The 143,250-nt window shown below is 43.1% G+C and overlaps 7 protein-coding genes and 2 pseudogenes across 11 annotated transcripts in view; all 9 read left to right on the forward strand.

Annotated features, from left to right (window-relative positions):
• The first annotated feature begins 3,616 nt into the window (after positions 1-3,616).
• Positions 3,617-27,056, forward strand: LOC148047625 (uncharacterized; annotated as a pseudogene).
• A 2,455-nt stretch (positions 27,057-29,511) lies between these two features.
• LOC148047626 (uncharacterized) lies at positions 29,512-39,802 on the forward strand (annotated as a pseudogene). The gene is made up of 2 exons (XR_015696157.1): positions 29,512-29,593; positions 36,898-39,802. The product of XR_015696157.1 is annotated as an uncharacterized LOC148047626 (transcript).
• Positions 39,803-42,654: 2,852 nt separating this feature from the next.
• LOC148047627 (uncharacterized) lies at positions 42,655-62,543 on the forward strand. 3 transcript variants are annotated; one of them, XM_087711660.1, is made up of 2 exons: positions 42,655-42,690; positions 60,224-62,543. In XM_087711660.1, the coding sequence occupies exon 2, from the start codon at positions 60,792-60,794 to the stop codon at positions 62,403-62,405; it is 1,614 nt and encodes a 537-aa protein (XP_087567786.1). In that variant the 5' UTR covers positions 42,655-42,690; positions 60,224-60,791; the 3' UTR covers positions 62,406-62,543. The 3 variants fall into 3 exon arrangements, with proteins under 3 accessions (XP_087567786.1, XP_087567784.1, XP_087567785.1); XM_087711658.1 differs by lacking the exon at positions 42,655-42,690 and adding an exon at positions 56,047-56,131; XM_087711659.1 differs by lacking the exon at positions 42,655-42,690 and adding an exon at positions 58,855-59,501.
• Positions 56,130-57,859, forward strand: LOC106539354 (uncharacterized). Its single transcript, XM_087711724.1, has one exon. The coding sequence runs from the start codon at positions 56,454-56,456 to the stop codon at positions 57,492-57,494; it is 1,041 nt and encodes a 346-aa protein (XP_087567850.1). The 5' UTR covers positions 56,130-56,453; the 3' UTR covers positions 57,495-57,859.
• Positions 62,544-75,030: 12,487 nt separating the features above from the next.
• Positions 75,031-91,795, forward strand: LOC148047628 (uncharacterized). The gene is made up of 3 exons (XM_087711755.1): positions 75,031-75,325; positions 76,054-77,921; positions 90,261-91,795. Exons 2-3 carry the CDS (start codon positions 76,553-76,555, stop codon positions 91,412-91,414), a joined length of 2,523 nt encoding a protein of 840 aa, XP_087567881.1. The 5' UTR covers positions 75,031-75,325; positions 76,054-76,552; the 3' UTR covers positions 91,415-91,795.
• An 8,099-nt stretch (positions 91,796-99,894) lies between these two features.
• On the forward strand, positions 99,895-105,166 carry LOC148047629 (uncharacterized). Of its 2 annotated transcripts, none has more exons than XM_087711718.1 (2): positions 99,895-99,973; positions 100,927-105,166. In XM_087711718.1, the coding sequence occupies exon 2, from the start codon at positions 101,644-101,646 to the stop codon at positions 102,772-102,774; it is 1,131 nt and encodes a 376-aa protein (XP_087567844.1). In that variant the 5' UTR covers positions 99,895-99,973; positions 100,927-101,643; the 3' UTR covers positions 102,775-105,166. The 2 variants fall into 2 exon arrangements, with proteins under 2 accessions (XP_087567844.1, XP_087567845.1); XM_087711719.1 differs by lacking the exon at positions 99,895-99,973 and adding an exon at positions 100,067-100,199.
• Positions 105,167-114,143: 8,977 nt separating this feature from the next.
• Positions 114,144-117,835, forward strand: LOC148047630 (uncharacterized). The gene has a single exon (XM_087711608.1). It carries the CDS (start codon positions 114,277-114,279, stop codon positions 117,697-117,699), a length of 3,423 nt encoding a protein of 1,140 aa, XP_087567734.1. The 5' UTR covers positions 114,144-114,276; the 3' UTR covers positions 117,700-117,835.
• Positions 117,836-129,784: 11,949 nt separating this feature from the next.
• Positions 129,785-133,943, forward strand: LOC148047631 (uncharacterized). The gene has a single exon (XM_087711682.1). The coding sequence runs from the start codon at positions 130,140-130,142 to the stop codon at positions 131,583-131,585; it is 1,446 nt and encodes a 481-aa protein (XP_087567808.1). The 5' UTR covers positions 129,785-130,139; the 3' UTR covers positions 131,586-133,943.
• Positions 133,944-142,498: 8,555 nt separating this feature from the next.
• The window catches only part of LOC148047632 (uncharacterized), a 20,014-nt gene continuing 19,262 nt past the window's right edge, over positions 142,499-143,250 (forward strand). Inside the window, exon 1 of the mRNA XM_087711750.1 lies at positions 142,499-142,703. The gene's annotated coding sequence lies outside the window, so the exon portion shown is untranslated. The remainder of the gene's footprint in view (positions 142,704-143,250) is intronic.

The following is a 143,250-nucleotide window of genomic DNA, read 5'->3' on the forward strand; positions in this document are numbered from 1 at the left end:
ATCTCACCGGCTCAGGGTTGACTCAGCCTTCCATCCTTCCGAGGTGGGTAAAATGAGGACCCAGATTGTTGGGGGCAATATGCTGACTCTCTGTAAACCGCTTAGAGAGGCCTGAAAGGCCTATGAAGCGGTATATAAGTCTACTGCTGTTGCTATTTTATAGACTTCTCTCTGCACTTTGAACTCACTGTTTAGGATTTATATCCAAGTTACTTTTGCCAATACCATAGCATGTATATATTGTTAAACAATGTCTATTAACATTTCCTTGATATTATAATTGGCTAAAAATCATTTACTATTTATGCCTCATCAGAGCCCCTCCCCACAAAAAAACCTTACACCTTTATAACAAGATCTAAATGAAAATTTGTTGATAAAATTTATAGGTCTTTTTCCCAAGACACAATTTACAATTTATATCCAAATTTCTTTTACTAAATTGCCAATACATGTATATATCATTACGCTGTATCCATTATCATTTCATTATTATTATTTATGGTTAATTAATTGTTAGTGAGTAAACATTTAATAACAATCTAAAACAATATTAAGAGTTACCAAATTCCTACTTATTAATCACCAAAATCAACTAATTTTTTATTATCAACTTTCATTGTCAACCTGTATCTTTCCAATAACAAAACAGTCTTATCTCTCTTGCCAATTGTGGAGTCAGTCTTCTTTTTATCTCCTTTATAAGGTTTTTATAGGCTTCTCTCCACACTTTGTTGCTTGAAGGATCTCTCAGATAATTTCGTTGCCCACCAGTTGCTACTAAAATTAACTTGTCTTTGGTTATCAATCTTGCTTCTGAAAAAATTTCTCTTCTTATGTCTATCATCATTAGTATTTTTTTTTTCTTCTGTGTCCTAGAATCTGGGGTAGAGCTCCAATTCGTCAAATTCCCTTTTCCATATTCCTTTCTTTCCACTTTCACCCACATTTGCTCCATTAATAAATTCATCTATTGTCTCATCTTTATCTTCTATATCTTCATGATATAGAACAGTCACTCGAGCCCTTGTGATCTCTAGGCTGGAATACTGCAATGGGCTCTACATGGGGTTGCCCTTGAAGTGCATCCGGCGACTGCAGTTAGTCCAGAATGCAGCCGCGCGAGTGATAGTGGGCGCACCGCGGTTCGCCCACGTTACACCCATCCTCCGCGAGCTGCACTGGCTACCTGTCGGTCTCCGGGTGCGCTTCAGGGTACTGATGACCACCTTTAAAGCACTCCATGGTAGAGGATCTGGGTACTTGAGAGACCGCCTTCTGCCAATTACCTCCCTCCGACCGATTAGATCACACAGACTGGGCCTCCTCCGAATCCCATCCGCCAGTCAATGTCGACTGGCGACTACACGGAGGAGAGCCTTTTCTGTTGCAGCTCCGACCCTGTGGAACGACCTCCCCGTCGAGATCCGCACCCTCACCACCATCCAGACCTTCCACGCAGCCCTCAAGACCTGGCTCTCCCATCAGGCCTGGGGATAGGTTCCCAATTTACCCGCCCGAGTGTTGACTGTTGAATGAAAGTTGTGTTTTATTATTTTTCTTTTGTTCACATTTGTTTGTCGTTTGATATTGCACCCCCTTCCCTGTGATTGTAAGCCGCCCTGAGTCCCCTCAGGGAAAAGGGCGGCCTATAAATCTTAATAAAATGACTAAAAAATAATAATAATAATAAATTCATTCTCTCCTTTAATTTTTGGGGCTCCAATCCCATCATCTTTTGCTGTGAGGAAGACCAGTCTTTCCAACTTCTTCTCAATTCTCCCATATCCTTGCAATAGATTTTGAATTCCAGCCAAGATATTTTGGAATTTTAAGGTTTCCTCATCTAAATATTGATCCATGTTTTCAAAACAGAAGAGAGAGAGAGAGAAAAAACAACTAATAGCGACTGCCACTCTAGTCTCTCTTATTTTTTATTTTAAAATGACTTGAACACAAGTTCTTTTATGCTCTTCAAAGGGGAAGTGTTCTATTTCCCCCTTCCTTCCTTCCTTCCTTCCTTCCTTCCTTCCTTCCTTCCTTCCTTCCTTTCTTTCTTTCTTTCTTTCTTTTTTTTCTTTCTTTCCCTGCCAAAATAGTTCTCAGAGGCACCTGTGAAAACAATTCCTGCCCTTGGTTCTTTACCAGTTTCTGTAAACGTTGCAAACCCTTCAGCTACAAAGTTAGTGAAGTCAAATAAAGAAAGAAGAAAGATACATTGTTTCAAAAACCCCAGTCTCTGACCTCCGAGTGGCAGTTAATTTTCACCTTTTATAGGGAACAAAGTTCTTTCCATTTCTTTTAGTGTGGTTTAATAACAAGTAGTAGGAAGAATTGTTAAAATAAAAAGGAAGGTTTTAATCCAGAAATCAAAAAATAGAGCAACAAGAAGCAGAAGGAAAAAAAACCCAATCTGTTCACTTTAAGAGGAGAGATGAAGAACGTTACGAGAACTTCAATCCACAAAAAATATTTACAAATAAAAAAACACTTTCCACAGTGATCCAATTAGGATTATTTTCGCGGCTCAGTTCTTTTGTTTAAGGATCTAATTTGACTTTAAAGAAACCTTTCTTTGGGCAGTCTTTAGCAAAATAGAGAAAATACCTCACCAGATGGACTCACTTTCTCTTTTCACTTCCTTCCTTCCGGAGCGTCCCAATTTCATCAGCCTAGGGGCTGCCTGTTTACTGCTGGCTTGAAGCATTTCCCTTGGGTCTATCAGGGATTTTGCAATGTCCCTGAGACCAGCAAGGCTTTGTCTTCCTGATTACCGTCTCTACGGGAAGATTTAAGTCTCAATGGACCCTCCAGCGGCAAAAGTATCAATGGTGGTCTCAGAGTATCGAGACTGCACGTAATATCGCGACATGGCTCCTCCTTCGAAAGCAGAGGCTTCTGTGGGCCAAACCTGAGGCAGACAAGGGAATAGGAGAGCAGAGGCTTCTGTGGGCCAAACCTGAGGAAGACAAGGGGACAGGAGAGCAGAGGCTTCTGTGGATAAGCCTAAGGGAGGGAGGAGTATAGTATAGGAGAGGCTTCTTAGGAAGGGAAGAGTTTGTTGAGTTTCTGTTCCCACCTCCAAACCTGAAGTTCCTCTCAAAATTGTGGTGCAATTTTGGCACCACAATTTCTGGCAACAGGGAGCTACAGCAGAGAGATGAAAGAGCCACATGCGACTCCCAGGCGTTTGCTGACCCCTTGTTTAGGGTCTCCTGACTGAGCAGGGGCTGGATTAGAAGATTTTTAAGATCCTTTCAAATTCTATTATTATTTTCAGTTAGGATTATATTTTTATGTCCTGATAAGTAAAATCAAAGATATCAAAGAGGGTGTACTTTCTTTTTCATTTGACTGTATTTGAAAACAACCCTTTGCTCGGCTAAGAATTTGTGATTGACCCAGTCAACAAGTGAATTTTATCATTGAATGGATATTCAAACTTGGATCTGGGTAGTCTTCCATGTCTCATCAATGAATCATGATTAATGTAAAAGCTTATTGAAGCATTGTGGCATGTTTGCTTTTTCATTGTAATATAAATGTTTTTCCCTCATCTTCTGCAACCATTTTATGCACAATTAAAGATACCCTTTTATCTTAATCATATAGACAAAGAAGAAAGAAATACGAGCACTCTGGACAACTGAGGATAACAAGCAACCTTAAACAGAAAAGCAAGTCAGTCCAGAAATCCAAATATTTTTCATTTCCTTCAGAGAGCCACACTTTTCTTCAGCTTCCTCAGCAGGTGAGAGAGAAACAAGAGAAAATTAAGAAGAGATTTCTAGCTGGGAAAAGTAGAGTGTGAAATTCAAGCGTACCTTACATGAAAAGTCAAGGGAGATTATTTTTCCATCCAGCAAAAGAGGGAAATGTCTAGAAGTTACTGGGGAAGAAAAGGTGAATTGGAAAATCACGTAGAGCAGACAGTGTGTCAGTCCTTGCTCTGGGAGGAGGAAAACGGCTTGAAACAAAATACCACCAAATAGGAACCATCCATATTTTTGACCTCCTAAGAATATTAGTTGTGGAAAAGCTCCATAGACGTGGCTGTTGAGGGAAAGATACAACTTACAAAAATCACAGCTGATTATGCATGAGAAGATCCAGCCTTAAGAGAAATCATACAAATATTCTGAAAGTAGCCAAACATTGGTCAGAACAACTCCATTGTGCATCATGGAAGAACCCACACAAGAGAGAAGCCCTACAAGTGCTCCCAATGCGGTATTTGTTTTTACAAACATGGCAATGTGGACTCACACCAAGGAGGAACCGTTTGAATGTCCTGATTATGGGAAAAGCTTCAGTAACAATTCCACCCTTGTGACATACCAGAGCATTCCCACTGCCGAGAAACTCTGTAAATGTCTTGAGTGTGAGAATAGTTTCAGTCAGAATTCTCCCCTTGTTGCACACCAAGGAACTCACACAGGAGAGAAACGATTTGAATGTCCTGATTGTGAGAAAAGTTTCAGTACCAATTCCAGCCTGGTGAAACATCATAGGACTCACACAGGAGAAAAACCCTTTGAATGCCCTGTTTGTGGGAAAAGTTTTAGTCAGAATTCCAGCCTGGTGATACACCAGAGTACTCACACAGGAGAGAAACCCTTTGGATGTCCTGATTGTGAGAAACGTTTCAGTACCAATTCCAGCCTGGTAAAACACCAGAGGATTCACACAGGAGAAAAACCCTTTGAATGTCTTGTTTGTGGGAAACGTTTCAGTCAGAATTCCAGCCTGGCGATACACCAGAGAACTCACACACGTGAGAAACCGTTTGAATGTCCTGATTGTGGGAAAAGTTTCAGTGCCAGGTCCAGCCTTGTGATACACCAGAGGACTCACACAGGAGAGAAACCATTTGAATGTCCTGTTTGTGGGAAACGTTTCAGTAAGAATTTCAGCCTGGTGATACACCAGAGAATTCACACAGGAGAGAAACCCTTTGAATGTCCTGATTGTGGGAAAAGTTTCAGTACCAATTCCAGCCTTGTGATACACCAGAGGACTCACACAGGAAAGAAATCGTTTGAATGTCCTGATTGTGGGAAAAGTTTTACTAGAAATTCCTACTTCATTGACCACCAGAGGATTCACACAGGAGAGAAACCCTTTAAATGTCCTGATTGTGGGAAATGTTTCAGCCAGAATTCCCACCTTATTAGTCACCAGAGGTTTCATACAGGAGAGAAACCCTTTGAATGTCCTTATTGTGGAAAAAGGTTTAGTCAGAATTACTACATGGTAACACACCAGAGGATTCATACAGGAGAGAAACCCTTTCAATGTCCTGATTGTGGGAAAAGTTTCAGTAAGAATTCCTACCTCAGTAGCCATAAGAGGATTCATACAGGGGAGAAACCCTTTAAGTGTCCTGATTGTGGGAAAAACTTCAGTAAGCGTTCCCACCTCAGTAGCCACAAGAGGATTCACACAGGAGAGAAACCCTTTGAATGCTGTGATTGTGGAAAAAGTTTCTCTCAGAGTTCCCAGCTTGTGATACACCAGAGGACTCACACAGGAGAAAAACCTTTTAAATGTCCTGACTGTGGGAAAAGTTTTAGTCACAATTCCAGCGTGGTGACACACCAGAGGACTCACACAGGAGAGAAACCGTACGAGTGTCCAGACTGTGGGAAAGATTTCAGCACTAGGTGTAACCTTATAAATCATATGCTTATACACACAGGGGAGAAACCATTTAAGTGCCTCGAGTGTGGCCGGTGGTTCAGGCAACATTCCAGCCTTATCGCACACAAGAAAATCCACCTGAGGCCCAAAGTGATGAGCGTAGAGAAGGCTTAAATTTCATTTTTAATATCCCATTGTAAGTCCAGTTGAGAAATTACTATTTAATTTGACTACAAAGAATTTGCCTGATTTTTGTAGGCAAATATGTAATGATATTAGATGAGAAGGAGAAAATAAATTGGAACGTATTAGTTTGATCATGAGGATTATCTGTATTAATTTTTGCAGAAATTTTGCAATTATGTGAAAATATTTTGGGAGTGTTCTTTGCATTTTTATCATAGTAGATAATAGAAATGTCACGTCCAGAGTCTCAGCCTTTTTCTTCCTTGCCTGCCTCAAGAGTTTCAGTCCCAGAATTCTCCAGCCAGCATTTCTTGGCGATGGGAATACTCAGACTATAGTTACAGATTGTGGCTCCCCATATAAGGAGAAAATGAGAGAAGAGAAGTAGAAGGGGTTCAAAGTTTATCTTTTTAAAACAGCTCCAGGAATTCAGTGCAATCAAGTATGTCTGTTCCAATTGTGTCAAGAATGAGGCAAGCAATTAAAGATACCATATGAATAGCAAATATATTGGGGGAGTTAGGGGCAGCGACAAAAACTGTAAAATTTCAGGTGTAAGGGCTGTTGTGCCTTGCAAGTGACCTTCGTGGAGAAGATTTGAGGACAAAAGGGATTGTGGTGTTGTGCACAGGACCTCCAGGTTTATTCGCAACTACTGCTTTGATCTCCTTTGTTTTTAGGAGCCTTCTTGTTAGACTTTTACAGCTGTGGGTTGATTGTACCACTAAGGGATGATACCTTTGTGACTCTCCCCTCTTGGTGGGGTGATGTGGGCAGAAAATTGTATAATAGATAATTTTTCATTTCTAAAACTGCATTGCATAAGAATCATGGATAGCTTTTGAGAAAGAAAAAATAAGAAAAAAATAAATGTCAGCATTTCTGTAAACATTAAGAACATGGTAATACAATGCCCTCTTCCCAACACATGGGAGACGTTTCCTGTTCTTTCACTTCTCTCCCAGGGCTCCTTAATTTTTTTCAAAACTGTATCCTTCAAATATGCAGATGGATTATCCTGATTTTGCTGGGCTTAGAAGACTGCAAAGAAATCCAAGATTCTTTATTTCACCAACACCATTCAAAAAGACGGGTTACAATCTTTTTTAGTATGTCACAGACATGTGATACCTTTCAATGACATCCAACAACCAGGACAAGGCCAGTTGTGTGGAGAAACCAAGAGTCTCTTGGCCATAGTCTTCATTCCAAGTGATTTAGAATTTAAAAATGTGCAAAATTTAAAATTGTGTGTATGTGTATGTATAACATCATTGCGGGGTGTTGTTCGGGCAACTGAATGGAACTGAGTGTTTACTGGCCAGATGCTCTTCCTGTCGCCAATGGCGAGTTCATAGCAAATATATTCTCATTGTGCCCAGAGAGAGAGAAATATCTGCCTCTATCTAGGATCAAATTCACAGCCTCCTGATTGTGAAGCGAGAGCTCCACCTCTAATTCACTGTGTCAGAGTTTGTTGCAGAAATCAAATGCAGAAAGCACACACATGTAACTGATTCAGTAGGATTCATTAACTTCTCTTTATATATAATATAATACATAAGTAATATATACAATACCAAGAGTGATTCTTCATTGGGGTAGAGAGGAGAGATTGTATTTCAGTTTTAATTCAGCAGTGCAGGCTGGTTTCATTTCTCAGCACAGACTTGAAGCTTTAGTACAGAACAGTTGGACTAAGCCATGCCCAGGCGCCTAGCTGTCGCCAGCAAATACTGTTTCAGTTTCTAAACAGCCATCATTGGCTGATTTAGTTGCTATGCCTATTCATTGGCTGACCTTGTTACTGTCAGGGTTCCAAGAAACACCCCCAATGAAAGAAAACTCCGAGGCTTGAGTTTCTTCAAAGTTTCATTTTATTAGAAATGTCATGTTGGCATATCTGGGAAAACTCGAATCTGAAAGCTTCCAGGTTTTCCCACCCAGTTGAAAGTTCCAGACCCTGCCCCACACCCACAAGTCTATCACATGCCCCAATCCTTCATTGCCACAAAGAAAGATTCCGCCCATCCAGGTCCATGCAGGTGCAGGGATAAAGCGATCTTGACTTTCTGAGAAAGAATGTTATTATGGCTACACATCCCCCATACTCTGTATAATCCCCCCTCCCATTTTCCCACAGTAGAACGTGTGGCAGACCTGAAATCCAATAAGTAAAAGCTTCCAGGTCTGACAGGCGGCCTCTCTTCAGAAGACAAGTGTAACTAACCACCTCTCCCCCCCACCCCCACCCCACAGGAGGACCCTTTGGTTTATCTGGAAATTTGTCATGGAATTGCTTAACTAATTTGTCCATTCCAACTCTTTACCCATGTAGCTTCCGACAAAGGGTACCCCTTCCAATGCATAATTGCAAACAATCTCTAAATAATCTGGGGTCTAGTATTTTTCCCCCCCTTCATAATGTGTCTCTCCTTGTACTACTGTAGGGGGAGGGCGTGGTTGGGTCTGAGGTCTCAAACTAGACCCAATCACAGGTTTCAGCAAGCTACAATGGTAAGGCAGGACATAAAGTGAGATTTTGGACAGAAGAGTGAACATGAAACGGGGTCAAACTAGAGGATCTCCTGGGGTCCCATTTATCCCTTCTATCTCGTTATACATTTTCTAGTCTTGAAGAAAAACAGGAAGTTTGAACTCAGGAAACTTGAATGTCAAACATCTGCTGTAGATCAGCGAGTCAAACGTTATAGCTTAACCACAAAAGCCAGTATGTAACCAGTGCTTCCGGCATGCCAACTGCAGCCTAGACATGAAAGGGCAATGCAGTATAATCTGCTTCTCTGCTTAGAAATAAGGAATTTAGCCAATAGAAATTAATTAGAACATTTCTGTGTTAGCTGTTTTGAGGAAGTTATAAGAACATGCTTCTCCCTAAGAACCTCGCTCAGACATCAAATGTGGGTTTAAATGTCTGAGCCATTTGGCCAAATAAAGTTTTTCTTGATCTCGCAGGCCAAATCTCCTGATTTTCTGCAACAATGGAAAACTGGGTGTATTTTCCCTAGAATTCGGGGAAGGCAGAGCTGAACTGCCACTGGGTTATTATTTTTACTATTGGGAAGGAACCTAAAAATTTAGGTCCCAATTTCTTGTTAGGTATCCTCAACCGTATGTACTTTGTCGATAGAAAAACTTTAACTAGCACAAAGAAGGGGGGGGGGGTTGTAGCGAGAAGTGCTTCTTTGCATGTTTTTTTATACGCTGCATCTACCAGGGCTTTCTTGGCATTCTCCCACTCCTTTTTGAGAGAGTCCATCCAGTCAGTCAAAGACATTTTGGAGGGGGAGCTCTCTGGGCAGCTCAGGCATGGGGACAAATTCCATGCCACTGGTAATTTGGAAAGTAGTTAATCAAGTGCTGCAATGGACAGCATTGTTATACGCCACTTCGGCAAAGGGTAGCAGGTCTGATCAATTGTTCTGTTGGTAATCCACATAACGGATGTATTATTCAACAATTGGGTTTGAACGTTCTGCCGTTCTTCCTAACTAGCTGACAAATGGTACTCAACATGTAGTCCTCGGTGGAACTACACTCAGATAGGGGGATGTAAGCAGTGTAAAATTTTACACTTAAATAAGAAAAACCATCTGACTCTGGAAAGTGTGCAGAGAAGAGCAAGAAAGATGACTAGGGGGCTGGAGGCTAAAACACAGGAAGAACGGTTAAAGGAATTGGATACGCCTAGTCTAATGAAAAGAAGAACAAGGGAAGACATGATAGCAGTATTCCAATATTTGAGTGCCTGCCATAAAGAAAAGAGGTTCAACTTATTTTCCGAAGCACCAGGAGGCAGGACAAGGAACAATGGATGGAAACTAAGGACAGAGAGAGGCAACTTAGGGTCTCCTGCTTAATCAGGGTTGGAGTCAAGACCTCCAAGGTCCCTTCCAGCTCTATTCTGATTAACTGATTGGTCTTGAAAGCTGCATCCTTTAATATGATATTGGAGCAGCAGGAACAGGTCAATGGGTAGATTTTGTGGGGAGGAAGAAGATCCTGTTTGGTGTAGTGGTGCAGGCACCAGTTTAGTGACAGAGAAACGCTCAGTTCCAGTCCCACCTGAAGGGCAAAACCATTGGCCAGTCCTCTCAAGCTTAGGAAGCAGGAAAGGGGGGGGGGACCCTTGCCAAGGAAACTTCAAGGCCAGGCATCAAGACTGACCCAAAGACACCAAAAACAGAGCTATGTAGTGTCAAACTTCGCTATTTCATTGGCTCAGTTGCAAAACTTGGAGTCAAAAAGGACCTGCTGCCATATATTACTGAAAATACCTTCCCAGCCAAGGGAATGGTCTCCAATCTTGGCAACTTTAAGACATGTGGACTTCAACTCCCATAATTCCTCAGCCAGCAAAGCAGCAAAGGAAAGGAATTCTGGGAGTTGGAAGTCCACAATTCTTAAACATGCCATGGTTGGATGTATGAATGGCCATCCCCTGGCTTCCTACATATCAGTTAAATCACAAGTGAGTGCCTCCCATGGGGCTTTTTCAGGTCAAGAAACAGAGGCAACTAAGAAGGCTTCAAAGTAATCAGAGAGACTGCAATTGGGGGGGGGGGAAATCTACAGAATAAATATTTTTGGCCACCTTACAACAATAAAAGAACGACTTGGAGGAGCCTGGACAAGCCTGTTTTTCCACTTCAGGTCGCTAGATGGCGATCAGGCAACCTCTGTGCCTAGAAAACCATCAACTCTGCATTGCTAGAAAGGATGGGAGGAGAGAAGTGTAGAGAAACTTCCTCTTCCGGATAACTCATGGTAGGAAGGTGGTGGCGTGAACGGCTCTTCTCCTCTTCCCAAGGTCGAAGCAGCAGCTGGAAGGTGAGTTGAGGGCGGGTGGGAGGAGAGTCCTGGAAGCAGAGAAGCAACTGGGCTAAAGCATCTCAGCTGCTTCTGCTGCAGGTTCCTTCCCTCCCCGAATTTAAGCCCACTGGTGCTGCACGCTGTGAAACTGGTGGCTGCAATTTTCCTCCTGCTGGGAAGATTGGAAAAGTCTCTTTTAAATTAAGGAGGATTCTTTGGGAATGGCTTCCCTCCAGAGGTTGTGGGTGCTCCCATTACTGGAGGGTTTTAAGAGGAGATTGGGGAGCTATTTGTTCAGGATGGAATAGGGTCTCCTGCCTGAACCAGGGGATGGACTAGAAGACCTCCAAGGTCCCTCCAAATTCCATTATTCTCTTATGAACCTTTTCTAGATTGTTTTGTTTTACTTCCATTTCTAAGTAACAAGCACCGTGTTTCCTATTGGTGCATCATCCGTGTATTAACCAGGTTCAACTGTGCTTAACCTAACACTTTTTAAAAGACTGCAATTGAATGTTTTGATTGTTCAGTCTTATTTATTCATTTATTTATAAAATCTATAAGGCAGAATCCAAGTGTGTGGGTGTTGATAAGCCAATGCATTTATTAATCCTCCTAAGAAGGAAGGAACCCTGAGCATAGTGCAACACAGATATTTATGCATTTTTTGCTTCTGCTTCCTTACATATGTAGTAGGGGGGAGGGAATAAAAGCAGGGTTTGGGAGGAGATAGAGGGAGCGAAAGAGAAGACAGGAGGGGCTTGGCTGAGAAAAAATGGGACAGAAGCAAAAGAGCGGGAAGAAGGGACAGAGGAGGTGAGACCAAGGGAAAAGGGGGAGACAACGGAATAGGAGAGCAGAGGCTTCTGTGGGAGAAACCTGAGGCAGACAAAGGAATAGGAGAGCAGGGGCTTCTATGGGCATAACCTGAGGGAGACAAGGGAATAGGAGAGCCGAGGCTTCTATAGGCCACACCTGAGGCAGACAAGGGAATAGGAGAGCAGGGGCGTCTGTGGGCCACACCTGAGGGAGACAAGGGAATAGGAGAGCAGGGGCGTCTGGCTTAGTAAGTAAGCCGCCACCCGCATCTGCCAGTCGCCCGGTCCATGCAGCCCAGTGCCTCCTTTGCCGAGCAGACCGCCCGCTCCTGCAATGGCTGGGCAGTACAGGGCTGTGGGCGCATGCCGGATCCCTTAACCGGCCAAGAACTCCTGGAATGTGGTAGAAGTGAATTGCAGCCCATTGTCCGAGACGAGGACGTCCGGCAACCCGTGGGTTGCGAACAACCGGCGAAGGACCCTGACCGTACTTTCGGCTGTGGTGGAGGTCATGATGACCAGCTCCACCCACCGAGAGTAGGCATCTACCACAATCAGGAAGTTCTGGCCGTGAAAGGGGCCGGCAAAATCAATGTGGAGGCGTGACCACGGGCCTCTCGGAGCCTCCCACTCTCGAGCAGGCCCAGCTGGGGGGTTAGGCTGAGAGAGCTGGCAGGTGGTGCAGCGGCCTAGGTAGGCCGCTATCTCTGTGTCCAGCAAAGGCCACCAGACATAGCTGCGAGCTAATGCCTTCATTCGCGCTATGCCAGGGTGGTCCTTGTAGAGCAGAGGCAGGACTTGGGGCCGGAGTGCGGTAGGGATCACGACCCGATCCCCGCAGATGAGACAGCCCCCGTGGAGGGAGAGCTCAGCTTGCCGGGCCTTGAACGGCCGGAAGCAATCGGGCACCTTGTCCACGGGCCATCCCCTCAGCACCCAAGAGCAGACCTGGGCGAGGACTGGATCGGCCTTAGTGTGGGCTGCGACATCTGCGGCCACGGCTGAAATGGGCAGGCCGGAGGATGCGATCGAGAGGACTGACAGGGAAGGCACGGGGGCGGTGTCAGTCTCCGGCAGGGGGCAGCGGCTAAGGGCATCAGTGTGCCCTAGCTGCTTGCCTGGATGGTAGAGCAGCGTATGGGAATACACTGCGAGGAACTCCGTCCAGCGTGTCATCCTGGGTGATAGGATGGGGGGGGGGTCGGCTTGTCGCCTGCCGAAAGCCCAAGGAGAGGCTTATGGTCAGTGACAAGAGTAAAATGCCGACCATAGAGATAGTCATGGAACTTTTTAACCCCGGACACTGCAGCCAGAGCCTCCTTGTCTATCTGGCTGTAGTTGCGCTCCGTGGAGGAGTGTGTCCGGGAGTAAAAAGCCACGGGGGCTTCTGAGCCATTTGGGAGGACATGGCTCAGAACCGCCCCCAGACCATAGGGGGAGGCGTCACACGCTAACGTCAGTGGCAGCTTGTCACTGTATTGCACTAAGACAGCCGCTGACGTAAGCGTGTCTTTGACAGCCGCAAACGCATGCGCTTTGCGGCTGCCCCAGCGCCAGGCCGCCGATCGGTCGAGTAACCGATGCAGCAGCTCGACTAGTGACGCCTTGTGCGTATCCAGTTTTGCAAATGTGCAGCCCTGCCCCAGGGAATGGAGCAGGTGCTGCACCACAGGGACTGGATAGGGGTTTGCCTGAAGGGCAAGGTTGATCGTTGACTTGTAGTCAGCGCAGATCCACACCGACCCGTCTGGTTTGACTGGGACCACAATTGGGGTCTCCCAGCGGGAATGGTCGACGGGTTCGAGTACGCCCTGCGCCAGAAGCTTGTCAAGCTCAGCGTCAACCTTAGCCCTCAAGGCAAAAGGCACCCTGCGGGCCTTAAGCCGAATTGGAGCAACCTGGGGATCGAGGTTGAGGGAGCTAGGGGTGCCCCTGTAAGAGCCCAGCTGGCCGTCAAAAACGTCTGAGAACTCTAAAAGGACGTCCTCTAGGGAGGAGGGAACCACCCTATGCACACACACACACACACCCGATAGAGAGACCCAAGGCAGGAAACCAATCAAGGCCAAGCAACGCAGGGAGGGAATTTCTTACAATTAGAATGGGCAGGCGCCCATGAAAAGTCCCATAATCAACAAGGATGGGGAAAGAACCCAGGGTGGGAATGAGAGTCCCCTGGTAGTCCCTAAGGGAAGTATCCACAGGATGTAGCTGGGCACAGGAGACGTGGGGACACAGGCGGGAGAAGGTGGCCCAGGAGATCAGGGAGCGGGAGGAGCCGGAGTCCACCTCCATACGGCAAGGCTGACCTTCCAGTTGGAGCGAGGCAGAAACCTTTCGGGCTCCGGCGGATGCCTGGCTGATGGTTTCACTGGCGATCTCTGGCTGGTAAACGGTGTGGCAGTCTTCAGCCCGCCGAGCGGGCCGCAGTGGTTGGCGGCACGGCTGCGCTTGGGATGCGGCTGGCTGCTGTAGGAAGGATGGCGCAGGTAAAGAAGCACGGCAAACCTGGGCAATGTGCCCTTTTTTAGAGCAGCAACGGCAGACGGTGCTTTTTTTTTTTTTTGTATTTTTTTTTTATATCCAAGTGCATTCATTGTTCTGAAAATTGAGTCTATATTTCCACCCTCCCCCCCCACCCACCCCCTGAACCCCCCTACCTGACCCCCTTCCGACTTCCCAGGTCCCATTCCCGGCATCGTTCTTTATCAAGCAAAGTCTGGAGTATATTGAAACCAAATAGATTAGAAGTTACAAAATAAAAAAAAAATAAAAAAAATAAAGAACAAAAAAGAAAAGAATAATAAAAAGAAAAAAAAGGGGGGGAACCCCCCCCCCAAGAAAGAGAAGTCAATATACTCTCTAACATTAACCTCAGCTTCTCATTATTTTTAAAATCTTAAACAATATCTTTACCTGCTTCCGCATATAAATTCTATACCTCCCATCCTGCCTTTACCCGTGTCTGCATATATATTTTATCCTCATCCATTGCTCCTCTCATATTTACTCCACCCTCGTGTAGACTCTCCAGATAATCTTTCTTAACCTTGTATTCAAATAACAATTTATACAAAAATCAGCTTACATTCTGGATCAAGGTAATCTAATTGAACTTTCACTACCCTTCCATCTACCCCACGCCACCCGACTCCATTCATCCCAAACCACAATCCAAAAAAAACTACGATCTCCGCTCTCCTCGCCCCAAAGAATAGATCATGCGCAGTTTAAATTAAGATTCAAACAAGTCTTATATAAGTCCCATACAATATTTGTCCAAATTCAGCACCGCTTCTTTCAGTCTCAATATCTCTTCATCGGTATACAGCTTTGTCATTTTATACCAGACAGGAGTCCTGAAATTTTATTCAAATTAAAAATTTAAGAAGTATTTTAAAGGCATAGCTGGATCTTTATTCTTTACTCTTCTGCCCTTCCGGAAGGGGAAAGCAACACCCTCCGCCTTGTAGCCACATGTCCCGCTACTTATCTTCTCCTTCTCCTTGTCTTTCTCCAAGTCCAGGTGAGTCAGGAAGTCCCGCCTTCAGAGTTTTGTTGTAAAAATCTCGGGCTTCGCAAACAGAATTGAGACGATATTTTTGGTTCTCAAATGTGACTGTGATACCAGATGGCACTTCCCATTTATATTGTATCTGAGAATCTCTGAGTTTTTCAGTTAAGAAAGTGTAGTCTCTCCTTGCTCTTAATATTTGAGATGGTATTTCTTTAAAAACAATCAAGTCCTGTCCATCGATTCGCAGCCTGTTATTGTAGAACTTCTGTATTATCGCATTTCTGGATTCTCTTGTGGTGAAATATATAATTATGTCCCTCGGAAGCTGTCGTTGTTTTGCTACACACGAGTTCTGGCGATAAATTTTTTGAATCTGCCAATCAAAGTTAAATCCCGGACTTCCCACCGAACGTCTGAAAGCCTCAAAAAAGGTCTGTTTCAAGTTCTCCTGTTCCTTTTCACGCAATCCTCTAACTCTTATTGCAAACGCAGTCTTATTGTAATTTATCATAACGAGTTGTTTTTGAGCATTTTCAACTTCCTGTTGTAACGTTTGAATTTTAGATGTCAAATTAGAATTAGTTTTTTCCAAAAGTTCCAATTTGTCCTCCATTTCAGAAACATAATCTGTCATAACAGTCATAACTCTGATCGTATCTTCCCTTGTTTGAGCAATCTTGGCATCCAGTTTATCATATAAGTCTGATAAAAGTTGTTTAATTTCCTGTCTGAACTCTTTAAGGGTTTCAAAAAGAAATTCTTGCGTTAAGAGATCTCCAGTAGAGGGCGTGGGAGGCAAGGGCAGCGATTTTGTAACAATTTCTTGAGATGTATTATTAAGGAAATGCTTAGACTGCTTCGATTTGGGAGCCATTATAAAAAACGCACAAACAAACAAAGTCTCTGCTCCCCTCGGTTTTAAATGGGATACTATTTATAGACTTTTAACAGTTAATAAGGAGAAGTCTTCAGGAGAATAGAGCTGATTGAGTGTGTCATATATCAAACGCAGAAGCTATAAAATCGGCATCTTGTAACGCAGCTGGATAAGAAAGCCTTTTACAAAATTGAAGCTGGTATTTTGAATAGTAATAAGAAAAAAATTTACAACTTCAAGTTAATATTTGGTTTTAAAGCCATTTCAAAATTTATCTGCCTGCAGTTAATAAAACTCTATTGCCTGAATATGCAGCTTTAAGTAAAGAGGCTTTTATTTTGAAGTTTAAGGCTTGGCAGAACTTTCAGTGAGTAAACATTATAACAAGACCGTTCAGCAGATTCATCACCATTTAACTTCCAGATAAGCAAAGTTAATGAAGGAGTAGAAATGAAACTAATTAAAAAACTTCTGCTGGCCTATTGTGAAACCAAAACATATGATAAGCAATCTCTTTTGTTTTGAATTCTTGTGAATTCTTGTGAGGATTAACAAAAAGTGTTCATTATTACCGGAGAAACCAGCCTGCTTGGCGCCATTTTAAAAGCCTCTAAGTAAATAATTTTTCGGAGGAGAAAAAGAAAAGAAGCTAAAATGTTGATAAACAATTATTGTCCACGGAAATGGATTCAGCTCGTGATAAGATTAAATCAAACAAAACTTGGAACTGAGTGGGGGAGACCTACTTTGTCCTGCACAAGGCAGTTTGAAATTCCCAGCACGGACAGCCGTTCTGCCTTGGGCTAGCCCCACTTTCCCTGCAAGCACAAAAGCTGCAAAAATCGAAGAGCATTTGCCAGCAAAACAATTTCTTCTTTCCTTCTTGCCTGAAGGATAAGAAAACCTGATAAGACGTCTGATGGAAGATCCTCTAAACAGGTACGTAGCCAGGAATTCGGAGGCAGCTGATTTTTTTGCTGCCACCACCAGCAGGCTCCTCCCAGGAAGTCGCAGACGGTGCTTTTAAAAGGGCAAGCCGTGCGGGCATGGCGGCCGCCACAACCAACACACAAAGTTGCAGAAAGGACAGCAGGAGGTGGCGGTGGTGGTGGACGCCTGGGCTGTGCCCTGAGCTGGGCAACAACTTCATTGCAGGGATCCTCGGGCGGCAACAGTTCATCGACCAGGCAGGCTTGCGCGGCAGGTGGAGGGCACTCCGGCATCGTAGGAGATGCCAGCTGCAGGTGTTCCATGTCGGCCGTGGACTGCACAGAGAGCTCCGCTGCTCTGGAAGCCTCCACGGCCTGCTGCATGGTGATGTCGTGGTGCCGCAAAAGGCGACTTCTCAGATTTATGTCCTTCACGCCGCACACAAACTGTTCAACCAAGTTCTCGTCCAAATTCTGGAAGTCACACTGAGCCGCTGTTACGCGGAGTGACTCCAGGAATTGGCTGATCCTCTCTGTTGGCTTCTGGACACGGCGGCGGAAAACGAAGCGGCGAGCGATGCGGGACGGTGCCAGGGCGTAGTGGCCTTTAAGCCGGGTCATCAGCGTGTCCCAGCTGAGCTGGTACACTGGTCGAGGGGCGGCTAAGGCTCTGGCTGACGCGAACATCACGGGGCCGCAGCAGCTTAAGAAGAAGCTGCATTTTTCTTCTTCAGGCTGATTGTGGTTCTTGGACGCAATCAGGTAGCATTCAAACCGCTCCATGAAACATTCCCAGGTTTCACCAGCAGATCCGAATGGTGCGAAAGGCGGTAAGGCGGATGCCATGGTCTCCAAGATAGAGACAGTTCAATAGAAGTAGATAAAAGCGGAGAGAAATTTTTTTCTAGCGTTCGCGCACCGGCGGTTTAGACGCGGCTTGAGCGGCTGGGTAATTCTTTCTCGCTCTTGTCCTAGAATCTGCGGGAATCGCTGAATCCCACCCTCGTCGCCAGTTTTGAGGATCGAGGGCTGGAGAGAAGACGCGGGAGCCAGGACTTTCACACAGCAAGGTTTATTGTACAAGAGAACAGATGACAGCGATTCAAAGAGGCGAAATCCGCGCCAAGGTATTTATATAACATTTGTAAAGCAGGGAACCAATGGGAGGCCAGGTACCGTCCAGCAACTGCTAACGCAGTACCTCGGCCAATCAGAATGCGTTGGCTGGCTAGCAACAGGCTATGCTGCGCCCTAGCCAATCAGCTCTCAGCATAGGCTGTTGCTGGCCTCCTAGAAAATTTATTTAATACATAACAACAAGGGAATAGGAGAGCAGATGCTTCTATAGGCCACACATGAGGCAGACAAGGGAATAGGAGAGCAGATGCTTCTATGGGCCTAACCTGAGGCACACAAGGGAATAGGAGAGCAGAGGCTTCTATGGGCCAAACCTGAGGGAGACAAGGGAATAGGAGAGCAGAGGCTTCTGTGGGTCAAACCTGAGGCACACAAGGGAATAGGAGAGCAGAGGCTTCTATGGGCCAAACCTGAGGGAGACAAGGGAATAGGAGAGCCGAGGCTTCTATGGGCCAAACCTGAGGGAGACAAGGGAATAGGAGAGCAGAGGCTTCTGTGGGTCAAACCTGAGGTAGACAAGGGAATAGGAGAGCAGAGGCTTCTGTGGGTCAAACCTGAGGCCCACAGTGGTTTCCTGTGAAATTTTTGATGGCCTCAGAAGCATCTTGAAGCCTTAAATTCAACCTTGTCATCTCAACATATGAGCAATAATCAAATCCATCAGATTCCTGATTAATATTAACATAGAAGGTTTGAATTCTATGAGATATTTTTCAGCCTTGAAAGACATGGATTACCTCCATATTGTAGGTATATGTTTTCTCTCTCTCTCGGAATGTACATATTTCCAAACGTATAATCTATCCCCCAGGACTTCCACACATACAGTAATGTGAAAAAGGAAGTATACTCTCTTTGACCTTTATGGTTTTACATATCAGGGCATCGTAGAAATCATTTGGACTTAGAAGTTCTTAAAAGTAGGTAAATGCAACCACAGATGGACCACAACACATGACATATTACATCAGGTTATCATTTATTTTATAGAATCACCTTTAGCAGCAACAACTAGAAGTAATTCTTTTCTGTGTGACTTTATCAGTCCCTTGCAGCGATGTGCAGGAATATTGGCCCACTATTCTTTACAACATTGCTTCAATTCATTGAGGTTTGTGTGTGGGGTGTGTGTGTGTGTGTGTTATGGAGAACTCTCTTGAGGTCCTGCCAATTGAGTTGAGGTCTGGAGTTTGACTGCCATTGCAACACCTGGATTCTTTTCTTTTCCAGCCATTCTGTTGTAGATTTGCTGATCTGTTGTGCGACCATTGTCCTGTTCCATAATCCTATGTCAGCCAAGCTTTAGCTATTGGACAGATGGCCTCACTTTTGATTCTAGAATACTTTAGTATACAGAGGAGTTCATGGTCGACTCAAAGAGTGCGAGATGTCTGGGTATTGTGGCTGCAAAACAAGCCCAAATCATAACCCCTCCATCACTCTGCTTGACAGTTTGTATGAGATGCTTGTGCTGATATGCTGTGTTAGGTTTTCATCAAACGTGTCACTTTGCATTATGTTTGAACAACTCTGCTTTGGTCTGGTCTGTGCAAAGAATAGTATTGCAGAAGTCCTGTGGTTTGTTCAGATGCAACTTTGCAAACCTCAGCTGTGCTGCTATGACCTTTTCAGAGAGAAGAAGCTTTCTTTCTCCTGGCAGCTCTTCCAAAGAAGCCATACTTGTTCAATCTTTTTCTAATTGTCATGAATCTTAACATTTAACATACTAACTGAAGCATGCAGAATCTGAGATATAACTTTTTTTTTTCAATTTCTCTGGACATTGCATCGTCTGGCCTTGGGGTGAATTTTCTTGGATGTCCACTCCTGGGAAGATTGATAACTGTCCGTAATGTTTCCCACTTGTGAATAATCTTCCTAATGTAGAATATGGATTTTAAATTGTTTGGAAATGGCCTTTTAAACCTTCCCAAGTTGATGGGCAGCAACAATTTCTTCTCTTAAGATCATTAAGCTGAGGTCTTTACTCTTTGGCATTGTGATAACACACATCCTCAATGCCGGAGACCAGGAAACTCCTACAATTTCAGCTGTTATAGATTTAGTTATACTTGCTGATGATCAATTGATCAAGGACACTTTATTAGCAGTACTTGGCTGCTACTTTGCCTCTTTATACTATGGAAGCAGTGAGAAATTTCATAATGGTGAGAACAAGTAACCAGCAGAAGGGCTTGTGGTCAGAAGTTGTGCTGCTATATCACTGGAGGCTTTTCAGAAGAGACGAGACAGCCTCTTATCTGAAATAGTTTAAGGCTGCGGTTCTGCAACCTTAAATACTCAAAGAACCACAAAAGTCCTAACTGGAAGCCCTCTGTGGAATTCTGGAGCCGACCGGAAGTCCAGTTTCCCCACCATAGAGTTTTCTCCTAGCACAGCGTCCTTTTTTCTCTACCCTGTTTCCCTGAAAATAAGCCACTTATTTCAGCGGTCAAAAGTAAATAAGACCCTGTCTTATTTTCAGAGAAACACGGTACCTGTCCTAACTGAAAGTCCTATCAATTGTGGAGCTGACTGGAAAACCCACCTCTTGCAATAGTCTCCTCCTGGCACAGCCTGCTCCCCCCCCTCCAAACCTGAAGCTCCTCTCAAAATTGTGGTGCAATTTTGGCACCACAATTTCTGGCAACAGGGAGCTACAGCAGAGAGATGAAAGAGCCACATGCGACTCCCAGGCGTTTGCTGACCCCTTGTTTAGGGTCTCCTGATTGAACAGAGGCTGGATTAGAAGATTTTTAAGATCCTTTCAAATTCTATTATTATTTTCAGTTGCAATGATATTTTTATGTCCTGATAAGTAAAACCAAAGATATCAAAGAGGGTGTACTTTCTTTTTCAATTGACTATATTTGAAAACAACCCTTTGCTCGGCTAGGAATTTGTGATTGACCCAGTCAACAAGTGAATTTTATCATTGAGTGGATATTCAAATTTGGATCTGGGTAGTCTTCCATGTCTCATCAATGAATCATGATTAATGTAAAAGCTTATTGAAGCATTGTGGCATGTTTGATTTTCATTGTAATGTAAATGTTTTCCCCTCATCTTCTGCAACCATTTTATGCACAATTAAAGATACCCTTTTATCTGAATCTTATAGACAAAGAAGAAAGAAATACGAGCACTCTGGACAACTGAGAATAACAAGCAACATTGAATATCAAACCAAGTCAGTCCAGAAATCAAAATATTTTTCATTTCCTTCAGAGAGCCAAACAGAGACTCACACAGGAGAGAAGCCCTACAAGTGCTCCCAATGCGGTATTTGTTTTAACGAGCATGGCAATGTGGACTGAAACCAAGGGAAAACTGTTTGAATGTCCTGATTGTGAGAAATGTTTCTGTGATAATTCCAGCCTTTTGAGACACCAGAGAACTCATACAGGAGAGAAACCCTTTGAATGTCCTGACCGTGGGAATAGTTTCAGTTGACATTCTCACCTCATTTCACACCAGAGGACTCACACAGGAGAAAAACCGTTTGAATGTCCTGTTTGTGGGAAAAGTTTCAGTCACAATTCTAGTCTGGTGATACACCAGAGGACTCACACAGCAGAGAAACCGTTTGAATGTCCTGATTGTGGGAAAAGTTTCAGTCAGCATTCCAATCTCATGGCTCACCAGAGGACTCACACAGGAGAGAAAGCTTTTAAATGTCCTGATTGTGGTAAAAGTTTCAGCAAGACCTGTAACCTGGTGAAACACCAGAGGACTCACACAGGAGAAAAACCGTTTGAATGTCCTGATTGTGGGAAAAGTTTCAGTCATCATTCCAATCTCATTGCTCACCAGAGGACTCACACAGGAGAGAAACCCTTTGAATGTCCTGATTGTGATAAAAGGTTCACTGCTAGGTCTATCCTGGTGTTACACCAGAGAACTCACACAGGAGAGAAACCGTTTGAATGTCCTGTTTGTGGAAAAAGTTTTAGTCAGAATTCCAGCCTGGTGATACACCAAAGAACTCACACAGGAGAGAAACCCTTTGGATGTCCTGATTGTGTAAAAGGTTTTAGTGACAATTCCAGCCTGGTGAAACACCAGAGGACTCACACAGGAGAAAAACCCTTTGAATGTCCTGATTGTGGTAAAAGTTTTAGTCACAATTCCAGCCTCGTGATACACCAGAGAACTCACACAGGAGAGAAACCCTTTGGATGTCCTGATTGTGGAAAAGGTTTTAGTGACAATTCCAGCCTGGTGAAACACCAGAGGACTCACACAGGAGAGAAACCCTTTGGATGTCCTGATTGTGGAAAAAGTTTTAGTCGGAATTCCAGCCTGGTGATACATCAAAGAACTCACACAGGAGAGAAACCCTTTGGATGTCCGCTTTGTGGGAAAAGTTTTAGTCACAATTCCAGTCTGGTGATACACCAGAGGACTCACACAGGAGAGAAACCCTTTAAATGTCCTGACTGTGGAAAAAGTTTCAGTCAGAATGCCGGCCTTATTGGCCACCAGAGGACTCACACAGGAGAGAAAGCTTTTAAATGTCCTGATTGTAGTAAAAGTTTCAGCAAGAACTCCAACCTGCTTCAACACCAGAGGACTCACACAGGAGAGAAACCCTTCAAATGCCCTGATTGTGAGAAAAGTTTCATTACCAATTCCAAACTGGTGAAACACCAGACGACTCACACAGGAGAAAAACCATTTGAATGTCCTGATTGTGAGAAAAGTTTCAATCATCATTCCAATCTGATTGCTCACCAGAGGACTCACACAGGAGAGAAACCCTTTGAATGTCCCGATTGTGAGAAAAGGTTCACTGCTAGGTCTATCCTGGTGTTACACCAGAGAACTCACACAGGAGAGAAACCGTTTGAATGTCCTGTTTGTGGAAAAAGTTTTAGTCGGAATTCCAGCCTGGTGATACACCAAAGAACTCACACAGGAGAGAAACAGTTTGGATGTCCTGATTGTGGAAAAAGTTTTAGTCAGAATTCCAGCCTGGTGATACACCAAAGAACTCACACAGGAGAGAAACCCTTTGGATGTCCTGATTGTGGAAAAGGTTTTAGTGACAATTCCAGGCTGGTGAAACACCAGAGGACTCACACAGGAGAAAAACCCTTTGAATGTCCTGATTGTGGAAAAGGTTTTAGTGACAATTCCAGCCTGGTGAAACACCAGAGAAGTCACAGAGGAGAGAAACCCTTTGGATGTCCTGATTGTGGAAAAAGTTTTAGTCAGAATTCCAGCCTGGTGATACACCAAAGAACTCACAGAGGAGAGAAACCCTTTGGATGTCCTGTTTGTGGGAAAAGTTTCAGTCACAATTCTAGTCTGGTGATACACCAGAGGACTCACACAGGAGAGAAACCGTTTGAATGTCCTGATTGTGGGAAAAGTTTCAGTCAGCATTCCAATCTCATGGCTCACCAGAGGACTCACACAGGAGAGAAAGCTTTTAAATGTCCTGATTGTGGTAAAAGTTTCAGCAAGACCTACAACCTGGTTCAACACCAGAGGACTCACACAGGAGAGAAACCCTTCAAATGCCCTGATTGTGAGAAAAGTTTCATTACCAATTCCAAACTGGTGAAACACCAGAGGACTCACACAGGAGAAAAACCGTTTGAATGTCCTGATTGTGGGAAAAGTTTCAGTCATCATTCCAATCTCATTGCTCACCAGAGGACTCACACAGGAGAGAAACCCTTTGAATGTCCTGATTGTGAGAAAAGGTTCACTGCTAGGTCTATCCTGGTGTTACACCAGAGAACTCACACAGGAGAGAAACCGTTTGAATGTCCTGTTTGTGGAAAAAGTTTTAGTCAGAATTCCAGCCTGGTGATACACCAAAGAACTCACACAGGAGAGAAACCCTTTGGATGTCCTGATTGTGGAAAAAGTTTTAGTCAGAATTCCAGCCTGGTGTTACACCAAAGAACTCACACAGGAGAGAAACCGTTTGAATGTCCTGATTGTGGAAAAGGTTTTAGTGACAATTCCAGGCTGGTGAAACACCAGAGGACTCACACAGGAGAAAAACCCTTTGAATGTCCTGTTTGTGGGAAAGGTTTTAGTGAGAATTCCAGCCTGGTGATACACCAAAGAACTCACACAGGAGAGAAACCCTTTGGATGTCCTGATTGTGGAAAAGGTTTTAGTGACAATTCCAGCCTGGTGAAACACCAGAGGACTCACACAGGAGAGAAACCCTTTGGATGTCCTGATTGTGGAAAAAGTTTTAGTCGGAATTCCAGCCTGGTGATACACCAAAGAACTCACACAGGAGAGAAACCGTTTGAATGTCCTGTTTGTGGGAAAAGTTTCAGTCACAATTCTAGTCTGGTGATACACCAGAGGACTCACACAGGAGAGAAACCGTTTGAATGTCCTGATTGTGGGAAAAGTTTCAGTCAGCATTCCAATCTCATGGCTCACCAGAGGACTCACACAGGAGAGAAAGCTTTTAAATGTCCTGATTGTGGTAAAAGTTTCAGCAAGACCTCCAACCTGGTTCAACACCAGAGGACTCACACAGGAGAGAAACCCTTCAAATGCCCTGATTGTGAGAAAAGTTTCAGTACCAATTGCAACCTGGTGATACATCAGACGACTCATACAGGAGAGAAACCGTTTGAATGTCCTGTTCGTGGGAAAAATTTCAGTCAGCATTCCAATCTCATTGCTCACCAGAGAACTCACACAGGAGAGTAACCCTTTGAATGTTGTGATTGTGAGAAAAGGTTCACTGTTAGGTCTATCCTGGTGATGCACCAGAGAACTCACACAGGAGAGAAACCGTTTGAATGTCCTGTTTGTGGGAAATGTTTCAGTAAGAATTCCAACTTGGTGACATACTAGAGGACTCACACAGGAGAGAAACCGTACAAGTGTCCAGACTGTGGGAAAGATTTCAGCACTAGATGTAACTTTATAAATCATATGCTTATACACACAGGGGAGAAACCATTTAAGTGCCTCGAGTGTGGGCGGTGGTTCAGGGAACATTCCAGCCTTATCGCACACAAGAAAATCCATCTGAGGCCCAAAGTGATGAGCGGAGAGAAAGCTTAAATTTCATTTTTAATGTCCCATTGTAAGTCCAGCTGAGAAACTGACTATTTAATTTGACTACGAAGAATTTGCCTGATTTTTTGTAGGCAAATACGTAATGATATTAGATGAGGAGGATAAAAGAAGAAATTGGAACGTTATTAGTTTGATCATGGGGATTACCTGTATTTATTTTTGCAGAAATTGTGCAATTATGTGATTTGATTTGATTTGATTTAATAAATTTATAGGCTGCCCAATCCTGAAGGACTCCGGGCGGCTTACAGAAAATAAATTTTAAAAAAGTGAAGAGTTAAAAAAACGGAGGAAACAGATTAAAAGAAAAACCACATCATGCATCCAGTCTAATCGGGACTGGACCTCGGTCATGAGGTCAACAGCCCCAGGCCTGCCGGAATAGCCAGGTTTTGATAGCCTTTGGAAAGGCCATGAGAGTGGGTAGGGTCCGGATCTCTGGGGATAGTTCATTCCATAGGGTCGGAGCGGCTACAGAGAAGGCCCTCCCCCGACATTGTCTGGCTGACGGCACCTGGAGAAGGCCCACCCTGTGCAATCTTATCGGCCGTTGGGAGGTATGCGGCAGAAGACGGTCTCGCAGATATCAGGGTCCTAGGCCATGTAGGGCTTTAAAGGTAATGATCAGCACCTTGAATTGCGCTCGGAGACCAAAAGGGAGCCAGTGCAGCTTGCGGAGGATAGGTGTAATGTGGATGTATCTTGGTACACCCAGTATCGCTCGCACGGCTGCATTCTGGACTAGTTGTAGTCTCTGAACACTTTTCAGGGGCAGCCCCATGTAGAGCCCATTACAGTAGTCAAGTCTTGTGAAAACATTTTGGGAGTGTTCTTTGCATTTTCATCATAGTAGATGATAGAAATGTTATGTACTGTGTCCTACCCTTTTTCCTCCTTTCCTGCCTCAAGATTTTCAGTCCCAGAATTCTCCATCCAGCATTTCTTGGCGATGGGAATACTCAGACTATAGTTACAGATTGTGGCTCCTCATATAAGGAGAAAATGAGAGAAGAGAAGTAGAAGGAGTTCAAAGTTTATCTTTTTAAAACAGCTCCAGGAATTCAGTGCAATCAAGTATGTCTGTTCTGATTGTGTCAAGAATGAGGCAAGCAATTAAAGATACCATATGAATAGCAAATATATTGGGAGAGTTAGGGGCAGCGACAAAACCAGTCTAAAATTTCGGGTGTAAAGGCTTTTGTGCTTGCAAGTGACCTTCGTGGAGAAGATTTGAGGACAAAAGGGATTGTGGTATTGTGCACAGGACTTCCAGGTTTATTCACAACTACTGCTTTGATCTCCTTTGTTTTAGGGGCCTCCTTGTTAGACTTTGACAGCTGTGGGTTGATTGCACCACTAAGGGACTGATACCTTTGTGACTCTCCCCTCTGGTGGGGAGATGTGGGCGGAAAATTGTATAGGACATAAATGTTTCATTTCTAAAACTGCATTGCATAAGAATCATGTACAGCTTTTGAGAAAGAAAAATAAAGTCTCAGCATTTCTGTAAACATTAAGAACAGGGTAATGCAATGCTCTCTTCCCAACACATGGGAGGCGTTTCCTGTTCTTTCACTTCTCTCCCAGGGCTCCTTAATTTTTTTCAAAACTGTATCCTTGAAATATGCAGATGGATTATCCTGATTTTGCTGGGCTTAGAAGACTGCAAAGAAATCCAAGATTCTCTCTTTCACCAACACCATTCAAAAAGACAGGTAACAATCTGTTTTAGTATGTCACAATCATTTAAGGCCTTTCAAGGACATCCAATAACCAGGACCAGGCCAGGTGCGTGGAGAAACCAAGAGGCTCTTGGCCATAGTCTTCATTCAAAGTGCTTGAGAATTTGAACACGTGCAAATTTTCTAAAATTTAAAATTGTATGTGTTTGTATGTAGGCATTGCGGGGTGGTGTTAGGACAACTGAATGGAACTGAGCGTTTACTGGCCGGATTCCCTTCCTGTTGCCTATGCTGAGTTCGCAGCAGATATTTTCTCATTGTGCCCAAAAACAGAGAAATATCTGCCTGTATCTAGGATCAAACTCACAGCCTCCTGATTGTGAAGCGAGAACTCCACCTCTAGTTTATCGTGTCAGAGTTTGTTGCAGAAATCAAATCCAGAAAGCACACACATGTAACTGATTCAGTAGGATTCATTAACTTATCTTTATATATAATATAACACGTAAGTAATATATACAATACCAAGAGTGATTCTTCATTGTGGTAGAGAGGAGAGATTGCATTTCAGTTTCAATTCGGCAGAGCAGGCTAGTTTTGTTTCGTTTCTCAGCACAGACTTGCAGCTTTAGTACAGAATAGTTGGACTAAGCCATGCCCAGGCGCCTAGCTGTCACCAGCAAATACTGTTTCGGTTTCTAAACAGCCCTCATTGGCTGATTTAGTTGCTATGCCTATTCATTGGCTGACCTTGTTATTGTCAGGGTTCCAAGAAACACCCCCAATGAAAGAAAACTCCGAGACTTGAGTTTCTTCAAAGTTTCATTTTATTAGAAATGTCATGTTGGCATATCTGGGAAAACCTGACTCTGAAAGCTTCCAGGTTTTCCCGCCAAGTTGAAAGTTCCAGACCCTGCCCCACACCCACAAGTCTATCACATTCCCCAATCCTTCATTGCCACAAAGAAAGATTCCGCCCATCCAGGTCCATGCAGGTGCAGGGATAAAGCGACCTTGACTTTCTGAGAAAGAATGTTATTATGATTACATATCCCCCATACTCTGTATAATCCCCCCTCCCATTTTCCCACAGTAGAACGTGTGGCAGAACTGAAATCCAATAAGTAAAAGCTTCCAGGTCTGACAGGCGGCCTCTCTTCAGAAGACAAGTGTAACTAACCACCTCTCCCCCCCCACCCCACAGGAGGATAAACCCTTTGGTTTATCTGGAAATTTGTCATGGAATTGCTTAACTAATTTGTCCATTCCAACTCTTTACCCATGTAGCTTCCGACAAAGGGTACCCCTTCCAATGCATAATTGCAAACGACCTCTGTATAATCTGGAGTCTAGTTTTTTTCCCCCCACTTCGTAATGTGTTGCTCCTTGTATTACTATAGGAGGAGGTCTGAGGGTCTGAGGTCTCAAAACTAGACCCAATCACAGGTTTCAGCAAGCTGCAATGGAAAACTGGGTGTATTTTCTCTAGAATTCAGGGAAGACAGAGCTGAACTGCCACTGGGTTAGTTATTTTTACTATTGGGAAGGAACCTAAAAAACTAGGTCCCAATTTCTTCCTAGGCATCCTCAACCATATGTATTTGGTCAATAGAAAGACTTTATCTTGCACACAGAAGGGGGGGGGGGTTGTAGTGAGAAGTGCTTGTCTGCTTGTTTTTTTATATTCTTAAATTGCATCTACCAGGGCTTTCTTGGTATTCTACCACCCCTTTTTGAGAGAGTCCATCCAGTCAGTCAAAGACATTGAGGAGTGGGGTTCTCTGGGCAGCTCAGGCATGGGGACAAATTCCATGCCACTGGTAATTTGGAAAGTAGTTAATCAAGTGCTGCAATGGACAGCATTATTATACGCCACTTCGGCAAAGGGTAGCAGGTCTGATCAATTGTTCTGTTGGTAATCCACATAACAGATGTATTATTCAACAATTGCGTTTGAATGTTCTGCCGTTCTTCCTAACTAGCTGACAAATGGTACTCAACATGTAGTCCTTGGTGGAACTACACTCAGATAGGGGGATGTAAGCAGTGTAAAATTTTACACTTAAATAAGAAAAACCATCTGACTCTGGAAAGTGCAAAGAAGAGCAAGAAAGATGATTAGGGGGCTGGAGGCTAAAACAGAGGAAGAATGGTTACAGGAATTAGATATGCCTAGTCTAATGAAAAGAACAAGGGAAGACATGATAGCAGTATTCCAATATTTGAGTGCCTGCCATAAAGAAAAGAGGGTCAACTTATTTTCCAAGGCATCAAGACTGACCCAGAGGCACCAAAATGGAGCTATGTAGTGTCAAATTTGGCTATTTTACTTGGCTCAGTTGCAAAGGACCTGCCATATATTACTTCAACTCCCATAATTCCTCAGCCAGCAAAGCAGTAAAACAAAGGAATTCTGGGAGTTGAAGTCCACAATTCTTAAACATGCCATGGTTGAAGTCCCCTTGCCAAGGAAACTGCAAGGCCAGGCATCAAGACTGACCCAAAGGCACCAAAATGGAGCTATGTAGTGTCAAATTTCGCTATTTTATTTGGCTCAGTTGCAAAGGACCTGCCATATATTACTTCAACTCCCATAATTCCTCAGCCAGCAAAGCAGTAAAGCAAAGGAATTCTGGGAGTTGAAGTCCACAATTCTTAAACATGCCATGGTTGAAGTCCCCTGTTCCAAACGACTTGGAGGAGCCTGGACAAGCATGTTTTTCCACTTCAGGTCGCTAGATGGCGACCAGGCAACATTTGTGCATAGAAAACCATCAACACTGCATTGCTAGACAGGATGAGTGGAGAAGAGAAGCATAGAGAAATCTCTTCCGGATGACTCATGGGGCGAAGATCGTGAACAAGAGCGGCTCTTCTGCTCTTCCCATGATCGAAGCAGCGGCTGGAAGGTGAGTTGAGGGCAGGTGGGAGGAGAGTCCGGGAGCAAGTTCGGTTCCCTCAACGGCCTAGAAGCAGAGAAGCAACTGGGCTGAAGCATTTCAGCTGCTGCTGCTGCAGGTTCCTTTCTTCCCCAAGTTTAAGCCCACTGGTGCTGCACGCTGTGAAACTGGTGGCTGCAATTTTCCTTCTGGTGGGAAGATTTAAAAAGTCTATTTTAAATTAAGGAGGATTCTCTGGGAATGGCTTCCCTCCAGAGGTTGTGGGTGCTCCCATCACTGGAGGGTTTTAAGAGGAGATTGGGGAGCCATTCGTTCAGGATGGAATAGGGTCTCCTGCCTGAATCAGGGGATGGAGTAGAAGACCTCCAAGATCATTCCCAACTTATTCTCTTATGAATCTTTTCTGGGCTGTTTTGTTTTACTTCCATTTCTAGCTAACAAGCACCGTGTTTCCTATTGGTGTCCCTATCAGTGTAATAACCAGGTTCAGCTGTGCTTAACCCAGCACTTTTTAAAAGATAGCTATTGAATGTTTTGACCTTACAAGTTTATTCATTTATTTATAAAGTTTATTGGCCACCAACCTTACCATGACATAACTGAATGACATGTGTGGCTCAGTGTAATACAAGGCAGAATCCAAGTGTGTGGGTGTTGATAAGCCGATGCATTTATTAATCCTCCTAAGAAGGAAGGAACCCTGAGCATAGTGCAACACAGATATTTATGCATTTCTTTGCTTTTGCTTCCTTACGTAAGTAGTAGGGGAGAGGGAATAAAAGAAGGGTTTGGGAGGAGATAGAGGGAGCGAAAGAGAAGACAGGAGGGGCTTGGCTGAGAAAAAATGGGTCAGAAGCAAAAGAGCGGGAAGGACAGAGGAGGTGAGACCAAGGGAAAAGGGGGAGACAAGGGAAGAGGAGAGCAGAGGCTTCTGTGGGAGAAACCTGAGGCAGACAAGGGAATAGGAGAGCAGGGGCTTCTATGGGCCTAACCTGAGGCAGACAAGGGAATAGGAGAGCAAGGGGTTCTATGGGCCTAACCTGAGGCAGACAAAGGAATAGGAGAGCAGAGGCTTCTATCGGCCTAACCTGAGGCAGACAAGGGAATAGGAGACCAAGGGCTTCTATGGGCCTAACCTGAGGCAGACAAGGGAATAGGAGAGCAGAGGCTTCTATGGGCCTAACCTGAGGCAGACAAGGGAATAGGAGAGCAAGGGCTTCTATGGGCCTAACCTGAGGCAGACAAGGGAATAGGAGAGCAGGTGCTTCTGTGGGAGAAACCTGAGGCAGACAAGGGAATAGAAGAGCAGAGGCTTCTGTGGGAGAAACCTGAGGCAGACAAGGGAATAGGAGAGCAGAGGCTTCTGTGGGGCTAACCTGAGGCAGACAAGGAAATAGGAGAGCAGAGGCTTCTGTGGGCCTAACCTGAGGTAGACAAGGGAATAGGAGAGCAGAGGGTTCTATGGGCCTAACCTGAGGTAGACAAGGGAATAGGAGAGCAGAGGCTTCTGTGGAAGAAAACTGAGGGAGACAAGGGAATAGGAGAGCAGAGGCTTCTGTGGGCCACACCTGAGGGAGACAAGGGAATAGGAGAGCAGAGGCTTCTGTGGGCCAAACCTGAGGGAGACAAGGGAATAGGAGCGCAGAAGCTTCTGTGAGGCCAAACCTGAGGCAGACAAGGGAATAGGAGAGCAGAGGCCTCTATGGGACAAACCTGAGGTAGACAAAGGAATAGGAGAGCAGAGGCTTCTGTGGGTCAAACCTGAGGGAGATAAGGGAATAGGAGAGCAGAGGCTTCTGTGGGCCTAATCTGAGGCAGACAAGGGAATAGGAGAGCAGAGGTGTCTGTGGGTCAAACCTGAGGGAGACAAGGGAATAGGAGAGCAGGGACTTCTATGGGCCTAACCTGAGGGAGACAAGGGAATAGGAGAGCAGGGGCTTCTATGGGACAAACCTGAGGTAAACAAGGGAATAGGAGAGCAGAGGCCTCTATGGGACAAACCTGAGGTAGACAAGGGAATAGGAGAGCAGAGGCTTCTATGGGACAAACCTGAGGCAGACAAGGGAATAGGAGAGCAGAGGCTTCTGTGGGTCAAACCTGAGGGAGACAAGGGAATAGGAGAGCAGAGGCCTCTATGGGACAAACCTGAGGTAGACAAGGGAATAGGAGAGCAGAGGCTTCTGTGGGTCAAACCTGAGGTAGACAATCGAATAGGAGAGCAGAGGCCTCTATGGGACAAACCTGAGGCAGACAAGGGAATAGGAGAGCAGAGGCTTCTGTGGGCCTAACCTGAGGTAGACAAGGGAATAGGAGAGCAGAGGCTTCTGTGGGCCGCACCTGAGGGAGACAAGGGAATAGGAGAGCAGAGCCTTCTGTCGGCCAAACCTGAGGGTGACAAGGGAATAGGAGAGCAGAGGCTTCTGTGGGCCACACCTGAGGGAGACAAGGGAATAGGAGAGCAGGGGCTTCTGTGGGCCTAACCTGAGGTAGACAAGGGAATAGGAGAGCAGGGGCTTCTGTGGGCCTAACCTGAGGTAGACAAGGGAATAGGAGAGCAGGGGCTTCTATGGGCCTAACCTGAGGCAGACAAGGGAATAGGAGAGCAGGTGCTTCTATGGGCCTAACCTGAGGTAGACAAGGGAATAGAAGAGCAGAGGCTTCTATGGGCCTAACCTGAGGGAGACAAGGTAATAGGAGAGCAGAGGCTTCTGTGGGCCAAACCTGAGGGAGACAAGGTAATAGGAGAGCAGAGGCTTCTGTGAGCCACACCTGAGGGAGACAAGGGAATAGGAGAGCAGAGGCTTCTGTGCGCCACACCTGAGGGAGACAAGGGAATAGGAGAGCAGGTGCTTCTATGGGCCTAACCTGAGGTAGACAAGGGAATAGGAGAGCAGGTGCTTCTATGGGCCTAACCTGAGGTAGACAAGGGAATAGGAGAGCAGAGGCCACTATGGGACAAACCTGAGGTAGACAAGGGAATAGGAGAGCAGAGGCTTCTGTGGGTCAAACCTGAGGGAGATAAGGGAATAGGAGAGCAGAGGCTTCTGTGGGCCTAATCTGAGGCAGACAAGGGAATAGGAGAGCAGAGGTGTCTGTGGGTCAAACCTGAGGGAGACAAGGGAATAGGAGAGCAGGGACTTCTATGGGCCTAACCTGAGGGAGACAAGGGAATAGGAGAGCAGGGGCTTCTGTGAGCCACACCTGAGGGAGACAAAGGAATAGGAGAGCAGAGGCTTCTGTGGGTCAAACCTGAGGTAGACAATCGAATAGGAGAGCAGAGGCCTCTATGGGACAAACCTGAGGTAGACAAGGGAATAGGAGAGCAGGGGCTTCTATGGGACAAACCTGAGGCAGACAAGGGAATAGGAGAGCAGAGGCTTCTGTGGGCCTAACCTGAGGTAGACAATCGAATAGGAGAGCAGAGGCTTCTATGGGCCTAACCTGAAGGAGACAAGGGTATAGCAGAGCAGAGGCTTCTATGGGCCTAACCTGAGGTAGACAAGGGAATAGGAGAGCAGAGGCTTCTGTGGGCCGCACCTGAGGGAGACAAGGGAATAGGAGAGCAGAGGCTTCTGTGGGCCACACCTGAGGGAGACAAGGGAATAGGAGAGCAGGTGCTTCTGTGGGCCTAACCTGAGGTAGACAAGGGAATAGGAGAGCAGGGGCTTCTATGGGCCTAACCTGAGGCAGACAAGGGAATAGGAGAGCAGGTGCTTCTATGGGCCTAACCTGAGGTAGACAAGGGAATAGAAGAGCAGAGGCTTCTATGGGCCTAACCTGAGGGGGACAAGGAAATAGGAGAGCAGAGGCTTCTGTGGGCCACACCTGAGGGAGACAAGGTAATAGGAGAGCAGAGGCTTCTGTGGGCCAAACCTGAGGGAGACAAGGGAATAGGAGAGCAGGGGCTTCTATGGGCCTAACCTGAGGCAGACAAGGGAATAGGAGAGCAGGTGCTTCTATGGGCCTAACCTGAGGTAGACAAGGGAATAGAAGAGCAGAGGCTTCTATGGGCCTAACCTGAGGGGGACAAGGAAATAGGAGAGCAGAGGCTTCTGTGGGCCACACCTGAGGGAGACAAGGTAATAGGAGAGCAGAGGCTTCTGTGGGCCAAACCTGAGGGAGACAAGGTAATAGGAGAGCAGAGGCTTCTGTGAGCCACACCTGAGGGAGAAAAGGGAATAGGAGAGCAGAGGCTTCTGTGCGCCACACCTGAGGGAGACAAGGGAATAGGAGAGCAGGTGCTTCTATGGGCCTAACCTGAGGTAGACAAGGGAATAGGAGAGCAGGTGCTTCTATGGGCCTAACCTGAGGTAGACAAGGGAATAGGAGAGCAGAGGCCTCTATGGGACAAACCTGAGGTAGACAAGGGAATAGGAGAGCAGAGGCTTCTGTGGGAGAAACCTGAGGTAGACAAGGGAATAGGAGAGCAGAGGCTTCTGTGGGAGAAACCTGAGGTAGACAAGGGAATAGAAGAGCAGAGGCCTCTATGGGACAAACCTGAGGTAGACAAGGGAATAGGAGAGCAGAGGCTTCTGTGGGAGAAACCTGAGGTAGACAAGGGAATAGGAGAGCAGAGGCCTCTATGGGACAAACCTGAGGTAGACAAGAGAATAGGAGAGCAGAGGCTTCTGTGGGCCACACCTGAGGCAGACAAGGGAATAGGAGAGCAGAGGCTTCTATGGGCCTAACCTGAGGAAGACAAGGGAACAGGAGAGCAGAGGCTTCTGTGGGACAAACCTGAGGGAGACAAGGGAATAGAAGAGCAGAGGGTTCTATGGGCCTAACCTGAGTGAGACAAGGGAATAGGAGAGCAGAGGCTTCTGTGAGCCACACCTGAGGGAGACAAGGGAATAGGAGAGCAGAGCCTTCTGTGGGCCAAACCTGAGGGAGACAAGGGAATAGGAGAGCAGGTGCTTCTATGGGCCTAACCTGAGGTAGACAAGGGAATAGGAGAGCAGAGGCTTCTATGGGCCTAACCTGAGGCAGACAAGGGAATAGGAGAGCAGAGGCTTCTATGGGCCTAACCTGAGGCAGACAAGGGAATAGGAGAGCAGAGGCTTCTATGGGCCTAACCTGAGGTAGACAAGGGAATAGGAGAGCAGAGGCTTCTATGGGCCTAACCTGAGGTAGACAAGGGAATAGGAGAGCAGAGGCTTCTATGGGCCTAACCTGAGGCAGACAAGGGAATAGGAGAGCAGAGGCTTCTGTGGGTCAAACCTGAGGGAGGCAAGGTAATAGGAGAGCAGAGGCTTCTGTGAGCCACACCTGAGGGAGACTAGGGAATAGGAGAGCAGAGCCTTCTGTGAGCCACACCTGAGGGAACCAAAGGAATAGGAGAGCAGAGGCTTCTGTGGGCCTAACCTGAGGTAGACAAGGGAATAGGAGAGCAGAGGCTTCTGTGGGCCTAACCTGAGGTAGACAAGGGAATAGGAGAGCAGAGGCTTCTATGGGCCTAACCTGAGGTAGACAAGGGAATAGGAGAGCAGGTGCTTCTATGGGCCTAACCTGAGGTAGACAAGGGAATAGGAGAGCAGTGGCTTCTATGGGCCTAACCTGAGGTAGACAAGGGAATAGGAGAGCAGAGGCTTCTATGGGCCTAACCTGAGGCAGACAAGGGAATAGGAGAGCAGAGGCCTCTGTGGGAGAAACCTGAGGTAGACAAGGGAATAGGAGAGCAGAGGCTTCTGTGGGCCTAACCTGAGGTAGACAAGGGAATAGGAATGGAGAGGCTTCTGTGGGACAAACCTGAGGCAGACAAGGGAATAGGAGAGCAGAGCCTTCTGTGGGCCAAACCTGAGGGAGACAAGGGAATTTGAGAGCAGAGGCTTCTATGGGCCACACCTGAGGGAAACAAGGGAATAAGAGAGCAGAGGCTTCTGTGGGCTACACCTCAGGGAGACAAGGGAATAGGAGAGCAGGGGCTTTTGTGGGCCACACCTGAGGGAGACAAGGGAATAGGAGAGCAGAGGCTTATGTGGGCCACACCTGAGGGAGACAAGGGAATAGGAGAGCAGAGGCTTCTGTGGGCCACACCTGTGGGAGACAAGGGAATAGGAGAACAGAGGCTTATGTGGGCCACACCTGAGGGAGACAAGGGAATAGGAGAGCAGAGGCTTCTGTGGGCCAAACCTGTGGGAGACAAGGGAATAGGAGAGCAGAGGCTTCTGTGGGCCAAATGTGAGGCAGACAAGGGGAATAGGGGAGCAGAGGCTTCTGTGGACCAAACCTGAGGTAGACAAGGGAATAGGAATGCAGAGGCTTCTGTGGGACAAACCTGAGGCAGACAAGGGAATAGGAGAGCAGAGCCTTCTGTGGGCCAAACCTGAGGGAGACAAGGGAATTTGAGAGCAGAGGCTTCTATGGGCCACACCTGAGGGAAACAAGGGAATAAGAGAGCAGAGGCTTCTGTGGGCTACACCTCAGGGAGACAAGGTAATAGGAGAGCAGAGGCTTCTGTGGGCCACACCTGAGGGAGACAAGGTAATAGGAGAGCAGAGGCTTTTGTGGGCCACACCTGAGGGAGACAAGGGAATAGGAGAGCAGAAGCTTCTGTGGGCCACACCTGAGGGAGACAAGGGAATAGAGAACAGAGGCTTATGTGGGCCACACCTGAGGGAGACAAGGGAATAGGAGAGCAGAGGCTTCTGTGGGCCAAACCTGTGGGAGACAAGGGAATAGGAGAGCAGAGGCTTCTGTGGGCCAAACCTGATGCAGACAAGGGAATAGGAGAGCAGTGGCTTCCTGCTGTAGAGTGAGAGATATACCATATTTTTCGGAGTATAAGACACATCTTTCTCCCCCCAAAAAGAGGGTGAAAATGTGGGTGCATCTTATACACCAAATGTAGCCCCACCAGAAGCCAAAGATGCAAGGCATGGAGGCAGCAATGGTCTTTGACAATCCCTGAAGCCTGGAGCAGCTGATTGCGGCAATTCTGGCAGTCCAATCCACCTGCCAATCAGCTGTGCTGAATCAGACTGCAGTAAGTGCTGAAGCTGACCTTGCTGGTCAGAGTTTGCAGCAGCAATCACATTCAGAAACCACAATAACTGGATTGTTATTCAGCAGGATTCAAAATAATAATATACAATACATTACCAAAAGCAGGTTTTTCAAAGTAAATACCAACAAAACACAAGCAGTTTCATCTTCAGTTGCGATAATATTTTTGATACCCTGATAAGGAAAACAATAGAAATCAAAGAGGATGGTTTTTTCCCCACTTGATTGTATTTGAAAACAACCCTCTGCACTGCTAAGAAATTGTGATTGACGCAGTGAACTTTAAATATACTTTTATTTTAATCTTATAGACAAAGTGGATGGCAATAAGAGCACTCTGGACAACTGAGGATAACAAGCAAGCTTGAACAGCAAAGCAAGTCAGTCAAGAAATTCAAATATTTTCCATTTCCTTCAGAGAGCCACACAATTCTTCACCTTTATCAGCAGTTGAGAGAGAAATGAAAGAAAGTCAAGAAGAGATTTCTAGCTGGGAAAGTTCAAGCATATATTACATGAATTGTCAAGGGAGATTATTTTTCCATCCAGCAAAAGGGGGAAATATCTGGAAGTTACTGGGGAAGAAAAAGACAATTGGAAAACCACGTAGAGCAGACAATGGTGCAGGCCTTGTTCTGGGAGGAAGAAAACGGCTTGAAACAAAACACCACCAAACAAATTTGACAACATATTTTTGACATTCTCAGGAATATTAGTTCTGGTAGAGCTCCATGGACGTTCCTGTTGTGGGAAGGATACAACTTGCAAATCACAGCTGATTATGACTGATAGGATCCAGAGTTGGGAAAACCCATACAAACACTCTGAATGTGGCAAAACGTTTAGTAAGAACAACTCCATTGTGGATCATGGAAGGACTTGCACAGGAGAAAAGCTTTCCAAGTGCTCCCAATGCAGTAAATGCTTTAGTGAGCATGGCAACGTGGACTCACACCAAGGAGAAACCGTTTGAATGTCCTGATTGTGGAAAATGTTTCAGTAACAATTACAACCTGGTGACACACCAGAGGACTCATACAGGAGAGAAACCATTTGAATGTCCTGACTGTGGGAAATGTTTCATTCAGAATTCCAGCCTGGTTCAACACCAGAGGATCCACACAGGAGAGAAACCCTTTAAATGCCCTGACTGTGGGAAAGGTTTCAGTCAAAATTCCAACCTCATTGGCCACCAGAGGATTCACACAGGAGAGAAACCATTTAAATGTTCTGACTGTGGGAAAAGTTTCAGTCGGAATTCTAACCTCATTGGCCACCAGAGAACTCACACAGGTGAGAAACCTTTTGAATGTCCTGACTGTGGGAAAAGTTTCAGTCAAAATTCCAACCTCATTGGCCACCAGAGGATTCACACAGGAGAAAAACCCTTTGAATGTCCTGATTGTGAGAAATGTTTCAGTCAGAATTCCAGCCTTGTTCAACACCAGAGGACTCACACAGGAGTGAAACCCTTTGAATGTCCGGACTGTGGGAAAAGTTTCAGTCAAAATTCCAGCCTGGTTAAACACCAGAGGACTCATACAGGAGGGAAACTGTACGAGTTTTCAGACTGGAAAAATTTCAGTCATACTTCAAGTCTGTTTCAACATCGGAGGACTCACACAGGAGAGAAACCGTATGAATGTCCTGATTGTGGGAAATGTTTCGGCAAGAATTCTAGTCTGGTTAAACACCAGAGGACTCACACAGGAGTGAAACCCTTTGAATGTCCTGACTGTGGGAAAAGTTTCAGTCAGAATTCCAGTCTGGTTCAACACCAGAGGACTCACACAGGAGAGAAACCCTTTGAATGTCCTCATTGTGGAAAATGTTTCAGTCAGAATTCCAGCCTGATTCAACACCAGAGGACTCACACAGGAGAGAAACCCTTTGAATGTCTTGACTGTGGGAAATGTTTCAGTCATAATTCCAGCCTGGTTCAACACCAGAGGACTCACACAGGAGAGAAACCCTTTGAATGTCCTGACTGTGGGAAAAGTTTCAGTCAGAATTCCAGCTTGGTTCAGCACCAGAGGATTCACACAGGAGAGAAACCTTTTGAATGTTCTGATTGTAGTAAAAGTTTCAGTAATAATTCCAACCTGATGAAACACCAGAGGACTCATACAGGAGAGAAACCTTTTGAATGTCCTGAATGTGGGAAAAGTTTCAGTCAGAATTCCAGCTTGGTTCAACACCAGAGGACTCATACAGGAGAGAAACCATTTGAATGTGCTGACTGTGGGAAAAGTTTCAGTAATAATTCCAGTCTGGTTAAACACCAGAGGACTCACACAGGATGGAAACTCTACGAGTGTCCAGACCGTGGGAAAGATCTCAGTACTAGGGTTAACCTTTTAAATCATGTTGTTGTATACAACCATTTTAGTGCTTCGAGTGTGGATGGTGCTTCAGGAAATATTCCACCCTTATCGCAGACAGGAAAATCCACATGCTGCCCCAAGTGATGAATGTAGAGAAGGCTTGAATTTCATTTCTAGTGTCCCATTGTAAGTCCAGCTGAGAAATTGACTATTTAAATTGATTAAATTCAATAGAATTTGCCTGATATTTTTGTAGGCAAATATGTAATGGTGTTTGTTGGGGAAGTGGAAAGAAAAAAGTTGCAACATATTATTTTGATAATGGCTATCTGGCCTTCAGCATAAGAAGTTGCTGGATATTTATTTTTGTAGAAATTGGACAATTAGGTATGTAAAAATATTTTCAAAAGTGTTTTTTGCATTTTTAATGGTAGATAATATAAATGCTACATGTCAGGAATCCCAGCCTTTTTCTCCCTGGGTGCTCCCAGGTTTTTCAGCCAGAATTCTCCAGCCAGTATCTCTCAGGGATAGGAGCTAAAGGTACAGATTGTGGCTCCTCCTATAAGGAAAAAGTAAGAGAAGACAATGGACGCCAGTTTATTCACAAACAAAAGACCTTCAACACCAATTAATGGGATTAAAATTTGCATTCCTCCACCCAAATTCTAAGGACAGGAGGTGATCTTTTAGCACATAATAGCATTAACCCACCACCCTTGAAATCGCAAAAGACTTTAAAGCCCCTTCATTGCACAATCCTGAGAACAGTCCATACTTCAAATTCACAGAAGCCTAAAGCTCCATCCACTCATTTAACCATTTTCTCAGCTTTCCCAGAGCTACATGATATTGCTGGTTCTGCTCATGAATAAACAAGAATCCCTTTCAATCAGCCTCCATTTTATTCCCAGCATCTTTCTTCTGCCTTAGAGCTGGATCAGATTTTTCTTCCAACAGTAACCACATATATGTGTACATGTATAATCTCTCCAGGACTTACAGATATCTTCGATGATACAAAATTCTACCAGTAAAAAAGGGGAAATGGCTTGTTGAAAAATGAAAACCCTTAAACAGTAGGAGAAAGCTAGGAAATCCACCTACTCAGTACAAGGCATTCTCTGCAGGATTGTGAAGAGACCCTGTAAGTCTATGGTGGCAAAAATCAGAAGGCCTCGAATTGCTCCTTTGCAGATTAAGAAATTTTGTGAAAAGGCTTATAGGAGCTGCACCTTTTAATACAATGGGTTAAAAAAGGCGCTGCTGGACTCCTGACATGCTTTATAAGGTTAGATATTGAGGAAATGGCAGCATCACTAGCCAGGAATTGCATGGGTGAAGAATGGTGAGCCTTGTAATCCAGTGACATCTGCAGGTCTTCCCTGCTCCTCTTCAACATCCATTTACCCCTAATTTCTTAATTTTCACCTAATTTATTGTGGATTAGTGCAGGCAAGTTGCTTTTACTAGTGCAATGATTTTCAGTCTCAATTAAAAAAAAATCTGGGTGCTTGTTTCCATCCCTTGGCTTTTTGTGTAGGTGATATGGGTGAGGCCTCTCTCTGGACCTGGCAGGAGGACTTTGGCATTCTCCAGAGGCATCTCAGTCGCCCCCCTCCCAGCAGCGGCTTCAGCAAAGGGGTTAAATGCAAAGAGCTTTCCCCTTGCACCTAGAGAGCAGGCAGGAAAGGAGAAAAGGGGACTGGGAGCTCAGTTTCCTGCCCCTCCCATTCCTTTTCCATGTTATGTTGCGGAGATCCTCATGGGGAGAGGCAAACAAAAGTTATAAACAGTAGCCAACATGGGTTGATCAAAAACAGATCATGCCAAACAAACCTTATTTAATTCTTTGACAAAGTGACTAAATGAGCATATGGGGTAATGAAGATTTAATAGCTGACCAGCTGTAAACTGATATGATGAAAGAAGAGCAAGTCAGCAGCAAGTCACTTTAAGAAGCTGTCTTTGTAAGGGAGGCCATGTGAGGCTGTAGAATTGGAGATTGCTTGCCTAGCTGTATCTAGAATGTTTGTGTGTACACATGCATGCACACACCACTGTTTGTAAGACAAACCTCTGTCCTGTATTTTGCTCCTGGGTTGTCTCAAAATAGCAGTCATGTTGTGCAAACTCTGACAGAGTAGACCAGTGAAATGCTGTGGACATTTTATACTTAGATTTCAGTAAAGCATTTGATAAAGTAGATCACAAGCTACTTCTTGGCAAGCTAGAAAAAATTGGGATAGACAGCATCACCACAAGATGGATTCCTATCTGGCTGACAAATTGTACTCAAGATTTAGTCCTCAATGGAACTACACCCACATGGAGGGAAGTAAGCAATGAGGTACCCTCAGGTTGCATTTTAGACCCAGTACTCATCAAAATCTTCATAAACAAGGGGATAGAAGGAGAACTCATCAAATTTTCAGACAACACTAAACTGGCAGGAATTGCCAACGTCCCAGAAGACACTGTCAAGATTGAAAATGACTTGACAGATTTGAACAGTGGGCTCTAACAAAATAATATTCAAAAGATTTAAAATTAAAGTTGTACACTTAGACAAGAAAAACCAATTGTATAGATACAAACTATATGAAACCTGGCTTAATGACAGTAATTGTGAAAGGGATCTTGGGAGTCCTAGCGGAGAATCACTTAAAATGTGAGCCAACAATGAGTGACAGCAATAAAAATAAGCAACGGGCGATGGCTTGCATGCCTGGAGAGATGACTATGTGCCACTTCTGGCACGCGTGGCATAGGTTCACCATCATGTGTCTAGTCTAATGAAAAGAAGGACTAGGGGTGACATGATAGCAGTGTTCCAATGTTTGAGGGGTTGCCACAAAGAAGAAGGGGTCTACTTATTTTCAAAGCACCAGAAGGCAAGACAAGGAACAATGGATGTAAACAAATGGAGAGAAAAAAACATGGAATTAAGGAGAAACTTCCTAACAGTGAGAACAATAAACCAGTGGAACAGCTTTGCCTCCAGGTCTTGTGGTGCTTCATGACTTTTTAAAAATAGACTGGATAGTCACTTCTCTGAAATGCTGCTTGAGCAGGGGTTTAGACTCGAAAACTTCCAAGGTCCCTTCCAGCGCTATTGTCATTGATTGATCTTGAAAACTGTATCCTTGAATTTGCTGTTGGAGCAGCAGGAACAGGTCAATAGGTAGATTTTGTGGGTAGGAAGAAGATCCAGTTGGGTATAGTGGTGAAGGCACCAGGTTAGAGACAGAGAAAAGCTCAGTTCCAGTCCCACCTGAAGGGCAAAACCATCTGTTCAACTTTGGCCAGTCCTCTCAAGCTTAGGGAGCAGGGAAGGGGGAAAATCCCTTCCAAAACCCCTTTCAATGGAAACTTCAAGGCCAGGCATCAAGATTGACCCAAAGGCATCAAAAACGAAAGTAAGTAGCGTCACGTTTCACTATTTCACTTGGCTCAGTTGCAAAGGTCGGTTGCTAGGAATTAAGGACCATGTAATCACTGAAAACATCTTCCAAATGCCTGGGTGGAGATTAGACACGTGTTTTTCCACTTTCTGGCGCTAGATGGCGGTCAGGCAACATCTGTCCCTAAAAAGCCATCAATACGTTAGTGCCATCCGTGCTTAAGCTTAGAAAAGGAGTTTTAAACCATTGAGTACTGCATTGCTAGAAAGGAGGGGAGAAGAAAAGCTTAGAGGAACTTCTTCCGGATGACTGATGGGAGGAGGGAGGTGGTGTGCAGAGCGTCTTTTGTGCTAAGGATCGAAGCCGCAGCTGGAAGGTGAGTTGAGGGCAGGTGGGAGGAAAATCGGAGCCATTCAGGCAGTTCGGTTCCCTCCACGGCCTGGAAGCAGAGAAGCAACTGGGCTGAAGCATCTCAGCTGCTGCTGCTGCAGGTTCCTTCCCTCCCCGAATTTAAGCCCACTGGTGCTGCACGCTGTGAAACTGGTGGCTGCAATTTTCCTTCTGGTGGGAAGATTGGAAAAGTCTCTTCCAAGTGAAAGGTGGATTCTTTGGGAATGGCTTCCCTCCAGAGGTTGTGGGTGCTCCCATCACTGGAGGGTTTTAAGAGGAGATTGGAGAGCCATTTGATCAGGATGGAATAGGATCTCCTGTCTGAACAAGGGATGAACTAGAAGACCTCCAAGGTCCCTCCCAACTCAATTATTCTATAGTGGATCTGATGTTTTCTGGGCAACAAGATCGGACTGATGTTCCTCTGATCTTTTCTGGGTTGCTGTTTCACTTCCATTTCTAGGTTGCAAGCACAGTATTTCTTTTTTTAAAAAAATATTTTTTATTTGACATTTTCCAAACATTCAAATCGCAATTACACTTTTACAGCTTTCTGTTATTGGTATTTCTTTTTTTCTGATTTTGGGTTTTTCATTTTTCATTCTATTATTTTATACATATTCTTCTTTGTTTACTTTCTCATTTTTACAATATATACATCTATATGCAATATTTCCATCTCTATTGCTTTCTAAATATATGCCATCTCTTTTCATTGTTTTTGCTATGTGTTCCTTATGCATTGATTTTACATCTCTTTTCAAGCCAATTATACCACCTGTTCCATATTTTGTAGTACTCTGTTTCCTCTCTATCTCTTAGTTCCATTCTTATTTTATCCATTTCTGACCATTCTAACACCTTTTTTACGATTTCTGCATTTGATGGAATGGTTTTTAGTTTCCAACTTTGGCATATGAAATTCTGGCAGCAGCGTTAAATATTAAATATATTTTATTTAATATGCATTTATTTAATATTAAATATATATAAAACATATTAAGGATATTGGGTATCCTTACTAATACTTTTTTATTATTCCTAGAAGGAACAGCTCAGGGTTCATGTCAATTTTTTGTTCTATTATTTCTTCTAACCATTTTTGAATTTTGGTCCAGAATTGTTTGGCTTTCGGACACGTCCACCACATATGATAGAAGGTCTCCTGTGTGGTTACATTTCCAACAGTTTGGTGATCTATTTGGGAACATTTTGGCCAATCTCGCCAGGGGTAAATGCCACCTATAAAACATTTTGTAAATGTTTTCCTTATAGGATGCCGACATTGTCAATTTATAATTTTTCCCCATACTTTTTCCCAGTGCTCCAATATTGTACCTAAAGTTTTTAGCCCAAATTATCATTGTTTCCTTCACGGTTTCCTCCTCCATTTTGAAATTTGACAATTATATGTTATTGTAATCATTTTTTCTTCTGTTCCTGTTACTATATTGTCCAATTCTTGTTGTTCGTTTTGAAATCTGTACTGTTCTAAGTCCTTTTTGCATCTTGTTTGAATTTGTAGGTACGGCCACCAGCCTAATTCAGTTTCCTGTAATTTTAACTCTTGATTTGTTTTAAGTTTTTCTTGCCCGCCCAATAACTCCTTATATGTCAATATCCTATTCAAATCTATTAGATTGGGGTAGATAATTGCTTCTATGGTTGATATCCATCTGGGAATTTTTGTGTAAACATTTCTTTTGATTTTCATCCATATTTCTAGTAAGGTCCCTCTTACCTTATGCCTCTGGAAATATTTATGGGCTTTACTCTTTCCCTCCCAGATAAAAGCATGCCAACCCAGCTGTAAATCATGTCCCACCCATATCACCTACAAAAAAAGCCAATATTTTTTTATTTTGAAGTACTATCCATTCTTTGAGCCAAGTTACCACTGTTGTCTGATAGTAAAGCTCCCAATCTGGGAGGCCAAATCCTCCTTTAATTCTAGAATCCTGTAATAATTTTAATTTTATCCTAGCTTTTTTCCCCAGCCAAATAAAATTTAAAATTATTTTATGTAGTTCCACGGAAATCTTTTTCGATAATTACCGGTACAGTTTGGAATAGAAATAAATTTTTTGGTAGGATACTCATTTTTATGGTCGCAATTCTTCCAATCAGCAATAATTGTAATTTAGCCCAATTTTCCAAGTCCTCTCGTATTTGTTGTAATAATTGTCTTCTTTTATGGTAGAATATTTAGCCGTTAGCCAGATTCCAAGATATTTTACATTTTAACTATTTGCATTTCCAATACTCCCTCTAATTCCTCATTTTGCCTTGGTGTAAGATTTTTAGTAATTATCTTTGTTTTATTTTTATTTATTTTTAAGCCTGAAACTTTACCAAATTCCTCTACTTTTTGAATTAATATTTTCCACGTTTCAAGGGAATTTTTTTTAATTTTTAACCCTTTTATTTCCTCTTTTCCCCTAATCCGTGTTAGTAAAACCTCCAATGAGAGGATGAATAGAAGAGGGGATAGTGGGCATCCTTGTCTGACCCCCTTTATTTATATAAAGAGCCAAGGTGGCGCAGTGGTTAAATGCAGCACTGCAGGCTACTGCTAGATCAGCAGTTCAGTGGTTCAAATCTCACCGGCTCAGGGTTGACTCAGCCTTCCATCCTTCCGAGGTGGGTAAAATGAGGACCCAGATTGTTGGGGGCAATATGCTGACTCTCTGTAAACCGCTTAGAGAGGCCTGAAAGGCCTATGAAGCGGTATATAAGTCTACTGCTATTGCTATTGACTTTGTCTGTTAGATCTCCATTTACCATTATTTTAGCTGTCTGGTTTGCATATATTACCTTAATCATTCTAATAATTTTTTCTCCAAATTTCATAATAGCTAATTGTGTAATAAGAAACTGCCAATTTATATTAACAAAAGCTTTTTGCGCATCTACCAATACTAATGCTAATTGTTTTTCTGGATGAGCTTCATAATATTCTAATACATTCATTATAATTCTTGCATTATTTCTTAATTGTCTCTTGGGTAGGAATCCGTTTTCATCCAGATGAATAATTTTATTTAATATTTTTTAAGTCTTTCCACGATGATCATCATAAATATTTTATAATCAGCATTTAGCAGCAAGATTGGCCTATAGTTTTGGATCAATTGATTGTCTGTTTCTTCTTTTGGAATTAATGTTATAAATGCCTCAGTCCATGAACTTGGCATTTTTGCTTGTTCTAGTACTTCATTGCACAGTTCTAACATGATTTCCTCAAAGGTTTCTTGAAATTTTTTATATATCTCTGTGGGGATCCCAACTGGTCCTGGTGATTTTTTTTTGTTTGTTTGTTTCTTAATTGCCTCCTTTATCTCTGTTAGAGTTATTTTTTCATTTAGCATTTTTCTTGCTTCCTCTGAAATACTTGATAGGTTTTTCTCTTGTAAATAATTTTGGATTTCTTTTTCTGAAATATTTTCCTGACTGTATAAAGTTTGAAAAAAAAATTGGATTATACATTTTTCTTCTTCTGTTTTATGGAACAAATTCCCATGTTCGTTCTGTAATTGCTATATTAGCTTTTTGGTTTTTTCTTCCTTCAATTTGTGGGCCAGCCATCTACCTGGTTTATTTGCTGTTTCAAAATAGTTTTGTTTCGCCATTTTTATATTACGTATCATTTCTTCTTGAAGTGTTAAATTGATTTTGTGTTTCACAAATCTCTCTCTTCTTTGATTTTAATATTTTGTGGTTCTTTCTGCAACACGATCTCCAACTCTTTAAGCTTCTCCTGTAATAGTGTTTGCTGTTTCCTTTTTCCCTTATTTCGCTTTGCTGCATATGCTACTGCTATACCTTGCACATAGGCTTTTGCGGTATCCCATAGGTTTTGTAGCCTTGTTTGATCCTTCTTGTTTTCCTTAAAGAAAATATCTAATTCCTTATCCATCATTTGTATAAATGATTGCAAGCACGGTATTTCCTATTGGGGTCCCTATCCCTGTATTAACCAGGTTCAACTGTACTTAACCCAGCACTTTTTAAAGATAGCTATTGAATGTTTTGACTGTTCAGGTATATTTATTTATAAAACATATTGGCCACCAACCTTACCATGACATAACTGTAGACGGCTTAGAGATATAAAAATACATACATATTAAAGTTAAAGGAACAGATATAAGTTGGCACTGTCATGTGACATCATGCTTCATCATTGGGCTGCTTAGCGACACAGATGCCAGTCCCTATTGAAGTCAGTAAGTGAAAACTATTTCAATTGGGATGTCACCAAAGGAGTTGTGGAGAGTATTTTCTGCTCTTACTTGGAGCTCAGTGCTTCCACGGGCATAAGTTGTACTTCAAATCTTGCAGAGTCTTTAGGCATCATTTCATCAGTTAAAGCCCCCATATCTGTAAAGCTAGTGTCATGCAAATTGACAGGTGTGGCTCAGTAAAACAAAAGAGAGAGTCCAAGCTTGTGTATTGAGAAGCCAATGTTTTTATTCCTCTGATGGGTTCTTCCTAAGAAGGAAGGAACCTAGAATGTAGTGCAAGGCAGATATTTATACATTTCTTTGCTTTTGCTTCATTAAATAAGAGGCAGTTGGCACACGACAGATAAGATATAGAAATACAGAAATTATAAAAAAATATTTAAAAATTATTGGAACTAGTCAAGTATGCCTTCTGTGTTTTCAGCCACATGCCTAACCCACAGCGAAAGATTCCAGGGTCTCAGAATCCTGTTGAGGCCTGAACCTCAGCCTTACCATCCCAACATATGAGCAATCATCAAATTCACCAGATTCCTGATGAACATTAGCACAGCCTTGAAATATATGGTTTATCTCCATATTATAGGTGTGTGTGTGTGTGTGTGTGTTTATTTTTCTCTGAATGTACATTTCTGCAAACATATAATCTATCACCAGGACCTCCAGATATAGTCATGTGAAAAAGAAAGTTCACTCTCGTTGACTTCTATGATTTTACATGTCAGGACATAGTAAAAATCATTTGGTCCTTGGAAGTTCTTAAAAGTAGGTAAATACAACTGCAGATAAATACAACACATGACATATTACATCTGATCATCATTTATGTTATAAAAATGATGGTTTTTTTTACTATGTCATTGATTGGTAACTGTCATGAAAGTTTTCTACTTGTGAATAATGGCTTTTAAAAATGTTTTTATTGATTTTATTTATATTCAATCTAATTTTCATCAAACAGTGTTTGGTCTGGGTACAGTAATGTTTCATCAGACATAGTATTCATTCTTGTTATAACATTCATCACCATAATACTAGCTGTGCAATAACATAGTCACAATGATACTTAACACCCTCTGCTTTAACAATTCTTTTTAAGATTTCCTCTTTTAATATCTCTTCCTTTCTAACTTCTGTCTTTTTTATCTGACAGTTTGTCCCTTTTCAAAAAACAACAGAGTATAAGAAAAAAGAACACTCAGTAAAATAAGCAGGCGAGGGAGAGAGGAGCTGCTCAAAATAACACCAGGAATTATCTCTTCATCATTTCTTGCCTGTTTCAGCCTTATAGTTGCTATGCTTTAAATAAAAAAGAGAGAGGAGAAAGGCAAAACCAAACACCGCTAGAGAATAGAAAAAGAACATCTAATTGTCTATTGCCTGCTTCAGTATTTTATTTGCTATGCTTTTTTGGGGAGGGGGGGGCTGCCTCCCATATTCCTCCCTTACATTTCTGATTCTGTTTATGTCTAGTTCCTGAAGATCCAAGTGATCCTCCCATATCCACTCTCTTCAGTTTCCTGGTTACAAAGCTTCCTATCCCAGCCCCTTTCTTCCTTTTCAAAATACCATCCAATTAGTGGTGGGTTTCAAAATTTATTAGAATCTCTTCTGTAGGTGTGGCCTGCTTTGTGTGAGTGGCTTGCCGGCCATGTGACCGGCTGGGAGTGGCCAACTTGTAAAATGTGGTGAAACTCACTTAACAACACTCTTGCTTAGCAACCAAAATGTTGGCTCAGAAACTGGCATTTGAAGCACGCAAGTCTTAAAGCTGTCAAGTTACAAGACCCTTGCACCCCTAACCCTTTAGAAAAAAAACCCAGGGGTGTTCAAACTTGACAGCTTTAAGACTTGTGGACTTCAAGTCCCAGAATTCCTCCTCTTGCTCTTCATCTTGTTGATGTGCGGACGGGCGGGGGGGAGGGAGCTGGAACCGGTTGTAAATGGCACTGTAGATTTGCGGAACCTCTTCTATAGAAGAGGTTAGAACTGGCAGGAACCCACCCCTGCATCCAACCCTCTCAGTATATTTTTCCCCAGGTTTACTTCATCCATCACTATTGTTTTTTATTTTCTCATCTTTATCTTTTTCCTTCTTTTTTTGTTAGCTTCTCCCTTTCTTCTATTGGCTCCTCATTTTCCAGGAGAATTTGGTCTTCACTTATTAGTCTTTGTATGGAGTTTTTTACTTTTTTCCATAGCTTCTTTAAATACTTTCTTCATCCTGTCTGTTGCATTTTGCAAGAGTAAATCCAATTCCTTTACTATTCCAGTCGTTTCTTATAAAGAAACGAGAGAGAAGATGTTGAAAGTTAGGATATAAAATTCTTCTTTTATCTTTTAGCAGTCTCCTATGATTCCCCAATTCCAAATACTCAGTTGTGCATCTGTGTCCTATCAAAGAGCTACAGTGTTTACAGCTTGTAATTTTTCCACTCTTTCTCTGTGTTTTCTTCAACAAACAGGTCCCAGGTGCAGACAGCTTATCTAAGTCTTAAAATAGGTTTACAGCACTGTTTATGCTATCCAATGTCATTGTAATCCACACTTTCATTTCTCCACTTTCCCTCTGGGTTTTGCTTTGGCCAGAAGATGTCGCTATTGCACTGTTTTTCTTCTATTCCCCTCCCTTGATTTGCTTTGCCTGTGCCATATTATAAAGTTCCGGAACCAGGTTTAAGTCCAAATAAAGTTTATAAAATCCTTAGAAGACCAATCCGCTTTTCTTCTCTTAACATTTGTAATGTCCAATTAGTCAAAACAATTAGCACTCCTTGTTTCGAATCTCTTTCTGCTTTGAGCCTATTTGCCGCTGTTTCAGAGGGTAGAGATTTGACAGAACCACCCCGCTTCTTTTTCAGCCCCACTGTTAGTCAATCTTTTCTAGAAAGTGGCATTTCTGACAGATGTTAAAATATTAAAAAATTCTCACCCAGCCAGCACACCGTTTTTCCTCTATTTTCAGTCCTTCTTTATTCTCTTCTTTGGAGCTGTCCCAGCTTTGGGCAGCACACAATGTCTGTCTTTTCCTCACTGCCAAGTTGAGAGCTTTCCCCGGTCCTAACGAGTTGGCAATCTCCTTGTGAATGACGAGGCATTCCTCTCTTCTTCACCATTCCTCCAGAATGATTTAGATCCGTTTGGATCCTCTGGCAAAGGGAATTTGGCAAACTTCCATAGAGCTTATGGAAGACTCGTCATTCCGCAGCAACATCAGCTCTGCCTCCTCTCTGGAAATGGCCTTTTAAACCTTCCCAAATTGATGGGCAGCAACAATTGCTTTTCTAAAATCACTGCCGATGTTTTACTCTTTGACATTGTGCTAACACAAACCTCAGTGCCGGAGACCAGGAAACTCCTACTACAACTTTTATAGATGTACTCCAACTTGCTGATGATCAATTGATCAAGGGCATTTGATTAGCCGTATTTGGCTGCTACTTCACCTCTTTATACTATGGAAGCAGTGAGAAATTTCCTAATGGTGAGAACAAGCAGCCAGCGGAATGGCTTGCCTTAAGAAGTTGTGATGCTCCATCACTGGAGGCTTTTCAAAACAGACGAGAGAGAGAGCCAGTTGTCTGAAATAGTATAGGGTCTCCTGCTTGAGGAAAGGGCTTGGATTAGAAGACCTGCAAGGTCACTTCCATTTCTGTTATTCTCTTCTGTTCTGTTGTGATGATATTTATGATACCCTGACAAGTAAAACCATAGAAATCAAAGAGGGTGTAGTTTCTTTTTCACTGGACTGTATTTGAAAACAACCCTTTGCACTGCTAAGAATTTGTGATTGACCCAGTCAACAAGTGAATTTCATCATTGAATGGATATATTCCAACTTGATATGGGTAGTTTTCTACATGGGTCATTTCACATCAAGTGGTCTGATTCAAAAAAGTGCCCCGCTCGACCATTATGGATTTCGATGAAATTTTGTGTGAACATGCACACTTGTCCCGAATGAACATTGAACAGTGTTATGTGTGCCGATGCAATACTTGCGGAAATACAGTCATTTGTTTGACCCCATACCGCAGCCTTCTACAGTATGACTCTGAGGTTCCAGCAACTTTGAGACATAATGTCTCTGGCGATATTTTGTTGAGAGAAACAAAACTTGGCCATCTTGTACAATTTTTTGTGCTTTATTAAACAAAATAATAAAAATATTCTCATGCGCGATCTCCATCCAGGTAATTTGGAGCAAAGTTGGCTAAAATATTGTGGCTCAAAAAAAGGTTAAATTTTTTATATCTTTTTATATCTCTGGAAGGAATGCTACGAGAAATCTGAAACTTTGTGTGTAATAACCTAACAACACAAAGGTTTTTGAATATAAAATTTCATTCTTCTATTGCTTTCCAATAGTTTACAAATTGAGTGTAAAGTTGACTTTTTTTGTAAAAATGCCAAAAATAGGGTATTTTCAGCCCGCTTTTACAAAAAAAGACCTGGAAACTCTGTTAAATCATTCTCATTAGAAAGATTACCAGGTTTCTCTTCACCTGGCAGGGCTGCAGAAGGGGACCCCTCCCTCCAGGTGAGGATTCCCTTTGACACCCCGGGATTTGTCATCCTGTGTTCCGGCAACCTTGCTATCATGATTTAGACAAGCCCTATTCAATCCTTTTCTGAGTGCCTGACTAGCCGGAGAAGCCCAGACAGGGCAACGAGGATCAAATGGTTGCTGAGGCTTCCCCTTTAAAGAAAGTCTTCTCTTTAAGGAAAAACTTCCCCTTTAAGGAAGTGAAAGGAAAGCAGCTGTTAACAGCAGGAGGCCACAGGTGAGAGGCAGCTCTTAGTAGCACAAGCCGTTTTGTTTCAAAGCCCTGACGGGAAGGGCTGTTGTATTTGCCGAGCAGAGCCATTTGAAAAGAAGGGGGAGGAGAGGCCCCACGTGGCCCAAGATGGCGGCCTCCTGCAGCTCGGAGGACACAGGCAGGAATCAAGTCCTCACTTCTAAAGCCGGCAGCCCCACTGGAGGGCCAGAAGATCCTCCTATCAGGTTAGAGATTACCCCTGAAGGTCCATCCAAGGGTGAGGGCAACTAGGCAAAGAGCAAAATGAAGCACACTGCCTCCAGGATGGCTAAAGGGGCAAACTCCAGCTACAAGCCTCCCAAACCTGCCTCTAAATATGAAAGGCAGAGGCATAAAGCCCTAGGGCGCATCTGCCATAAGGCCATCAGCAAGAAGGGATGGCAGCCTCCCTCACTACAGGGTATTCTCCTCAAGCCTCCCTTCTACCTCTACAGGCATGGGGATGCGGCAACCACCCGAGGCAGAACAGTGTAAAGATGGGGTTAATTTGAGCTCCCCTCGAGTAAAAGAGACATTGGATTTGAATCCCAAACTCTGCTGGCAGTCTAACTGAAATCAGCTGCCGGGATTTCCCCCACCCCCTCCTGGAGCAAAGAGGAGCATCCCGTTTCAGTGAGAAAGGCTGATTATCTCTCCTGAGATGAAGGACCCTGTTGTGATTAAGAAGAGGTGCTAAGAAGAGGCCAAGAGTTGCATGAGAAATGCAAAGTCTACCAACTAGCTGATTCAATCTCCTCTGAAAAGCCTGTTTTTGTACTTCTCTGATACACTGAGAAAGCAGGTCCTGCAAGTTAGAAAAGCAGGTTTCCTCTCTCTCCTTGTTTGAAAGCAAGATCGAGCTTGTTTCCATCTAATTGAGCTCCAGGGGAAGGGATCCAGGATCGCATGATAAGTAAGGTGACCAGATTTTCCGATTGGTAAAGAGGGACACCTTTGACTGGGGGGGGGGGGGGGCTTGATTAAAAATTTTATACGGAGCAACAAAAATTTTCATACAATGCAAAAATAGTATTGTAATATTTTTTTTATTTCAACATAACTACAATTTACAAATATAAATTGTAACTGTTGCCAAACATCAAAATTTTGATCATGTGACCATGAGGATGCTGCAATGGTCGCTAAGTGTGAAAATGGTTGCTAAGTGTGAAAAATGATCATCAGTCACTTTTTTCAATGCCATTGTAACTTTGGTCACTAAACCCATTATACCCCATTATACCGCCTTTCTTGCCACAGTTCTTAAGTGAATAACTGCAGCTGATAAGTTAGTAACATGAGTGAATCTGGTTTCCCCTTTGACTTTGTCAAAAGGTCACACAAGGCGATTACATGACCCCAGGACACTGAAACCATCAGAAATACAAATCTGTTGCCAAACATCAAAATTTTGATCACGTGACCTTGAGGATGCTGCAATGGTCGCTAAGTGTAAAAAATGGTCATCAGTCACTTTTTTCAATGCCATTGTAACTTTGGTCACTAAATGAACTGTTTGAAAGCTAAGGCTAGCTTGCATTATAATGCCTTATGCTAGCTTATATTTTCAAGAGAGAGAAGTTAAACTCCTTATTAGAATTGAAATAGAAATGAATAGAGTAGAATAGAATAGAATAGAATAGAATAGTTTATTAGCCAAGTGTGATTGGACACACAAGGAATTTGTCTTTGGTGAATATGCTCTCAGTGTACATAAAGAAAAATAAAATAGAATACATTCATCAAGAATCATAAGCTACAACACTTAGTGATAGTCATAGGTTACTAATAAGCAATCAAATTATACTAGGAAACAAATTATTGGATTTTTAAATTATTGGATTTTCTTTCAAAGAAACTCAGTATGTGCTTCCTGATTATTAAAAGTGCAAATTCAGTGTCAATGACTCCTATTTAAAATATAGTCTAAGACAATTTAAAAAAAGAATCCACACAGAATAAATTGAAGTAAAACATTTCAAACTATTCCACACAGAATAAATTGAAGTAAAACTATTTTTAAAAAAATTCTATGCATAATACATTTCAAAGTATTGTTCATAGAATTTTTAAAAATGGTTTATTTCAATTTATTTTGGATAGAATCTTTTTTTAAATAGTCTAAGACAATTTAAAAAAAGAATCCACACAGAATAAAACTATTTTAAAAAATCCTATGCACAATAAATAAAATATTATTTTAAAATACATTAAAAAAATAAAAGAAAAAACCCGGCTCACTTACCAGCAGGCAGGCAGGCACTCCAAGTCAATCCAGAATGATGTAGATGTTAATACAAAGAACTGAGCGAATTAAAATGGTGACATTAGTCCCAGGGAAATATTTTTCAAAGAAACCTTGCCACCATTTTTCCCACACGAGCCGACCTCCAATCTCTGTGCCCCTCCCCTCCAGGAAATCCAGGAAGGAACAGTCGCTACTTCTCTAGCTAAAGTATTTCCTGGAGCTCTATGGTACTGGGTCATCTTTTCTTATAAAAGGAAGTAGAAAGGGCAGGGGGGGTTCCGTTTTCTTGCTTTAATATCTTCAATGAAAGTACTGAGACATAGAGAGGGGTTAGACAGAGTGTCTTTTGTCTTGCCCCGGTTAGGATTTCTTAAGCAAATCCACTGCGCTTTCAACATGAAGCCAAAATTGGGACTTTTTTAAAACGCCGCCAGGACACAGGACAAATTGTTAGAAATCATGACTGTCCCGCCAAAATCGGAACGTCTGGTCACCTTAATGATAAAGCAACCCCCATCCTTTCCCAACCTATGAAATCGGATCTGCTATTGTTGAGGCCAAACACATGTGGCCTAACAAAGAAAGAGAAACCTGATGCAGATTCCTAGCCTTACTCCTTAAGTGGTTGTAAAAGCCTTCCACTTTTGTAAAAGTGGAAAGATCTCCATGGAAATGAAACTTGAATGAGAAAGAGGTCAGCTAGCCCAGACCCAACCTCCCAAATCCTTTGAACTTTAATGATAAGTTGTCCTGACAACGAGGCGCAATAAAGACGCCCCAGCCATCCCAACATCAGCTTACCTTGTGAGTGCAAAACCTTCGGGCAGCCAAGGAGCCAGAAGTGACGCTAAAGAACGTGGTGCATAAATTCAATAATAAATAAGCGATTGTTGGAATTTGGCCGTTCACACAAACAATACGGACTTCAACATGGGAACCATATAAGATACCCATTTTGGGCTTGGGAACCTAGAATAAGCTGCCCAATTGTCGGCTTGGGGACCAGAAGATACCATACAAGGCTTTGGAACCTCGAGGAAGAAACCAAACTACACGCTTGGGATCCTGAGCGAAGAAACCCACCTGTGGCTGGTATTGCACGGCTATCAGGCGTGCCCCTTATGGTGATGGGGTTGTTGCTTCAAGTGCCTGAACTGGTAATGATAATGTCACCATGGATCAATGCAATACAATAGTAGTAATGATGTCTATATAGAACAAACAATATGAAACAATAATAGAATGCATGTGACGTTGCCATAGCAACGTCCTCAACTTTGTCCCTATTTTTAGGGCTTTATATGTCAGTGATGAAAAACCAACCCTACTTTTTTAGGGGGTTTGAAACATGCTCTTTCTAATGAGAATGATTTAACAGAGTTTCCAGAAGGTCTTTTTTTGTAAAAGCGGGCTGAAAATACTCTATTTTTGGTGTTTTTACAAAAAAACATCAAATTTACACTCAATTTGTAATCTATTGGAAAGAAGGAGGAGAATGAAATTTTATATTTGAAAACCTTGTGTTGCTAAGATAGTACAAAGAAAGTTTCACGTTTCTCATACATTTCCTTCCAGAAATATAAAAAGCCAAACTTTAACCTTTTTTCAAGCTGTAATATTTTCGGCCAACTTTGCTCCAAATTATCTAGATGGATATTATGTCTCAAAGTTCCTGGAACCTCAGAGTCATACTGTAGAAGGCTGCAGTATGAACTCAAAACAAATGACTGTAAATCCACAAGTATTGCATCAGCACAGGTAACATTTTACCAATGTTCATTGGGGATATGTGTGCATGTTCACACAAAATTTCATCAAAATCCGTGATGGTCGAGCAGGGACCCCACCAGACCACTTGACATGGAACAACCTATGTGTCAAATGCGTCATGATAAATGTAAGAGCTTATCTGAGCATTGTGTCATATTTGCTTTTTCAATGTAACGTAAACTTTTTTCATTTTTTCTCATCTTCTGCAACTATTCTATGCACAATTAAAGATACTCTTTTATTTTAATCTTATAGGCAAAGAGGATGGCACTCTGAACAATTGAGGATAACAAGCAACATTGAATAGCAAAGCAATATTTTCCATTTCCTTCTGAGAGCCACAAAATTCTTCACCTTCCTCAGCAGGTGAGAGAGAAACAAGAGAAAATCAAGAGGAGATTTCTAGCTGGGAAAAGCAAGAGTATGCGAAACTCAAGCATACATTACATGAAAAGTCAAGGGAGATTATTTTTCCATTGAGCAAAAGAGGGACATATCTGGACGTTACTGTGGAGGAAAAGATCAATTGGAAAGGCCTTACTCTGGGAGGTAAAAAACAACTTGAATCAAAGCACCACTAAACAAGGGATCATTCATATTTTTGTCCTGCTCAGGAATATGAGTTACAGGAAATCTCCATAGATGTACCTGTAGTGGGAAAGATACAACTTGCAAATCACAACTGATTATGCATGACAGGATCCATACTGGAGAAAAGCCATACAAATTCTCTGAATGTGGCCAAACTTTTGGTCAGAACAAATCCATTTTGTTTCATGGAAGGACCCACGCAGGAGAGAACCTATACAACGGCTCCCAATGCAGTAAAAGCTTTAGCATACATGGCAATGTGATACACCAGAGGATTCACACAGGAGAGCAACCCTTTGAATGTCCTGACTGTGGGAAAAGTTTCAGTTGGAATTCTCATCTTGTTGCACACCACAGAACTCACACAGGTGAGAAACCGTTTGAGTGTCCTGATTGTGGGAGAAGTTTCAGCTGGAATTCCAGCCTGGTGCTACACCAGAGAACTCACACAGGCGAGAAACTGTTTGAATGTCCTGATTGTGGAAAATATTTCAGTCAGAATTCCAACCTGGTGAAACACCAGAGGACTCACACAGGAGAGAAACCCTTTGAATGTCCAGATTGTGGTAAAAGTTTCACTAAGAATTACAGACTTGTGAGACATCAGAGGACTCACACAGGAGAAAAACCTTTTGAATGTCCGGCTTGTGGTAAAAGTTTCAGTCACAATTCCAGCCTGGTGGAACACCAGAGAACACACACAGGAGAGAAACCTTTTGAATGTCCTGATTGTGGAAACAGTTTCAGTAAAAATTCCAACCTTATTAACCACCAGAGGATTCATACAGGAGATAAACCCTTTAAATGTCCTGATTGTGGGAAAAGGTTCAGTCAGAATTCCAGCCTGGTGGTACACCAGATGACTCACACAGGAGAGAAACCCTTTGAATGTCCTGATTGCGGGAAAAGTTTCAGTCGGAATTCCAGCCTGGTGATACATCAGAGGATTCACACAGGAGAGAAACCCTTTGAATGTCCTGATTGTGGGAAAAGTTTCAGTCGCAATTCTACACTGGTGCTACATCAGAGAACTCACACAGGAGAGAAACCCTTTGAATGTCCTGATTGTGGAAAATGTTTCAGTCAGAATTCCAACCTGGTGAAACACCAGAAGACTCACACAGGAGAAAACCCATAGCAATGTCCAGCCTATGGGAAAGATTTCAGTGTGAGGACTAGCCTTCTAAATGATATGCTTATATGCACAGGGTTGAAATCATTTCAGTGCCCTGAATGTGGGCAATCTTTCAGGCAAGATTCCCCCTTATTGCACACAAGAAAATTCACACGAGACCCAAAGTGATAAGTGTAGAAAAGGCTTGAATTTCATTTCTATTTTCCCATTGTAAATCCAGCTGAGAAATTGACTACCGTATATTTCAGAGTATAAGACACACTGGAGTATAAGAAGCACCAAGATTTTGAAGAGGCAAATTTATTTTTAAAAAAGTTTTTGTACTCTGCAAACCTCCCCAAAATGGCCCAATTTTTTCACGAAAACAGACCCAGCTTTTGTCAAAAAAAAAAAAAAAAAAGGCCATGCATAGCCTTTAGGAGGCTTATAGAATCCTCCTGCGGCCTGGGGGGGGGGGAATGAGCAAAAAACGGTCTATTCTTTGCTCATATTTGCCCACCCCATCCCCCAGGAGCACTCTAGAAGCCTCCTAAAGGCTATGCATGCCTTTTTTGCAAAAGGGGCAGGGTTTCAGGAGGCCAAAAATGCTGTATTCAGTGTTTAAGATGCACCCAGATTTTTTGAGGGAAAAAGGTCTTATACTCTGAAAAATACGGTATTCAGTTTGATTAAATAATATATGCCTGATTTTTCTTAGGTGAATGTATAATAGTATTAGATAGGAAGAAGAGAAGAAAAAATTGCAACATATTAGTTTGATAAGGGCTATCTGGCCATCACTAGCAGAAGTTGGTGGATATTTATTGTTGTAGAAATTGGGCAATTAAGAGTGTTCTTTGCATTTTTATCACGGTGGATGATAGAAATACCACACACAGAGTCTCAGCCTTTTTCTCCCTGTGTGCCCCTGAGATTTTCAGCCCCGGAATTGCCCAGCCAGCATCTCTTGGGGGTAGGAGCTAAAGGTACAGATCGTGGCTCCACTTATAAAGAGAAAGCAAGAGGAGAAGACAAAGAGTTCAAAGCTCAACTTTTCCTAACAGTTCCAGAAATTCAGTATATCAAGCATTTTTTCAGATTGTGTCAAAGCATACAAAGGGCAACAAAATGATGAAGGGGCTGGAAGCTAAAACAAACGAAGAACCGTTACAAGAATTGGGTATGTCTAGTCTAATGAAAAGAAGGACTAGGGGTGACATGATAGCAGCGTTCCAATATTTGAGGGGTTGCCACAAAGAAGAGGGGGTTTTCTTATTTTCAAAGCACCAGAAGGCAAGACAAGGCACAATGGATGAAAACAAATGGAGACAAGCAACTTGGAATTAAGGAGAAACGTCCTAACAGTGTGAACAGCTGCAGCCTTGGATTTGCTGTTGGAGGAGCAGCAGAAACAGGTCAATGGGTAGATATTGTGGGGAGGAAGAAGATCCAGTTGGGTGTAGTGGTGAAGGAACCAGGTAAGAGAGAGAGAAAAGCTCAGTTCCAGTCCCACCTGAAGGGCAAAAAACCATCTGTTCAACTTTGGCCAGTTCATTCAGCCCTAGGAAGCAGGAAAGGGGGGGAAAACCCTTCCAAAAACCCTTGCCAAGGATACTGCAAGCATCAAGATTGACCTAAAGGAACCAAAAACGAAGCTAAGAAGCATCACATTTCACATGGCTCAGTTGCAAAGGTCGGTTGCTAGGAGTCGAAAATGACCTGCTGCCATATAATCAGTGAAAACATATTCCAAACGCCTTGGTGGAGCCTGGATAGGTGTGTTTTTCCACCTCTTGTCACTAGATGGAGGTCAGGCAACCTCTGTGCCTAGAAAGCCATCAACACATTAGTGCCGTTCCAGCTTCAGCTTAAAAAAAAGGAGCTTTTGAACCACTGAGTGCTGCAATGCTAGAAAGGATGGGAGTACAAGAGAAGCGCAGAATTACTTCCTCTTCCGGATCGCTCCTGGTAGGAAGGTGGTGTGCAAAGGGACTTTTGTGCTCTTCCAAGGATCGAAGCAGCAGCTGGAAGGTGAGTGGAGGGCAGGTGGGAGGAGAGTCCGGGAGCAAGTTGGGCTGTTCGGTTCCGTCCACTTCCTGGAAGCAGAGAAGCAACTGGGCTGAAGCATCTCTGCTGCTGCAGGTTCCTTCCCTCCCCAAATTTAATGCTGCACGCTGTGAAACTGGTCGCTGTAGTTTTCTGCTGGTGGGAAGATTGAAAAAGTCTCTTCCAAGCGAAGGTGGATTCTTTGGGAATGGCTTCCCTCCGGATCTTGTGGGTTGTCCATCACTGGAGGGTTTTAAGAGGAGATTGGGGAGCCATTTGTTCGCAATCGAATAGGGTCTCCTGCTTGTCCAGAGGCTGCATTAGAAGACCTGCAATGTCTGTTCCAATTCTGTTATTCTCTTCTGTTCTGTTGCAATGATATTTACGATACCCTGATGAGTAAAACCATAGAAATCAAAGAGGGTGTACTTTCTTTTTCACTTGCCTGTATTTGAAAACAACCCTTTGCTCTGCTAAGAATTTGTGATTGACCCAGTCAACAAGTGAATTTCGTCATTGAATGGATATTCGAACTTGGATCTGCATAGTCTTCCATATGTCAAATGAATGATGATTAATGTAAAAGCTTATTGGAGCATTGTCATATTTTTACTTTTTTATTGTAACATAAACTTTTATCTTTTCTTCTCATCTTCTGTAACCATTTTATGTACAATTAAAGTTATCCTTTTATTTTAATCTTATAGACAAAGAAGATGGCAGTGAGCACTCTGGACAACTGTGGATAACAAGCAACATTGAATAGCAAAGCAAATCAGTCCCCCAAATCACAATATCTTCCATTTCCTTCAGAGAGCCACACAATTCTTCACCTTCCTCAGCAGGTGAAAGAGAAACAAGAGAAAATCAAGTAGAGATTTCTACATGGAGAAAGCAGTGTATGTGAAACTCAAGGATACATTACATGAAAAGTCAAGGGAGATTATTTTCCCATTCAGCAAAAGAGGGAAGTGAAAAAGTCATTTGAGAGGAAAAGGTCAATGGGAAAGCCATGTAGAGCAGACCGTGTTGCAGGCCTTGCTCTGGGAGGAAGAAAACGGCTTGAATCAAAGCACAACTAAAGAAGGGACCATCCATATTTTTTACCACCTCAAGAATATTAGTTGTGGAAAAGCTCCACAGAGGTTCCTGTTGTCGGAAAGATTCAACTTACAAATCACAGCTGACTGCCTGAGAGGATCGCGACTGCAGAAAAGCCATACAAATACTCTGAATGTAGCAAAACCTTTGGTCAGAACAACACCGTTTTGTTTCATGGAAGGACCCACACAGGACAGAAGCCCTAAAAATGCTCCCAATGCGGTAAATGCTATAGCAAGCATGGCAACATGTACTCACACCAAGGAAAAACCCTTTGAGTGTCCAGATTGTGGAAAAGGTTACAGTCACAATTCCAGCCTGGTGAATCACCAGAGGACTCACACAGGAGAGAAACCCTTTGAGTGTCCTGATTGTGGGAAATGTTTCAGTCACAATTCCAGCCTGGTGAATCACCAGAGGACTCACACAGGAGATAAACCCTTTGAGTGTCCTGATTGCGGGAAAAGTTTCAGTCGAAGTTCTCACCTCATTTCACATCAGAGGACTCACACAGGAGATAAACCATTTGAGTGTCCAGATTGTGGAAAAGGTTTCAGTCAGCAGTCCAACCTGGTGATACATCAAAGGACTCACACAGGAGAGAAACCCTTTCAGTGTCCAGATTGTGGAAGAGGTTTCAGTCAGCAGTCCAGCCTGGTGATACATCAGAGGACTCACACAGGAGAGAAACCCTTTGAGTGTCCAGATTGTGGTAAAAGTTTCAGTCACAATTCCAGCCTGCTGAAACACCAGAGGACTCACACAGGAGATAAACACTTTGAGTGTCCTGATTGTGGAAAAAGTTTCAGTCGAAGTTCTCACCTCATTTCACATCAGAGGATTCACACAGGAGATAAACCCTTTGAGTGTCCTAATTGTGGGAAAACTTTCAGTCGACATTCTCACCTCGTTTCACATCAGAGGACTCACACAGGAGAGAAACCCTTTGAGTGTCCTGATTGTGGAAAATGTTTCAGTCACAATTCCAGCATGGTGATACATCAGAGGACTCACACAGGAGAGAAACCCTTTGAGTGTTCAGATTGTGGAAAAGGTTTCAGTCAGCAGTCCAGCCTGGTGATACATCAGAGGACTCACACAGGAGAGAAACCCTTTGAGTGTCCTGATTGTGGGAAACGTTTTGGTCGAAATTCTCACCTTGTTTCACACCAGATCATTCACACAGGAGAGAAACCATTTGAATGTCTTGATTGTGGGAAATGTTTCATTCGAAATTCTCACCTCCTTTTACATCAGAGCATTCACACAGGAGAGAAACCCTTTGAGTGTCCAGATTGTGGAAAAGGTTTCAGTCAGCAGTCCAGCCTGGTGAAACATCACAGGACTCACACAGGAGAGAAACCCTTTGAGTGCCTAGATTGTGGTAAAAGTTTCAGTCACAATTCCAGCCTTATTTGCCACCGGAGGAGTCACACAGGAGAGAAACCCTTTGAATGTCCTGTTTGTGGTAAAAGTTTCAGTCACAATTCCCATCTGATTAACCATCAGAGGATTCACACAGGAGAGAAACCCTTTGAATGTCCTGATTGTGGGAAAAGTTTCAGTCAGAATTCTACACTGGTGCTACATCGGAGAACTCACACAGGCGAGAAACCGTTTGAATGTCCTGATTGTGGAAAATATTTCAGTCAGAGTTCCCACCTGGTGAAACACCAGAAGACTCACACAGGCGAGAAACCGTTTGAATGTCCTGATTGTGGAAAATGTTTCAGTCAGAGTTCCCACCTGGTGAAACACCAGAAGTCTCACACAGGAGAAAACTCATAGCAGTGTCCAGCATATGGGAAAGATTTCAGTGTGAGGACTAGCCTTCTAAATGATATGCTTATATGCACAGGGTTGAAACCATTTCAGTGCCCTCAATGTGGACAATCCTTTAGGCAAGATTCCACCCTTATTGCACACAAGAAAATTCACACAAGACCCAAAGTGATAAGTGTAGAGAAGGCTTGAATTTCATTTCTAATTTCCTATTGTAAGTCCAGCTGAGAAATTGACTACCATATTTTCCGGAGTATAAGATGCACTGGAGTATAAGACGCACCAAGGTTTTGAAGAGGCAAATTTATTTTAAAAAAAGTTTTTGTACTCTGCAAACGTCCCCAAAATGGCCCATTTTTTGCGAAAACAGACCCAGTTTTTGTCCCCCCCCCAAAAAAAGGCCATGCATAGCCTTTAGGAGGCTTATAGAATGCTCCTGCGGGCTGGGGGGGGGGGCAAAAATGAGCAAAAAACGGCCCATTCTTTGCTCATATTTGCTCTTTCCATCCCCCAGGAGCACTCTAGAAGCCTCCTAAAGGCTATGCATGCCCTTTTTGCAAAGGGGGCCGTGTTTCAGGAGGCCAAAATGCTGTATTCAGTGTTTAAGATGCACTTTTACCTCTTTTTTGAGGGAAAAGTATGTGTCTTATACTCCGAAAAATACGGTCTTTAGTTTGACTAAATAAAATATGCCTGATTTTTCTTAGCTGAATATATAATAGTATTAGATGGGAAGGAGAGAAGAAAAAATTGCAACATATTAGTTTGATAATGGCTATCTGGCCATCACTAGCAGAAGTTGGTGGATATTTATTTTTGTAGAAATTGGGCAATTATGTAAAAATATTTTTGGGAGTGTTCTTTGCATTTTTATCATGGTAGATGATAGAAATACCACATGCAGAGTCCCAGCTTTTTTATCCCTGGGTCCCCCTGAGATTTTCAGCCCCAGAATTGCCCAGCCAGCATCTCTTGGGGATAGGAGCTAAAGGTACAGATCGTGGCTCCACTTATAAAGAGAAAGCAAGAGGAGAAGACAAAGAGTTCAAAGCTCAACTTTTCCTAACAGTTCCAGGAATTCAGTATATCAAGCATTTTTTCAGATTGTGTCAAGAAGGAGGCACACAAGTGGAAGAAACCTTATGAATAGCAAGTATTTTGGGGGAGGTTACGACTGTGGGAAGAATAGTGCCCCCCCAAAGGAGAACCCCAAGAAAATGCTATTCCCTTAGCTTCTTTCCTGAAGAGCAAGGGTTAAAACTAGAAGCCTGAAAAGAAGTCCCAGAGAATAATCTCCGGTTTTCTTTCTTCTCACCTCTCTCTTTATGGAAATCACCGCAGGCTAATAGTTTGCACAAGCCCCATTCATGAAACAGATCCATTGTTTCCTCTGTAAACTGAATAGCTCTGGTTACTATAACAATATTTTGGGCTGGCTGACTCATTGATAAAATCTGGCTAAAAATCACAGAGGAACCAAAATTAATAGAATAAAAATAACTACACCATTTAACAGGATTACGGTAAAATTATCTAACAGAAATAAGAAAACTGCACTTCTTCACAGGATTAGGACTGGTGGGGAAACCATCTCTCTAGACCAGTATTTCCCAACCTTTTTTTGGCCATGCCCCACCTAAGCATCTTTAAAATCCTGATACTGCCCCCTGTGACATATAACTTTTTACTTTACTCAGAAAATGAACTCTACTCACGCGGAGGAAGCCTAGAAGGCCATTAACTTGGTTTAAACAAGGTTCAAATTGCCCCCATTAAAAATCAAATTGCCCCCTGTGGGCCATGGGTCCCACGTTGGGAACCACTGCTGTTAAGTCTATCCCCGCTAGGAGACTAGAGTTCTGCAGTGGAAGTTAGTGCCGGATAAGTCGCGGAATAGTCATGCACAGCCACCGAAGGTAAAACAAAGAATATCTTTACTTGTGTAACAAAAATAGAATAGTCTTCAAAATCAGACTATAAGCAGTCTTATAGTATATAAACAGCCTATTTACAACACGTTGAATTTATAGTTGCTCAACTCACGATTCGCCATGTAGACAGGTGACTAACATACAGACTAGCCACCATCCAATACACGGTCTTCTCCTCCAATTACTAAGCACATACAGTAACAGTCAGTAACTATCAGGAACAACAGTAGAATCAGGAAACATCAGGAGCATCAGGGAGAACTCTGTACTAGTTCCTACCTCCTTATATGGCCGCTTAAAGCAATAGCATCCAATTACCTCTCTCTTACATTTAAAGTCACAGATACATTGGTACAATCGTGGCTTATATACATTGCCAAGGCAAGACTAGGGTTACATCCCTAACGTCTGCTCTAGACTAGGGGGAATAAACAATGTCCTTTCCGCATAGCCTGCTTCTCAGTTCTTCTTTTTTTTTTTTTTTTTTTTGAGAAAATTTTTTATTGCTTTATTTAAACAGAAAGAAAAAAAATCATATTTCGTTACATCTTGTTGAAAGCGTATCGATTGGTTACAAATATATTCCGTGTGTTTCTTCCACAATCCTTACATATACTCCATTTAAATCATGTTGTACACTTTAAATCAAGGGAAAAAAAGGTATACATTTTACTATCTGTGTACCTTAATTCTCATTTGGTTACCATTGTTTAAACATGTTTTTATCTAGAATCATTTATATTAGAAGACACAACTATCTACTGGCGTTCATTTGCAATTTCAATATATCTCCAATATCATTACATCTTTATGACATATTCTAAAATTAATTCAGTTAAGTAGGATATCTGAACATTCCCCCCCAACACACCTGTATGTATCATTAAATATTGTCCATTAACATTTCATTGTTATTATTGAAGTTAACTAAAAATTATTTACTAATTATCTCATCTCTCCTCTCCAGGCCCACACAATATTATGACTTTATAACCGTCTTTGTCAGGTTTGTTTCTGAATACATTTATCTTATTACCTCCATCTTTTTCGCTCTTTCTTTTTCTCCTACATCTTGAAGATTGGGGTGGAACACCAAATTATCAAAGTCACTTTTCCAGCTTCTCTTCTTTCCACTTTCACTCATGTTTACTCCATTTATAAGTTCATCTAAGTTCTTATCTTTGTTTTCTGTATTTCCATTCACTTCCTTAATTTCTGGGGCTATAACCCCATCATCTTTCTCTGTGATATCCCATAGCCTGACCCATTTCTTGTGGAATCTCTCAAATCCTTCTGAGATGTTTTGAAGTCCAGCCAAAATGTTTTGGATTAACAGGCGTTTTTCTTCATTTGAGTATTGCTCCATTTTTTAGAATAAGGAGCAAGAAGAAGAGAATTTAGGTACAATCTGCCACCCTAGCCTATCACAGATTTTGAAGAATATATCTATTTTTATTTTAGACGGATGTTCTTTTATGGTTTTCAAAGATAGAGGGTTCTTTCCTTTTCCAATTATTGTCAAAGTATTTTCCATACACCACTATTTGTAACCTTGGTTTTAAAGAGACGTTCCAAGTCCTTTTGTTGCGCAGTTACAGTATAGTCAAATAAGAGTGAACAAAGAAAACAGTTGTTACAGCAGCAAAAAAAAGCTTCAGATTTGGGCTTTCAAGTGGCAGATTCGATCCTTTTTAAAACCTCTTCCCTTTCTTTCCTTAAAGTGGTAAAGGAAAATAGGGAAAAAAGAGATTCCTTCACTTCAGGCGGAAAAAACAGGAGCATTACGAGATCACTCAATCAACAAAAGATTACAAGCAAGAGCGAACTAAGGCAGTCCAGTGGGGATTAAGTATGCGGCTTTGTTCTTGCTTAATGGACTAATTAAGCTTAAGAAAAGAGTTCCTTAGGGCAATCTTCTAAAAGAAAAGGAAAAAACCACCAGTAGAAACACTTTTGTTTCATTCTCTCTTCCATGGAGCAGTCTCAAACTATGTCAGTGGGGGTGGGGGGGCGGCTGTTTGCCACCGGTTGGAAGCTCTCCCCTTGGGTCGATCAGGGACTTTGCAATATCCCTGCGACCAGCAAGGTCTTGTCTTCCCAGTCACCATCTCTTTGGGACAGTTTAGGTCCTACCGGACCGTCCAGGGGCAAAAGTTTCATCGATGGATTCGGACAGCCGAATCCAAACAATGTATCATTGCGACGTGGCTCCTCCTTCCGGCCTGCTTCTCAGTTCTTTTTTCTGCCAGCGCTGATCGCTCACTCCGGCTGGAGAGAACGAACCAAAGAGGACCTTTTCCTTCCAACAGGGCAGCGACAAAACCAATGTAAAACTGCAGATGTAAAGGCTGTCCTGTCCTGCAGGTGACCTTCATGGAGAGAAGTTGTAGGAATATTGAGTTTTGGAGAAAAGGGATTGTGGTTTTGAGTATGGGAACTCCAGGTTTATTTGCAGCTCCTGCTTTGGTGATCTTTGTTTTTAGGGGCCTCCTTGTTAACCTTTGAGACAGCTGATGGGTGAGAGCATCACCAAGGGTCTGGTACTTTTGTGGTCTCGCCCTTGGTGGGGGGAAGTAATGCAAAGTTCTCTTCCCAACATAGACATTGCCTATTCTTTCACTTCCCTCCCAAGGCTCCTTAATGTTTTTTTTTTTAAATCATCCTTCAAATAAACAGAAGAGCATTATTTGTAGCAGCAAAAGTGAAATTTTAGCTATGCAGCTGAATGGTCCCGATATTGCTGGGATAGGAAGACACCAAAGAATTCTGAGATTGTTCATTTCACCAAAACCATTCAAAAACACAGGTTACAATGGTTTTTTTACGAGGTCCGTTTGCAGAAAGACACTCAATGACCAGGAGTAGATGAGGACCAGTGTCTGGAGGAACCAATGGGCTCTTTCGGCCTCAGTCTCTAGCTCCAACTTATTTTGAATTTAAACATGTGCAAAATTTCTAAACTTTAAAATAATAAATATATCTTCCATCATTTTTCCTTTCTCACTTTCCTTGGTGTTATATGTTAGTGCATATGTTTATCATGTCTCATCATCTTATGTTTAGGAGTTGGAAACCCTTGCAAACTCTCTTAAAGGGCCACATCAGTGGTGGATTGCAGGCGGTACACCCCGGTACAGGCATACCGGAGCCTGTCCGGAGCACTGGGTACCATTCCACCCTCCCCCCCCCCGCCTGAGCTCCTTATCTGTCCTTTAAAGCCTTTGCCGCTTACACACACGGCGCATACAGCACCTGCACCATGCTCCGCCAAGCAGCTGGAGCATCACGGAGGCTTGCGGAGGTGTCACTGGCAGATACGATGCATGTGCGTGCTGCACACTTGTGTGCATACGCTGTGCATGTCCATGTGGGCGATGCCAGGCCCTTTCCAACCGTTCCAGCTTTAAAACTGGTAAATCCTTCATAGTAGGATTGTGCCTTTTAATACAATGGGTTAGAAAAGGCTCTACCAAACTCCTCCAGACACACGGTATAAGGTTAGCTATTGAGGAAATGGAAGCATCTCCAGACATCTCCCTGCAACGGAACTACACCCAGATGGAGGGAAGTAAGCAGTGAGGTACCTTCAGGTTGCATTTAGAACCAGCACTCATCAAAATCTTCATAAACAATCTAGATGAGGGGATAGAAGGGGAACTCATCAAATTTTCAGACAACACGAAGCTGGAAGGAATTGCCGACGGTCCAGAAGACAAGCTCAAACTTGAAAATGATTTGACAGACTTGAAGAGTGGGCCCTATCTAACAAAATGATATTCAACAAAAAAAGTTTTAAATTAAATTAAAAACAATTGTATACTGTAGGTACAAACTATATGAAACCTGGCTTAATGTCAGTAACTGTAAGAGGAATCTTGGCGTCCTAGTGGACAAGCACTTAAATATGAGCCAACAGTGAGTGACAGTAACCAAAATAACCAATCTATAGAAAGTGAGCATCCATCCCTCTCCTAGAAGAATGAAATATCTTGAGAAATATTCAGAAGGCAGAACATTATATTTCCCTGGATGAGAAATGGAGAAACATGCTCTTGGAAAGCAGCCCCCACCATCCTTAATAGCCCACAGCAGATATCAGCACGTAAGAGATAGCTCTATTCATAGGCAGAAATTCCCTGCAGCAAGGTTTGAACAATGGTAGGATTAGCCCTTAGCCATAATAGGAATTACTGAATAGCCTTTCATAATGGAAGCTTTCTCATTGCATCATCTCAGCTGCACCAACCCACAGCAAACTTCAACCAAACTTAGCTCAGACAAACATGACCCCACATGGCCCCATGTGGGATGGCCCCATGTGGGGTTATTAAACCATCTTTTAAATTGTCTTAGGGTATTTAAAAAAAGATTCTATCCAAAATACCAAATACCAGCTGCAGTTATTCACTTAAGAACTGTGGCAAGAAAGGTGACATAATGGGCTTAGTGACCAAAGTTACAATGCATTGAAAAAAGTGACTGATGACCATTTTTCACACTTAGCGACCATTTTCACACTTAGCGACCGTTGCAACATCTTCATGGTCATGTGATCAAAATTTTGATGTTTGGCAACAGTTACAATTTATATTTGTAAATTGTAGTTATGTTGAAATAAAAAAAATATTACAATACTATTTTTGCCTTGTATGAAAATTTTTGTTGCTCCGTATAAAATTTTTAATCAAGCCCACACCCCCAGTCAAAGGTGTCCCTCTTTACTGAAAATCTGGTCACCTTGCTTTTTAGGATGCTGTCTAGATTTGCCATAGCTTTCCTCCCCAGGAGCAAGCGTCTTTTAATTCCTTGGAATTGGGTATGTCTAGTTTAATGAAAAGAAGGACCAAGATATTGTATTGTGGTTGCTGCAATTAATATACTTAATAACTCCATTTTTATTCTTTATTTTTTAATAATAATTTTCATAACAGTTGCTCCTGTTTTTGTAATTACTGTTTTATATTATTGTTTTAATGGATTGTTCTCACCCCTGAGAGTCATTTCTATTGAGATGTACACATTTGAACAATAAATGTATTTATTTTCATATTTAAGGAAAGGCATCATCTATAAACTAAGCAACGGTGGTGGTGTAGCTTCCAGAATGTGCCCTTGGGATCTTGAAGTTGGTGGGAATCTACTCAGAGATTAATTGAGGAAAGCTTAATAACAGGGAGTTCTTAACTTAAATCCACACAGAATAAAACTATTTTAATAAATCCAGGAAGTAACCTCTCTAGCCATTTCCTGCAGCTCTATGGTACTAGATCATTTTTTTCTTATAAAATGAGGTAAAAAGCAGCAGGGGGGGGGGTCCATTTTGTTGCTTTAACGTTTTAATATCTTCAATGAAAGTACTGCGACAGAGAGAGGTATTAGACAGGGTGTCTTCTGTCTTGCCCCGGTTAGGATTTCTTAAGCAAATCCACTGGGCTTTCAACATGAAGAAAATCGCGACTTTTAAAAAACGCAACAGGAAACGGGAAAAATTGTTATAAAGCGTGATTGTCATGCTGAAATCGGGAACGTCTGGTCACCTTAGTTTTCCCCCCTTTCCTGCTTCCTAGGGCTGAGAGAACTGGCGAAAGTTGAACAGATGGTTTTTGCCCTTCAGGTGGGACTGGAACTGAGCTTTTCTCTCTCTCTAACCTGGTTCCTTCACCACTACACCCAACTGGATCTTCTTCCTCCCCACAAAATCTACCCATTGCCCTGTTTCTGCTGCTCCAACAGCAAATCCAAGGCTGCAGCTTTCTAGATCAATCTATCAGAATACATCTGGAAGGAACCTTGGGGGTTTGTGAGTCCAACCCCTCTGCTCAAGCAGAAGACCTGGTAACATTTCAGACAAACAACTGTCCAGTCTCTTTTTGAAAAGTGATGAAGCACCCACAACCTCTCAAGCCAAGCTGTTCCGCTGATTTATTGTTCACCCTGTTAGGACGTTTAACCTTAATTCCAAGTTGCTTGTTTCCATTTGTTTCCATCCATTGTGCCTTGTCTTGCCTTCTTGTGCTTTGAAAATAAGTAAACCCCCTCTTCTTAGCACATGTGCGAGATCAGAGATGGCTGCTAGGAGTTCTTCTCTGTTCTAACTTAAACAGAAAAAACGCTGGAAACCTCAAAATATCAACTTGAACCTTCTGTGAAGAGGTCCTCAGGGATGTCCGGAGTCTGGGGGATCCAAGGGAGCCAGACCTTTGCGGGGGCTGCCGTTTTCTGGTGGCCCCGGCTCGTTCAAACACCGGAGGTCTGTGTGCTGCCTGTGCTGCTCGGCGGTGGGGGAGGCGATGCCACACTGGGAGCGGTGGTAGCGTGCTTCGGCGTTTTTCTCTGGTGGCGGCGTCCTTCGGCGTTTTCCAAAGGCTTCGGTGTCCTCGTGTTGCTGGCTGCACCTCCTGGGGACTTTGTTTGTTTGCCATCGCCCTGGAGTGTAAGCGGACGGACGGAGGAATCATTGGGACTGTTGGCTGCGCTTCCTGGGGGCTCTGCTCGGCCGCCATTGACCCGGAGAGAGAGCGGACTAATAAGAATATTGCTGAGGGTGAGCGTGCTGGCTGTGTCTTCTGGGGGCTTTGCCGGGCTATTGTTGCTTCGGAGGGAGAGTGGACGGACAGATTCACTGTTGGGACTGAGAAAGCTGGGCGGCTGGCTTTGCCTGGTGCCGCGGCAGTCCCTCCGGATGGCTCTCCTCCTCGTTCGGCCTCGTTTTCGCCCCGCTTCTGCCCCCCCTCCTCCGCCCTTGTTTGGTCAGGTGGCCCCACAGAGGCGACTCCATCTCTGCCTGTCCCCACTGTTGTGAAGCTTCCCCCTGTGTTTTCTGCTTGGCACTGGACTACTTCTCATTGTGGCATTCTAACATCCGGCCTCTCCCTGCCACGGCCTTTGGATTCCTAGGCTTGCTGGCACATTTCCACCTGGCTTTGATTATTGCCACTATTATTACTTTCTGTGGCTACCCTTGGGGCATCGCCCTGGACAGTGCCTGCACAAGAAAACCCTTTGCCATCTTGGACTGTTCCGGCCTGGTTGGACCTTTTCAAACTTACAGAAGAAGAGGGGGATATAAGACACTCCCCCATATATTTTATCTGAACTGCAACTGGTCTCCAGCCACTTCAACCACCTTGAACGCTGAGAGCCAGTTATGTTACCTGATCTTGCACTTTTAATCAACTGCGCAATTTATCTTTTTTTTCTTCCTTTTCTTTCATCTTTCTTCCTTCTCTTTGTACGGGATATGCATGGGATATGTATGGGATGAATGAATGTCCCACTTTTTATCATTATTATTGTTGTAATTTTTGTGTTTTAACTGCTACATGGGGATTGCCTGGGTGAGTGCATGGGTATGTATGATTCGGAGGACCTGCCGGGGGATGCGGGGGGCACGGGGGTGGTTGAGGGGACCAGAGACACGGGAGAGGGTCGGAGCATTACGGTTCCAGCCGAGGCACAAGAGGATGAGGTAGACCACCTCTGGGTTGAGTTTCAGGATGTTGCCCCTGGGGATGTGGACAAGTGCCTCCACCTGTGTACTGGACCCGTGTCCCTCATGGCTGGTTGTCAACAGCAGTGAGGTGACACGAGGCTGGATCCAGGCTGTTGTTACCGCCTCTCTTCGGGAGGGGAACTTCCCCGCCGCGCTAAAAGCGGCGGTGGTGAGACCCCTCCTGAAGAAGCCATCTTTGGATCCAGCTGTCCTTAACAACTACCGTCCAGTCTCCAACCTCCCTTTTCTTGGGAAGGTTGTTGAGAAGGTGGTGGCCTTCCAGCTTCAGCGGTCCTTGGAGGAAGCAAGTTATCTCGACCCCTTCCAGTCAGGCTTCAGACCCGGTTACAGCACAGAAACCGCTTTGGTCGCATTGACCGATGATCTTTGAAGAGCCAGAGATGGAGGCCATCCCTCCATCCTAGTTCTCCTCGACCTCTCGGCGGCTTTCGATACCATCGACCATGGTATCCTTCTGCGACGACTGCGGGAGGTGGGAGTGGGACGCACTGTGTTACGGTGGTTCTCCTCCTACTTCTCAGACAGGTCGCAGTCGGTGTTAGTGGGGGGGCAGAGATCGACCCCTAGGCCCCTAACATATGGGGTGCTGCAGGGTTCGGTCTTATCCCCCCTACTATTCAACATCTACATGAAACCGCTGGGTGAGATCATTCGAAGGCATGGGATAAGATACCATCAATATGCGGACCATACCCAGTTGTATCTGTCCGCCCCGTGCCAACTCAATGAAGCGGTGGACGTGATGAACCGGGGTCTTGAGGCCGTTATGGACTGGATGGGGGCTAACAAGCTTGTACTCAACCCAGAGAAGACCGAGTGGCTGTTGTGCTTTCCTCCCAACAATTCGACCAGTACTCCATCGCTCAGGCTGGGGGGTCAAATTCTACACCCCTCAGAGAGGGTTCACAACTTGGGAGTCCTCCTGGACCCACAGCTGTCCTTCGACCATCATTTGACGGCTGTGACCAGGGGGGCATTTGCCCAGGTTCGCCTGGTGCGCCAGTTGCGACCCTACCTGAATCGGGAGGCTCTCACAACAGTCACTCGGGCCCTTGTGACCTCTAGGCTGGAATACTGCAATGTGCTCTACATGGGGCTGCCCTTGAAGAGCATCCGGCGACTTCAGCTAGTCCAGAACGCAGCCGCGCGAGTGATCGTGGGTGTACCTCGGTTCACCCACATAATACCTATCCTCCGCGAGCTGCGCTGGCTACCTGTCGATCTCCGGGTGCGCTTCAAGGTGCTACTTGTCACCCATAAAGCCCTCCATGGTAGTGGGTCTGCGTACTTGAGAGACCGCCTTCTGCCAATTACCTCCCTGCGACCAATTAGATCTCATAGACTAGGCCTCCTCCGAGTTCCATCTGCCAGCCAGTGCCGGCTGGCAATTACAAGGAGGAGAGCCTTCTCAGTAGTAGCTCCGACCCTTTGGAACGATCTCCCTACCCTCACCACCGTCCAGGCCTTCCGCATAGCCCTTAAGACCTGGCTAGCCCGTCAGGCCTGGGGACAAAGATAATTGCCCCCTCCCGAATGATGAATGAATGTTGCTCATTATTTTATTCTATGTTTTGTCTGCGTTATTGTTTGTATATCCCTCCCTTGATTTTATGTAAGCCGCCCTGAGTCCCCTTAGGGAAAAGGGCGGCCTATAAATGTTAATAAAACCCTAAAAAACCCTAAACCCTCTTTGTGGCAACCCCTCAAATATTGGAACGCTGCTATAATGTCACCACTAGTCCTTCTTTTCATTAGACTAGACATACCCAATTCTTGTAACGGTTCTTCGTTGTTTTAGCTTCCAGCCCCTTCATCATCTTTGTTGCCCTTTGTATGCTTTCCAGACTCTCAATATCTTTTTATATTGTGGTGACTAAAATTGGATGCAGTATTCCAAGTGTAGTCTTATTAAGGATTTGTAAAGCAGTACTATAATAAAGTGACCAGATATTCAGATTGGTAAAGAGGTACACCTTTGACCGGGGGGGGGGGGGGGGGCTTGATTAAAAATTTTATACGGAGCAACAAAAATTTTCATATAACGCAAAAGTTGTATTGTAATATTTTTTTTATTTCAACATAACTACAATTTACAAATATAAATTGTAACTGTTGCCAAACATCAAATTTTTGATCATGTGACCATGAGGATGCTGCAACGGTCACTAAGTGGGAAAATGGTCGCTAAGTGTGAAAAATGGTCATCAGTCACTTTTTTCAATGCCATTGTAACTTTGGTCACGAAGCCCATTATACCACCTTTCTTGCCACAGTTCTTAAGTAAATAACTGCAGCTGATAAGTTAGTAACATAAGTGAAGCTAGTTTCCCCATTTGACTTTGTCAAAAGGTGATTATATGACCCCAGGACAGTGAAACCATGATAAATACGAATCTGTTGCCAAACATCAAAATTTTGATCGCGTGACCATGAAGATGCTGCAACGGTCGCTAAGTGTGAAAATGGTCGCTGTGAAAAATGGTCATCAGTCACTAAATTGTCTTAGACTATTTTAAAAAAGATTCTATCCAAAATGCAAAATACCAGCTGCAGTTATTCACTTAAGAACTGTGGCAAGAAAGGTGGTATAGTGACCAAAGTTACAATGATCAAAATTTTGATGTTTGGCAACAGTTACAATTTATATTTGTAAATTGTAGTTATGTTGAAATAAAAAAAATATTACAATACTATTTTTGCGTTGTATGAAAATTTTTGTTGCTCCGTATAATTTTTTTAATCAAGCCCCCCCCTTTCCCCCCTCCCCCCCCCAGGGCAAAGGTGTCCCTCTTTACCAATCTGAATATCTGGTCACCTTAGGGAAAACCCTTCCAAAAACCCTTGCCAAGGATACTGCAAGCATCAAGAGGTTCCTAAAGGAACCAAAAACGAAGCTAAATAGCATCAAATTTCACATGGCTCAGTTGCAAAGGTCGGTTGCTAGGAGTCGAAAACGACCTTCTGGCATATAATCAGTGAAAACATATTTCAAACGCCTTGGTGGAGCCTGGACAGGTGTGTTTTTCCACCTCTTGTCGCTAGATGGCGGTCAGGCAACCTCTGTGCCTAGAAAGCCATCAACACATTAGTGCCGTTCCTGCTTAAGCTTAAAAAAAGGGGGCTTTGAACCACTGAGTGCTGCAATGCTAGAAAGGATGGGAGTAGAGTTACTTCCTCTTCCGGATCGATCCTGGGAGGAAGGTGGTGTGCAAAGGGGCTTTTGTGCTCTTCCAAGGATCGAAGCAGCAGCTGGAAGGTGAGTGGAGGGCCGGAGGAAGGAGAGTCCGGGAGCAAGTCGAGCTGTTCGGTTCGAAGCTATCTATACCATGCTTGCGCTTAAAAAAAGGAGTTTTAAACCATTGCTAGAAAGTATTGGAGAAGAGAAGCGCAGAGGAACTTCCTCTTCCGGATGACTAATGGGAGGAAGGTGATGTGCAGGGCGGCTCTTCTGCTCTTCCCATGCTCGAAGGAGGAGCTGGAAGGTGAGTGGAGGGCAGGTGGGAGGAGAATCCGGGAGCAAGTCGGGCTGTTCGGTTCCGTCCACGGCCTGGAAGCAGAGAAGCAACTGGGCTGAACCATCTCAGCTGCTGCTGCTGCAGGTTCCTTCCATCCACAGAATTTAATGCTGCACGCTGTGAAACTGGTCGCTGTATTTTCTGCTGGTGGGAAGATGGAAAAAGTCTCTTTCAAGCGAAGGTGGATTCTTTGGGAATGGCTTCCCTCCGGATCTTGTGGGTTGTCCATCACTGGAGGGTTTTAAGAGGAGATTGGGGAGCCATCTGTTCGCAATTCAATAGGGTCTCCTGCTTGTCCAGGGGCTGGATTAGAAGACCTGCAATGTCTGTTCCAATTCTGTTATTCTCTTCTGTTCTGTTGCAATGATATTTACGATACCCTGATGAGTAAAACCATAGAAATCAAAGAGGGTGTACTTTCTTTTTCACCTGCCTGTATATGAAAACAACCCTTTGCTGTGCTAAGAATTTGTGATTGACCCAGTCAACAAGTGAATTTCGTCATTGAATGGATATTCGAACTTGGATCTGCATAGTCTTCCATATGTCAAATGAACGATGATTAATGTAAAAGCTTATTGGAGCATTGTCGTATTTTTGCTTTTTTATTGTAACATAAACCTTTATCTTTTTTTCTCATCTTCTGTAACCATTTTATGTACAATTAAAGTTACCCTTTTATTTTAATCTTATAGACAAAGAAGATGGCAGTGAGCACTCTGGACAACTGTGGATAACAAGCAACATTGAATAGCAAAGCAAATCAGTCCCCAAAATCACAATATCTTCATTTCCTTCAGAGAGCCACACAATTCTTCACCTTCCTCAGCAGGTGAAAGAGAAACAAGAGAAAATCAAGTAGAGATTTCTACATGGAGAAAGCAGTGTATGTGAAACTCAAGCATACATTACATGAAAAGTCAAGGGAGATTATTTTCCCATTCAGCAAAAGAGGGAAGTGAAAAAGTAATTGGAGAGGAAAAGGTCAATGGGAAAGCCATGTAGAGCAGACCGTGTTGCAGGCCTTGCTCTGGGAGGAAGAAAACGGCTTGAATCAAAGCACAACTAAAGAAGGGACCATCCATATTTTTTAACCACCTCAAGAATATTAGTTGTGGAAAAGCTCCATAGAGGTTCCTGTTGTCGGAAAGATGCAACTTACAAATCACAGCTGACTGCCTGAGAGGATCCTGAATGGAGAAAAGCCATACAAATATTCTGAATGTAGCAAAACCTTTGGTCAGAACAACAACGCTTTGTTTCATAGAAGGACCCACACAGGACAGAAGCCCTAAAAATGCTCCCAATGCGGTAAATGCTATAGCAAGCATGGCAACGTGTACTCACACCAAGGCAAAACCCTTTGAGTGTCCTGATTGTGGGAAATGTTTCGGTCGAAATTCTCACCTCGTTTCACACAAGATCATTCACACAGGAGAGAAACCCTTTGAGTGTCCAGATTGTGGGAAATGTTTCGGTCGAAATTCTCACCTCGTTTCACACAAGATCATTCACACAGGAGAGAAACCCTTTGAGTGTCCAGATTGTGGAAAAGGTTTCAGTCACAATTCCAGCCTGGTGAATCACCAGAGGACTCACACAGGAGAGAAACCCTTTGAGTGTCCTGATTGTGGGAAAAGTTTTAGTCAGAATTCCCATCTGATTAATCATCAGAAGATTCACACAGGAGAGAAACCCTTTGAATGTCCTGATTGTGGGAAAAGTTTCAATCAGCAGTCCAACCTGGTGAATCACCAGCGGACTCACACAGGAGAGAAACCCTTTGAGTGTCCTGATTGTGGGAAAAGTTTCAGTCGCAATTCTGCACTGGTGCTACATCAGAGAACTCACACAGGGGAGAAACCATTTGAATGTCCTGATTGTGGAAAATGTTTCAGTGAGCAGTCCAACCTGGTGAAACACCAGAAGACTCACACAGGAGACAAACCCTTTGAGTGTCCTGATTGTGGGAAATGTTTCAGTCGATATTCTCACCTCGTTTCACATCAGAGGACTCACACAGGAGAGAAACCCTTTGAGTGTCCTGATTGTGGGAAAAGTTTCAGTCACAATTCCAGCCTGGTGAATCACCAGAGGACTCACACAGGAGACAAACCCTTTGAGTGTCCTGATTGTGGGAAAAGTTTCAGTCACAATTCTCACCTCGTTTCACACAAGATCATTCACACAGGAGAGAAACCCTTTGAGTGTCCAGATTGTGGAAAAGGTTTCAGTCACAATTCCAGCCTGGTGAATCACCAGAGGACTCACACAGGAGAGAAACCCTTTGAGTGTCCTGATTGTGGGAAAAGTTTCAGTCACAATTCCAGCCTGGTGAATCACCAGAGGACTCACACAGGAAATAAACCATTTGAGTGTCCTGATTGTGGGAAAAGTTTCAGTCGCAATTCTACACTGGTGCTACATCAGAGAACTCACACAGGGGAGAAACCATTTGAATGTTCTGATTGTGGAAAATGTTTCAGTCAGCATTCCCACCTGGTGCTACATCGGAGAACTCACACAGGCGAGAAACCCTTTGAATGTCCTGATTGTGGAAAATGTTTCAGTCAGCAGTCCAGCCTGGTGAAACACCAGAAGACTCACACAGGAGAAAACTCATAGCAGTGTCCAGCCTATGGGAAAGATTTCAGTATGAAATCAGCCTTCGAAATGATATGCTTATATGCACAGGGTTGAAACCATTTCAGTGCCCTGAATGTGGACAATTCTTCAGGCAAGATTCCACCCTTATTGCACACAAGAAAATTCACATGAGATCCAAAGCGATAAGTGTAGAGAAGGCTTGAATTTCATTTCTAATTTCCTATTGTAAGTCCAGCTGAGAAATTGACTACCATATTTTCCGGAGAATAAGACGCACCAGAGTATAAGACGCACCAAGGTTTTGAAGAGGCAAATTTATTTTAAAAAAAGTTTTTGTACTCTGCAAACGTCGCAAAAATGGCCCATTTTTTTGCGAAAACAGACCCAGTTTTTGTCAAAAAAAAAAAGGCCATGCATAGCCTTAGGAGGCTTATAGAATGCTCCTGGGGGCTGGAGGGGGGGAAATGAGCAAAAAATGGCCCATTCGTTCTTCATATTTGCCCTCACCGGCCCCAGGAGCACTGCAGAAGCCTCCTAAAGGCTATGCATGCCCTTTTTACAAAGGAGGCGGGGTTTCAGGAGGCCAAAAATGCTGCACCCAGATTTTTACCCTCTTTTTTGAGGGAAAAGTGTGTGTCTTACACTCTGAAAAATACGGTATTTAGTTTGACTAAATAAAATATGCCTGATTTTTCTTAGCTGAATATTAGGTGGGAAGGAGAGAAGAAAAAATTGCAACATATTAGTTTGATAATGGCTATCTGGCCATCACTAGCAGAAGTTGGTGGATATTTATTTTTGTAGAAATTGGGCAATTATGTAAAAATATTTTTGGGAGTGTTCTTTGCATTTTTATCATGGTAGATGATAGAAATACCACATGCAGAGTCCCAGCTTTTTTATCCCTGGGTGCCCCTGAGATTTTCAGCCCCAGAATTGCCCAGCCAGCATCTCTTGGGGATAGGAGCTAAAGGTACAGATTGTGGCTCCACTTATAAAGAGAAAGCAAGAGGAGAAGACAAAGAGTTCAAAGTTCATCTTTTCCTAACAGTTCCAGGAATTCAGGATATCAAGCATTTTTTCAGATTGTGTCAAGAAGGAGGCACACAAGTGGAAGAAACCTTATGAATAGCAAGTATTTTGGGGGAGGTTACGACTGTGGGAATAATAGTGCCTCTCCCCCAAAGGAGAACCCCAAGAAAATGCTATTCCCTTAGCTTCTTTCCTGAAGAGCAAGGGTTAAAACTAGAAGCCTGAAAAGAAGTCCCAGAGAATAATCTCCGGTTTTCTTTCTTCTCACCTTTCTGTTTATGGAAATCACCGCAGGCTAATAGTTTGCACAAGCCCCATTCATGAAACAGATCCATTGTTTCCTCTGTAAACTGAATAGCTCTGGTTACTATAACAATATCTTGGGCTGGCTGACTCATTGATAAAATCTGATAAAAATCACAGAGGAACCAAAATTAATAGAATAAAAATAACTACACCACTTAACAGGATTACGGTAAAATTATCTAACAGAAATAAGAAAACTGCACTTCTTCACAGGATTAGGACTGGTGGGGAAACCATCTCTCTAGACCAGTATTTCCCAAACTTTTTTTGGCCATGCCCCACCTAAGCATCTTTAAAATCCTGATACTGCCCCCTGTGACATATAACTTTTTACTTTACTCAGAAAATGAACTCTACTCACGCGGAGGAAGCCTAGAAGGCCATTAACTTGGTTTAAACAAGGTTCAAATTGCCCCCATTAAAAATCAAATTGCCCCCTGTGGGCCATGGGTCCCACCTTGGGAACCACTGCTGTTAAGCCTATCCCCGCTAGGAGACTAGAGTTCTGCAGCAGAAGTTAGTGACGGATAAGTCGCGGAATAGTCACACACAGCCACCGAAGGTAAAACAAAGAATATCTAACAAAAACAGAATAGTCTTCAAAATTGACTATAAGCAGTCTTGTCGTATATAAACAGCCTATTTACAACACGTTGAATTTACAGTTGCTCAACTCACGATTCGCCATGTAGACAGGTGACTAACATACAAACTAGCCACCATCCAATACACGGTCTTCTCCCCCAATTACTAAGCACATACAGTAACAGTAACTATCAGGAACAACAGTAGAACCAGTAGAATGAGGAAACTCAGGAAACATCAGGAGCATCAGGGAGAACGCCATACTAGTTCCTACCTCCTTATATGGCTGCCTAAAGCAATAGCATCCAATTACCTCTCTCTTACATTTAAAGTCACAGATACATTGGTACAATCATGGCTTATATACATTGCCAAGGCAAGACTAGGGTTACATCCCTAACATCTGCTCTAGACTAGGGGGAATAAACAATGTCCTTTCCAAATAGCCTGCTTCTCAGTTCTTTTTTTTTTTTTTTGAGAATTTTTAAAATTGTTTTAATTAAACAGAAAGAAAAAAAATATCTTTCGTTATATCTTGTTGAAAGCGTATCGATTGGTTACAAATATATTCGGTGCGTTTCTTGCACAGTCCTTACATATACCGTACTTCATTTAAATCATGTTGTACATTTTAAATCAAGAAAAAAACGTATACATTTTACTATCCCTGTACCTTAATTCTCATTTGGTTACCATCATTTAAACATGTTTTTATCTAGAATCATTTATATTAGAAGGCACAACTATCTACTGGCATTCATTTGCAATTTCAATATATCTCCAATATCATTACACCTTTATGACATAGTCTAAAATTAATTCGGTTAAGTAGGATATCTGAGCATCCCCCACCCCTAACACACCTGTATGTATCATTAAATATTGTCCACTAACATTTCATTGTTATTATTGTAGTTAACTAAAAGTTATTTACTAATTATCTCACCTCTCCAGGCCCACACAATATTATGACTTTATAACCGTCTTTAAACAATGATTTATTAACAAGATTTATAGGACTTTTCCCTCAATCCCACATTAGTTAATTACGGGCTAAGAAAAAAACATTAGACATCTAAGACAATCTAAGAAATATTAACATTTCTACTTGACAATCACCCAGAATGTAGTTTAGTATTTCTATGGTCTGGTTATTTATCCTAACTAGGGTTATTATTTCTCTATTAGTATTATAGTAAATTTATGTTAATGGATAAACATTCAGTGGTAATTTAAAACATTCTAAAAGATATTATCATCTCTACTTAATAATCAGTCAAATATTTCAAATATTAACTAGCTTTTTTCCATCAATTGGGATTATTAACCAGTATCTTTCCAGTAACAATGTAGCCTTTCATCTCTCTCCAGTTGTGCCAATTCTATGTCCAAAACCTTTCCAGGGTTTAAAACTTCTCTCCGCACATTGAAGCTTAAACGATCTCTCATGTAGTTTTGTTGCCCTTGAGTTGTTATTAATGTAAGCTTAACTTTAGTTGTCAGGTTCGTTTCTGAATAGATTTGTCTTATTACCTCCATCTTTTTCACTCTTTCTTTTTCTCCTACATCTTGAAGATTGGGGTGGAACACCAAATTATCAAAGTCACTTTTCCAGCTTATCTTTTTTCCACTTTTACTCACGTTTACTCCATTTATAAGTTCATCTAAGTTCTTATCTTTGTTTTCTGTATTTCCATTCACTTCCATAATATCTGGGGCTATAACCCCATCATCTTTCTCTGTGATATCCCATAGCCTGCCCATTTCTTGTGGAATCTCTCAAATCCTTCTGAGATGTTTTGAAGTCCAGCAAAAATGTTTTGGATTAACAGGTTTTCTTCATCTGAGTATTGTTCCATTTTTTAGAATAAGAAATAATATGGGAAAAGAGCAAGAAGAAGAGGGTTTAGGTACAATCTGCCACCCTAGCCTATCACAGATTTTGAAGAATATATCTATTTTTATTTTAGACGAATGTTCTTTTATGGTTTTCAAAGAAAGAGGGTTCTTTCCTTTTCCAATTATGGTCAAAGTATTTTCCATACACCACTATTTGTAACCTTGGGTCTTTATCAAGTTTTAAAGAGACGTTCCAAGTCTTTTGGTTGCGCAGTTACAGTCAGTATAGTCAAATAAGAGTGAACAAAGAAAACAGTTGTTACAGCAGCAAAAAAAAGCTTCAGATTTGGGCTTTCAAGTGGCAGATTCGATCCTTTTTAAAACCTCTTCCCTTAGGTATCTCCAATATAATATTGCAACAAGTAGAAGAAGAAATTTATTGAAGTAAAAAGAGTTTTAATTTAAGCCAAAAAAGTTAAAGTGGTAAAGGAAAATAAGGAAAAAAGAGATTCCTTCACTTCAGGTGGAAAAAACAGGAGCATTACGAGATCACTCAATCAACAAAAGATTACAAGCAAGAGTGAACTAAGGCAGTCCAGTGGGGATTAAGTATGCTGCTTTGTTCTTGCTTAATGGACTAATTAAGCTTAAGAAAAGAGTTCCTTAGGGCAATCATCTAAAAAAAAAACCACCAGTAGAGAAACACTTTTGTTTCATTCTCTCTTGGGGGGGGGGGGGGCTGTTTGCCACCGGTTGGAAGCTCTCCCCTTGGGTCGATCAGGGACTTTGCGATATCCCTGCGACCAGCAAGGTCTTGTCTTCCCAGTCACCATCTCTTTGGGACAGTTTAGATCCTACCGGACCATCCAGGGGCAAAAGTGTCATCGATGGATTCGGACAGCCGAATCCAAACAATGTATCATTGCCATGTGGCTCCTCCTTCCCGCCTGCTTCTCAGTTCTTTTTTCTGCCAGCGCTGATCGCTCACTCCGGCTGGAGAGAATGAACCAAAGAGGACCTTTTCCTTCCAACAGGGCAGCGACAAAACCAGTGTAAAATTGCAGATGTAAAGGCTGTTCTCTCCTGCAGGTGACCTTCATGGAGAGAAGCTGTAGGAATATTGAGTTTTGGAGAAAAGGGATTGTGGTTTTGAGTACGGGATTTCCAGGTTTATTTGCAGCTCCTGCTGTGGTGATCTTTGTTTTTAACCTTTGAGACGGCTGGTGGGTGAGAGCATCACCAAGGGTCTGGTACTTTGTGGTCTTGCCCTTGGTGGGGGGAAGTAATGCAAAGTTCTCTTCCCAACATAGACATTGCCTATTCTTTCACTTCCCTCGCAAGGCTCCTTAATGTTTTTTTAAAAGTCATCCTTCAAATAAAGAGAAGAGCATTATTTGTAGCAGCAAAAGTGAAATTTTAGCTATGCAGTTGAATGATCCCGATATTGCTGGGATAGGAAGACACCAAAGAATTCTGAGATTGTTCATTTCACCAAAACCATTCAAAAACACAGGTTACAATGGTTTTTTTACGAGGTCCCTTTGCAGAAAGACACTCAATGACCAGGAGTAGATGAGGACCAGTGTCTGGAGGAACCAATGGGCTCTTTCGGCCTCAGTCTCTAGCTCCAACTTATTTTGAATTTAAACATGTGCAAAATTTCTAAACTTTAAAATAATAAATATATCTTCAATTATTTTTCCTTTCTCACTTTCCTTGGTGTTATATGTTAGTGCATATGTTTATCATGTCTCATCATCTTATGTTTAGGAGTTGGAAACCCTTGCAAAATCTCTTAAAGGGCCACATCAGTGGTGGATTGCAGGCGGTACACCCCGGTACAGGCATACTGGAGCCTGCCCGGAGCACTGGGTACCGTTCTGGTACAGTGCTCCGGAGGGCCCACCCACCCACCCCTGCCTGAGCTCCTTATCTGTCCTTTAAAGCCTTTGCCGCTTCCACACACGGCGCATACAGCACCTGCACCATGCTCCACCAAGCAGCTGGAGAATCACGGAGGCTTGCGGAGGGGTCGCTGGCAGATACGATGCATGTGCATGCTGCACACATGTGTGCATACGCTGTGCATGTCCATGTGGGCGATGCCAGGCCCTTTCCAACCGTTCTGGCTTTAAAACTGGTAAATCCTTCATAGTAGGATTATGCCTTTTAATACAATGGGTTAGAAAAGGCTCTACCAAACTCCTCCAGACACACGGTATAAGGTTAGCTATTGAGGAAATGGAAGCATCTCCAGACAGGAATTGCATGGGTGAACGATTGTGTGCCTTGTAATCCAATGACATCTGTAGACCTGCCTTGTCACTCTTCAACATCAATGCATTCCTAATTTGCACCTATTGTAGCTGTGATTAGCACAGGCAAGTTTCTTTCATTAGTGTAATGATTTTCAATCTATATTTTTTTAGAAAAATCAGGGTGCTTGCTTTTCATCCCTTAGCTTTTCTTGTGGGTGATATGTGTGAGCCTCTCCGATGGGGCTTGGCAGGAGGACTTTGGCATTGCCCTTGTCATGTTCTGATCACTTCCTACTGAGGCTTGACTTTCGGAAACCAATCCCCCACTGTAGGGAGGAGGAACCGATTAGGTGGTTCCGCCCCAGGCGCCTGATGGACCCTATGGGATTTCAGACGGCGCTTGGAGAAATACCTGACACTCTCGTCCGCAGTCCGGCGGAGTCCTTAGTCGCTGCCTGGAATACAGCGGCGGCGGGGGCTCTAAATCAGATTGCGCCTTTGCGACCTCTCCAAGGCAGCGGATCCAGGAGGGCCCCTTGGTTTACTGAGGAACTCCGGGAGATGAAGCGCCAAAAGAGACGCCTAGAGCACCGCTGGAGGGCCAGTAAATCTGAGTCAGACCGAGCACTGATGAGAGCCTTTATCAGAGCCTATCTTGTGGCAATACGGGCGGCGAAATGTTCGCATTTTGCCGCCCTTATTGCGTCCGCTGAATCGCGCCCAGCCGCCTTGTTTAGAATAACCCGCTCCCTCTTGAAAGGGAGGGATGCGGATGACCCTTTACAAGGTAGAGCTGAGGAATTTGTTCAGTATTTAACGGATAAAGTCGCTCCGATTCAGACTGAGCTGGACTCCAATTGCACGGTACCAGCCGAGGTACCGGGGGAAGGTCTTGAGCATGCTTTATGGATTGAGTTTCAACTTGCTTCTCCTGAGGAAGTGGACAAGGCCATGGGAGCGGTGAGTACCTCCACTTGTATACTAGACCTGTGCCCCTCCTGGCTGGTCTCGACCAGCAGGGAGGTGACACGCGGCTGGATCCGGACGATAGTCAACACCTCTCTTCAGGAGGGAAGTTTCCTGCTCCTCCTAAAGGATGCGGTGGTGAGACCCCTCCTGAAGAAACCATCTCTGGACCCAGCCATTTTGAGCAACTATCGTCCAGTCTCCAACCTGCCCTTTGTTGGGAAGGTTGTTGAGAAAGTGGTGGCCTCCCAACTCCGATGGTCCTTGGATGAAATCGATTATCTCGACTCCTTTCAGTCGGGTTTCAGGCCTGGTTACAGCACGGAAACTGCTTTGGTCGCGCTGATCGATGATCTCTAGCGAGCCAGGGATAGGGGTCACCCCTCTATCCTTGTGCTCCTTGACCTCTCAGCGGCCTTCGATACCATCGACCATGGTATCCTTCTGTGACGGTTGCGAGAGGTGGGAGTGGGAGGCACCGTTCTCCGGTGGTTCTCCTCCTACCTCTCGGACAGGTCGCAGTCGGTGTTGGTTGGAGGGCAGAGGTCGACCCCAAGGCCCCTCAATTATGGGGTGCCGCAGGGCTCGGTCCTGTCCCCCCTCCTATTTAACATCTACATGAAGCCGCTGGATGAGATCATACGCCGGCACGGGATTAAGTACCACCAATATGCGGACGATACGCAGCTGTATCTGTCCGCCCCGTGCCAACTCAGCGAAGCAGTAGAAGTGATGTGCCAGTGCCTGGAGGCTGTTAGGGTCTGGATGGGAGTAAATAAGTTGGCACTCAATCCAGACAAGACCGAGTGGCTTCTGATGTTCCCTCCCAAAGATTGGCCAAATATTCCATCTCTCAGGTTGGGGGGTGAAATTATACGCCCCTCAGAGAGGGTTCGCAATTTGGGAGTCCTCCTGGATCCTCAGCTGACCTTTGAACACCATTTGTCAGCTGTGACCAGGGGGACCTTTGCCCCGGTTCGCCTGGTGCTCCAATTGCAACCCTACCTGGATCGGGAGGCCCTTCAGACAGTCACTCACGCCCTTGTGACCTCAAGACTGGATTATTGTAATGCGCTCTACATGGGGCTGCCCTTGAAGAGTGTTCGAAGACTCCAGATGGTCCAGAACTCAGCCGCGCGAGCGATTGTGGGTGCACCCAGGTACACCCACGTTACACCTATCCTTCGTGAGCTGCACTGGTTACCCATTAGTCTCTGGATCCGCTTCAAGGCGCTGGTCGTTACCTATAAAGCCCTTCATGGCATCGGACCTGGGTACCTGAGAGACCGCCTCCTGCCGATCACCTCCCATAGACCGATTCGATCACACAGGTTAGGTCTCCTCCGGATTCCATCTGCCAGCCAATGTCGGCTGGCGACTCCCCGGGGGAGAGCCTTCTCTGTTGCAGCTCCAGCCCTCTGGAACGATCTCCCCGTGGAGATCCGGACCCTCCCGGCCTTCCGCAAAGCTGTGAAGTCCTGGCTGCTCCAGCAGGCCGGGGGGGCCCTCGATATATCCAGCCCCCCGGAGATTGTGATTGTTGTATATTTTAATGTTGTTTGGTATTATTCCCCCCTCCCTTGTTTTATTGTAAGCCGCCCAGAGTCCTTCGGGAGTGGGCGGCATACAAATCAATAAAACTATAAACTAAACTAAACTATTGTCCGGCGGCACCCCAGTGGCCCCCCTCCCTGCAGTGCCTTCAGTGAAGGGGTTAAACACAGAGTTTTCCTCTTGTGACTAGAGAGGAGGCAGGGAAACAGAAAAAGGTGTTGGGAGCCCTGTGAGAGGAATCTTGGAGTCCTAGTGGACAATCACTTAAATATGAGCCAACAGTGAGTGACAGTAACCAAAATAACCAATCTATGGAAAGTGAGCATCCACCCCTCTCCTAGAAGAATGAAATATCTTGAGAAATATTAAGAAGGCAGAACCTTATATTTCTCTGGATGAGAAATGGAGAAACATGCTCTTGGAAAGCAGCCCCCACCATCCATAATAGCCCACAGCAGATGTCAGCACTTAAGAGATAGCTCTATTCATAGGCAAAAATTCCCTGCAGCAAGGTTTGAACAATGGTAGGATTAGCCCTTAGCCATAATAGGAATTACTGAATAGCCTTTCATAACGCAAGCTTTCTCATTACATCATCTCAGCTGCACCAGCCCACAGCAAACTTCAACCAAACGTAGCTCAGACAAACATGACCCCACATGGCCCCATGTGGGGTTATTAAACCATCTTTTAAATTGCCTTAGGGTATTTAAAAAAAGATTCTATCCAAAATACCAAATACCAGCTGCAGTTATTCACTTAAGAACTGTGGCCAGAAAGGTGGTATAATGGGCTTAGTGACCAAAGTTACAATGGCATTGAAAAAAGTGACTGATGACCATTTTCACACTTAGCGACCATTTTCACACTTAGCGACCGTTGCAGCATCTTCATGGTCACGCGATCAAAATTTTGATGTTTGGCAACAGATTCGTATTTATGATGGTTTCACTGTCCTGGGGTCATATAATCACCTTTTGACAAAGTCAAATGGGGAAACTAGATTCACTTATGTTACTAACTTATCAGCTGCAGTTATTCACTTAAGAACTGTGGCAAGAAAGGTGGTATAGTGACCAAAGTTACAATGGCATTGAAAAAAGTGACTGATGACCATTTTCACACTTAGCGACTGTTGCAGCATCCTCATGGTCATGTGATCAAAATTTTGATGTTTGGCAACAGTTACAATTTATATTTGTAAACTGTAGTTATGTTGAAATAAAAAAATATATTACAATACTATTTTTGCATTGTATGAAAATTTTTGTTGCTCCGTATAAAAATTTTAATCAAGCCCCCCCCTCCCCCCCCCAGGGCAAAGGTGTCCCTCTTTACCAATCTGAATATCTGGTCACCTTAGGGAAAACCCTTCCAAAAACCCTTGCCAAGGATACTGCAAGCATCAAGATTGACCTAAAGGAACCAAAAACGAAGCTAAGTAGCATCAAATTTCACATGGCTCAGTTGCAAAGGTCGGTTGCTAGGAGTCGAAAACGACCTTCTGGCATATAATCAGTGAAAACATATTCCAAACGCCTTGGTGGAGCCTGGACAGGTGTGTTTTTCCACCTCTTGTCGCTAGATGGCGGTCAGGCAACCTCTGTGCCTAGAAAGCCATCAACACATTAGTGCCGTTCCTGCTTAAGCTTAAAAAAAGGGGGCTTTGAACCACTGAGTGCTGCAATGCTAGAAAGGATGGGAGTAGAGTTACTTCCTCTTCCGGATCGATCCTGGGAGGAAGGTGGTGTGGAAAGGGGCTTTTGTGCTCTTCCAAGGATCGAAGCAGCAGCTGGAAGGTGAGTGGAGGGCCGGAGGAAGGAGAGTCCGGGAGCAAGTCGAGCTGTTCGGTTCGAAGCTATCTATACCATGCTTGCGCTTAAAAAAAGGAGTTTTAAACCATTGCTAGAAAGTATAGGAGAAGAGAAGCGCAGAGGAACTTCCTCTTCCGGATGACTAATGGGAGGAAAGTGATGTGCAGGGCGGCTCTTCTGCTCTTCCCATGCTCGAAGGAGGAGCTGGAAGGTGAGTGGAGGGCAGGTGGGAGGAGAGTCCGGGAGCAAGTCGGGCTGTTCGGTTCCGTCCACGGCCTGGAAGCAGAGAAGCAACTGGGCTGAAGCATCTCTGCTGCTGCAGCTTCCTTCCCTCCCCTCCCCAAATTTAATGCTGCACGCTGTGAAACTGGTCGCTGTATTTTCTGCTGGTGGGAAGATTGAAAAAGTCTCTTCCAAGCGAAGGTAGATTTTTTGGGAATGGCTTCATTTTTATCATTTATCATTTTAATGACATTTATAGGCCGCCCTTTTCCCTGAGGGGACTCAGGGCGGCTTACAATAAATAGGAAGGGGGTTCAAGACAAAACACAAGAAAAAAAACGTGTGAATAAAAAAATTTAAAAAAAATAAACCAGTAAAACACAACATTCATTCAGCATTCGGGTGGGGCGAAGTTAGGGTCTTATCCCCAGGCCTGACGGGATAGCCAGGTCTTGAGGGCTGTGCAGAAGGTCTGGACGGTGGTGAGGGTGCGAATCTCCACGGGGAGATCATTCCAAAGCGTCGGAGCTGCTTCACTCCGGAGCTTGTGGGTTGTCCATCACTGGAGGGTTTTAAGAGGAGATTGGGGAGCCATCTGTTCACAATTGAATAGGGTCTCCTGCTTGTCCAGAGGCTGGATTTGAAGACCTGCTATGTCTGTTCCAATTCTGTTATTCTCTTCTGTTCTGTTGCAATGATATTTACGATACTCTGATGAGTGAAACCATAGAAATCAAAGGGGGTGTACTTTCTTTTTCACTTGCCTGTATATGAAAACAACCCTTTGCTGTGCTAAGAATTTGTGATTGACCCAGTCAACAAGTGAATTTTGTCATTGAATGGATATTCGAACTTGGATCTGCATAGTCTTCCATATGTCAAATGAACGATGATTAATGTAAAAGCTTATTGGAGCATTGTTGTATTTTTGCTTTTTTATTGTAACATAAACTTTTATCTTTTTTCTCATCTTCTGTAACCATTTTATGTACAATTAAAGTTACCCTTTTATTTTAATCTTATAGACAAAGAAGATGGCAGTGAGCACTCTAGACAACTGTGGATAACAAGCAACATTGAATAGCAAAGCAAATCAGTCCCCCAAATCACAATATCTTCCATTTCCTTCAGAGAGCCACACAATTCTTCACCTTCCTCAGCAGGTGAAAGAGAAACAAGAGAAAATCAAGTAGAGATTTCTACATGGAGAAAGCAGTGTATGTGAAACTCAAGCATACATTACATGAAAAGTCAAGGGAGATTATTTTCCCATTCAGCAAAAGAGGGAAGTGAAAAAGTCATTGGGGAGGAAAAGGTCAATGGGAAAGCCATGTAGAGCAGACCGTGTTCCAGGCCTTGCTCTGGGAGGAAGAAAACGGCTTGAATCATAGCACAACTAAAGAAGGGACCATCCATATTTTTTAACCACCTCAAGAATATTAGTTGTGGAAAAGCTCCATAGAGGTTCCTGTTGTTGGAAAGATGCAACTTACAAATCACAGTTGACTGCCTGAGAGGATCCTGACTGGAGAAAAACCATACAAATATTCTGAATGTAGCAAAACCTTTGGTCAGAACAACAACGTTTTGTTTCATGGAAGGACCCACACAGGACAGAAGTCCTAAAAATGCTCCCAATGCGGTAAATGCTATAGCAAGCATGGCAACGTGTACTCACACCAAGGAAAAACCGTTTGAATGTCCTGATTGTGGGAAAAGGTTACAGACATAATTCCAGACTCATGAGACCCCAGAGGAGTCACACAGAAGAGAAACCCTTTGAGTGTCCTGATTGTGGGAAATGTTTCGGTCGAAATTCTCACCTCGTTTCACATCAGAGGACCCACACAAGAGAGAAACCCTTTGAGTGTCCAGATTGTGGAAAAGGTTTCAGTCACAATTCCAGCCTGGTGAATCACCAGAGGACTCACACAAGAGAGAAACCCTTTCAGTGTCCTGATTGTGGGAAATGTTTCAGTCACAATTCCAGCCTGGTGATACATCAGAGGACTCACACAGGAGATAAACCCTTTGAGTGTCCTGATTGTGGGAAAAGTTTCGGTCGAAATTCTCACCTCGTTTCACACAAGATCATTCACACAGGAGAGAAACCCTTTGAGTGTCCAGATTGTGGAAAAGGTTTCAGTCACAATTCCAGCCTGGTGAATCACCAGAGGACTCACACAGGAGACAAACCCTTTGAGTGTCCTGATTGTGGGAAAAGTTTCAGTCACAATTCCAGCCTGGTGAATCACCAGAGGACTCACACAGGAAATAAACCATTTGAGTGTCCTGATTGTGGGAAATGTTTCAGTCGAAATTCTCACCGCGTTTCACATCAGAGGACTCACACAGGAGAGAAACCCTTTGAGTGTCCAGATTGTGGAAAAGGTTTCAGTCAGCAGTCCAACCTGGTGAATCACCAGAGGACTCACACAGGAGAGAAACCCTTTGAGTGTCCACATTGTGGAAAAGTTTTCAGTCAGCAGTCCAGCCTGGTGATACATCAGAGGACTCACACAGGAGAGAAACACTTTGAATGTCCTGTTTGTGGGAAAGGTTTTAGTCAGAATTCCCATCTGATTAATCATCAGAAGATTCACACAGGAGAGAAACCCTTTGAATGTCCTGATTGTGGGAAAAGTTTCAGTCGCAATTCTACACTGGTGCTACATCAGAGAACTCACACAGGGGAGAAACCGTTTGAATGTTCTGATTGTGGAAAATGTTTCAGTCAGCATTCCCACCTGGTGCTACATCGGAGAACTCACACAGGCGAGAAACCCTATGAATGTCCTGATTGTGGAAAATGTTTCAGTCAGCAGTCCAGCCTGGTGAAACACCAGAAGACTCACACAGGAGAAAACTCATAGCAGTGTCCAGCCTATGGGAAAGATTTCAATATGAGGACTAGCCTTCGAAATGATATGCTTATATGCACAGGGTTGAAACCATTTCAGTGCCCTGAATGTGGACAATTCTTCAGGCAAGATTCCACCCTTATTGCACACAAGAAATTTCACACGACACCCAAAGTGATAAGTGTAGAGAAGGCTTGAATTTCATTTCTAATTTCCTATTGTAAGCCCAGCTGAGAAATTGACTACCATATTTTCCGGAGAATAAGACGTACCAGAGTATAAGACGCACCAAGGTTTTGAAGAGGCAAATTTATACTAAAAAAAGTTTTTGTACTCTGCAAACCTCCCAAAAGTGGCCCATTTTTTTCATGAAAACAGACCCAGTTTTTGTCAAAAAAAAGAAAAAAAAGGCTTATAGAATGCTCCTGGGGGCTGGGGGGGGGAAGAGCAAAAAGTGGCCCATTCGTTGCTCATATTTGCCCTCCCCAGCCCCCAGGAGCACTCTAGAAGCCTCCTAAAGGCTATGCATTCCCTTTTTGCAAAGGGGGCGGGCTTTCTCGAGGCCGAAAATGCTGCACCCAGATTTTTACCCTCTTTTTTGAGGGAAAAGTGTGTCACACTCTGAAAAATACGGTATTTCGTTTGACTAAATAAAATATGCCTGATTTTTCATAGGTGTAATAGTATTAGATGGGAAGGAGAGAAGAAAAAATTGCAACATAATGGCTATCTGGCCATCACTAGCAGAAGTTGGTGGATATTTATTTTTGTAGAAATTGGGCAATTATGTAAAAATATTTTTGGGAGCGTTCTTTGCATTTTTATCATGGTAGATGATAGAAATACCACATGCAGAGTCCCAGCTTTTTTATCCCTGGGTCCCCCTGAGATTTTCAGCCCCAGAATTGCCCAGCCAGCATCTCTTGGGGATAGGAGCTAAAGGTACAGATCGTGGCTCCACTTATAAAGAGAAAGCAAGAGGAGAAGACAAAGAGTTCAAAGCTCAACTTTTCCTAACAGTTCCAGGAATTCAGTATATCAAGCATTTTTTCAGATTGTGTCAAGAAGGAGGCACACAAGTGGAAGAAACCTTATGAATAGCAAGTATTTTGGGGGAGGTTACGACTGTGGGAAGAATAGTGCCCCCCCAAAGGAGAACCCCAAGAAAATGCTATTCCCTTAGCTTCTTTCCTGAAGAGCAAGGGTTAAAACTAGAAGCCTGAAAAGAAGTCCCAGAGAATAATCTCCGGTTTTCTTTCTTCTCACCTCTCTCTTTATGGAAATCACCGCAGGCTAATAGTTTGCACAAGCCCCATTCATGAAACAGATCCATTGTTTCCTCTGTAAACTGAATAGCTCTGGTTACTATAACAATATCTTGGGCTGGCTGACTCATTGATAAAATCTGGCTAAAAATCACAGAGGAACCAAAATTAATAGAATAAAAATAACTACACCATTTAACAGGATTACGGTAAAATTATCTAACAGAAATAAGAAAACTGCACTTCTTCACAGGATTAGGACTGGTGGGGAAACCATCTCTCTAGACCAGTATTTCCCAACCTTTTTTTGGCCATGCCCCACCTAAGCATCTTTAAAATCCTGATACTGCCCCCTGTGACATATAACTTTTTACTTTACTCAGAAAATGAACTCTACTCACGCGGAGGAAGCCTAGAAGGCCATTAACTTGGTTTAAACAAGGTTCAAATTGCCCCCATTAAAAATCAAATTGCCCCCTGTGGGCCATGGGTCCCACGTTGGGAACCACTGCTGTTAAGTCTATCCCCGCTAGGAGACTAGAGTTCTGCAGCGGAAGTTAGTGCCGGATAAGTCGCGGAATAGTCATGCACAGCCACCGAAGGTAAAACAAAGAATATCTTTACTTGTGTAACAAAAATAGAATAGTCTTCAAAATCAGACTATAAGCATTCTTATAGTATATAAACAGCCTATTTACAACACGTTGAATTTACAGTTGCTCAACTCACGATTCGCCATGTAGACAGGTGACTAACATACAGACTAGCCACCATCCAATACACGGTCTTCTCCCCCAATTACTAAGCACATACAGTAACAGTAAGTATCAGGAACAACAGTAGAATCAGGAAACATCAGGAGCATCAGGGAGAACTCTGTACTAGTTCCTACCTCCTTATATGGCCGCTTAAAGCAATAGCATCCAATTACCTCTCTCTTACATTTAAAGTAACAGATACATTGGTACAATCGTGGCTTATATACATTGCCAAGGCAAGACTAGGGTTACATCCCTAACGTCTGCTCTAGACTAGGGGGAATAAACAATGTCCTTTCCGCATAGCCTGCTTCTCAGTTCTTCTTTTTTTTTTGAGAATTTTTTTTTATTGTTTTAATTAAACAGAAAGGAAAAAAAACATCTTTCGTTACATCTTGTTGAAAGCGTATCGATTGGTTACAAATATATTCCGTGCGTTTCTTCCACAGTCCTTACATATACTTCATTTAAATCATGTTGTACATTTTAAATCAAGAAAAAAAGGTATACATTTTACCATCCCTGTACCTTAATTTTCATTTGGTTACCATTGTTTAAACATGTTTTTATCTAGAATCATTTATATTAGAAGACACAACTATCTACTGGCGTTCATTTGCAATTTCAATATATCTCCAATATCATTACATCTTTATGACACATTCTAAAATTAATCCGGTTAAGTAGGATATCTGAGCATTACCCCCCACAACACACCTGTATGTATCATTAAATATTGTCCATTAACATTTCATTGTTATTATTGTAGTTAACTGAAAGTTATTTACTAATTATCTCTCCTCTCCTCTCCAGGCCCACACAATATTATGACTTTATAACCGTCTTTAAACAATGATTTATTAACAAGATTTATAGGACTTTTCCCTCAATCCCACATTAGTTATTTACGGGCTAAAAAAAAAACATTAGACATCTAAGACAATCTAAGAAATATTAACATTTCTACTTGACAATCACCCAGAATGTAGGTTAGTATTTCTATGGTCTGGTTATTCATCCTAACTAGGGTTATTATTTCTCTATTAGTATCATAGTAAATTTATGTTAATGAATAAACATTCAGTGGTAATTTAAAACATTCTAAAAGATATCATCTCTACTTAATAATCAGTCAAATATTAACTAGCTTTTTTCCATCAGTTGGGATTATTAACCAGTATCTTTCCAGTAACAATGTAGACTTTCATCTCTCGCCAGTTGTTGTGCCAATTCTATGTCCAAAACCTTTCCAGGGTTTAAAACTTCTCTCCGCACATTGATGCTTAAACGATCTCTCATGTAGTTTTGTTGCCCTTGAGTTGTTATTAATGTAAGCTTAACTTTAATTGTCAGGTTCGTTTCTGAATAGATTTGTCTTATTACCTCCATCTTTTTCACTCTTTCTTTTTCTCCTACATCTTGAAAATTGGGGTGGAACATCAAATTATCAAAGTCAGTTTTCCAGCTTCTCTTCTTTCCACTTTCACTCACGTTTACTCCATTTATAAGTTCATCTAAGTTCTTATCTTTGTTTTCTGTTTTTCATTCACTTCCTTAATTTCTGGGGCTATAACCCCATCATCTTTCTCTGTGATATCCCATAGCCTGTCCCATTTCTTGTGGAATCTCTCAAATCCTTCTGAGATGTTTTGAAGTCTAGCCAAAATGTTTTGGATTAACAAGTTTTCTTCATCTGAGTATTGGTCCATTTTTTAGAATAAGGAATAATATGGGGAAAGAGCAAGAAGAAGACGGTTTAGGTACAATCTGCCACCCTAGCCTATCACAGATTTTGAAGAATATATCTATTTTTATTTTAGACGAATGTTCTTTTATGGTTTTCAAAGAAAGAGGGTTCTTTCCTTTTCCAATTATTGTCAAAGTATTTTCCATACACCACTATTTGTAACCTTGGGTCTTTATCAAGTTTTAAAGAGACGTTCCAAGTCTTTTGGTTGCGCAGTTACAGTCAGTATAGTAAAATAAGAGTGAACAAAGAAAACAGTTGTTACAGCAGCAAAAAAAAGCTTCAGATTTGGGCTTTCAAGTGGCAGATTCGATCCTTTTTAAAACCTCTTCCCTTAGGTATCTCCAAAATAATATTGCAACAAGTAGAAGAAGAAATTTATTGAAGTAAAAAGAGTTTTAATTTAAGCCAAAAAAGTTAAAGTGGTAAAGGAAAATAAAATAAGGAAAAAAGAGATTCCTTCACTTCAGGAAGAAAAAACAGGAGTATTACAAGATCACTCAATCAACAAAAGATTACAAGCAAGAGCGAAAAAACTTTTTAAGGCAGTCCAGTGGGGATTAAGTATGCCGCTTTGTTCTTGCTTAATGGACTAATTAAGCTTAAGAAAAGAGTTCCTTAGGGCAATCATCTAAAAAAAAAAACCACCAGTAGAAACACTTTTGTTTCATTCTCTCTTGGGGGGGGGGCGGCTGTTTGCCACCGGTTGGAAGCTCTCTGCTTGGGTCGATCAGGGACTTTGCGATATCCCTGCGACCAGCAAGGTCTTGTCTTCCCAGTCACCATCTCTTCAGGACAGTTTAGGTCCTACCGGACCGTCCAGGGGCAAAAGTGTCATCGATGGATTCGGACAGCCGAATCCAAACAATGTATCATCGCGACGTGGCTCCTCCTTCCCATCTGCTTCTCAGTTCTTTTTTCTGCCAGCGCTGATCGCTCACTCCGGCTGGAGAGAACGAACCAAAGAGGACCTTTTCCTTCCAACAGGGCAGCGACAAAACCAGTGTAAAATTTCAGATGTAAAGGCTGTTCTGTCCTGCAAGTGACCTTCATGGAGAGAAGCTGTAGGAATATTGAGTTTTGGAGAAAAGGGATTGTGGTTTTGAGTACGGGATTTCCAGGTTTATTTGCAGCTCCTGCTGTGTTGATCTTTGTTTTTAGGGGCCTCCTTATTAACCTTTGAGACAGCTGGTGGGTGAGAGCATCACCAAGGGTCTGGTACTTTTGTGATCTCGCCCTTGGTGGGGAGATAGGGTGGGGAGATATGGTGGGGAAAGTAATGCAAAGTTCTCTTCCCAACACCTGGGAGATGTTGCCTATTCTTTCACTTTTCTCCCAAGGCCCCTTAATGTTTTTTAAAAAATCATCCTTCAAATAAAGGGAAGAGCATTATTTGTAGCAGCAAAAGTGAAATTTTAGCTATGCAGTTAAATGATCCCAATATTCCTGGGATAGGAAGACACCAAAGAATTCTGAGATTGTTCATTTCACCAAAACCATTCAAAAACACAGGTTACAATGTTTTTTTACTAGGTCCCTTTGCAGAAGGACAATCAATGACCAGGAGCAGATGAGAACCAGTGTCTGGAGGAACCAAGGGGCTCTTTCGGCCACAGTCTCTAGGTCCAACTTATTTTGAATTTAAACATGTGCAAATTTCTAAACTTTAAAATAATATATTTTCAATCATTTTTCCTTTCTCACTTTCCTTGGTGTTATATGTTAGTGCATATGTTTATCTTGTCTCATCATCTTATCGTTAGGAGTTCGAAACGCTTGCAAGCTCTCTTATAGGGCCACATCAGTGGTGGGTTGCAGGCGGTACGCCCCAGTACACGCGTACTGGAGCCTGCTCAGAACACTGGGTACTGTTCTGGTACAGTGCTCTGGAGGGCCCACCCGCACGCCTGAACTCTTTACCTGTCCTTTAAAGCCTTTGGCGCTTCCACGCACGGTGCATACAGCGCCTGCACGTTCCTCCGCCAAGCAGCTGGAGCATCGCAGAGGCTTGTGGATGTGTCGCTGGCAGGTACGACGCACTTGTGTGCACACGCTGTGCATATCCATGTGGGCGACGCCGGGCCCTTTCCAACCGTTCCGGCTTTAAAACTAGTAAATCTTTCATAGTAGGATTGTGCCTTTTAATACAATGGGTTAGAAAAGGCTCTCCCAAACTCCTCCAGACACACGGTATAAGGTTAGCTATTGAGGAAATGGAAGCATCTCCAGACAGGAATTGCATGGGTGAAAGATGGTGTGCCTTGTAATCCAATGACATCTGCAGATCTGCCTTGTCACTCTTCAACATCAATGCATTCCTAATTTGCACCTATTATAGCTGTGATTAGCACAGGCAAGTTTCTTTCACTAGTGTAATGATTTTCAATCTATTTTTTTTTAAATCAGGGCGCTTGCTTTTTATCCCTTAGCTTTTCTTGTGGGTAATATTTTTGAGCCTCTCCGATGGGGCTTGGCAGGAGGACTTTGGCATTGTCTGGCGGCACCCCAGTGGCCCCCCTCCCTGCAGTGGCTTCAGTGAAGGGGTTAAACACAGAGTTTTCCTCTTGTGACTAGAGAGGAGGCAGGGAAACAGAAAAAGGTGTTGGGAGCCCAGTTTCCAGTCCCTCCCATTCCTTTTTCAGGTTCTGCTGTGGAGAGCCTCACAAGGGGAGAGGAAAAGTTATAGAAAGTAGCCAACATGGGTTCATCAGGCCAAACAAGCCTTATTTCATTCTTTGGACCAGAGAAATGCTGTGGACATTATTGAGATGTCAATAAAGCAGTTGATAAATTAGATCACAACCTACTTCTGGGCAAGCTAGAAAAATGTGGGATAGACAGCACTACCACAAAATGGGTTTCCAACTGGGTGGCAAATTGTACTCAACATGTTGTCCTCAACAGAACTACACCCAGATGGAGGGAAGTAAGCAGTGAGGTACCTTCAGGTTGCATTTAGAGCCAGCACTCATCAAAATCTTCATAAACAATCTAGATGAGGGGATAGAAGGGGAACTCATCAAATTTTCAGACAACACAAAGCTGGAAGGAATTGCTGACACTCCAGAAGACAAGCTCAAGCTTAAAAATGATTTGACAGACTTGAAGAGTGGGCCCTATCTAACAAAATGATATTTAACAAAAAAAAGTTTTAAATTTAGACAATTGAAAACAATTGTATACTGTAGGTACAAACTATATGAAACCTGGCTTAATGTCGGTAACTTTGAGAGGAATCTTGGAGTCCTAGTGGACAATCACTTAAATATGAGCCAACAGTGAGTGACAGTAACCAAAATAACCAATCTATGGAAAGTGAGCATCCACCCTTCTCCTAGAAGAATGAAATATCTTGAGAAATATTAAGAAGGCAGAACATTATATTTCTCTGGATGAGAAATGGAGAAACATGTTCTTGGAAAGCAGCCCCCACCATCCATAATAGCCCACAGCAGATGTCAGCACTTAAGAGATAGCTCTATTCATAGGCAAAAATTCCCTGCAGCAAGGTTTGAACAATGGTAGGATTAGCCCTTAGCCATAATAGGAATTACTGAATAGCCTTTCATAACGCAAGCTTTCTCATTGCATCATCTCAGCTGCACCAGCCCACAGCAAACTTCAACCAAACGTAGCTCAGACATGTGGGGTTATTAAACCATCTTTTAAATTGCCTTAGGGTATTTAAAAAAAGATTCTATCCAAAATACAAAATACCAGCTGCAGTTATTCACTTAAGAACTGTGGCCAGAAAGGTGGTATAATGGGCTTAGTGACCAAAGTTACAATGGCATTGAAAAAAGTGACTGATGACCATTTTCACACTTAGCGACCATTTTCACACTTAGCGACCGTTGCAGCATCTTCATGGTCACGCGATCAAAATTTTGATGTTTGGCAACAGATTCGTATTTATGATGGTTTCACTGTCCTGGGGTCATATAATCACCTTTTGACAAAGTCAAATGGGGAAACTAGATTCACTTATGTTACTAACTTATCAGCTGCAGTTATTCACTTAAGAACTGTGGCAAGAAAGGTGGTATAGTGACCAAAGTTACAATGGCATTGAAAAAAGTGACTGATGACCATTTTTCACACTTAGCAACCATTTTCACACTTAGCAACCGTTGCAGCATCTTCATGGTCACACGATCAAAATTTTGATGTTTGGCAACAGTTACAATTTATATTTGTAAATTGTAGTTATGTTGAAATAAAAAAAAATATTACAATACAATTTTTGCGTTATATGAAAATTTTTGTTGCTCCGTATAAAATTTTTATTCAAGCCCCCCCCTTCCCCCCCCCCAGGGCAAAGATGTCCCTCTTTACCAATCTGAATATCTGGTCACCTTAGGCAAAACCCTTCCAAAAACCCTTGCCAAGGATACTGCAGGCATCAAGATTGACCTAAAGGAAGGAACCAAAAACGAAGCTAAGTAGCATCAAATTTCACATGGCTCAGTTGCAAAGGTCGGTTGCTAGGAGTCGAAAACGACCTTCTGGCATATAATCAGTGAAAACATATTTCAAACGCCTTGGTGGAGCCTGGACAGGTGTGTTTTTCCACCTCTTGTCGCTAGATGGCGGTCAGGCAACCTCTGTGCCTAGAAAGCCATCAACACATTAGTGCCGTTCCGGCTTAAGCTTAAAAAAAAAGGTGCTTTGAACCACTGAGTGCTGCAATGCTAGAAAGGATGGGAGTAGAGTTACTTCCTCTTCCGGATCGATCCTGGGAGGAAGGTGGTGTGGAAAGGGGCTTTTGTGCTCTTCCAAGGATCGAAGCAGCAGCTGGAAGGTGAGTTGAGGGCCGGAGGAAGGAGAGTCCGGGAGCAAGTCCAGCTGTTCGGTTCGAAGCTATCTATACCATGCTTGCGCTTAAAAAAAGGAGTTTTAAACCAGTGCTAGAAAGTATTGGAGAAGAGAAGCGCAGAGGAACTTCCTCTTCCGGATGACTAATGGGAGGAAGGTGATGTGCAGGGCGGCTCTTCTGCTCTTCCCATGCTCGAAGGAGGAGCTGGAAGGTGAGTGGAGGGCAGGTGGGAGGAGAATCCGGGAGCAAGTCGGGCTGTTCGGTTCCGTCCACGGCCTGGAAGCAGAGAAGCAACTGGGCTGAACCATCTCAGCTGCTGCTGCTGCAGGTTCCTTCCATCCACAGAATTTAATGCTGCATGCTGCGAAACTGGTCGCTGTATTTTCTGCTGGTGGGAAGATGGAAAAAGTCTCTTTCAAGCGAAGGTGGATTCTTTGGGAATGGCTTCGCTCCAGATCTTGTGGTTTGTCCATCACTGGAGGGTTTTAAGAGGAGATTGGGGAGCCATCTGTTCGCAATCAAATAGGGTCTCCTGCTTGTCCAGAGGCTGGATTAGAAGACCTGCAATGTCTGTTCCAATTCTGTTATTCTCTTCTATTCTGTTGCAATGATATTTACGATACCCTGATGAGTAAAACCATAGAAATCAAAGAGGGTGTACTTTCTTTTTCACCTGCCTGTATTTGAAAACAACCCTTTGCTGTGCTAAGAATTTGTGATTGACCCAGTCAACAAGTGAATTTCATCATTGAATGGATATTCGAACTTGGATCTGCATAGTCTTCCATATGTCAAATGAACGATGATTAATGTAAAAGCTTATTGGAGCATTGTTGTATTTTTGCTTTTTTATTGTAACATAAACTTTTATCTTTTTTCTCATCTTCTGTAACCATTTTATGTACAATTAAAGTTACCCTTTTATTTTAATCTTATAGACAAAGAAGATGGCAGTGAGCACTCTGGACAACTGTGGATAACAAGCAACATTGAATAGCAAAGCAAATCAGTCCCCAAAATCACAATATCTTCCATTTCCTTCAGAGAGCCACACAATTCTTCACCTTCCTCAGCAGGTGAAAGAGAAACAAGAGAAAATCAAGTAGAGATTTCTACATGGAGAAAGCAGTGTATGTGAAACTAAAGCATACATTACATGAAAAGTCAAGGGAGATTATTTTCCCATTCAGCAAAAGAGGGAAGTGAAAAAGTCATTGGGGAGGAAAAGGTCAATGGGAAAGCCATGTAGAGCAGACCGTGTTGCAGGCCTTGCTCTGGGAGGAAGAAAACGGCTTGAATCAAAGCACAACTAAAGAAGGGACCATCCATATTTTTTAACCACCTGTAGAATATTAGTTGTGGAAAAGCTCCATAGAGGTTCCTGTTGTCGGAAAGATGCAACTTACAAATCACAGCTGACTGCCTCAGAGGATCCTGACTGGAGAAAAGCCATGCAAATATTCTGAATGTAGCAAAACCTTTGGTCAGAACGACACCGTTTTGTTTCATGGAAGGACCCACACAGGACATAAGCCCTAAAAATGCTCCCAATGCGGTAAATGCTATAGCAAGCATGGCAACGTGTACTCACACCAAGGAAAAACCGTTTGAATGTCCTGATTGTGGGAAAAGGTTACAGACATAATTCCGGACTCATGAGACCAGAGAGGAGTCACACAGAAGAGAAACCCTTTGAGTGTCCTGATTGTGGGAAATGTTTTGGTCGAAATTCTCACCTCGTTTCACATCAGAGGACTCACACAGGAGAGAAACCCTTCGAGTGTCCAGATTGTGGAAAAGGTTTCAGTCACAATTCCAGCCTGGTGAATCACCAGAGGACTCACACAGGAGAGAAACCCTTTGAGTGTCCTGATTGTGGGAAATGTTTCAGTCACAATTCCAGCCTGGTGATACATCAGAGGACTCACACAGGAGATAAACCCTTTGAGTGTCCTGATTGTGGGAAAAGTTTCGGTCGAAATTCTCACCTCGTTTCACACAAGATCATTCACACAGGAGAGAAACCCTTTGAGTGTCCAGATTGTGGAAAAGGTTTCAGTCACAATTCCAGCCTGGTGAATCACCAGAGGACTCACACAGGAGACAAACCCTTTGAGTGTCCTGATTGTGGGAAATGTTTCAGTCACAATTCCAGCCTGGTGAATCACCAGAGGACTCACACAGGAGATAAACCATTTGAGTGTCCTGATTGTGGGAAATGTTTCAGTCGAAATTCTCACCTTGTTTCACATCAGAGGACTCACACAGGAGAGAAACCCTTTGAGTGTCCAGATTGTGGAAAAGGTTTCAGTCAGCAGTCCAACCTGGTGAATCACCAGAGGACTCACACAGGAGAGAAACCTTTTGAGTGTCCACATTGTGGAAAAGTTTTCAGTCAGCAGTCCAGCCTGGTGATACATCAGAGGACTCACACAGGAAAGAAACACTTTGAATGTCCTCTTTGTGGGAAAAGTTTTAGTCAGAATTCCCATCTGATTAATCATCAGAAGATTCACACAGGAGAGAAACCCTTTGAATGTCCTGATTGTGGGAAAAGTTTCAGTCGCAATTCTACACTGGTGCTACATCAGAGAACTCACACAGGGGAGAAACCGTTTGAATGTTCTGATTGTGGAAAATGTTTCAGTCAGCATTCCCACCTGGTGCTACATCGGAGAACTCACACAGGCGAGAAACCCTATGAATGTCCTGATTGTGGAAAATGTTTCAGTCAGCAGTCCAGCCTGGTGAAACACCAGAAGACTCACACAGGAGAAAACCCATAGCAGTGTCCAGCCTATGGGAAAGATTTCAGTATGAGGACTAGCCTTCGAAATGATATGCTTATATGCACAGGGTTGAAACCATTTCAGTGCCCTGAATGTGGACAATCCTTCAGGCAAGATTCCACCCTTATTGCACACAAGAAATTTCACACGAGACCCAAAGTGATAAGTGTAGAGAAGGCTTGAATTTCATTTCTAATTTCCTATTGTAAGTCCAGCTGAGAAATTGACTACCATATTTTCCGGAGTATAAGACGCACTGGAGTATAAGACGCACCAAGGTTTTGAAGAGGCAAATTTATTTTAAAAAAAGGTTTTGTACTCTGCAAATGTCCCCAAAATGGCCCATTTTTGTGTGAAAACAGACCCAGTTTTTCTCCAAAAAAAAAAAAAAAAGGCCATACATAGCCTTTAGCAGGCTTATAGAATGCTCCTGTGGGCTGGGGGGGGGCCAAAAATGAGCAAAAAACGGCCCATTCTTTGCTCATATTTGCTCTTTCCATCCCCCAGGAGCACTCTAGAAGCCTCCTAAAGGCTATGCATGCCCTTTTTGCAAAGGGGGCCGTGTTTCAGGAGGCCAAAATGCTGTATTCAGTGTTTAAGATGCACTTTTACCTCTTTTTTGAGGGAAAAGTGTGTGTCTTATACTCTGAAAAATACGGTCTTTAGTTTGACTAAATAAAATATGCCTGATTTTTCTTAGCTGAATATGTAATAGTATTAGATGGGAAGGAGAGAAGAAAAAATTGCAACATATTAGTTTGATTATGGCTATCTGGCCATCACTAGCAGAAGTTGGTGGATATTTATTTTTGTAGAAATTGGGCAATTATGTAAAAATATTTTTGGGAGTGTTCTTTGCATTTTTATCATGGTAGATGATAGAAATACCACATGCAGAGTCCCAGCTTTTTTATCCCTGGGTGCCCCTGAGATTTTCAGCCCCAGAATTGCCCAGCCAGCATCTCTTGGGGATAGGAGCTAAAGGTACAGATTGTGGCTCCACTTATAAAGAGAAAGCAAGAGGAGAAGACAAAGAGTTCAAAGTTCATCTTTTCCTAACAGTTCCAGGAATTCAGTATATCAAGCATTTTTTCAGATTGTGTCAAGAAGGAGGCACACAAGTGGAAGAAACCATATGAATAGCAAGTATTTTGGGGGAGGTTACGACTGTGGGAAGAATAGTGCCCCCCCCAAAAGGAGAACCCCAAGAAAATGCTATTCCCTTGGCTTCTTTCCTGAAGAGCAAGGGTTAAAACTAGAAGCCAGAAAAGAAGTCCCAGAGAATAATCTCCGGTTTTCTTTCTTCTCACCTCTCTCTTTATGGAAATCACCGCAGGCTAATAGTTTGCACAAGCCCCATTCATGAAACAGATCCATTGTTTCCTCTGTAAACTGAATAGCTCTGGTTACTATAACAATATCTTGGGCTGGCTGACTCATTGATAAAATCTGGCTAAAAGTCACAGAGGAACCAAAATTAATAGAATAAAAATAACTACACCACTTAACAGGATTACGGTAAAATTATCTAACAGAAATAAGAAAACCGCACTTCTTGACAGGATTAGGACTGGTGGGGAAACCATCTCTCTAGATCAGTATTTCCCAACCTATTTTTGGCCATGCCCCACCTAAGCATCTTTAAAATCCTGATACTGCCCCCTGTGACATATAACTTTTTACTTATTCAGAAAATGAACTCTACTCACGTGGAGGAAGCCTAGAAGGCCATTAACTTGGTTTAAACAAGGTTCAAATTGCCCCCATTAAATATCAAATTGCCCCCTGTGGGCCATGGGTCCCACGTTGGGAACCACTGCTGTTAAGTCTATCCCCGCTAGGAGACTAGAGTTCTGCAGCAGAAGTTAGTGACGGATAAGTCGCTGAATAGTCACGCACAGCCACCGAAGGTAAAACAAAGAATATCTTTACTTGTGTAACAAAAATAGAATAGTCTTCAAAATCAGACTATAAGCAGTCTTATAGTATATAAACAGCCTATTTACAACACGTTGAATTTACAGTTGCTCAACTCACGATTCGCCATGTAGACAGGTGACTAACATACAGACTAGCCACCATCCAATACACGGTCTTCTCCCCCAATTACTAAGCACATACAGTAACAGTAACTATCAGGAACAACAGTAGAACCAGTAGAATGAGGAAACTCGGGAAACATCAGGAGCATCAGGGAGAACCCCATACTAGTTCCTACCTCCTTATATGGCTGCTTAAAGCAATAGCATCCAATTACCTCTCTCTTACATTTAAAGTCACAGATACATTGGTACAATCATGGCTTATATACATTGCCAAGGCAAGACTAGGGTTACATCCCTAACGTCTGCTCTAGACTAAGGGGAATCAACAATGTCCTTTCCAAATAGCCTGGTTCTCGGTTCTTTTTTCAGAAGGAGAGAACGAAGCAAAGAGGACCTTTTCCTTCCAACAGGGCAGCGACAAAACCAGTGTAAAATTTCAGATGTAAAGGCTGTTCTGTCCTGCAGGTGACCTTCATGGAGAGAAGCTGTAGGAATATTGAGTTTGGGAGAAAAGGGATTGTGGTTTTGAGTACGGGATCTCCAGGTTTATTTGCAGCTCCTGCTGTGGTGATCTTTGTTTTTAGGGGCCTCCTTGTTAACCTTTGAGACAGCTGAGCATCACCAAGGGTCTGGTACTTTTGTGGTCTCGCCCTTGGTGGGGAGATAGGGTGGGGGGAAGTAATGCAAAGTTCTTTTCCCAACACCTGGGAGATGTTGCTTATTCTTTCACTTCTCTCCCAAGGCTCAATGTTTTTTTTAAAAATCATCCTTCAAATAAACAGAAGAGCATTATTTGTAGCAGCAAAAGTGAAATTTTAGCTATGCAGTTGAATGATCCCAATATTGCTGGGATCGGAAGGCACCAAAGAATTCTGAGATTGTTCATTTCACCAACACCATTCAAAAACACAGGTTACAATGTTTTTTTTACTAGGTCCCTTTGCAGAAGGACACTCAATGACCAGGAGCAGATGAGGACCAGTGTTTGGAGGAACCAAGGGGCTCTTTCGGCCTCAGTCTCTAGCTCCAACTTATTGACTTTCGGAAACCAATCCCCCACTGTAGGAGGGAGGAACCGATTAGGTGGTTCCGCCCCAGGCGCCTGATGGACCCTATGGGATTTCAGACGGCGCTTGGAGAAATACCTGACACTCTCGTCCGCAGTCCGGCGGAGTCCTTAGTCGCTGCCTGGAATACAGCAGCGGCGGGGGCTCTAAATCAGATTGCGCCTTTGCGACCTCTCCGAGGCAGCGGATCCAGGAGGGCCCCTTGGTTTACTGAGGAACTCCGGGAGATGAAGCACCAAAAGAGATGCCTAGAGCACCCCTGGAGGGCCAGTAAATCTGAGTCAGACCGAGCACTGATGAGAGCCTTTATCAGAGCCTATCTCGTGGCAATACGGGCGGCGAAATGTTCGCATTTTGCCGCCCTTATTGCATCCGCTGAATCGCGCCCTGCCGCCTTGTTTAGAATAACCCGCTCCCTCTTGAAAAGGAGGGATGCAGATGACCCTTTACAAGGTAGAGCTGAGGAATTTGTTCAGTATTTAACAGATATAGTTGCTCGGATTCGGACTGAGCTGGACTCCAATTGCACGGTACCAGCCGAGGTACCGGAGGAAAGTCTTGAGCATGCTTTATGGATTGAGTTTCAACTTGCTTCTCCTGAGGAAGTGGACAAGGCCATGGAAGCGGTGAGTACCTCCACTTGTATACTGGACCTGTGCCCCTCCTGGCTGGTCTCGCGGTTGGATCCGGACGATAGTCAACACCTCTCTTTGGGAGGGAACTTTCCCGCTCCTCCTAAAGGATGCGGTGGTGAGACCCCTCCTGAAGAAACCATCTCTGGACCCAGCCATTTTGAGCAACTATCGTCCAGTCTCCAATCTGCCCTTCGTTGGGAAGGTTGTTGAGAAAGCGGTGGCCTCCCAACTCCGACGGTCCTTGGATGAAACCGATTATCTCGACTCCTTTCAGTCGGGTTTCAGGCCTGGTTACAGCACGGAAACTGCTTTGGTCGCGCTGATCGATGATTTCTAGCGAGCCAGGGATAGGGGTCACCCCTCTATCCTTGTGCTCCTTGACCTCTCAGCGGCCTTCGATACCATCGACCATGGTATCCTTCTGCGACGGTTGCGAGAGGTGGGAGTGGGAGGCACCGTTCTCCGGTGGTTCTCCTCCTACCTCTTGGACAGGTCGCAGTCGGTGTTGGTTGGAGGGCAGAGGTCGACCCCAAGGCCCCTCAATTATGGGGTGCCGCAGGGCTCGGTGCTGTCCCCCCTCTTATTTAACATCTATATGAAGCCGCTGGGTGAGATCATACGCCGGCACGGGATTAAGTACCACCAATATGCGGACGATACGCAGCTGTATCTGTCCGTCCCGTGCCAACTCAGCGAAGCAGTAGAAGTGATGTGCCAGTGCCTGGAGGCTGTTAGGGTCTGGATGGGAGTAAATAAGTTGGCACTCAATCCAGACAAGACCGAGTGGCTTCTGATGTTCCCTCCCAAAGATTGGCCAAATATTCCATCTCTCAGGCTGGGGGGTGAAATTATACGCCCCTCAGAGAGGGTTCGCAATTTGGGAGTCCTCCTGGATCCTCAGCTGACCTTTGAACACCATTTGTCAGCTGTGACCAGGGGGACCTTTCCCCAGGTTCGCCTGGTGCACCAATTGCGACCCTACCTGGATCGGGAGGCCCTTCAGACAGTCACTCACACACTTGTGACCTCAAGACTGGATTATTGTAATGCGCTCTACATGGGGCTGCCCTTGAAGAGTGTTCGAAGACTCCAGATGGTCCAGAACTCAGCCGCGCGAGCGATTGTGGGTGCACCCAGGTACACCCACGTTACACCTATCCTCCGTGAGCTGCACTGGTTACCCATTAGTCTCCGGATCTGCTTCAAGCCGCTGGTTGTTACCTATAAAGCCCTTCATGGCATCAGACATGGGTACCTGAGAGACCGCCTCCTGCCGATCACCTCCCATAGACCGATTCGATCACACAGGTTAGGTCTCCGGATTCCATCTGCCAGCCAATGTCGGCTGGCGACTCCCCGGGGGAGAGCCTTCTCTGTTGCAGCTCCAGCCCTCTGGAACGATCTCCCCGTGGAGATCCGGACCCTCCCGGCCTTCCGCAAAGCTGTGAAGTCCTGGCTGCTCCAGCAGGCCGGGGGGCCCTCTATATAGCCAGCCCCCCGGAGATTGTGATTGTTGTATATTTTAATGTTGTTTGTGTATTATTCCCCCCTCCCTTGTTTTATTGTAAGCCGCCCGGAGTCCTTCGGGAGTGGGCGGCATACAAATCAATAAAACTATAAACTAAACTATTGTCCGGCAGCACCCCAGTGGCCCCCCTCCCTGCAGTGTCTTCAGTGAAGGGGTTAAACACAGAGTTTTCCTCTTGTGACTAGAGAGGAGGCAGGGAAACAGAAAAAGGTGTTGGGAGCCCAGTTTCCAGCCCCTCCCATTCCTTTTTCAGGCTCTGCTGTGGAGAGCCTCACAAGGGGAGAGGAAAAGTTATAAAAAGTAGCCAACATGGGTTCATCAGACCAAACACAGCTTATTTCATTCTTTTGACCAGAGAAATGCTGTGGACATAGTAGACTGAGACGTCAATAAAGCAGTTGATAAAGTAGACCACAACCTACTTCTGGGCAAGCTAGAAAAATGTGGGATAGACAGCACTACCACAAAATGGGTTTCCAACTGGCTGGCAAATCGTACTCAACATGTTGTCCTCAACAGAACTACACCCAGATGGAGGTAAGTAAGCAGTGAGGTACCTTCAGGTTGCATTTAGAACCAGCACTCATCAAAATCTTCATAAACAATCTAGATGAGGGGATAGAAGGGGAACTCATCAAATTTTCAGACGACACGAAGCTGGAAGGAATTGCCGACGCTCCAGAAGACAAGCTCAAACTTGAAAATGATTTGACAGACTTGAAGAGTGGGCCCTATCTAACAAAATGATATTCAACAAAAAAGTTTTAAATTTAGACAATTAAAAACAATTGTATACTGTAGGTACAAACTATATGAAACCTGGCTTAATGTCAGTAACTGTGAGAGGAATCTTGGAGTCCTAGTGGACAATCACTTAAATATGAGCCAACAGTGAGTGACAGTAACCAAAATAACCAATCTATGGAAAGTGAGCATCCACCCCTCTCCTAGAAGAATGAAATATCTTGAGAAATATTAAGAAGGCAGAACATTATATTTCTCTGGATGAGAAATGGAGAAACATGCTCTTGGAAAGCAGCCCCCACCATCCTTAATAGCCCACAGCAGATGTCAGCACTTAAGAGATAGCTCTATTCATAGGCAAAAATTCCCTGCAGCAAGGTTTGAACAATGGTAGGATTAGCCCTTAGCCATAATAGGAATTACTGAATAGCCTTTCATAACGCAAGCTTTCTCATTGCATCATCTCAGCTGCACCAACCCACAGCAAACTTCAACCAAACGTAGCTCAGACAAACATGACCCCACATGGCCCCATGTGGGGTTATTAAACCATCTTTCCAATCAGCCTCCAATCGGCTTGGAACTGAACCAGATTCTCCCAACAAATCCAAAACTGCATTAATAAGAAAGATAGAATTAAGATCACATAAAGTTATAGTACCGCTTTACCAATCCTTAATAAGACTACACTTGGAATACTACATCCAATTTTAGTCACCACAATATAAAAAGATATTGGGACTCTGGAAAGCAAAGAAAGGGCAACAAAGATGATGAAGGGGCTGGAAGCTAAAACAAACAAAGAACCATTACAAGAATTGGGTATGTCTAATCTAATGAAAAGAAGGAGTAAGGGTGACATGATAGCAGCGTTCCAATATTTGAGGGGTGGCCACAAAGAAGAGGGGGTCTACTTATTTTCAAAGCACCAGAAGGCAAGACAAGGCACAATGGATGGAAACAAATGGAGACAAGCAACTTGGAATTAAGGTTAAACGTCCTAACAGTGTGAACAATAAATCAGTGGAACAGCTTGGCTTGAGAGGTTGTGGGTGCTTCATCACTTTTCAAAAAGAGACTGGACAGTTGTTTGTCTGAAATGTTACCAGGTCTTCTGCTTGAGCAGAGGGGATGGACTCAAAAAACCCCAAGGTCCCTTCCAGATGTATTCTGATAGATTGATCTAGAAAGCTGCAGTCTTAGATTTGCTGTTGGAGCAGCAGAAACAGGTCAATAGGTAAATTTTGTGTGGAGGAAGAAGATCCAGTTGGGTGTAGTGGTGAAGGAACCAGGTTAGAGAGAGAGAAAAGCTCAGTTCCAGTCCCACCTGAAGGGCAAAAACCATCTGTTCAACTTTGGCCAGTTCTCTCAGCCCTAGGAAGCAGGAAAGGGGGGAAAACTAAGGTGACCAGCGTGACAATCACGCTTTATAACAATTTTTCCCGTTTCCCGTTACGTTTTTTAAAAGTCGCGATTTTCTGGCTTCATGTTGAAGGCTCAGTGGATTTGCTTAAGAAATCCTAACCGGGGCAAGACAAAAGACACCCTGTCTAATCCCTCTCTCTGTCTCAGTACTTTCATTGAAGATATTAAAACGTTAAAGCAACAAAACGGACCTCCTCCCCCCCCCCCCGGCGCCGCTTTTTACCTCATTTTATAAGAAAAAAATGATCTAGTACCATAGAGCTGCAGGAAATGGCTAGAGAGTTTACTTCCTGGATTTTCTGGAGGGGAGGGGCACGGAGGTTGGCGATCTGCTCCGAAAAATGGTGGCATTTTTCCCTAACTAATTTCACCATTTCAATTTGCTCAGTTCTTTTTATTAATATCTACATCATTCTGGGTTTACTTGGAGTGCAAGCGTGCTGGTAAGAGGTTTTTTTTTCATTTATTTTTAATGTATTTTAAAATATTTTATTTATTGTGCATAGGATTTATTAAAATAGTTTTATTCTGTGTGGATTTAAGTTAAGAACTCCCTGTTATTAAGCTTTCCTCAATTAATCTCTGAGTAGATTCCCACCAACTTCAAGATCCCAAGGGCACATTTTGGAAGCTACACCACCACCTTTGCTTAGTTTATAGATAATGCCTTTCCTTAAATATGAAAATAAATACATTTATTGTTCAAAGGTGTACATCTCAATAGAAATGACTCTCAGGGGTGACAACAATCCATTAAAATAATAATATAAAACAGTAATTACAAAAACAGGAGCAACTATTATGAAAATTATTATTAAAAAATAAAGAATAAAAATGGAGTTATTAAGTATATTAATTGCAGCAACCACAATACAATACCTCGGTCCTTCTTTTCATTAAACTAGACATACCCAATTCCAAGGAATTAAAAGACGCTTGCTCCTGGGGAGGAAAGCTATGGCAAATCTAGACAGCAAGGTGACCAGATTTTCAGTAAAGAGGGACACCTTTGACTGGGGGTGGGGGCTTGATTAAAAATTTTATACGGAGCAACAAAAATTTTCATACGTAAAAATAGTATTGTAATATTTTTTTATTTCAACATAACTACAATTTACAAATATAAATTGTAACTGTTGCCAAACATCAAAATTTTGATCACGTGACCATGAAGATATTGCAACGGTCGCTAAGTGTGAAAATAGTCGCTAAGTGTGAAAAATAGTCATCAGTCACTTTTTTCAATGCCATTGTAACTTTGGTCACGAAGCCCATTATACCACTTTTCTTGCCACAGTTCTTAAGTGAATAACTGCAGCTGATAAGTTAGTAACATAAGTGAATCTAGTTTCCCCATTTGACTTTGTCAAAAGGTGATTATATGACCCCAGGACACTGAAATCATCATAAATATGAATCTGTTGCCAAATATCAAAATGTTGATCGCATGACCATGAGGATGCTGCAACGGTCGCTAAGTGTGAAAATGGTCGCTAAGTGTGAAAAATGGTCATCAGTCACTTTTTTCAATGCCATTGTAACTTTGGTCACTAAGCCCATTATACCACCTTTCTTGCCACAGTTCTTAAGTGAATAACTGCAGCTGGTATTTTGTATTTTGGATAGAATCTTTTTTTTAAATTGTCTTAGACTATTTACCCCAGGGCAAAGGTGTCCCTCTTTACCAATCTGAATATCTGGTCACCTTAGGGAAAACCCTTCCAAAAACCCTTGCCAAGGATACTGCAAGCATCAAGACTGACCTAAAGGAACAAAAAACGAAGCTAAATAGCATCACATATCACATGGCTCAGTGGCAAAGGTCGGTTGCTAGGAGTCGAAAACGACCTGCTGCCATATAATCAGTGAAAACATATTCCAAACGCCTTGGTGGAGCCTGGACAGGTGTGTTTTTCCACCTCTTGTCGCTAGATGGCGGTCAGGCAACCTCTGTGCCTAGAAAGCCATCAGCACATTAGTGCCGTTCCTGCTTGAGCTTAAAAAAAAGGAGCTTTGAACCACTGAGTGCTGCAATGCTAGAAAGGATGGGAGTAGAAGAGAAGCGCAGATTTACTTCCTCTTCCGGATCGATCCTGGGAGGAAGGTGGTGGGCAAAGGGACTTTTGTGCTCTTCCAAGGATCGAAGCAGCAGCTGGAAGGTGAGTGGAGGGCCGGAGGAAGGAGAGTCCGGGAGCAAGTCGAGCTGTTCGGTTCGAAGCTATCTATACCATGCTTGCGCTTAAAAAAAGGAGTTTTAAACCATTGCTAGAAAGTATAGGAGAAGAGAAGCGCAGAGGAACTTCCTCTTCCGGATGACTAATGGGAGGAAGGAGGTGTGCAGGGCGGCTCTTCTGCTCTTCCCATGCTCGAAGGAGCAGCTGGAAGGTGAGTGGAGGGCAGGTGGGAGGAGAATCCAGGAGCAAGTCGGGCTGTTCGGTTCCGTCCACGGCCTGGAAGCAGAGAAGCAACTGGGCTGAAGCATCTCTGCTGCTGCAGCTTCCTTCCCTCCCCTCCCCAAATTTAATGCTGCACGCTGTGAAACTGGTCGCTGTATTTTCTGCTGGTGGGAAGATTGAAAAAGTCTCTTCCAAGCGAAGGTAGATTCTTTGAGAATGGCTTCCCTCCGGATCTTGTGGGTTGTCCATCACTGGAGGGTTTTAAGAGGAGATTGGGGAGCCATTTGTTTGCAATCGAATAGGGTCTCCTGCTTATCCAGGGGCTGGATTAGAAGACCTGCAATGTCTGTTCCAATTCTGTTATTCTCTTCTGTTCTGTTGCAATGATATTTACGATACCCTGATGAGTAAAACCATAGAAATCAAAGAGGGTGTACTTTCTTTTTCACTTGCCTGTATTTGAAAACAACCCTTTGCTGTGCTAAGAATTTGTGACTGACCCAGTCAACAAGTGAATTTCGTCATTGAATGGATATTCGAACTTGGATCTGCATAGTCTTCCATATGTCAAATGAACGATGATTAATGTAAAAGCTTATTGGAGCATTGTCGTATTTTTGCTTTTTTATTGTAACATAAACCTTTATCTTTTTTTCTCATCTTCTGTAACCATTTTATGTACAATTAAAGTTACCCTTTTATTTTAATCTTATAGACAAAGAAGATGGCAGTGAGCACTCTGGACAACTGTGGATAACAAGCAACATTGAATAGCAAAGCAAATCAGTCCCCAAAATCACAATATCTTCCATTTCCTTCAGAGAGCCACATAATTCTTCACCTTCCTCAGCAGGTGAAAGAGAAACAAGAGAAAATCAAGTAGAGATTTCTACATGGAGAAAGCAGTGTATGTGAAACTCAAGCATACATTACATGAAAAGTCAAGGGAGATTATTTTTCCATTCAGCAAAAGAGGGAAGTGAAAAAGTCATTGGAGAGGAAAAGGTCAATGGGAAAGCCATGAAGAGCAGACCGTGTTGCAGGCCTTGCTCTGGGAGGAAGAAAACGGCTTGAATCAAAGCACAACTAAAGAAGGGACCATCCATATTTTTTAACCACCTCAAGAATATTAGTTGTGGAAAAGCTCCATAGAGGTTCCTGTTGTCGGAAAGATGCAACTTACAAATCACAGCTGACTGCCTGAGAGGATCCTGAATGGAGAAAAGCCATACAAATATTCTGAATGTAGCAAAACCTTTGGTCAGAACAACAACGTTTTGTTTCATATTAGGACCCACACAGGACAGAAGCCCTAAAAATGCTCCCAATGGGGTAAATGCTATAGCAAGCATGGCAACGTGTACTCACACCAAGGCAAAACCCTTTGAGTGTCCTGATTGTGGGAAAAGGTTACAGACATAATTCCAGACTCATGAGACCCCAGAGGTGTCACACAGAAGAGAAACCCTTTGAGTGTCCTGATTGTGGGAAATGTTTCAGTCGAAATTCTCACCTCGTTTCACACAAGATCATTCACACAGGAGAGAAACCCTTTGAGTGTCCAGATTGTGGAAAAGGTTTCAGTCACAATTCCAGCCTGGTGAATCACCAGAGGACTCACACAGGAGAGAAACCCTTTGAGTGTCCTGATTGTGGGAAATGTTTCAGTCACAATTCCAGCCTGGTGATACATCAGATGACTCACACAGAGATAAACCCTTTGAGTGTCCTGATTGTGGGAAAAGTTTCGGTCGAAATTCTCACCGCGTTTCACACAAGATCATTCACACAGGAGAGAAACCGTTTGAATGTCCTGATTGTGGAAAATGTTTCAGTCAGCAGTCCAACCTGGTGAAACACCAGAGGACTCACACAGGAGACAAACCCTTTGAGTGTCCTGATTGTGGGAAAAGTTTCAGTCACAATTCCAGCCTGGTGAATCACCAGAGGACTCACACAGGAGATAAACCCTTTGAGTGTCCTGATTGTGAGAAATGTTTCAGTCAGCAGTCCAACCTGGTGATACATCAAAGGACTCACACAGGAGAGAAACCCTTTCAGTGTCCAGATTGTGGAAGAGGTTTCAGTCAGCAGTCCAACCTGGTGATACATCAGAGGACTCACACAGGAGAGAAACCCTTTGAGTGTCCACATTGTGGTAAAAGTTTCAGTCACAATTCCAGCCTGCTGAAACACCAGAGGACTCACACAGGAGAGAAACCCTTTGAGTGTCCTGATTGTGGGAAATGTTTCAGTCAGCAGTCCAACCTGGTGAAACACCAGAGGACTCACACAGGAGATAAACCCTTTGAGTGTCCACATTGTGGGAAATGTTTCAGTCAGCAGTCCAACCTGGTGAATCACCAGAGGACTCACACAGGAGATAAACCCTTTGAGTGTCCTGATTGTGAGAAATGTTTCAGTCAAATGTCTCACCTCGTTTCACATCAGAGGACTCACACAGGAGAGAAACCCTTTGAGTGTCCAGATTGTGGAAAAGGTTTCAATCAGCAGTCCAACCTGGTGAATCACCAGAGGACTCACACAGGAGAGAAACCCTTTGAATGTCCTGTTTGTGGGAAAAGTTTTAGTCAGAATTCCCATCTGATTAATCATCAGAAGATTCACACAGGAGAGAAACCCTTTGAATGTCCTGATTGTGGGGAAAGTTTCAGTCGCAATTCTACACTGATGCTACATCAGAGAACTCACACAGGGGAGAAACCGTTTGAATGTTCTGATTGTGGAAAATGTTTCAGTCAGCATTCTCACTTGGTGCTACATCGGAGAACTCACACAGGCGAGAAACCGTTTGAATGTCCTGATTGTGGAAAATGTTTCAGTCAGCAGTCCAGCCTGGTGAAACACCAGAGGACTCACACAGGAGACAAACCCTTTGAGTGTCCTGATTGTGGGAAAAGTTTCAGTCACAATTCCAGCCTGGTGAATCACCAGAGGACTCACACAGGAGATAAACCCTTTGAGTGTCTTGATTGTGGGAAATGTTTCAGTCGAAATTCTCACCTCGTTTCACATCAGAGGACTCACACAGGAGAGAAACCCTTTGAGTGTCCAGATTGTGGAAAAGGTTTCAATCAGCAGTCCAACCTGGTGAATCACCAGAGGACTCACACAGGAGATAAACCCTTTGAGTGTCCTGATTGTGGGAAATGTTTCAGTCGAAATTCTCACCTTGTTTCACATCAGAGGACTCACACAGGAGAGAAACCCTTTGAGTGTCCAGATTGTGGAAAAGTTTTCAGTCAGCAGTCCAGCCTGGTGATACATCAGAGGACTCACACAGGAAAGAAACACTTTGAATGTCCTCTTTGTGGAAAAAGTTTTAGTCAGAATTCCCATCTGATTAATCATCAGAAGATTCACACAGGAGAGAAACCCTTTGAATGTCCTCTTTGTGGGAAATGTTTCAGTCAAAATTCTCACCTCGTTTCACATCAGAGGACTCACACAGGAGAGAAGCCCTTTGAGTGTCCTGATTGTGGGAAAAGTTTCGGTCAAAATTCTCACCTCGTTTCACATCAGAGGACTCACACAGGAGAGAAACCCTTTGAGTGTCCTGATTGTGGGAAAAGTTTCGGTCAAAATTCTCACCTCGTTTCACACAAGATCATTCACACAGGAGAGAAACCCTTTGAGTGTCCTGATTGTGGGAAACGTTTCAGTCACAATTCCAGCCTGGTGAATCACCAGAGGACTCACACAGGAGAGAAACCCTTTGAGTGTCCTGATTGTGGGAAAAGTTTCAGTCACAATTCCAGCCTGGTGAATCACCAGAGGACTCACACAGGAGATAAACCCTTTGAGTGTCCTGATTGTGGGAAATGTTTCAGTCGAAATTCTCACCTCGTTTCACATCAGAGGACTCACACAGGAGAGAAACCCTTTGAGTGTCCAGATTGTGGAAAAGGTTTCAATCAGCAGTCCAACCTGGTGAATCACCAGAGGACTCACACAGGAGAGAAACCCTTTGAGTGTCCAGATTGTGGAAAAGGTTTCAGTCAGCAGTCCAGCCTGGTGATACATCAGAGGACTCACACAGGAAAGAAACACTTTGAATGTCCTCTTTGTGGGAAATGTTTCAGTCGAAATTCTCACCTCGTTTCACATCAGAGGACTCACACAGGAGAGAAACCCTTTGAGTGTCCTGATTGTGGGAAAAGTTTCGGTCGAAATTCTCACCTCGTTTCACACAAGATCATTCACACAGGAGAGAAACCCTTTGAGTGTCCAGATTGTGGAAAAGGTTTCAGTCACAATTCCAGCCTGGTGAATCACCAGAGGACTCACACAGGAGAGAAACCCTTTGAGTGTCCTGATTGTGGGAAAAGTTTCAGTCACAATTCCAGCCTGGTGAATCACCAGAGGACTCACACAGGAGATAAACCCTTTGAGTGTCCTGATTGTGGGAAATGTTTCAGTCGAAATTCTCACCTCGTTTCACATCAGAGGACTCACACAGGAGAGAAACCCTTTGAGTGTCCAGATTGTGGAAAAGGTTTCAATCAGCAGTCCAACCTGGTGAATCACCAGAGGACTCACACAGGAGAGAAACCCTTTGAGTGTCCTGATTGTGGGAAATGTTTCAGTCAAAATTCTCACCTCGTTTCACATCAGAGGACTCACACAGGAGAGAAACCCTTTGAGTGTCCTGATTGTGGGAAATGTTTCAGTCGAAATTCTCACCTCGTTTCACATCAGAGGACTCACACAGGAGAGAAACCCTTTGAGTTTCCAGACTGTGGAAAAGTTTTTAATCAGCAGTCCAGCCTGGTGATACATCAGAGGACTCACACAGGAAAGAAACACTTTGAATGTCCTCTTTGTGGGAAAAGTTTTAGTCAGAATTCCCATCTGATTAATCATCAGAAGATACACACAGGGGAGAAACCGTTTGAATGTTCTGATTGTGGAAAATGTTTCAGTCAGCATTCCCACCTGGTGCTACATCGGAGAACTCACATAGGCGAGAAACCGTTTGAATGTTCTGATTGTGGAAAATGTTTCAGTCAGCAGCCCAGCCTGGTGAAACACCAGAAGACTCACACAGGAGAAAACTCATAGCAGTGTCCAGCCTATGGAAAAGATTTCAGTATGAGGACTAGCCTTCGAAATGATATGCTTATATGCACAGAGTTGAAACCATTTCAGTGCCCTGAATGTGGACAATTCTTCAGGCAAGATTCCACCCTTATTGCACACAAGAAATTTCACACGAGACCCAAAGTGATAAGTGTAGAGAAGGCTTGAATTTCATTTCTAATTTCCTATTATAAGCCCAGCTGAGAAATGGACTACCATATTTTCCGGAGAATAAGACGCACCGGAGTATAAGATGCACCAAGGTTTTGAAGAGACAAATTTATACTAAAAATAGTTTTTGTACTCTGCAAACCTCCCAAAAGTGGCCCATTTTTTTCACGAAAACAGACCCAGTTTTTGTCAAAAAAAAGAAAAAAAAGGCCATGCATAGCCTTTAGGAAGCTTATAGAATGCACCTGGGGGCTGGGGGGGGGAGAGCAAAAAATGGCCCATTCGTTGCTCATATTTGCCCTCCCCAGCCCCCAGGAGCACTCTAGAAGCCTCCTAAAGGCTATGCATGCCCTTTTTGCAAAGGGGGCGCGCTTTCTGGAGGCCAAAAATGCTGCACCCAGATTTTTACCCTCTTTTTTGAGGGAAAAGTACGTGTCTTACACTCTGAAAAATACCGTATTTAGTTTGACTAAATAAAATATGCCTGATTTTTCTTAGCTGAATATGTAATAGTATTAGATGGAAAGGAGAGAAGAAAAAAATGCAACATATTAGTTTGATTATGGCTATCTGGCCATCACTAGCAGAAGTTGGTGGATATTTATTTTTGTAGAAATTGGGCAATTATGTAAAAATATTTTTGGGAGCGTTCTTTGCATTTTTATCATGGTAGATGATAGAAATACTACATGCAGAGTCCCAGCTTTTTTATCCCTGGGTGCCCCTGAGATTTTCAGCCCCAGAATTGCCCAGCCAGCATCTCTTGGGGATAGGAGCTAAAGGTACAGATTGTGGCTCCACTTATAAAGAGAAAGCAAGAGGAGAAGACAAAGAGTTCAAAGTTCATCTTTTCCTAACAGTTCCAGGAATTCAGTATATCAAGCATTTTTTCAGATTGTGTCAAGAAGGAGGCACACAAGTGGAAGAAACCTTATGAATAGCAAGTATTTTGGGGGAGGTTACGACTGTGGGAAGAATAGTGCCCCCCCAAAGGAAAACCCCAAGAAAATGCTATTCCCTTAGCTTCTTTCCTGAAGAGCAAGGGTTAAAACTAGAAGCCTGAAAAGAGGTCACAGAGAATAATCTCCGGTTTTCTTTCTTCTCACCTTTCTGTTTATGGAAATCACCGCAGGCTAATAGTTTGCACAAGCCCCATTCATGAAACAGATCCATTTTTTCCTCTGTAAACTGAATAGCTCTGGTTACTATAACAATATCTTGGGCTGGCTGACTCATTGATAAAATCTGGCTAAAAGTCACAGAGGAACCAAAATTAATAGAATAAAAATAACTACACCACTTAACAGGATTACGGTAAAATTATCTAACAGAAATAAGAAAACCGCACTTCTTGACAGGATTAGGACTGGTGGGGAAACCATCTCTCTAGACCAGTATTTCCCAACCTATTTTTGGCCATGCCCCACCTAAGCATCTTTAAAATCCTGATACTGCCCCCTGTGACATATAACTTTTTACTTTACTCAGAAAATGAACTCTACTCACGCGGAGGAAGCCTAGAAGGCCATTAACTTGGTTTAAACAAGGTTCAAATTGCCCCCATTAAAAATCAAATTACCCCCTGTGGGCCATGGGTCCCACGTTGGGAACCACTGCTGTTAAGTCTATCCTTGCTAGGAGACTAGAGTTCTGCAGCAGAAATTAGTGACGGATAAGTCGCGGAATAGTCACGCACAGCCACCGAAGGTAAAACAAAGAATATCTTTACTTGTGTAACAAAAATAGAATAGTCTTCAAAATCAGACTATAAGCAGTCTTATAGTATATAAACAGCCTATTTACAACACGTTGAATTTACAGTTGCTCAACTCACGATTCGCCATGTAGACAGGTGACTAACATACAGACTAGCCACCATCCAATACACAGTCTTCTCCCCCAATTACTAAGCACATACAATAACAGTCAGTAAGTATCAGGAACAACAGTAGAATCAGGAAACATCAGGAGCATCAGGGAGAACTCTGTACTAGTTCCTACCTCCTTATATGGCCGCTTAAAGCAATAGCATCCAATTACCTCTCTCTTACATTTAAAGTCACAGATACATTGGTACAATCATGGCTTATATACATTGCCAAGGTAAGACTAGGGTTACATCCCTAACGTCTGCTCTAGACTGGGGGGAATAAACAATGTCCTTTCCGCATAGCCTGCTTCTCAGTTCTTCTTCTTTTTTTTTTTGAGAATTTTTTTTATTGTTTTAATTAAACAGAAAGGAAAAAAAAAAATCTTTCGTTACATCTTGTTGAAAGCGTATCGATTGGTTACAAATATATTCCGTGCGTTTCTTCCACAGTCCTTACATATATTTCATTTAAATCATGTTGTACATTTTAAATCAAGGAAAAAAAGGTATACATTTTACCATTCCTGTACCTTAATTCTCATTTGGTTACCACCATTTATATTAGAAGACACAACTATCTACTGGTGTTCATTTGCAATTTCAATATATCTCCAATATCATTACATCTTTATGACATAGTCTAAAATTAATCCGGTTAAGTAGGATATCTGAGCATTCCCCCCAACATACCTGTATGTATCATTAAATATTGTCCATTAACATTTCATTGTTATTGAGGAGCCGAGGTGGCGCAGTGGTTAAATGCAGCACTGCAGGCTACTTCAGCTGATTGCAGTTCTGCAGTTTGGCTGTTCAAATCTCACCGGCTCAGGGTTGACTCAGCCTTCCATCCTTTTGAGGTGGGTAAAATGAGAACCTGGATTGTTGTTGGGGGCAATATGCTGACTCTGTAAACCGCTTAGAGAGGGCTGAAAGCCCTATGAAGCGGTATATAAGTCTAACTGCTATTGCTATTATTGTAGTTAACTAAAAATTATTTATTAATTATCTCACCTCTCCTCTCCAGGCCCACACAACATTATGACTTTATAACCGTCTTTAAACAATGATTTATTAACAAGATTTATAGGACTTTTCCCTCAATCCCACATTAGTTAATTACAGGCTAAAAAAAAAACATTAGACATCTAAGACAGTCTAAGAAATATTAACATTTCTACTTGACAATCACCCAGAATGTAGGTTAGTATTTCTATGGTCTGGTTATTTATCCTAACTAGGGTTATTATTTCTCTATTAGTATCATAGTAAATTTATGTTAATGGATAAACATTCAGTGGTAATTTAAAACATTCTAAAAGATATTATCATCTCTCCTTAATAATCAGTCAAATATTAACTAGCTTTTTCCCATCAATTGGGATTATTAACCAGTATCTTTCCAGTAACAATATAGCCTTTCATCTCTCACCAGTTGTTGTGCCAATTCTATGTCCAAAACCTTTCCAGGGTTTAAAACGTCTCTCCGCACATTGAAGCTTAAACGATCTCTCATGTAGTTTTGTTGCCCTTGAGTTGTTATTAATGTAAGCTTAACTTTAGTTGTCAGGTTTGTTTCTGAATAGATTTGTCTTATTACCTCCATCTTTTTCACTCTTTCTTTTTCTCCTACATCTTGAAGATTGGGGTGGAACACCAAATTATCAAAGTCACTTTTCCAGCTTCTCTTCTTTCCACTTTCACTCACGTTTACTCCATTTATAAGTTCATCTAAGTTCTTATCTTTGTTTTCTGTATTTCCATTCACTTCCTTAATTTCTGGGGCTATAACCCCATCATCTTTCTCTGTGATATCCCATAGCCTGTCCCATTTCTTGTGGAATCTCTCAAATCCTGAGATGTTTTGAAGTCCAGCAAAAATGTTTTGGATTAACAAGTTTTCTTCATCTGAGTATTGCTCCATTTTTTAGAATAAGAAATAATATGGGGAAAGAGCAAGAAGAAGAGGGTTTAGGTACAATCTGCCACCCTAGCCTATCACAGATTTTGAAGAATATATTTTTATTTTAGACGAATGTTCTTTTATGGTTTTCAAAGAAAGAGGGTTCTTTCCTTTTCCAATGTCAAAGTATTTTCCATACACCACTATTTGTAACCTTGGTTCTTTATCAAGTTTTAAAGAGACGTTCCAAGTCTTTTTGTTGCAGTTACAGTCAGTATAGTAAAATAAGAGTGAACAAAGAAAACAGTTGTTACAGCAGCAAAAAAAAAGCTTCAGATTTGGGCTTTCAAGTGGCAGATTCGATCCTTTTTAAAACCTCTTCCCTTAGGTATCTCCAAAATAATATTGCAACAAGTAGAAGAAGAAATTTATTGAAGTAAAAAGAGTTTTAATTTAAGCCAAAAAAGTTAAAGTGGTAAAGGAAAATAAAATAAGGAAAAAAGAGATTCCTTCACTTCAGGCAGAAAAAACAGGAGCATTACGAGATCACTCAATCAACAAAAGATTACAAGCAAGAGCGAAAAAACTTTTTAAGGCAGTCCAGTGGGGATTAAGTATGCCGCTTTGTTCTTGCTTAATGGACTAATTAAGCTTAAGAAAAGAGTTCCTTAGGGCAATCATCTAAAAAAAAAACCACCAGTAGAAACACTTTTGTTTCATTCTCTCTTTGGGGGGGAGCGGCTGTTCGCCACCGGTTGGAAGCTCTCCGCTTGGGTCGATCAGGGACTTTGCGATATCCCTGCGACCAGCAAGGTCTTGTCTTCCCAGTCACCATCTCTTCAGGACAGTTTAGGTCCTACCAGACCGTCCAGGGGCAAAAGTGTCATCGATGGATTCGGACAGACAAATCCAAACAATGTATCATCGCGACGTGGCTCCTCCTTCCCGTCTGCTGCTCAGTTCTTTTTTCAGCCAGCGCTGATCGCTCACTCCGGCTGGAGAGAATGAACCAAAGAGGACCTTTTCCTTCCAACAGGGCAGCGACAAAACCAGTGTAAAATTTCAGATGTAAAGGCTGTTCTGTCCTGCAGGTGACCTTCATGGAGAGAAGCTGTAGGAATATTGAGTTTGGGAGAAAAGGGATTGTGGTTTTGAGTACGGGATTTCCAGGTTTATTTGCAGCTCCTGCTGTGTTGATCTTTGTTTTTAGGGGCCTCCTTGTTAACCTTTGAGACAGCTGAGCATCACCAAGGGTCTGGTACTTTTGTGGTCTCGCCCTTGGTGGGGAGATATGGTGGGGAAAGTAATGCAAAGTTCTCTTCCCAACACCTGGGAGATGTTGCTTATTCTTTCACTTTTCTCCCAAGGCTCCTTAATGTTTTTTAAAAAACCATCCTTCAAATAAAGAGAAGAGCATTATTTGTAGCAGCAAAAGTGAAATTTTAGCTATGCAGTTAAATGATCCCAATATTCCTGGGATAGGAAGACACCAAAGAATTCTGAGATTGTTCATTTCACCAACACCATTCAAAAACACAGGTTACAATGTTTTTTTACTAGGTCCCTTTGCAGAAGGACACTCAATGACCAGGAGCAGATGAGGACCAGTGTCTGGAGGAACCAAGGGGCTCTTTCGGCTACAGTCTCTAGCTCCAACTTATTTGAATTTAAACATGTGCAAGTTTCTAAACTTTAAAATAATATATTTTCAATAATTTTTCCTTTCTCACTTTCCTTGGTGTTATATGTTAGTGCATATGTTTATCTTGTCTCATCATCTTATTGTTAGGAGTTGGAAACCAATGTTCCCTCTAATTTTTTTTCAGTGTGAGCGGAAAAGTATAGTGTGTGAGCTGCACAGTTTCATGCCTGAGCACCTAAGAGAGCCACAGTTTGAACTGCTGTCACGTCTGCTGGACATTTGCACAACATACCAAGCGTCAAGCGCCGATTGCTAGCGAGGTTTCAGCCTGATGAATGCCAGGCATAAAAAGTGCCACTCAAAGACTATACTTTTCCGCTCACCCTGAAAAAAAAAAGGTTCTCTGCTCAGCTTTTAGATTGTTAGACTGGCTAGAGAGAGACATGGCACCAACAGGGTCCTGGCCTGGGTCCTGGCATTTTGCAGGCAACCTGTCCTCTCACATTCCTTTGGAATGCAACCCATCACATGTGAATTAGATTTTGCCAATTATCCTATTAAAAGATAACGCTATTATTCTAAAATACGACTAACTCGATATTAAAAACTGTAAATATGTAATGCTGATAAATAATAGCAGTAATTGTTATTTAGTATGATTAAAATCAGTATTGATATATCAATATAATATCTATCGAAATTGACAATATACACTAAAATAACAATACAAATATATAATGTGGAATATAAATGTAATAAATATAATATATAAATGCAACATAAATGTAATAAAATAATTTATCATGAAACTCTCCCCCTTTAAAGTAGTAAGATCAATTAAATAGTCTAGCAAGTTTGGACAATATGCTATATGTTATGTTACTTAAGAATATATATACCTCAGAATCAGATACAACATCCACATCATTTCCAACTGAGTCAATAAAATCATATGCCATGCCAAAACTATTTTAAATAAAGATATGAAATTAATCAAGTATTGCATTTATTTTTCAAAATGAATGTACAATTTTTTTATTATTTAAGTTTTGTACCCTATCTTTTCTAACTAACGTTAACTTTAAAAAGACGTTACATCAGACTATAATACAAGTAATTAAATGAAGACTAAAATAAGTGTTTTGGCATATTGAGCTTTTTATATTTCTTTCTTATATTGCTTCCTTAGTTGAGAACTTGCTCCTCAGCTTACTTACGCATTAACTGTTTGTTGCTTTTATGGTTTATTCATTCACTGCTCCATCTTCAGTTTTTTTCACAGGGGGCAGGGCTTCCTTCCTCCCTCCCTTCCTTCCCTCCCTCCCTCCCTCCCTCCACTCCTTTGGCCACCAATTTTGATCCAATTCTCTCTCTCTCTCTCTCTCTCTCTCACACACACACACACACACACGTTCTTTGTGGGGGAGGTTAATTACTCCGCCTCACTGCGCAAAGTCGGCTCAGCATGTGTTCAGCCCCCACTTACGCCGAATCAAATCCGCGGCCGGCGGGACCAGGGGGTTGCATTTCAAAGCCACCAGTCCTCTTGCTTCTTCTCTTTCACCAGCAAAGCTCCTGCTGGCGCCTCCACCCATGGCAGTGGTGCCTCTCCCTCCACGCGGAGCCCCTGAGCTGGCTCCCGCGTTATCCCTCCCCCTTCCTCCTCTGCCGTGCTTTTGAGGCCACGGGAGCTAGTAGGAAAGCGGCGGAGGTGGAGGCGGCGGCAGGGGTAACCCAGAGCCCAGCTGAGGTGGAGTCAGCTGGGCTCTGGGTTACCCCTGCCGTCGCCTCCACCTCCGCTGCTTTCCTACTAGCTCCCGCGGCCTCAAAAGCACGGCAGAGGAGGAAGGGGGAGGGATAACGCGGGAGCCAGCTCAGGTGCTCCGCGTGGAGGGAGTGGCACCACTGCCATGGGCCGGGAAGCCAGCGGGAGCTTTGCTGATGAAGGAGAAGAAGCAAGAGGACTGGCGGCTCATCAAAACAAGACTGGGGAGGTCCTTTGCGGGAGGCCAGTTCTAGCCGCCTGCAAAGGACTTCCCCATGTTTGCTTTGGTAGAAATCTCTGCGCGGCAGTTAGAAACTTCTGCGCGGGGATTTCTTTCCATGTGCGCGGCTGCGCACGCGCGCACCTTAGAGGGAACAGTGTTGGAAACCCTTGCAAGCTCTCTTATAGGGCCACATCAGTGGTGGGTTGCAGGCGGTACGCCCCAGTACACGCGTACTGGAGCCTGCTCAGAACACTGGGTACTGTTCTGGTACAGTGCTCTGGAGGGCCCACCCGCACGCCTGAACTCTTTACCTGTCCTTTAAAGCCTTTGGCGCTTCCACGCACGGTGCATACAGCGCCTGCATGTTGCTCCGCCAAGCAGCTGGAGCATCGCGGAGGCTTGTGGATGTGTCGCTGGCAGGTACGACGCACTTGTGTGCACACGCTGTGCATATCCATGTGGGCGACGCCGGGCCCTTTCCAACCGTTCCGGCTTTAAAACTAGTAAATCTTTCATAGTAGGATTGTGCCTTTTAATACAATGGGTTAGAAAAGGCTCTACCAAACTCCTCCAGACACACGGTATAAGGTTAGCTATTGAGGAAATGGAAGCATCTCCAGACAGGAATTGCATGGATGAAAGATGGTGTGCCTTGTAATCCAATGACATCTGCAGACCTGCCTTGTCACTCTTCAACATCAATGCATTACTAATTTGCACCTATTGTAGCTGTGATTAGCACAGGCAAGTTTCTTTCACTAGTGTAATGATTTTCAATCTATATTTTTTTTTAGAAAAATCAGGGCGCTTGCTTTTCGTCCCTTAGCTTTTCTTGTGGGTGATATGTGTGAGCCTCTCCAATGGGGCTTGGCAGGAGGACTTTGGCATTGTCTGGCGGCACCCCAGTGGCCCCCCTCCCTGCAGTGGCTTCAGTGAAGGGGTTAAACACAGAGTTTTCCTCTTGTGACTAGAGAGGAGGCAGGGAAACAGAAAAAGGTGTTGGGAGCCCAGTTTCCAGCCCCTCCCATTCCTTTTTCAGGTTCTGCTGTGGAGAGCCTCACAAGGGGAGAGGAAAAGTTATAAAAAGTAGCCAACATGGGTTCATCAGGCCAAACAAGCCTTATTTCATTCTTTGGACCAGAGAAATGCTGTGGACATTATTGAGATGTCAATAAAGCAGTTGATAAAGTAGATCACAACCTACTTCTGGGCAAGCTAGAAAAATGTGGGATAGACAGCACTACCACAAAATGGGTTTCCAACTGGGTGGCAAATCGTACTCAACATGTTGTCCTCAACAGAACTACACCCAGATGGAGGGAAGTAAGCAGTGAGGTACCTTCAGGTTGCATTTAGAGCCAGCACTCATCAAAATCTTCATAAACAATCTAGATGAGGGGATAGAAGGGGAACTCATCAAATTTTCAGACGACACGAAGCTGGAAGGAATTGCTGACACTCCAGAAGACAAGCTCAAGCTTGAAAATGATTTGACAGACTTGAAGAGTGGGCCCTATCTAACAAAATGATATTCAACAAAAAAAGTTTTAAATTTAGACAATTAAAAACAATTGTATACTGTAGGTACAAACTATATGAAACCTGGCTTAATGTCAGTAACTGTGAGAGGAATCTTGGAGTCCTAGTGGACAATCACTTAAATATGAGCCAACAGTGAGTGACAGTAACCAAAATAACCAATCTGTAGAAAGTGAGCATCCACCCCTCTCCTAGAAGAATGAAATATTTTGAGAAATATTCAGAAGGCAGAACATTATATTTCCCTGGATGAGAAATGGAGAAACATGCTCTTGGAAAGCAGCCCCCACCATCCATAATAGCCCACAGCAGATGTCAGCACTTAAGAGATAGCTCTATTCATAGGCAAAAATTCCCTGCAGCAAGATTTTTATTATAGTACCGCTTTACAAATCCTTAATAAGACTACACTTGGAATACTGCATCCAATTTTAGTCACCACAATATAAAAAGATATTGAGACTCTGGAAAGCATACAAAGGGCAACAAAGATGATGAAGGGGCTGGAAGCTAAAACAAACAAAGAACCATTACAAGAATTGGGTATGTCTAGTCTAATGAAAAGAAGGAGTAAGGGTGACACGATAGCGGCGTTCCAATATTTGAGGGGTTGCCACAAAGAAGAGGGGGTCTACTTATTTTCAAAACATTTTGAAAATTTTTATTGTAAGCCGCCCTGAGTCCCCTCAGGGAAAAGGGCGGCCTATAAATGTGCAATAAATACAAATACAAATACAAAACATGGAACTAAGGAGGAACTTCCTAACAGTGTGAACAATAAATCAGTGGAACAGCTTGGCTTGAGAGGTTGTGGGTGCTTCATCACTTTTCAAAAAGAGACTGGACAGTTGTTTGTCTGAAATGTTACCAGGTCTTCTGCTTGAGTAGGGAGGTTGAACTCAAAAACCCCCAAGGTTCCTTCCAGATGTATTCTGATAGATTGATCTTGAAAGCTGCAGCCTTGGATTTGCTGTTGGAGCAGCAGAAACAGGTCAATGGGTAGATTTTGTGGGGAGGAAGAAGATCCAGTTGGGTGTAGTGGTGAAGGAACCAGGTTAGAGAGAGAGAAAAGCTCAGTTCCAGTCCCACCTGAAGGGCAAAACCACCTGTGCAACTTTGGCCAGTTCTCTCAGCCCTAGGAAGCAGGAAAGGGGGGAAACCCTTCCAAAAACCCTTGCCAAGGATACTGCAAGCATCAAGATTGACCTAAAGGAACAAAAAACGAAGCTAAATAGCATCACATTTCACATGGCTCAGTTGCAAAGGTCGGTTGCTAGGAGTCGAAAACGACCTGCTGCCATATAAATCAGTGAAAACATATTCCAAACGCCTTGGTGGAGCCTGGACGGGTGTGTTTTTCCACCTCTTGTCGCTAGATGGCGGTCTGTGCTTAGAAAGCCATCAACACATTAGTGCCGTTTCTGCTTGAGCTTAAAAAAAGAAATGAGCTTTGAACCATTGAGTACTGCAATGCTAGAATGGATGGGAGTAGAAGAGAAGCGCAGAGTTATTTCCTCTGCCGGATCGCCCCGGGGAAGAAGATGGTGTGTAGAGCGGCTTTTGTGGTCTTCCAAGGATCGAAGCAGCAGCTGGAAGGTGGGAGGAGAGTCCGGGAGCAAGTCGGGCTGTTCGGTTCGAAGCTATCTATACCATGCTTGAGCTCAAAAAAAGGAGTTTTAAACCATTGCTAGAAAGTATAGGAGAAGAGAAGCGCAGAGGAACTTCCTCTTCTGGATGACTTATGGAAGGAAGGAGGTGTGCAGGGCGGCTCTTCTGCTCTTCCCATGCTCGAAGGAGCAGCTGGAAGGTGAGTGGAGGACAGGTGGGAGGAAAGTCCGGGAGCAAGTCGGGCTGTTCGGTTCCCTCCATTGCCTAGAAGCAGAGAAGCAACTGGGCTGAACCATCTCAGCTGCTGCTGCTGCAGGTTCCTTCCATCCACAGAATTTGGTGCTGCACGCTGTGAAACTGGTCGCTGTAGTTTTCTGCTGGTGGGAAGATTGAAAAAGTCTCTTCCAAGCGAAGGTAGATTCTTTGGGAATGGCTTCCCTCCGGAGCTTGTGGGTTGTCCATCACTGGAGGGTTTTAAGAGGAGATTGGGGAGCCATTTGTTCGCAATCGAATAGGGTCTCCTGCTTGTCCAGAGGCTGGATTAGAAGACCTGCAATGTCTGTTCCAATTCTGTTATTCTCTTCTGTTCTGTTGCAATGATATTTACGATACCCTGATGAGTAAAACCATAGAAATCAAAGAGGGTGTACTTTCTTTTTCACTTGCCTGTATTTGAAAACAACCCTTTGCTGTGCTAAGAATTTGTGATTGACCCAGTCAACAAGTGAATTTCGTCATTGAATGGATATTCAAACTTGAATCTGCATAGTCTTCCATATGTCAAATGAACGATGATTAATGTAAAAGCTTATTGAAGCATTGTCGTATTATTGCTTTTTAATTGTAACATAAACCTTTATCTTTTTTTCTCATCTTCTGTAACCATTTTATGTACAATTAAAGTTACCCTTTTATTTTAATCTTATAGACAAAGAAGATGGCAATGAGCACTCTGGACAACTGTGGATAACCAGCAACATTGAATAGCAAAGCAAATCAGTCCCCAAAATCACAATATCTTCCATTTCCTTCAGAGAGCCACATAATTCTTCACCTTCCTCAGCAGGTGAAAGAGAAGAGCCAAGGTGGCGCAGTGGTTAAATGCAGCACTGCAGGCTACTGCTAGATCAGCAGGTCAGCGGTTCTAATCTCACCGGCTCAGGGTTGACTCAGCCTTCCATCCTTCCGAGGTGGGTAAAATGAGGACCCGGATTGTTGGGGGCAATATGCTGACTCTCTGTAAACCGCTTAGAGAGGCCTGAAAGGCCTATGAAGCGGTATATAAGTCCACTGCTATTACTGCTATTGAGAAACAAGAGAAAATCAAGTAGAGATTTCTACATGGAGAAAGCAGTGTATGTGAAACTCAAGGATACATTACATGAAAAGTCAAGGGAGATTATTTTCCCATTCAGCAAAAGAGGGAAGTGAAAAAGTCATTGGGGAGGAAAAGGTCAATGGGAAAGCCATGTAGAGCAGATCGTGTTACAGGCTGGGAGGAAGAAAACGGCTTGAATCAAAGCACAACTAAAGAAGGGACCATCCATATTTTTTAACCACCTCTAGAATATTAGTTGTGGAAAAGCTCCATAGAGGTTCCTGTTGTTGGAAAGATGCAACTTAGAAATCACAGCTGACTGCCTGAGAGGATCCCGACTGAATGTAGCAAAACCTTTGGTAAGAACAATACCGTTTTGTTTCATGGAAAGACCCACACAGGACAGAAGCCCTAAAAATGCTACCAATGCTGTAAATGCTTTAGCAAGCATGGCAACGTGTACTCACACCAAGGAAAAACCCTTTGAATGTCCTGATTGTGGGAAATGCTTCGGTAACAATTCCAGACTCGTGAGACACCAGAGGACTCACACAGGAGATAAACCCTTTGAGTGTCCTGATTGTGGGAAAAGTTTCAGTCACAATTCCAGCCTTATTGGCCACCAGAGAACTCACACAGGAGAGAAACCCTTTGAGTGTCCTGATTGTGGGAAAAGTTTCAGTCACAATTCCAGCCTTATTGGCCACCAGAGGACTCACACAGGAGAGAAACCCTTTGAATGTCCTGATTGTGGGAAAAGTTTCAGTCACAATTCCAGCCTTATTGGCCACCAGAGAACTCACACAGGAGAGAAACCCTTTGAATGTCCTGATTGTGGAAAATGTTTCCGTCGAAATTCTCACCTCGTTTCACACCAGAGGACTCACACAGGAGAGAAACCCTTCAAGTGTCCCGATTGTGCTAAAAGCTTCAGTAACAATTCCAGACTCATGAGACACCAGAGGACTCACACAGGAGAGAAACCCTTTGAGTGTCCTGATTGTGGGAAAAGTTTCAGTCAGAATTCCAGCCTTATTGACCACCGAAGGAGTCACACAGGGGAGAAACCCTTTGAATGTCCTCATTGTGGAAAATGTTTCAGTCGAAATTCTCACCTCGTTTCACACCAAAGCATTCACACAGGAGAGAAACCATTTGAATGTCCTGACTGTGGGAAAAGTTTCAGTCGACATTCTCACCTCATTTCACATCAAAGGACTCACACAGGAGACAAACCCTTTGAGTGTCCAGATTGTGGAAAAGGTTTCAATCAGCAGTCCAACCTGGTGAATCACCAGAGGACTCACACAGGAGAGAAACCCTTTGAGTGTCCTGATTGTGGGAAATGTTTCAGTCAAAATTCTCACCTCGTTTCACATCAGAGGACTCACACAGGAGAGAAACCCTTTGAGTTTCCAGACTGTGGAAAAGTTTTTAATCAGCAGTCCAGCCTGGTGATACATCAGAGGACTCACACAGGAAAGAAACACTTTGAATGTCCTCTTTGTGGGAAAAGTTTTAGTCAGAATTCCCATCTGATTAATCATCAGAAGATACACACAGGAGAGAAACCCTTTGAATGTCCTGATTGTGGGGAAAGTTTCAGTCGCAATTCTACACTGGTGCTACATCAGAGAACTCACACAGGGGAGAAACCGTTTGAATGTTCTGATTGTGGAAAATGTTTCAGTCAGCATTCCCACCTGGTGCTACATCGGAGAACTCACATAGGCGAGAAACCGTTTGAATGTTCTGATTGTGGAAAATGTTTCAGTCAGCAGCCCAGCCTGGTGAAACACCAGAAGACTCACACAGGAGAAAACTCATAGCAGTGTCCAGCCTATGGAAAAGATTTCAGTATGAGGACTAGCCTTCGAAATGATATGCTTATATGCACAGAGTTGAAACCATTTCAGTGCCCTGAATGTGGACAATTCTTCAGGCAAGATTCCACCCTTATTGCACACAAGAAATTTCACACGAGACCCAAAGTGATAAGTGTAGAGAAGGCTTGAATTTCATTTCTAATTTCCTATTGTAAGCCCAGCTGAGAAATGGACTACCATATTTTCCGGAGAATAAGACGCACCGGAGTATAAGATGCACCAAGGTTTTGAAGAGACAAATTTATACTAAAAATAGTTTTTGTACTCTGCAAACCTCCCAAAAGTGGCCCATTTTTTTCATGAAAACAGACCCAGTTTTTGTCAAAAAAAGAAAAAAAAGGCCATGCATAGCCTTTAGGAAGCTTATAGAATGCACCTGGGGGCTGGGGGGGGGAGAGCAAAAAATGGCCCATTCGTTGCTCATATTTGCCCTCCCCAGCCCCCAGGAGCACTCTAGAAGCCTCCTAAAGGCTATGCATGCCCTTTTTGCAAAGGGGGCGCGCTTTCTGGAGGCCAAAAATGCTGCACCCAGATTTTTACCCTCTTTTTTGAGGGAAAAGTACGTGTCTTATACTCTGAAAAATACGGTCTTTAGTTTGACTAAATAAAATATGCCTGGTTTTTCTTAGCTGAATATGTAATAGTATTAGATGGAAAGGAGAGAAGAAAAAAATGCAACATATTAGTTTGATTATGGCTATCTGGCCATCACTAGCAGAAGTTGGTGGATATTTATTTTTGTAGAAATTGGGCAATTATGTAAAAATATTTTTGGGAGCGTTCTTTGCATTTTTATCATGGTAGATGATAGAAATACTACATGCAGAGTCCCAGCTTTTTTATCCCTGGGTGCCCCTGAGATTTTCAGCCCCAGAATTGCCCAGCCAGCATCTCTTGGGGATAGGAGCTAAAGGTACAGATTGTGGCTCCACTTATAAAGAGAAAGCAAGAGGAGAAGACAAAGAGTTCAAAGTTCATCTTTTCCTAACAGTTCCAGGAATTCAGTATATCAAGCATTTTTTCAGATTGTGTCAAGAAGGAGGCACACAAGTGGAAGAAACCTTATGAATAGCAAGTATTTTGGGGGAGGTTACGACTGTGGGAAGAATAGTGCCCCCCCAAAGGAAAACCCCAAGAAAATGCTATTCCCTTAGCTTCTTTCCTGAAGAGCAAGGGTTAAAACTAGAAGCCTGAAAAGAGGTCACAGAGAATAATCTCCGGTTTTCTTTCTTCTCACCTTTCTGTTTATGGAAATCACCGCAGGCTAATAGTTTGCACAAGCCCCATTCATGAAACAGATCCATTTTTTCCTCTGTAAACTGAATAGCTCTGGTTACTATAACAATATCTTGGGCTGGCTGACTCATTGATAAAATCTGGCTAAAAGTCACAGAGGAACCAAAATTAATAGAATAAAAATAACTACACCACTTAACAGGATTACGGTAAAATTATCTAACAGAAATAAGAAAACCGCACTTCTTGACAGGATTAGGACTGGTGGGGAAACCATCTCTCTAGACCAGTATTTCCCAACCTATTTTTGGCCATGCCCCACCTAAGCATCTTTAAAATCCTGATACTGCCCCCTGTGACATATAACTTTTTACTTTACTCAGAAAATGAACTCTACTCACGCGGAGGAAGCCTAGAAGGCCATTAACTTGGTTTAAACAAGGTTCAAATTGCCCCCATTAAAAATCAAATTACCCCCTGTGGGCCATGGGTCCCACGTTGGGAACCACTGCTGTTAAGTCTATCCTTGCTAGGAGACTAGAGTTCTGCAGCAGAAATTAGTGACGGATAAGTCGCGGAATAGTCGCGCACAGCCACCGAAGGTAAAACAAAGAATATCTTTACTTGTGTAACAAAAATAGAATAGTCTTCAAAATCAGACTATAAGCAGTCTTATAGTATATAAACAGCCTATTTACAACACGTTGAATTTACAGTTGCTCAACTCACGATTCGCCATGTAAACAGGTGACTAACATACAGACTAGCCACCATCCAATACACAGTCTTCTCCCCCAATTACTAAGCACATACAGTAACAGTCAGTAAGTATCAGGAACAACAGTAGAATCAGGAAACATCAGGAGCATCAGGGAGAACTCTGTACTAGTTCCTACCTCCTTATATGGCCGCTTAAAGCAATAGCATCCAATTACCTCTCTCTTACATTTAAAGTCACAGATACATTGGTACAATCATGGCTTATATACATTGCCAAGGTAAGACTAGGGTTACATCCCTAACGTCTGCTCTAGACTGGGGGGAATAAACAATGTCCTTTCCGCATAGCCTGCTTCTCAGTTCTTCTTTTTTTTTTTGAGAATTTTTTTTATTGTTTTAATTAAACAGAAAGGAAAAAAAAAACATCTTTCGTTACATCTTGTTGAAAGCGTATCGATTGGTTACAAATATATTCCGTGCGTTTCTTCCACAGTCCTTACATATATTTCATTTAAATCATGTTGTACATTTTAAATCAAGGAAAAAAAAGGTATACATTTTACCATTCCTGTACCTTAATTCTCATTTGGTTACCACCATTTATATTAGAAGACACAACTATCTACTGGTGTTCATTTGCAATTTCAATATATCTCCAATATCATTACATCTTTATGACATAGTCTAAAATTAATCCGGTTAAGTAGGATATCTGAGCATTCCCCCCAACATACCTGTATGTATCATTAAATATTGTCCATTAACATTTCATTGTTATTGAGGAGCCGAGGTGGCGCAGTGGTTAAATGCAGCACTGCAGGCTACTTCAGCTGATTGCAGTTCTGCAGTTTGGCTGTTCAAATCTCACCGGCTCAGGGTTGACTCAGCCTTCCATCCTTTTGAGGTGGGTAAAATGAGAACCTGGATTGTTGTTGGGGGCAATATGCTGACTCTGTAAACCGCTTAGAGAGGGCTGAAAGCCCTATGAAGCGGTATATAAGTCTAACTGCTATTGCTATTATTGTAGTTAACTAAAAATTATTTATTAATTATCCTCTCCAGGCCCACACAACATTATGACTTTATAACCGTCTTTAAACAATGATTTATTAACAAGATTTATAGGACTTTTCCCTCAATCCCACATTAGTTAATTACAGGCTAAAAAAAAAACATTAGACATCTAAGACAGTCTAAGAAATATTAACATTTCTACTTGACAATCACCCAGAATGTAGGTTAGTATTTCTATGGTCTGGTTATTTATCCTAACTAGGGTTATTATTTCTCTATTAGTATCATAGTAAATTTATGTTAATGGATAAACATTCAGTGGTAATTTAAAACATTCTAAAAGATATTATCATCTCTCCTTAATAATCAGTCAAATATTAACTAGCTTTTTCCCATCAATTGGGATTATTAACCAGTATCTTTCCAGTAACAATATAGCCTTTCATCTCTCACCAGTTGTTGTGCCAATTCTATGTCCAAAACCTTTCCAGGGTTTAAAACGTCTCTCCGCACATTGAAGCTTAAACGATCTCTCATGTAGTTTTGTTGCCCTTGAGTTGTTATTAATGTAAGCTTAACTTTAGTTGTCAGGTTTGTTTCTGAATAGATTTGTCTTATTACCTCCATCTTTTTCACTCTTTCTTTTTCTCCTACATCTTGAAGATTGGGGTGGAACACCAAATTATCAAAGTCACTTTTCCAGCTTCTCTTCTTTCCACTTTCACTCACGTTTACTCCATTTATAAGTTCATCTAAGTTCTTATCTTTGTTTTCTGTATTTCCATTCACTTCCTTAATTTCTGGGGCTATAACCCCATCATCTTTCTCTGTGATATCCCATAGCCTGTCCCATTTCTTGTGGAATCTCTCAAATCCTGAGATGTTTTGAAGTCCAGCAAAAATGTTTTGGATTAACAAGTTTTCTTCATCTGAGTATTGCTCCATTTTTTAGAATAAGAAATAATATGGGGAAAGAGCAAGAAGAAGAGGGTTTAGGTACAATCTGCCACCCTAGCCTATCACAGATTTTGAAGAATATATTTTTATTTTAGACGAATGTTCTTTTATGGTTTTCAAAGAAAGAGGGTTCTTTCCTTTTCCAATGTCAAAGTATTTTCCATACACCACTATTTGTAACCTTGGTTCTTTATCAAGTTTTAAAGAGACGTTCCAAGTCTTTTTGTTGCAGTTACAGTCAGTATAGTAAAATAAGAGTGAACAAAGAAAACAGTTGTTACAGCAGCAAAAAAAAAGCTTCAGATTTGGGCTTTCAAGTGGCAGATTCGATCCTTTTTAAAACCTCTTCCCTTAGGTATCTCCAAAATAATATTGCAACAAGTAGAAGAAGAAATTTATTGAAGTAAAAAGAGTTTTAATTTAAGCCAAAAAAGTTAAAGTGGTAAAGGAAAATAAAATAAGGAAAAAAGAGATTCCTTCACTTCAGGCAGAAAAAACAGGAGCATTACGAGATCACTCAATCAACAAAAGATTACAAGCAAGAGCGAAAAAACTTTTTAAGGCAGTCCAGTGGGGATTAAGTATGCCGCTTTGTTCTTGCTTAATGGACTAATTAAGCTTAAGAAAAGAGTTCCTTAGGGCAATCATCTAAAAAAAAAACCACCAGTAGAAACACTTTTGTTTCATTCTCTCTTTGGGGGGGAGCGGCTGTTTGCCACCGGTTGGAAGCTCTCCGCTTGGGTCGATCAGGGACTTTGCGATATCCCTGCGACCAGCAAGGTCTTGTCTTCCCAGTCACCATCTCTTCAGGACAGTTTAGGTCCTACCGGACCGTCCAGGGGCAAAAGTGTCATCGATGGATTCGGACAGCCGAATCCAAACAATGTATCATCGCGACGTGGCTCCTCCTTCCCGTCTGCTGCTCAGTTCTTTTTTCAGCCAGCGCTGATCGCTCACTCCGGCTGGAGAGAATGAACCAAAGAGGACCTTTTCCTTCCAACAGGGCAGCGACAAAACCAGTGTAAAATTTCAGATGTAAAGGCTGTTCTGTCCTGCAGGTGACCTTCATGGAGAGAAGCTGTAGGAATATTGAGTTTGGGAGAAAAGGGATTGTGGTTTTGAGTACGGGATTTCCAGGTTTATTTGCAGCTCCTGCTGTGTTGATCTTTGTTTTTAGGGGCCTCCTTGTTAACCTTTGAGACAGCTGAGCATCACCAAGGGTCTGGTACTTTTGTGGTCTCGCCCTTGGTGGGGAGATATGGTGGGGAAAGTAATGCAAAGTTCTCTTCCCAACACCTGGGAGATGTTGCTTATTCTTTCACTTTTCTCCCAAGGCTCCTTAATGTTTTTTAAAAAACCATCCTTCAAATAAAGAGAAGAGCATTATTTGTAGCAGCAAAAGTGAAATTTTAGCTATGCAGTTAAATGATCCCAATATTCCTGGGATAGGAAGACACCAAAGAATTCTGAGATTGTTCATTTCACCAAAACCATTCAAAAACACAGGTTACAATGTTTTTTTACTAGGTCCCTTTGCAGAAGGACACTCAATGACCAGGAGCAGATGAGGACCAGTGTCTGGAGGAACCAAGGGGCTCTTTCGGCTACAGTCTCTAGCTCCAACTTATTTGAATTTAAACATGTGCAAGTTTCTAAACTTTAAAATAATATATTTTCAATAATTTTTCCTTTCTCACTTTCCTTGGTGTTATATGTTAGTGCATATGTTTATCTTGTCTCATCATCTTATTGTTAGGAGTTGGAAACCAATGTTCCCTCTAATTTTTTTTCAGTGTGAGCGGAAAAGTATAGTGTGTGAGCTGCACAGTTTCATGCCTGAGCACCTAAGAGAGCCACAGTTTGAACTGCTGTCACGTCTGCTGGACATTTGCACAACATACCAAGCGTCAAGCGCCGATTGCTAGCGAGGTTTCAGCCTGATGAATGCCAGGCATGAAAAGTGCCACTCAAAGACTATACTTTTCCGCTCACCCTGAAAAAAAAAAGGTTCTCTGCTCAGCTTTTAGATTGTTAGACTGGCTAGAGAGAGACATGGCACCAACAGGGTCCTGGCCTGGGTCCTGGCATTTTGCAGGCAACCTGTCCTCTCACATTCCTTTGGAATGCAACCCATCACATGTGAATTAGATTTTGCCAATTATCCTATTAAAAGATAACGCTATTATTCTAAAATACGACTAACTCGATATTAAAAACTGTAAATATGTAATGCTGATAAATAATAGCAGTAATTGTTATTTAGTATGATTAAAATCAGTATTGATATATCAATATAATATCTATCGAAATTGACAATATACACTAAAATAACAATACAAATATATAATGTGGAATATAAATGTAATAAATATAATATATAAATGCAACATAAATGTAATAAAATAATTTATCATGAAACTCTCCCCCTTTAAAGTAGTAAGATCAATTAAATAGTCTAGCAAGTTTGGACAATATGCTATATGTTATGTTACTTAAGAATATATATACCTCAGAATCAGATACAACATCCACATCATTTCCAACTGAGTCAATAAAATCATATGCCATGCCAAAACTATTTTAAATAAAGATATGAAATTAATCAAGTATTGCATTTATTTTTCAAAATGAATGTACAATTTTTTTATTATTTAAGTTTTGTACCCTATATTTTCTAACTAACGTTAACTTTAAAAAGACGTTACATCAGACTATAATACAAGTAATTAAATGAAGACTAAAATAAGTGTTTTGGCATATTGAGCTTTTTATATTTCTTTCTTATATTGCTTCCTTAGTTGAGAACTTGCTCCTCAGCTTACTTACGCATTAACTGTTTGTTGCTTTTATGGTTTATTCATTCACTGCTCCATCTTCAGTTTTTTTCACAGGGGGCAGGGCTTCCTTCCTCCCTCCCTTCCTTCCCTCCCTCCCTCCCTCCCTCCACTCCTTTGGCCACCAATTTTGATCCAATTCTCTCTCTCTCTCTCTCTCTCTCTCTCTCTCACACACACACACACACACGTTCTTTCGGCTCAGCATGTGTTCAGCCCCCACTTACGCCGAATCAAATCCGCGGCCGGCGGGACCAGGGGGTTGCATTTCAAAGCCACCAGTCCTCTTGCTTCTTCTCTTTCACCAGCAAAGCTCCTGCTGGCGCCTCCACCCATGGCAGTGGTGCCACTCCCTCCACGCGGAGCCCCTGAGCTGGCTCCCGCGTTATCCCTCCCCCTTCCTCCTCTGCCGTGCTTTTGAGGCCGCGGGAGCTAGTAGGAAAGCGGCGGAGGTGGAGGCGGCGGCAGGGGTAACCCAGAGCCCAGCTGAGGTGGAGTCAGCTGGGCTCTGGGTTACCCCTGCCGTCGCCTCCACCTCCGCTGCTTTCCTACTAGCTCCCGCGGCCTCAAAAGCACGGCAGAGGAGGAAGGGGGAGGGATAACGCGGGAGCCAGCTCAGGGGCTCCGCGTGGAGGGAGTGGCACCACTGCCATGGGCCGGGAAGCCAGCGGGAGCTTTGCTGATGAAGGAGAAGAAGCAAGAGGACTGGCGGCTCATCAAAACAAGACTGGGGAGGTCCTTTGCGGGAGGCCAGTTCTAGCCGCCTGCAAAGGACTTCCCCATGTTTGCTTTGGTAGAAATCTCTGCGCGGCAGTTAGAAACTTCTGCGCGGGGATTTCTTTCCATGTGCGCGGCTGCGCACGCGCGCACCTTAGAGGGAACAGTGTTGGAAACCCTTGCAAGCTCTCTTATAGGGCCACATCAGTGGTGGGTTGCAGGCGGTACGCCCCAGTACACGCGTACTGGAGCCTGCTCAGAACACTGGGTACTGTTCTGGTACAGTGCTCTGGAGGGCCCACCCGCACGCCTGAACTCTTTACCTGTCCTTTAAAGCCTTTGGCGCTTCCACGCACGGTGCATACAGCGCCTGCATGTTGCTCCGCCAAGCAGCTGGAGCATCGCGGAGGCTTGTGGATGTGTCGCTGGCAGGTACGACGCACTTGTGTGCACACGCTGTGCATATCCATGTGGGCGACGCCGGGCCCTTTCCAACCGTTCCGGCTTTAAAACTAGTAAATCTTTCATAGTAGGATTGTGCCTTTTAATACAATGGGTTAGAAAAGGCTCTACCAAACTCCTCCAGACACACGGTATAAGGTTAGCTATTGAGGAAATGGAAGCATCTCCAGACAGGAATTGCATGGATGAAAGATGGTGTGCCTTGTAATCCAATGACATCTGCAGACCTGCCTTGTCACTCTTCAACATCAATGCATTACTAATTTGCACCTATTGTAGCTGTGATTAGCACAGGCAAGTTTCTTTCACTAGTGTAATGATTTTCAATCTATATTTTTTTTAGAAAAATCAGGGCGCTTGCTTTTCGTCCCTTAGCTTTTCTTGTGGGTGATATGTGTGAGCCTCTCCAATGGGGCTTGGCAGGAGGACTTTGGCATTGTCTGGCGGCACCCCAGTGGCCCCCCTCCCTGCAGTGGCTTCAGTGAAGGGGTTAAACACAGAGTTTTCCTCTTGTGACTAGAGAGGAGGCAGGGAAACAGAAAAAGGTGTTGGGAGCCCAGTTTCCAGCCCCTCCCATTCCTTTTTCAGGTTCTGCTGTGGAGAGCCTCACAAGGGGAGAGGAAAAGTTATAAAAAGTAGCTAACATGGGTTCATCAGGCCAAACAAGCCTTATTTCATTCTTTGGACCAGAGAAATGCTGTGGACATTATTGAGATGTCAATAAAGCAGTTGATAAAGTAGATCACAACCTACTTCTGGGCAAGCTAGAAAAATGTGGGATAGACAGCACTACCACAAAATGGGTTTCCAACTGGGTGGCAAATCATACTCAACATGTTGTCCTCAACAGAACTACACCCAGATGGATGGAAGTAAGCAGTGAGGTACCTTCAGGTTGCATTTAGAGCCAGCACTCATCAAAATCTTCATAAACAATCTAGATGAGGGGATAGAAGGGGAACTCATCAAATTTTCAGACGACACGAAGCTGGAAGGAATTGCTGACACTCCAGAAGACAAGCTCAAGCTTGAAAATGATTTGACAGACTTGAAGAGTGGGCCCTATCTAACAAAATGATATTCAACAAAAAAAGTTTTAAATTTAGACAATTAAAAACAATTGTATACTGTAGGTACAAACTATATGAAACCTGGCTTAATGTCGGTAACTTTAAGAGGAATCTTGGAGTCCTAGTGGACAATCACTTAAATATGAGCCAACAGTGAGTGACAGTAACCAAAATAACCAATCTATGGAAAGTGAGCATCCACCCCTCTCCTAGAAGAATGAAATATCTTGAGAAATATTAAGAAGGCAGAACATTATATTTCTCTGGATGAGAAATGGAGAAACATGCTCTTGGAAAGCAGCCCCCACCATCCTTAATAGCCCACAGCAGATGTCAGCACTTAAGAGATAGCTCTATTCATAGGCAAAAATTCCCTGCAGCAAGGTTTGAACAATGGTAGGATTAGCCCTTAGCCATAATAGGAATTACTGAATAGCCTTTCATAACGCAAGCTTTCTCATTGCATCATCTCAGCTGCACCAACCCACAGCAAACTTCAACCAAACGTAGCTCAGACAAACATGACCCCACATGGCCCCATGTGGGGTTATTAAACCATCTTTCCAATCAGCCTCCAATCGGCTTGGAACTGAACCAGATTCTCCCAACAAATCCAAAACTGCATTAATAAGAAAGATAGAATTAAGGTCACATAAAGTTATAGTACCGCTTTACCAATCCTTAATAAGACTACACTTGGAATACTACATCCAATTTTAGTCACCACAATATAAAAAGATATTGGGACTCTGGAAAGCAAAGAAAGGGCAACAAAGATGATGAAGGGGCTGGAAGCTAAAACAAACAAAGAACCATTACAAGAATTGGGTATGTCTAATCTAATGAAAAGAAGGAGTAAGGGTGACATGATAGCAGCGTTCCAATATTTGAGGGGTGGCCACAAAGAAGAGGGGGTCTACTTATTTTCAAAGCACCAGAAGGCAAGACAAGGCACAATGGATGGAAACAAATGGAGACAAGCAACTTGGAATTAAGGAGAAACGTCCTAACAGTGTGAACAATAAATCAGTGGAACAGCTTGGCTTGAGAGGTTGTGGGTGCTTCATCACTTTTCAAAAAGAGACTGGACAGTTGTTTGTCTGAAATGTTACCAGGTCTTCTGCTTGAGTAGGGAGGTTGAACTCAAAAACCCCCAAGGTCCCTTCCAGATGTATTCTGATAGATTGATCTTGAAAGCTGCAGCCTTGGATTTGCTGTTGGAGCAGCAGAAACAGGTCAATGGGTAGATTTTGTGGGGAGGAAGAAGATCCAGTTAGGTGTAGTGGTGAAGGAACCAGGTTAGAGAGAGAGAAAAGCTCAGTTCCAGTCCCACCTGAAGGGCAAAACCACCTGTGCAACTTTGGCCAGTTCTCTCAGCCCTAGGAAGCAGGAAAGGGGGGAAAACCCTTCCAAAAACCCTTGCCAAGGATACTGCAAGCATCAAGATTGACCTAAAGGAACCAAAAACGAAGCTAAATAGCATCACATTTCACATGGCTTAGTTGCAAAGGTCGGTTGCTAGGAGTCGAAAACGACCTGCTGCCATATAATCAGTGAAAACATATTCCAAACGCCTTGGTGGAGCCTGGACGGGTGTGTTTTTCCACCTCTTGTCGCTAGATGGCGGTCTGTGCTTAGAAAGCCATCAACACATTAGTGCCGTTTCTGCTTGAGCTTAAAAAAAGAAATGAGCTTTGAACCATTGAGTACTGCAATGCTAGAATGGATGGGAGTAGAAGAGAAGCGCAGAGTTATTTCCTCTGCCGGATCGCCCCGGGGAAGAAGATGGTGTGTAGAGCGGCTTTTGTGGTCTTCCAAGGATCGAAGCAGCAGCTGGAAGGTGGGAGGAGAGTCCGGGAGCTAGTCGGGCTGTTCGGTTCGAAGCTATCTATACCATGCTTGAGCTCAAAAAAAGGAGTTTTAAACCATTGCTAGAAAGTATAGGAGAAGAGAAGCGCAGAGGAACTTCCTCTTCTGGATGACTTATGGAAGGAAGGAGGTGTGCAGGGCGGCTCTTCTGCTCTTCCCATGCTCGAAGCAGCAGCTGGAAGGTGAGAGGAGGGCAGGTAGGAGGAGAGTCCGGGAGCAAGTCGGGCTGTTCGGTTCCCTCCATTGCCTAGAAGCAGAGAAGCAACTGGGCTGAACCATCTCAGCTGCTGCTGCTGCAGATTCCTTCCATCCACAGAATTTGGTGCTGCACGCTGTGAAACTGGTCGCTGTAGTTTTCTGCTGGTGGGAAGATTGAAAAAGTCTCTTCCAAGCGAAGGTAGATTTTTTGGGAATGGCTTCACTCCGGAGCTTGTGCGTTGTCCATCACTGGAGGGTTTTAAGAGGAGATTGGGGAGCCATTTGTTCGCAATCGAATAGGGTCTCCTGCTTGTCCAGAGACTGGATTAGAAGACCTGCAATGTCTGTTCCAATTTTGTTATTCTCTTCTGTTCTGTTGCAATGATATTTACGATACCTTGATGAGTAAAACCATAGAAATCAAAGAGGGTGTACTTTCTTTTTCACTTGCCTGTATTTGAAAACAACCCTTTGCTGTGCTAAGAATTTGTGATTGACCCAGTCAACAAGTGAATTTCATCATTGAATGGA

The sequence above is a fragment of the Thamnophis sirtalis genome, unplaced genomic scaffold, assembly GCF_051295495.1.
Source record: "Thamnophis sirtalis isolate CommonGarterSnake01/CBP01778 unplaced genomic scaffold, rThaSir2_p1.2 scaffold_3, whole genome shotgun sequence".
In the NCBI taxonomy this organism is placed as follows: Eukaryota; Metazoa; Chordata; class Lepidosauria; order Squamata; family Natricidae; genus Thamnophis; species Thamnophis sirtalis.

Excerpts from the sequence above, each read along its gene's own strand:
- LOC106539354 (XM_087711724.1), top strand. The coding sequence starts at position 56,454 with ATGCATGACAGGATCCATACTGGAGAAAAGCCATACAAATTCTCTGAA.
- LOC148047627 (XM_087711660.1), top strand. The coding sequence starts at position 60,792 with ATGGAAGGACCCACACAGGACAGAAGCCCTAAAAATGCTCCCAATGCG.
- LOC148047628 (XM_087711755.1), top strand. The coding sequence starts at position 76,553 with ATGGAGAAAAGCCATACAAATATTCTGAATGTAGCAAAACCTTTGGTC. Across the intron at positions 77,922-90,260 it reads ATGTCCTGATTGTGGAAAAT|GTTACAGACATAATTCCAGA; the intron begins GTTTCAGTCAGC and ends TTGTGGGAAAAG.
- LOC148047629 (XM_087711718.1), top strand. The coding sequence starts at position 101,644 with ATGAGACCAGAGAGGAGTCACACAGAAGAGAAACCCTTTGAGTGTCCT.
- LOC148047630 (XM_087711608.1), top strand. The coding sequence starts at position 114,277 with ATGTTTCAGTCACAATTCCAGCCTGGTGATACATCAGATGACTCACAC.
- LOC148047631 (XM_087711682.1), top strand. The coding sequence starts at position 130,140 with ATGGAAAGACCCACACAGGACAGAAGCCCTAAAAATGCTACCAATGCT.